Source organism: Eptesicus fuscus, chromosome 11 (assembly GCF_027574615.1).
Source record: "Eptesicus fuscus isolate TK198812 chromosome 11, DD_ASM_mEF_20220401, whole genome shotgun sequence".
Lineage (NCBI taxonomy): Eukaryota > Metazoa > Chordata > Mammalia > Chiroptera > Vespertilionidae > Eptesicus > Eptesicus fuscus.
Genome location: NC_072483.1, coordinates 31340127 through 31484305, shown reverse-complemented (window position 1 = coordinate 31484305; position 144179 = coordinate 31340127). Strand labels below are relative to the sequence as shown.

At 39.1% G+C, this 144179-nt stretch overlaps 3 long non-coding RNA genes and 1 other non-coding gene across 7 annotated transcripts; 1 reads left to right on the top strand and 3 right to left on the bottom strand.

Moving 5' to 3' along the window:
- Positions 1-50645: 50645 nt before the first annotated feature.
- LOC129150721 (uncharacterized) lies at positions 50646-56082 on the bottom strand. Of its 2 annotated transcripts, none has more exons than XR_008557458.1 (3): positions 56022-56082; positions 53984-54042; positions 50646-50696 (listed from the first exon to the last, which is right to left on the bottom strand). It is a non-coding gene; the product is annotated as an uncharacterized LOC129150721 (long non-coding RNA). The 2 variants fall into 2 exon arrangements; XR_008557459.1 differs by lacking the exons at positions 50646-50696; positions 56022-56082 and adding exons at positions 52131-52142; positions 55993-56021.
- Positions 52474-122661, top strand: LOC114230412 (uncharacterized). Of its 3 annotated transcripts, none has more exons than XR_003616300.2 (5): positions 52474-52548; positions 53757-53902; positions 78154-78201; positions 97170-97322; positions 122601-122661. It is a non-coding gene; the product is annotated as an uncharacterized LOC114230412 (long non-coding RNA). The 3 variants fall into 3 exon arrangements; XR_008557456.1 differs by lacking the exon at positions 122601-122661 and adding an exon at positions 118167-118219; XR_008557455.1 differs by lacking the exon at positions 122601-122661 and adding an exon at positions 99142-99220.
- On the bottom strand, positions 119438-119601 carry LOC114230507 (U1 spliceosomal RNA). Its single transcript, XR_003616433.2, has one exon. It is a non-coding gene; the product is annotated as a U1 spliceosomal RNA (small nuclear RNA).
- Positions 122662-131920: 9259 nt separating the features above from the next.
- Positions 131921-137703, bottom strand: LOC129150720 (uncharacterized). The gene is made up of 4 exons (XR_008557457.1): positions 137653-137703; positions 134757-134794; positions 132311-132390; positions 131921-131995 (listed from the first exon to the last, which is right to left on the bottom strand). It is a non-coding gene; the product is annotated as an uncharacterized LOC129150720 (long non-coding RNA).
- Positions 137704-144179: the final 6476 nt, after the last annotated feature.

The window sequence follows — 144179 nt, the reverse complement described above, 5'->3', positions numbered from 1 at the left end:
CCTGCAACGGTTTCCTAGTGGGCGTGGTTGATGGGTGTGGCTTGGTTGGTGGGTGTGGCTTGGGCGTAGCGAAGGTGCGGTCAATTTGCATATTTGTCTATTATAAGGTATGATGATCTCCAATGTACCCAACCATCCTGTTTAAGAAATAACCCATTTTAAAAGAAGTTGAATTGCCCTGGCCAGTGTAGCTCAGTTGGTTGAGCATCATTTCATGCACCAAGGGGTCACAGGTTAAACCTTTTGCACTCGGATGTCGAGTGACTCGACACGGTTAGCATCGGTAGCAGGAATCGAGAAAAAAGCAAGCGAGTGCAAAGGGTTAATTCCCAGTCAGGGCACCTGCCTGGGTTGTGGGCTTGATCCCCAATAGAGGGTGTGCAGGAAGCAGCCAATAAATCAATGTTTCTTTCTCCCCCTCCATTTCCTTTCTTCTCTTTCTAAAATCAACAAAAACATATTAAAAAAATAAGTTAAATTTCTCTGTGCACCCCCCAGCTATCATATTTTCTTCCCAACCCCTGACTCCCAAGTTAATAATTCTCTTATATTTATGTTTCTTACTTTTAGCCCTCACTTTATATTAGACTAGAGGCCCCGTGCATGAATTTTGTGCATGAGGGGGAGGTGGGAGGGCTCAGCCTGCACCCTCTCCAGTCTGGGATCCCTCTCACAATCCAGGACTGCTGGCTCCCAACTTCTTGCCTGCCTGCCTTCCTGATTGCCCCTAACCCCTTCTACCTGCCAGCCTGATCACCCCATAACCACTCCCCTGCGAGCCTGATTGATGCCTAACTGCTCCCCTGCCAGCCTGTTTGCCCCTAACTGCTCTCCCCTGCAGGCCTGGTCCCCGCCAACTGCTCTCCCCTGCAGGCCTGGGTCCCTCCCAACTGCCCTTCCCTGCAGGCCTGGTCGCCCCCAACTTCCTTCCTCTGCTGGCCTGGTCACCCCTAACTGCCCTCCCCTGCAGGCTTGATTGCCCCCAACTGCCCTTCCTTGCAGGCCTGGTCCCCTCCAACTGCCCTCCCCTGATGGCCTGATTGCCCACAACTGTCCTCCCTTGCAAGCCTGGTCCCTCCCAAGTGCCCTCCCCTGCTGACCATCTTGTGGTGGCCATCTTGTGTCCACATGGGGGCAGGATCTTTGACCACATGTGGGCAGCCATCTTGTGTGTTGGAGTGATGGTCAATCTGCATATTACTCTTTTATTAGATAGGATAGAAGCCTGGTGTACGGGTGGGGGCCAGCTGGTTTGCCCTGAAGGATGTCCCGGATCAGGGTGAGGGGTCCCTTGGGGCATGGGGCTGCCTGGGCGAGGGGCCTGTGGTGGCTTGCAGGCTGGCCACGCCCCCTGGTGACCCAAGGGGAGGCCCTGGTATCTGGGGTTTATTTATCTTGTACAATTGAAACTTTGTATCCTGGAGTGGAGCCAAGCCTTCTGCTTGCTCCTTGGTGGCAGACATTTCTGTTGGGATTTATGTATCTTCTATAATTGAAACTTTGTAGCCTTAAGCGGAGGCCTGGGCAGGCCAGGGTGTGCGGAAAGCTTGGCTTCCTCCATCGCTGGAGGCAACCCTAGCCTCCTGCTCTTCCAGCTCCATGGCTGCCGCCATTTCTGTTGGGATTTATGTATCTTCTATAAATGAAACTTTGTAGCATTAAGTGGAGGCCTAGGCCGGCAAGAGCAGGTGGAAAGCTTGGCTTCCTCCATTGCCGGGGAAACCCAAGCCTCCCTTCTGCTCTCTGTGGCTGTAGCCATCTTGTTTGGGTTTATTTGCATATTCGCTCCTGATTGGCTGGTGGGCATGGCTTGTGGGCATGGCTTGTGGGTGTAGCAGAGTAGTGGTTAATTTGCATATTTCTCTTTTATTAGATAGGATAGATCCACTAATCAAATATATTCTCACACTTTAAAATTAATAAAAATGCATTATCTATACTAATAAAAGCCTAGGTGGTCCTCACGTGTTACATTGTCACAAGATGGCCACCACAAAGATGGCCGCCACAAATATGGCTGCCACAAGATGGCCACCACAAGATGGCCGTGTGCACAGTGGAGGCAGGGCCCAGTGGCTGCTCCACACGGTGAGGCCTGGGGGTCCTGCAGCTCTGCATGGCACGGAGGCAGTGGAGGAGGCGTGTCGTGGCAAGGGAAGGCAGTTGTGGGCGATCAGGCTGGCAGGGGAGGGCAGTTGTGGGCAATCAGGCCAACAGGGGAGCAGTTAGGGGGCAATCAGGCTGGCAGGCAGAAGTGGTTAGGGGCAATCACCAAGCAGGAGGGTGAACGGTTAGAAACCAGCAGTCCCGGATTGTGAGAGGGATCTCAGATTGGAGAGGGTGCAGGCTGGGCTGAGGGACACCCCCACCCCCGTGCACTGGGCCTCTAGTACTTACATATTGTTCTGTATGTACCTTGCTTTTATTCACTCAACTTTTGAGATCCAACTATGCTAAGAGTTGGTGTTTCAGTGCATTTATTTTGGTGTTGTGTGATATTTTATTTTAAGAGTATATGTAATTGTTTTTATTTTTTTGCTAGTATAGATGTTTCAGCATTGAATATTTTTATAGTTTTTTTAAAAATGTATTTCTTGAACTTGGACAATTGCTGCTGGGTCATAAGATATGTATTTTTTCCACATCACTAGATTTTGCCAAGTTCTTTCTGATGAGGCATATTGATTTACACTCCCTCTAGTATTAAGAGTTGTTTTGCTATAACCTTGTCAATACTTTAAAAAATTTCTATTTAACAAAACTGATGGGTGTAAGGTGCTATTTTGATGTTTATTTAATTTTTTATTGGTGAAATTTAACATCTTTTGGTGTGCTTTGGGTTTTTCTCTTTGAATTGTTGCTTCAAACCCTTTGTCCATTCTTTTTCTCTTGGATTGTTCATTTGTACAAAGGAGTTTAATTGAGTTGTAAAAACCAAATGATGATATATTTTATATTTATAAACTGGTTATGTTCACTAACATAGTCTCAATTTCCTAGATCACACCTTTTGATAATTATTTTTTTAAAAATTGTAAATACATCTTTGAGGCCATGAGCACATATAAAAGTTAATAGGTCTAGCTACCAGTTATGTTTCCATAAAATTATTACTGAATTCTCTTCATGTATATGAACATAACCCTAATTTTTAAAACTTATCTCAGAGCCATTAAAATATATTTTACCCAGTTTGTTATTGGGGATTTCTGAAGGAAAATAAAGTTTATACTGAATTATGTAGTTATGTTAAAAACATCAAGAAGTCATTTGGATTTATACCTGGTGTTCACAAATTTTGTCCACATTATGCTTATGTCAATTAATGCCTCATTGGGTTGTAGATGAAGATAAATCTCTTTAAGTATTTGACATCTGCTTTCTGTGTCTACCATTATTTCTAAAGAGCTTTCCTTAATATCATAATTTTCTATATTTGTCATAGATAGACATTTCCTTCTTGTTTTTCTTTCCTTTTTAAAAATAGTGTAAGGCAGTGCTTGCCATGATTGATAAAAGTTTCTTGATTGTACTCTGCCATGTTTGATAATGTTTCTTGATTGTATTCTGTATTTCAGCAAGGCTATTCAGCTTCAAGAAGTCATAAATCACCTCAAATTCTTTCCCTGATACAATTTTAAATGGCACATTCATCGCTGCTGTGCATGTAGAGAGATAGCTGGAAGGTAGTTTGGGTAAATACTGGATTTAAGCTATTTCATTTGCTTTTAGGTACATTTTGAGACAGAGTAAATCTATCATGGTATTGATAGTAGGAATTCAGTAAACATCAAGTGCTAGCATTTCCTGGATTTGTATGAATAGCAAGGACAATTGGTAGTCAAATCTGAAGTAAACATGATCAAGCACAGACAGAGGGCAAACTGAAAAAATTATGAAGCTGCTGTAAAGGCATGGGTTTATTTTGGAGACACATCTAAAATGCAAAATGCACAGAAGTCAAGAACAGTCAGAAAGAAAGGGAGTCATTTTCTGGATCAAGACAAAAGATGGTAACTATAACTTGACCAAAGTGTATCCTCATGCCTGGAGGTTAATGATTAAGAATCATAATCATATTCCTGCTGCAAAAACAGACCAGGTCCTTCTGATCCAGTAAAACCTTTTTTAAAAATACTGTGGCAAATGCTGAAGGGAAATGATGAAGAGAAGTGTGAGAATTGCAAATGACAGTCAGTCTGAGCGCTTTTTAAAACAAAAGAAGAATTCTATATTGAATTTCTAAAATGAGTCAAGCTATCTGGTCAAAGAAAGAGAGACAAGTGTTTTACAAAGATTATGTCTGAAGGATAATTTTTATTTAGGAATTTGCCATATATATTGATGGGGCATAACAAAGGAGAAATGTTCAGAGGATCAATGTAGGACTATATCTATTAGAATTAGCAGGAGCACTCAACCACTGGAGCAGAACTTAGAGCAAGTGATTGAGATATTGTTTCAGAATCTAGACGGAAGTATATGTTTTTCAAACATCAGGACAGGGTCAGGAGAGCTGACCCAGGAGACCCTAGGAGAGCCTACCATCTGTAACTAATTTAATGAAACATTAAGCAGCTCTTTACCAGATCTTCTTTTATAAATTAAAAGCCTTTGTATATCGCACTTTTTTGTCTCGGTAAAGCTGCATGTAAGTGGCTTCTATATATTATCTAATTCTCCTTGTTTTGCTTTTAAACGAAGCAGTGGAAAAAAACTTTATATGCTTCATAATGGTTACCATCCTTGAACTTGAACAAACATTTCTCTATATTAATCTGTGATAAATATAAGTGTCTTCTGTATTTCCTATCTGGCATCTGGTAACACCTCTTATACCTAGTATAAGAGGGACAACCCAGAATTTACGTAGATTCTTGGGGAAGGTGAGGGAGATGGTACCTGAAGAAAACACCTTTGCCTTAACATTTATGTGAACTTTGTTTTCCTTTTCTGCAATAGACCAAAGTTTCTTTTAATATTATAGTGTGTTTTTAATGACTTACAATCAAGTAAACTTTGTGCTTCGGTGAGATGCATGTGTTTATCCCTTGTCTTCATGGAAGCCCAAGTACACATGCCATTCCCCCCGCACTCCCCCAGAGTGCTGCCTGCACCAGTTTGAGAAGCACAAGAGTAAAGGAGCTGGTTCTGCTGTGCAAGATCATTCCCTTCGTAAATCCTTAATGAGGACCGACTATGTGCCTGCCACTAGGTGAGGTTGGAATTACAGCAGTGAACAAAACACAAGACTTAGACTAGTAGTAAATGCTTTGTACCTATAAATATCTCTTCCTTGAGTAGAGCTAAACACTAATATGGACGGGCCAATGAATGTACTAACGACTACAAGGTATGAGAATTGGTTCAAGAGTTGGAGGAGATCTGCAAGTAGAACGGAAGGAATAGAAACTTAGTGGCATATTAATTAAGAAGCTGCATGTGGGTATCAGTGAGTAACAGGGTTGGTACTGCACAGCCATTCAATTTAGGGTTTTAAGTTTATCCAACACTAGCCTCTCCTCCTGGACAATGTTATAGAGAAAATAGGAAGAATAAAGGAGTTACCAGTTCCAAGCAAGTTCAAAATCCTGCAGGAAAAATTTCCTGCAAATAATCCTCTGTGACTCAGCTCTGTGGATCTCTGCACCCATAGCTCCAACTTCAAAGTCATTCTTCCTTTTTCTTGAAGGGTGGCACATGTTCGCAGCTGAGTAGTTTTGTCACCCTGTTTTCTGTTTGTAGAACTTTGGAGTCCAACAGCCCTCTTTCATGTTGTTTTATCTCTATCTGTTTCAGTTCCAAGTGACAGTATTTCTCCTGTTATAATATTCTCAAAAACTGTGTGGGTCCTCTGTATCTGTCATAGGTATTTAGACCATTAACAAGAGGGTCCTTCAGAGATCTTTTCTGGATAATCCCAATACAGTTTCTGGCTTCCTTGAGATGGTCGAGTCACCACCTAATCAATCTCTTCAGCTAAAGGTTGTCCCATGTCTTCATGGAACAACTGTATCTTAAGACCTCTCTCCAGACCATGCTTTTCTAACAATGGCTCTCCTAATTTTGCTATCATTTGCAATTTGCTTAACAGTTCTTTCCTTAATTTATCTCTTTCCTCTCTCATTTTACTATAAGCAGCCAGAAGAATCTAGGCCACACCTTCAACATTTTGCTTAGATAGCCAAGTCTATCACTTACAAATTCTGCTTTCTATTTCAACTATGCAACAAGTATCACCTTTCTTCCTATTTCCAGTAACATGTTCCTCATTTTCTTCTGAATCCTTGCCAGCAATACCTTTAACATTCCTATTTCTACCAACCTTCTGTTCATAACAATATATGTATGCTCTAATAGAAACTTCCTGAACTTTGCTCCTCTCTTCCCTCTGAGCCCTCACCAGAAGGGACCTTTAACATCCATATTTCTGCCAACAGTCTGTTCGAGGTAATTTAGAATTTTCATATCATGCACCTCATAATTTTTCCAGCCTTTACCCATTATCAAATTCCAAAGTCACTTTCGAATTTGTAGTTATTGTTCCAATCGCACTCTACTTTCTGGGACCAAAATCCGTATTACTTTTCTGGAGTTGCTGTAACAGATTATCACAAACCAGGTGACTTGAAACTACAGGAATTTATTCTGTCCAGGACTGGAGGCTAGACGCCCCAAAATCAGAAGGTATACAATCCCTAAGCTCTAGGGGAGAATCTATTCTTTGTCTCTTCCAGCTGGTGGTGGCTTTCAGCATTCGTTTACTTGTGACACATCACTCCAATATCTGCCTCTGTGATCCCACCTCCTCTTTTTTGTGTCTGTGTCTGATTTTTCTCTGCTTCTCTTTTATAAGGAATTCAAGGTGGCTTTTAGGGCCCACCTGGATATAATTAATGATAGACTCCACCTCTCAATATCTTTAATTTAATCACATCTTTTGCCTTACATGATAATACCCTTTTTTTCTCATATAAAGTAATAGTCACAAGTTCAGGAATTGGAAAGTTGATCTATAGTGGTCAAGGGTGAAGGGAGCATATTTTTAGCCTACTACAAACTGCAAAATTATTACCCTTCAAGGAAAGGGTTTTTTTGCAAGACTGTGCTCCAGACATAAGATTCAATCCAACTCATCAATTAGCTCCTGTTTAGAGGTTTTAATTTTAAGCCTAAAAGATACTCCACATGGATTTCAATAGAATAGGAGAGACAGGAAATATGGTCATTATTTCATGCCTGTTTATACAGGGGTCATATAAGGATTTGAATGTTGAGGACTAGTGTAAGATTGAGAAGAGGCAGAGACAAAATTAGGCAAACTGTTGCTATGGTGATACAATTAGTATTTCTTTCGATGTCCCTAAAAAACCCTGCCACCAACTTTTTTCTACATGCAGATATTTAGCACAGTTCCAAATCCTTTTCAGTTTCTTTTGTTCACCAAAACTTGTTCCCCTCTTCAGCAGAGAAGCAGGTATTGAAGTTATTCTGCTTAGCAAAGGTCTTTCTGCTGCTCATCCTCTTCCTTTCCCAGTTAGACACATACCCATGCACATACACCTGCATGCCCGGTCATAATCTGCTTGCCTTTAGTCTTGCATTATTGTAATTCAGCAATTTTGAATCTTGGGTGCACATCAGAATCCCATGCTGAGTTCTTTAGGAATATAAATCAGAGAAGAGTGAGTATATATATATATATATATATATATATATATATATACACACACACACACATATATATATATACACACATATATATATATACACACACACACACACACACACATATATATATATATATATATATATATATATATATATATATATTTCAGTTGTGTATTTATATTATATAAATTCTGAACTAAGTGATTTGTGATTTTGGAATTGTGTAAGACTGAACTATATGAAAATACTGGAGAAAGAAATGTCACATTAAAGCAATTTTTTCTAATTGCTTTAGCTTACTCTGAGCTCAGTCATTAACGTTAATGAGTTTTTCTCTGGCCTTCATTACTGGTCTATGACTGTACTATTGGGAATGGCACCTTGATGTCCTCTGGAAAGATAATCAGGCTCAATGAAATAACTCTGGGGTGTCCCTTACTTCCTCTGTAATATTTTCCTTCAGTAGTCTGTAATGTGACTAATCTTATATAACTGTTTTAAATTTTAATGGTGAAAAACGAATTTATTTTCTATAAAGTTGTTTATTTGGTTAAAGGATAATATATGTACTTAAAACATTTTAAAGAACATATAAATGTATACCTTATAACTACCCTCCCCCTTCAGGCTCAGCTTCTTAATGACCACCAAATTCCTTTTACTTTTTTCTGAAAACTTTCTCTGCTTGTTAAATGCATATATATCCTTAAATGCACACCTCAAAAAATACAAATCAGAGTATATATTTGCACTATTTTGAATTTTGATTTTTAAATTAAAAATATGCCTTTGAGATCTCCCATAAATTTTTAAATAAAATTTAAGTGTCTTTAATATAAAGACCTGTGTCATTAAAAAATAATTTAAAAAATCACCCATGTTCCTTTTGTAATATTTTTTAGCCTTTGAAGTAATTTAAGAAATGAGGTCAATACTCAACTTTGGCTTAGTATTTCCTGACATCATTTATCGAATAACATATTTTCTTACTGACTGGAAGTGCACTTCTATTGTATGCTTAATTTGCATGTATACCTGAGTTGGTAACAACTTTGTAACTGAACCATTGATGTTAAAATCTCACATCAATGTCTCTCTCTCTCTCTGTGTCTCTCTCTTTCTCTTGCATGTGCGTGCACCCATGCATGCACTCATGCACTCCCACTCTCGCTCTCTTTCTCCCTCTCTAAAGTCAATGAACATGTCCTTGGATGAGTATTAAAAAAAAAAAGACTGGCTTTAGGCTAAAATATTCACGTCAGCCAAAAATTTAACTGGATAAAACATTTCTTGAAGAAACCAAAAAGGTTATTGACTGGCTTCTTCCAATTTTACCTTGGACTGAGTGAGAACATTGGATGATTGTAGTTCTCTGAATCCTTTTCATTTTTAGTTAAAATTTAGCTAAATATGTCTTCTATATTTCTCCTGTCCATTATGAAGTACAATCCAATATTCAGCCAATTTATTTCTAAATTCTAATTAGATTAGCACCTGTTATCACATTTACATGAGTCATTTAGGAAAGGATGTGTACATATTGGGCCAATTTGTATAAGACATAATACTATGCAACAATCAAGACATATAGTATTGCTATGTTATAATTCTCACTTCTACTCAACTTTTCCAGGCATCTAGATTTTATGACTATATTTTAGATTCTGCCAGGAGAGATCCCAGTGCATGAAAATTATTTGAACCTAAGTATGTAATAGGATGGGATGGTATAAATTATGGACAAATCTCTCATCAAATGTTCAGAAGACTGATCCCTTGGCAATATATTAGAAGGTTATGAATAAGCTGAGAATGTAACATGCTTAGGTCATTTTTTTAAGGCACTGAAAAAAGAAAATATTTTAAGCAGGCTTTAGGGGCTCAGACATAGAATTCTAAAAATAAGTGCAAAGTATCAATTGGAATACACAGCCTAGAGTATAATTAGATTTATAGATTTGTAACTTACAATAATATATCCAAGGTCTTCCTTCTTTGATATATTTTATACAGGCTCATACAATGCTAACTGAACATTGGCAATCTGGCCAAGGACAATCTATGTGAAAATCTTTAAGAATAGTGCTGAATAATGCAGCCTAGACTTGTAATGCTAGGATTTAGCAGATGCAGCCAATAGGGCAATTGAAACTGCATCCAGTCGTATACCATTGAGGTTGTTTCCATATCGTGAGGTTTTATCATCTCAAGATATGAGATAGCTTTCTGAGCAAACTGTACTTGGGCCAAATAGATATAACTCCCAGCTCTCCCAGGGGTGTCTGAATAAATAATAGAGTGTCTGAAAATTGGGTTGGCTGAGATTCAAAACCCTCAAAATCTTGATGAGACCTACCATTGCTGCATGTTCCTGAGGAAGGTTCTGAGAGTGGACATTGATCAGTGCAATATGCACTCTCATTATAGTTATTGGGCTTTGACCCTTGGTGGGCTGGACCAGGGCACAGGAATTCCTTTTGACCACTTGCCTGAGGCTATGCTACAGCAGAACTGTACCACCTTAGAATGTTTTGCCAGCTTGGAACTTTCTCCTAAGGCCATGTTCTACCACTTCCCTAGTGAGGAAGAAACCAGAAAAATCTAACCAAGGAGTATACCAAAGAAACATGTCATTTTTATCCAATACCTACAGAACTTTTACAGAAACATGCTATCTTTAGGCCTTCCTGGTGGATTTTTATTTTGTTTTGACTTTTTTAAGTGAATGCCAACTCTAAGGTTGGCTGTGATTACATTACATGAGGGCAGTGGTCAGCAAACTCATTAGTCAACAGAGCCGCACGTGGCTCACGAGCTGCAGTTTGCCGACCACTGCATTAGGGAATCTGCAGAAGGCCTGCAAGCCATGCTTCACTGTTCTTTATGAGCTGGCCGGTCAGAATCCTCCCCTTTCCCTCAAGTAGGCAGGGAGGTTGGTGCTAATGGTGGGACTATAACCAGACAATCAATGGATCCATGCTGCCTGTCACTACTTGAGCCAATTAAGCAGAGACAGGGTCGAATGATATATGAGCGTTTATTCCAATACTGCCGGCAATATGGGAGAGCAGCAGGTCATCCACAAAAATCTGCTCTGCACCCCACCATAAGCCAGCTGCTTATATTGGGTATAAGGACAAAGATTACATGGGGAAATAGCTAAAGGGTATGCCAAGTGGGCAGTTAGCAGGTAATAGAGGTCTGGGCATCTTCAAAGGGCTTAGTCAAATGCAAGGGCTGTGGTTTTCAAAGGGTTTAGTGATATACAAAAGGGCTGGGGATCTTCAAAGGGCTGGAGATTCTGGTTTCTGCAGCAAAGTTGTTAATCTTTCCATGATAATAGGCAGCTCCAAATGGGGAGGATGGGCTGCATTTCCAGGTGAGCTCCCAGGTCCTGTGTGTGTAACTGCTAGCCAGGTTAGAATGTGCCTTCTTTAATCAGAACAAAACAATCATGGTTAACAGAGCACAATTAATATTTCTTACCATTCTAGCTGGTTCCTCAACATTCTAGTTCTGCCCCTATGGGACTGTCTGGATCAGTGGTCAGCAAACTGCGGCTCGTGAGCCACATGCGGCTCGTGAGCCGTGGTTTGCCGCTCTGTTGACTAATGAGTTTGCCGACCACTGGTCTGGATGATCTCTGAGGAACCACTGTTGAGAATTCTACTTGCAGTAACACAGGTGTGGAGAGCTAGAGGACAAGTCATGGCAGAATCTGTGAGCAAAGTTTCAATTACATTTCTAAGAAGATACAAAGCAAACACCAACTCCAAAGGGCCTGTGGCCAGATTCAGCTCTGCTTGAAGAACCCAGACTTTGAGGCTAGGCAGAGCTCAGATCAGAGTAGCAGCTGTTGAGAAGGAGAGATAAGATCCTGAGCAATTGTTGAATGTGGCCTTGGGCACCTGTGGCTGATCTTTATTTGTTGCTTTCCATGGGTGCAGAGGTTGGACATACTTAAGGCCTCCAGGACAATGCAGAGCAGGGCTGCTATTATTTAGTTGTGTGAAGGTGAGGAGGAATTGGGTCATTTTTGTTTGGTTGTTTGTTTGTTTGTTTTTTTTATTTGTTTTTTAAGCATGATAATAAGAACTAAACTTATTTAAAGCTTATTTATGTGACAAACACGTTGTAAGCTCTTAATATATGTACACAATTTAATTTTCACAACAGCCCTCTGAGGCTGGTCCTATTAATATCTCTAATTTGCAGATTAATACAGAGGCATAGAATATGTGGTAGATTCAACCTAAGACCCCTGAGTTTGTACTCTTAGCCATTGTGCTCATTCATTGCCAAGGTAATGGACAGCAGTGATCACGCAGAGAAGGGATATCTGTGAGTTGATTTTGGTAGTCAGTTGTAGATGAATTTATTAGATGATCCTGGACAGACTGAGTGGATAATAAATATCCCTCAAAATCTTCACTGCAAAGAAATGGCTGTTATGTAGTTAGAATAGGCCTGTTGGCTGTTTATAAAATGCTCCTTTTGGTTAGAGAGGGTGCTGAGCAGAGCACAGGGGACTGGCCCAACTGGACCACTGGAAGCATTGCTTTCTTTGCCTAAATTGAGTCCTGAAAGTCTGAGTTATTTCGACTGATTGAACTGTTGTCTTTTTCACTTGAGAAGAAGGTCTATGTCACATTCATCCACTCATTCATTCAACAACATGGAAGGGGCCTCACTCTATGTTAGGCACTATCCAAGATGCTGGGGATATAAAAATGGAAAGACATGGTCCCTACCCTCATGTAATTTAAATGGAGGTGAGAGAAATCAAACAACAGGATGATTCCTTTAAAGATGTGTGCAGAAACTCAAGTGAGCTCACCAAGGAAGTGGCACAGCAGCCTGCTTGGAGGAGTGAAGGAAGTCTTCTTAGAGAGGTAGCATTTGAACTGAGGCTTGATGAGTGAATATGTTTGCCTGGCACACAAGTAAGGGAGGCTGTTCCAAGGAGAGCATGTGTATAGGCAGGGTGCCCACACAGAGCTTGGTGTATTCAGCGAACTCTAAGCAGTTTAATATTGCTGGCTTGCAAAGAGCAAGGCAGGAAATGATAGATGTGACTTGACATTTAGGCAGTGGCCAGACCTTAAAGTTCTTTATATGCCAAGTAAAAGAGTTTACAGTTTACTCTGTAGATACTAGGGAAGCATTTTAAGGGCTTTAAGCCAAGGTTTCATGGTTATATTTTTCATATTGGAACTATCACTTTGGCAGCAAGTATAAAAGATGGATAGGGGGGAGCTGAGAGTACAGGCAGGGGGCCAATAGGAGTGTTAGGCTGTCCTACTTTAGGGAGTTTCTTTGCACTGGAAATAGCAATAGCCTTGAGCTTTTCCAACAGGTCCAGGCCAGACGACATGGAATTGCAGAACTCAGTGTTGGGTGAGGTCAAGAGAGACGTAAAAGGAAAGAATGGTGACTCAGTCTGAGCCAAGAGTGCATAGTATAATAGGTAGAGTTTGGAATGTGAGCCAAATGTGTTTTCAGCGTGAAAGTCTTCTCAGCCATCCCTATACATTTATATGACAGTGATGTCACCCTCAAATGCAAAATTCTACTCTGATAGCACTGTCATTTTCATCATGATGCCATAGATTCTAATTGGTGGCCAAACCAATTCATAATTCAGTTATTATTATTATTATTATTTTTTACTTCACCAAGTCAACTTCCTTGGATTGTATCCAAGTTGAATTTATAAATAAGATCTATATTGCAAGGAATGTGTTTGTGTTGTATATATTAGTGGGACATATACTGATTTCAGAGATTTAGTGATCAGATTATCTGTAGTTTGTAATATTTAAGCCATAGCTTTCCTGAGTTGGTAGATAGGAAGTTTATTTCTCTCCTCTCTTAGAGGACTTTTTCATACATACCCACGGACACTATACACACCTCAAAAGCACATCCTACATATGAAAGATGAAATGTTGTCTGTAGGGTTTGCTACATTCTCTGGGAAGCAAAACCTTGATTTGCTGGCCTGAGGTCATTCATTTAAAATTCATCTTCTCCAAAGAGTTTTCCAAAATTCTTTAAACATAAGGCTTATTTTCATGCTGATTCAATTACATGTGAATTTGTGTTGCATTTTTTGCTCGTCATCTTAAAGCAGTGCTTCTGCCAGAAGAGTAAGCATTAATATAGGCGCTGTCAATAAATGCACTTGAGAGATGCTGGGACCCTGGTGGGTTCTCTTGTATGAGTCATTCCATCAGCATTCTAACCTGATGCAACTAAATTTTCATTGGTCCCCACCTCGCTGATACTGTAGAGATGATATTATGAATTGGGAGATTTCTTCTAAGCAGAATGCATTGTCTTAATGTTTTTGCAATTGGGTTCTGTGGGTCTGTGGGCACATGCATGGGCCACATGAGAACTTCTGTGCCCTAGACAGCTGCCCGGTCCTATTTGCATGTTATTGGTTACATACTCAGGCATCTCCCCTAATAAAACAAGCCCATCTGCAATGAGGTGAGCAAAATGGAAAACATATAGGATGGCCGGGTGCCAGGAAGGTTATGTGTGCATTCCAGTAAGCTAATGCCTCACATATGGTATTGTGTTGACTGTCACAACTCATGAGGCTCAATTGGTATCACCTGGTGCTGGTTTTCCTGAATGCTCTACCTCATTCATTGTCTTTGAAGCTAATCTGGGCTTGTGGTAATTTTTCGATGTAATTATATAAGAAAACTGAGGCATACATGTACACCAAAACAGGGTGGAAGAATTATTCTTTTACTATGTAACAAATAATGTTATTCTGATGTATATTAACTGATAGAGAGCTGTAAGTAGAGATTTTGAATTAGGCTTCCTGGAGGGTTCATATTTCAAATTATTAACTGTGTGACCTTGATCAAGTTGGTTAACCTTTCTGTGCCTCAGTTTGCTTGTCCTTTAAAAATACAAAATAGTGTAGAATAGACCCTTTCTAGTAGGTTAGTAGCCAAATATATGGAAAGTGTTTGGCACATAGTTTAAATATTTAATCGATATTTTCTCTCTTATTACTCAGCTGTCAATGTTTGGTTATCCTTTGGCCCCCAATGAAAACTAGTGCTATTAGTTCACATAGGATAATTAATTATCTGGGTTATCATAGAGCATAAAGGCAGAAGAGTTGTCTTCCAAAGAGGGTTACTTGAACCCTGACTGAGATAGCATCTTCCTCACCCCAAACAAACACCCAAATCTTACCCAAAGTGAGATTTGTGCTTGTAACAGACAGTGAAACCTGCTAATAAAAACCTGTAAAATATAAGGAATATGCAAAGAACAGTATTCTTACAGGTATCAGGGATTGATGGTGACCATGATGGAGAAGAGTAGAGAGGAAATTTGGGATGTCTCTTGGAAGCACCTTGTAAATATGCAATTCACTGCTCTTTATCTTATAAAGTGATCATAAAGTGCATTTTGCAAATGTGATAAAAAGAACATATAGACACTAAATATTTATTCCCAGGACAGAGTAATTTTTTTTCCCCAAGCTGCAAATTCCAGCAGACCTTGAGGAATTTATTCACTAAAGAATGTTTTTACATATGAGCTAATCTCATACAGACATAACTCAATTTAGACTGAAAAAAAGTAGAAGTTTTCCTGCTGCATGTTTGTAAAGGAGATTTAATTTTGTTTTCACATGTTGATAACTGTGTTGTAGTTATTTTTCTATTTCTCATTTCACTTGAGCTATTCTTTCAGAATTGTAGTAGCTGTCCCAGAGAAAAAAGCTGAAATTATATATGGAACTGCTGCCCAAACACTTTGTATGTGCTTTACAAATTAAAACTGATATCTGAGTATATGCCCCTGATTGGAAAGCTTGTACAAGAGTGAACTAGTACTAGTACTGGAGCAAAATGGGATAGATGTCCTTCGCCCTCCTCAGCCACTCCCACTACATTCTCAGATGTAACTACTGTTAGAAATGTGGTCTGTTTTATTTTTTTATTTCTTTTCTACTTCCTCTACTTCTTGAATTTGGAAATTTGTATCTAGTTGTAAAGTCTTCTGGTCCATTTTCGTTAATGAACTAGTGGCCTGGGGCACAAAATTTATGCATGGAGTGGGTTCCCTCAGCCCAGCCTGCACCCTCTCCAATCAGGGACCCCTTGGGGGATGTCCAACTGCAATCTGGGACCACTGGCTTCTAACCTCTCACCTGACTGCCTGCCTGATTGCCCCTAACTGCCCTCCCCTGCTGGCCTGATCTTGCTCCCAACTGCCTCTGCCTGCCTGATAACCCCTAACTGCCCTCCCTTGCCAGCCTGATCGCCCCTAATGGCCTCTGCCTTGGCCCCCACCACCATGGCTTTGTCTGGAAGGAAGTCGGACATATGGAAGATGGCTGATCAACTAGGTCTAATTAGCATATTACCCTTTTAGTAGTATAGATAGATTATGTAGGATAGGATTGCTTAAATGGGGGTGGGGGGAGGCTTTTTCATCAGGAGGAGATGCTATTGGCAGACAAAAATACATAATCCCTATAACTGGACTGATAGCCAGCCATATGCACTATACTGCCAAACTGGTCATTAAAATATTGAACCGCTTTCTTACACCTTACACTAAACAGCCGTTGCCCTTAAAACCCCTCCTCAGCCCCCGCCTTAGGTTCTGCCTTTGCAGTTCACCCAGATGAGGTTCTGATTGGTCGGTTTCTATGCCAGTCAGCATCAAAAGCTCCGCCTCCTAGGCAGCCATTTGCTCCTCATACTTCACCCAGATTTGGTTCTGATTGGTCAGTTTCTATGCCAGCCAGCGTCTCTGGGCCTATAAATGGGCCTGATCAGAGAGACGGAGCTGATCAGCAGCCCCAGCGGAGGCCCTAGATAAACAGAGGTGCAGCTGCTGGCTAGGCCCCAAGAGAAAGAGAGAGGCAAGGGCTGATCAACAGCTGCCATGGAGGCTATGAATCAGACCCTGCTTCTCTCTCCAGGCCTCTCTTTGGGCATGATCCGCAGCCCCCTCAGCAGTCCATGCTGGGTCGGGGCACCTGCAGCAGTGGGCAGTCAGTGCTGGGTCACCACAGCAACCATAGCAACCCAGCACTGACTTCCGATCTTTCGAGCCTTCGGTCGTTTTGGATGTTATGGACCCTGGGTTTTTATATATTAGGATTATATAAAAGTGAACAGCAATCAGCTCAAATTTCTTATCTCTACCATCCTGAGATTTTGTCATATTTGCACTCCTAATGGCTTTGTGTTTTTGCTTGGTCAAGCATGTCAGAAATGCATGTACTTCGTTGTCCTTTCCAAAGAACGCACTCTGAATACAATCAATCTACTTTATTATTACTATTTTCAATTAGTAATGATAACAGTGGTATTATAGACATGTCTGAAAAGTAAAAGAAATAATGTATGCAATGATGTGCATGAAGTGAGCACTTTATGAAGGTTAGTTAGCTCCTTTTATTAGTAGTATTATATATCTGACTTTATTCATGCCTCATAGTTTCAACACTTTTCAGTAAATATATTTTAGAGTTTATAAAGCCTTTTTACATATATAGTACAGTAGCCTTCTGTTATGAACGGAATGTTCCTGTCTCCCCCAAATTCCCATGTGATGGCATTAGGAAATGGGGCCTTTGGAAGGTAATTAGGTCATAAGAGTGGAGCCCTCATAATGAGATTAGTGCCATTAAAGGAAGAGACACCAGAGAACTTGCTTCCTCTCTCTCTGCCACATGAGGATCTGAGAGGACAGCCGTCAGCAAACCAGGAAGACAGTTCTCACTAAGAATCGAATAACTTCTTTAAATTCCAACTTAAAATTGGAATCCAACTCTTCTTAACTCCAAAGCCTATATTTTTAACCTCTATTAGTGATTCTCATTTATTCTATGAATCATTTTAATAAGGGCAGTGTGAGGGGCTGAGATTTGGAGAAAAAAAATCTACTGGAATTTAGTGGGCGGGAGCCAGGGATGATAGGTATACTGAAATATGTGCAGAATAATCTCACACAGCAAAGAATAATTCTGATTCCACAGGATTTTTTATATTACTGCCAGATATTCATATGGGGTATAAATTCTTAAAAATTATCTGAACCTAACTCCAACTGAGGCATATACACAATGTTTTGCATTGTCTTAACATACACAGGATTTTCCAAGAGTAAAATTAACATGAAAATCAAGATTAGATTGTATATAAAACTCCACCATAACTTGATAAGTGGGGTCTAAAAAATCTAAATGTGTAAAATTTTGGCTAATATTATTGCAAATTTATAATGACCAGGGTAAACCTGTCCAGTGAGGAAGTAGTGGTTCCAGTGGCTCAAATGTAAGATCCACAATCCCAATAAGTCCAGATCCCAGGTACTATATGGCACTCGTAGCTTCTGGCAGTTGTCTGCTTTAGGTTGATAATGTTGGGGATGATTCTGAGTGTTGTGACTGGCTGGACTTTCTAGAACAGCAGCAGCACTTCCAGGAATATCCTGATTAGTTGGTTATTGGTTCATGACCCCAGTGAAATAATTTGCTTCTCCCTGCTGGTTTTCTAGCAATAGCTGCCTGCTGTCTTCCTGCCTGGCTTTGCTCCTGCATCTAAGTTCATCCATCATCAAGAAAAGCAGCCCACCTTCAATTAAGAAGGGGTTTGGCAGAGAATGAGTACAAATTGCCTAGATTGTTTTATCTATGTCTACTAATTAGGGAATGAGTTAACGTTCTTTATTTTGGAATGTTACTAAGAGTTTTCTTTTTTCTATTTTAGAAAATTTTATTGCTAATGGTAGTCCCCTAATGATATGTGATTCTTCAACACATTGTATCTCTCAAGTTCATGGCAATTATATGTGGAGGTGAAAACATCTGTTTCATTTTGTTTTCTATTGAAGTCACATTGAAATATCAATTACATTATTATAAATTACTTCCCTTCAATTCTTCTTTATAATGTGGATAGAACATTATATTCTTTTTTAAAAGATTACATATGTAGGTAAATATATTACATATAAATATCATTGCAGAGTATTTATTGAGAGCTACTATTTTAAGTTATCTGATGGGAATGCATATTTCAAAGAGCACCAGCCAATCTGAGCAATGTCCAGCATTCAATTAAAGTACACTATGATTTACACATTGGCAGATTAATTATCCATGGTATCAAATTGTATCTGAAAAAAAACTATGTCAAAAATAATAGTGATAAATAACATTTTTAACTCAAGTTTCCTAGGAAAACTGCATACACTTGTAGAAATCATTTGCAATTTTACTTTTTATAAATATTTTTTAAGTTAGAAAGAAAACTTCTTATCATCTCGATGCAAGAAGAGGTGAAGTTTTCTGATGACAAGCCTTAAAGTTGCATTGGTAAAATGCCAGCCCTCTAGTTTTTATAAAAGGCCAGCAGGCACATGTGGGCCAAATATGGGGAAATGGAACATCTTTTTTGAAGAATATTTTAGTAGCTACAGGATGCAAACTGATGTGACTGAAAATCTCTTGTGGAGTCAGACAGCACTAAGTTTACAGGGCCTTAAACATTTTACTTAATCTCTCTGAGGTTCAATTTTCTTTTTTTGTAAACAAGGACAATTATAGGCTCTGCCTTTAATCCCTGTATAAAGAGTTAGTCTGCTTCAGCTACTGTAGCAAAATACCATAGTCCGAGTGGTTTCAAAAACAGAGATTTGCTTTCTCACAGTTCTGGAGGCTGAGAAGTTCACAGCCAAAGTGCCAGTGGATTTGACTTTCTTTAAGGACCCCTGTCCTGCTGTGCAATAGCCTGCAGTCTTGCTGTGTGCTTATAGGACCTTTCTTTGTGTGTAGTACTCAGCAGGGGAGTTTCTTCCTAGAAGGGCACTAATCCTATTGGATCAGGGCTCCAAACTTATGACCTATTTTAACATTAATTCTTTAAAATCCTTATTTCCAAATGCATCACATTTAGAGTTAGGGCTTCAACATATAATCCATAGCAAAATCTATATGATACTGGCATCATATGTGAATTCTCATCCTCACAACCATGCTGTGAAGTAAGCACTATTACTTTCATTTTTAGACATAAGAAAACTGAGGCTCAGAAAGCTTGCGTCACATACTTTGTGTAGGCATTCAGGAAGTGGCGATGCAAGAATTTAAACTCAGTTCAGGTTGACAACACTACACATGCCCATTGTATTCCACACTGTACTGCTTCTCAGGATAATGGCATTTTAATTAATAATTAATAACCAACATTCTTATAGTGCTTTATCATTTCCAAAGTGCTTTTCCAGCCTTTAATTGTTACTGCAGAGGATGTCCTAAGACTAGTTGAAAGGGAAGGAAAAGGTAGACCTGGGGTGAGAGCAGGAGCTAACAGTGACAAATGGTACTGCAAACGGAAGGTCCTATTTGAAGAAAGGAGGTAAAGCAAAACTTAGATGACTTCTTAGGGCCAGAGAGGCAGGCAAAAGATGCAGGATGGTGGAATGAAAGAAAGGGCAAGCTATGGGAAAAACAGCAAAGCAAGGGATGAGAGTAAAGGTGGCATCACTGAGATGAGAGACTGCAAACAGGCACCAAAGAGCCAAATGCCTCAGGTAATGCAAAGGGACTGGCAGTGAATGGTTCAGCACGAAGTGAGCAAGGCACTGGTTCTGCCTGAAAGGGAGGTCCCTAGTTGCTAAGGGCATGGTGGTTTAAGGTGCTGGCTCTGGAGGAAAATTGCCTGGAATCACATCCTGCCTATGCACCTTGGGGAGAATGTAAGCTCCCCCAGTTGTGATGTGGGAATTATGATGATACCAGTGTAATAAATCTGGTTATTCATTAAAAGGAAAAAAGCAAAGGGAAAGCCAAACTTTATAGGCATGCCATTTGTGCAGCTTTGCCAGAAAGCTGCAAAAGTCTGGGTGACATAGGGAAGATAATTGTTTGTCAGTCACACCTGGGAACAGGTCATTGGCCAGAGTAGGTGTTGCTACTGCAAGTGCAGGAAGATTTAAAATACTTAAGCTCACCCAGCCAGCATGACTCAGTGGTTGAGCATTGACCTATCAACCAGGAAATCATGGTCCCATTCCCAGTCAGGGCATATACCCAGGTTGTGGGCTCAATCCCCAATGTGGTGCATGCAGGAGGCAACCCATCGATGATTCTCTCTTATCACTGATGTTTCTATCTCTTTCTCCACCTCCCTTCCTCTCTGAAATAAAAAAAAAGTGACTCTGTCTCTTGTACTCCAGGTGAGAGGGTGGAAGGTGCAATATTTCAATGAAATAGCAATGTCTCGGTTCTACCTTTTCAAGGAAATCCTCACTGGAAGTCTTCTCTTCTGGGCTGGGAGATACTGAATGAATGTTTCCCACAATTAACCCCATATTGTCCTAAGAAATATTGGTCCACAGATGAATGGAAGAGCAAGTGAGAGAGCAAGAGTGACAACAGGAAGGAGGAAGAAGAAGAGGATAAGAGGGGAAAAGTTAATAAAGCAGAGAATATATCTCAGAAAGATTATCACAGCCAGCACCTTTGGAGAAGGAGGTTACAATTCCCATTTTATAGCTGGAAAAACTGAAATACTCTTCTGATTTGGCAGCTGAAAGGGGCAGGAAATGTATCATCCACTCAGGTCTACTAACTCAAAATCCCTTGCTCATTGTACTAGGTCCTGCTTCTCCACCACCCTGAAAGTAGGAGAGTACCCAAAATGCTGGCTGGATCATGGCTCTCTTTCACCCACCAGCTATTGCACAGAGAAAATGAGTGCGTGGTTGACCCATCGTGGTTGTTTAGATGAATAATGGCTTTAGTTGGGGGGGAAAATAGTTATAGTCTCTTGTAGTATCATCTGACAAGTAAAACTAATTTTTTGAATCACAAAATTATATGATTATGTTCGAAAGATCACCTATAAAATAAAAAGATAATCTTCATGGCTTATCTACATCTCTTTGCCTATTTGTATGTAAAATTTTCTACATTTAACCTATGATATTTTTATCAGTTATGCATCAGGGAAACCGAAAACTCTGGTACTTAATCCTGTGTGTAATTGAGGTTAGTCTCTACAGAAAACTGGGACATCTCATTTATATAATCCCAGCTCAGTACACACCATCTTTACTATTTACAGCTTCAATCTTATTCTATATCACCCATTTTAAAAATAAGAAATATCATAGGTACCTATCTTATATGAACCTCAATGATTTATTATTTTAATTAAAAGAATTTAAAATGTTGATGCAAAGTAACATTTAATAATTTCAAACAAAGTATAGTTCCTGAATAAAGCAAGCCATAAATCTTATATGAGACTATCCTTAGAAAACAACTATTTCCATTATGTACCCTCTAGTAAGATGTTCACTTTTAATTCAAATGGTCAAGTCTAAGTGTCTTTTATTTCCAGGAGGGATGTATATATTTGAAATCTGGCACAGCCCACTGAATGTCAGTGCATTAGCTATAGGGGGGAGAACAATGAAGAAAAAGGAAATCTATGAAAATAGACAGATGAACTTGGGAACTTACTTGCCCTGGGGGGAAAGAGCCATGAAATAGCTGCCAGCGCTCTTGAAAATACTGTGTATGCGCCTCATTATACCACCTAGATTTCCAGCCTGTCACATTCAATGGGGTCTTTGCGAGCCAGTATCATGTCAGCATGGCATTTTATAATTTGGGATGGCTTCGTCCCCGCCATTTTGTAACACTTCCTGAAAAGCAATGGAGGGCAGCTTGCCAGATAGTCTTCCTAACTGTTTTTAATAAGAGTATTTTCAGATTTCAGTAAGAACAGCTCTATGCTACTGATGTACTAGACCATCCCATCATTCTCAGCTTCTCAGCACCACCTTTTTTTTTTTTTTTAATAACTGAGGCCTCAGCCTGAAAATTACATTTGATTCAACTCAGAGAAACTAGTGTTATATATAGTACCTTCCAATTTACTACCGTAGTTGCCACTTCTGCATTCAGTCTGATCTATTTTCTCAGTTCCATTGTCTGTCTGGCAAGATTGGCCATAGTGAGCCATTTCCTCAGCGTTGCAAGAGCCTTCTTAGCGAAAGTGCGCATCGTCTCAGACAGGAGCAGCAGCTGTCTTGGAGAACGTTGTTCTTCATGAAATGCTGGGATTCTGTGTAGTCCAGAGAGAGCCGTGAGTTCTTTCTCTCATTAATGCAGGAGAGGGAGGAAGTGGAGTCCCTTGAGCCCCTCCAAGATTGTGTCCCAGCCTGGGCTTGAGTGCAAAATCATTGATGAGGGGACCCAGACCACTCAATAACATGTCCATTGAAACCGCCCAAAGCCTGGTGGGAAAAAAAGCTTATTAGGGGAATAAAGTGCTGTCATTTGGCTCCTGAAGGAATTACTAGGTGACTTTGTAAGAACCCCTAAACTATGGGAATCAGTGAGAGAGAAATCATTTAGAGAGCTACTCCGCTAAACAGGAAGAGGATGAATTACCTTCCTTTCCTCTTCTAACCTCCTCCCCAGACTTCTTGCCTCCTTGAGATAAGGGCAGTCCCTGGCCATGTCACTCACTTCCCTGCAAGGACCATATATAATTGGATTGTCTCTTTTTTTTTCTTTATTTATTGATTAAGGTATTACATATGTGTTCTTATCCCCCATTGCCCCCCACCACACACACACCCCCACTCATGCCCTCATCCCCCTGGTGTCTGTGTCCATTGGTTAGGCTTATATGCATGCATACAAGTCCTTTGGTTGATCTCTCCCCATTACCCCCATCCTCCCCTACCTTCCCTCTGAGATTTGAGCATCTGACCGATGCTTCTCTGTTTCTGGATCTGTTTTTGTTCATCAGTTTACATTGTTCATTATATTCCACAAATGAATGAGATCATGTGGTACTTATCTTTCTCTGACTGACTTATTTCGCTTAGCATAATGCTCTCCAGGTTCATCCATGCTGTTGTAAATGGTAGGAGTTCCTTCCATTTTATAGCAGCATAGTATTTCATTGTGTAGATGTACCACAATTTTTTAATCCACTCATCTGCTGATGAGCACTTAGGCTATTTCCAAATCTTAGGTATTGTAAATTGTGCTGCTATGAACATAGGGGTGCCTATATCCTTTCTGATTGGTGTTTCTAGTTTCTTGGGGTATATTGCTGGAAGTGGGATCGCTGGGTCAAATGGGAGTTCCATTTGTAATTTTTTGAGGAAGCTCCATACTGTTCTCCATGTTAGAGAGTGGGAATTTTTGAGCACTCCAGAGTGGCCGTGGACTATGCCCCAAATAGAGTTGTCAGTGCTGACACCAGGCCAGGCCTTGAGATATGGTCTCATGGCCCCTTCCCAGCATGTAGGCTTTCTTTCACAGAAAACTGTCAGCTTTCTGAAGAACAGGATGACCCTGTGAATAGCATGATCGTCAATGGCATAATCCTGATGTTACTTAGGAAAAACTGTTTTGTCTTGGGTTACTTGTTCTGCAAAAACAGGATGTGGTTAATGTGCTTAAAAGTGGTCCTACACAAAGTTGTTGCTGCTCTCTGGTCTGTCTGCATGGAGAAAGGCAGAGCAGTCGCTGGTCAGCTGGCCGGCTGGCCGGTTAATAAAGGCTCCCTAAATTTTAATTTGGTCTGGGTTCCAGTGGTCATTCACTTGCATTCCACGCCACAACACTCCACAGTGGCTGCACCAGCCTGCATTCCCACCAGCAGTGCATCAGGGTTCCTTTTTCTTCGCATCCTCACCAGCACTTGTCATTTGTTGATTTGTTGATGATAGCCATTCTGACAGGTGTGAGATGGTACCTCATTGTCATTTTGATTTGCATCTCTTGGATAATTAGTGACTTTGAGCATGTTTTCATACGTCTCTTGGCCTTCCTTATGTCCTCTTTCAAAAAGTATCTATTTAGGTCCTTTGCCCATTTTTTGATTGGGTTGTTTATCTTCCTTTTGTTAAGTTGTGCGAGTTCCCTGTAAATGTTGGAGATTAAACCCTTATCGGAGATAACATTGGCAAATATGGTCTCTTTTTAATGGGATCAGAATGCTATGTTGTACATAGAGCTCATTTTCTCACCTCTTATTGTGGCAGGTGTGTTGTATGCTTGGCACAGGGGTGCACTGAGATTTACATTTTGATGTGATGCTGACTGGATCATAGCAGAATAATGACAGAGGAAGGAGAGAGTCTCAATACAGCACTCTAGTCACGGCACCAGATTATTTTGGGAACAGTATTTTCCTCTTCCTGCCTGTTCTCTCACTCAATGTGTGTCCTTGTTTTCTTGCCCACACAAATGCTCAGATGCTCTTAGTGCCCTCAGTTCATTTATTTTCCTATCTAGCCAAAAATAATTATTTTGGTTCACATTTCCCACTTACTATTGCTTCTCTCACATCATTGGGTTTCACTATTACATTCCAAGGACTGTGTACTTGGTTTAGGTATATTTCTTGGCAGTATTGTTCTCCCTGCTTGATCTAAAAGAAGTTTCTCAATTTCCCTTTCTCTCTCTCTCTCTCTCTCTCTCTCTGTCTCTCTCTCTTTCTCTCTCGCATGCTTTCTCCCTCTAGTTTAGTACATACAATGTAATCTGCTCTCATTCCTCACTGTTGACACATCAAAGAAATATGACTTCCATTTTTGATGAAAATATGAATCATGTAGTGTTCCTCACATAGACAGTACCCTCCTCTGTTAGCTAGCTGTACAATCTGAAATTCTGAGCTTCATTTCATACATAAGTCATGGTCAGATTATTTGGACTGTACAGTGCTGAGCGCCAACCCACCAGGATATGAGCTCATCTTCTCTGGGAAACTAGTTGGGGTTGAGCTGGGTCACTGTTTGGAGGAACACATTTCCGATGAAAGCCCAGAGAATCTCAGGAAGGGACAACAATTCCCCATTCTGGACAATGGTCTCCTTCTTTGATGAGAACACTTCAGTTGAAAATTAAAAAGAAATGATAAACTCATTATTATCACAGAAAAGTCCACTCAATTTAAAATTTCCCATTTTATGTGATTATCAAACAGAAAAAAAGGTTCTTTTATAGATCATTTTTGTGTGACTGAGACAGACAATCTAAATAAGATTTTTTTTTACAAATTAACCATTTCTCTGATATGTGGTATGGTCAGAACAGTTTCAGCTTATTTTCTGTATGTATAATACTTTATAGGGAGACTTGGTTTTCCAAACTATGGCCCTGCCATTGCAAAACCTTGACTATCTTTGTGACTCATCCAAGTACCTATTTACAACAACTTACAGTATAATGTAGAATACTTGTGAATCAAATTAACTATTAAACTATTGTGGCAGTACCCAGGAACCAGAATATTTGATGAACCAAAGCATTCCATTCTCTAGCAAATAAAAGGGAGTTTATTGTCTGGTTATAGGGAGACAAAAGAACCAGGTAGGAGGTAGCAAAAAAATGAATAATCAAGAGCAACACGTAAGCCTGAATCCTGTAATTGCACTCTGCCCACTAAACGTTCCTGTAAATGTCACTTGGACTCAACTCTCTCAACCTCTCATTACTCACCATTGTGTCCCCTTAAGGCTTGTTACCAACCCACTGTGAGGGGGATGAATCAAGGCCGAGAGAATTATTTCCCTTGAATGATGCAGGTGGGTGGGTGAATTTACAGTTGCAGGCATCCAAGAATGTATCAGTGACAGCAAGATTCCTGCAGGTTCATTTCAGCTGCCAAAGAAATGGCTCTGCTGAATATTGATTCTGTTATGCTTTAGGTGTTGCCCTTGGAGGCAGTCACCATCAATAAACACACACACAGATTCAAGCTCACGCATCCCACGCAGCAACCTGCACGCTGCTCCAATGAGGTTGGACAGCTATGTTTTCTGAAACTGACTCTGGGCAGAGAACTATCCTACATTGCGTATGTGTCCTGGTGGTGGTGAATTGAGGATAATTACACCAAAACTAGAGAACATGTATTTTTTAACCTGAAGATATCGATGCTTTAATGAGACACATAAAATAAAAATGGAAATGTTTTAGTAAATGCGATGATATGGGCAATGAAATATATACATAAGTCACTGTGCTGGTACAGTGAAGGTATAAATCTTGAGTGTTTTTATATTAGGAAAAGGATAAAGAAGGAGAAATTAAAGGGTGGGTTGGAGAAGACAGTAAGTAACATGACAGGTTTGTAATAAAAGTCAGAATAGATAATGAAATAGCTAATTTTTTTTTTTAGTCTTAGAAGAGAGACTCATTGATGTCAGTGTATTTAAGGTAAATGGATGCCCTGGGGTAGCATGTGCAAAGTTATTTTTCTTAAAATCCATGTAATGTTCAGAAGTATTTCTTGTATTCTTAGAAAAATAGGTTCTGGCTTCAGAAAGCAAAAGACAATGTCCTCTCTTAGAGATTAACAATAGACATCAGCATGTTAAAGGTTCTGAAAACTCTTTTGAGAATACATTTCCCTGTTGTTAGTCCCATGCACATAGTTCCAAACTTATTTCATTAGGACTCTTGTTACTCCCTAGGAATATTGCTCTAGGAATCTTCTGGGACACCCAGTTGAAGAAACAAATAGAATGGAATCATCAATGAGGAAGAGGTTGGTCACTTTTACTTTCTTCCTTGCTAGTGGAGTGTTTTCCTTATAGCCCCAAGCATTTGCAAGTTTCTACCCAGTCAATCACTCTAGCTTAAAAAAAATAATGAGTCAAGTTAGCAGCATTATTTTTTTTCTCAAAAATATTTTGGATCTGCTTACCTTTATCAAACAGGCTTCTATCACCTTTTAAATATGTTTTCCACTTTTTGCACTGAATCATAAAAGGGAAAGCAGTGGCAAATAATACATTATACTGTTTAGAAGCATCTTACATTAAGCATGAAATCAAGAACACAAGGGATCATATTTTGAAGGACTCTTACAATGCAATTACAGCAAAAGGCCAGATAGTGTTTTTAATTACAGAACATCAAGAGAAAGGCAGTGACAATTATTTTTGTTCTCAGAATAACATCAATTAAAATTACATTCTTGTTTGTTACAGATTTGATAATATGTGTTCAGCTGTCTCCAAATATATAGAGAGATCCTGATGTTAAATAGTTTAGGAATTGATGAATAGAGAGAAAACGGACGTAACATTTCTCACTAGATTTTAAGAACTCTAGTCTGTTTCACCAGATGTTGGTACAGTCAAGAATATATACCATCAGATATAAATTAAATAATTATTTTCATGAATCAGGAGTAAGTAGGTTTCCTTAAGACTTTCAGGTAATATTAACCTGAACTTTTTGGTTAAGACCTAGATAGAATTCAGTGAAAAGTTATCTATAAAGAGAAAGTTTTGTTAGTGAGAGAGAATTAGTTCTATACTTATAGGAATTTAAGAATTAAAAAGAACTGGAATGACCAGATTCCATGTTCTCATGCTTGTAATTCCTTTTCAGAAATGTTAAGCAACTGCTTTTAGGACATGTTTGTCTTTGTCTCCCAGTATTTAATGATATGTGGAAGGTTGGGGGGGATTTAGACATGAAACTTCAAAGTAAAAATATTTACAAATGGGACAAATAAAATGAAAACTTCTGTACTACAAAAATAGCCCATAAGAGGCTATGAAAAGACAAAACAACATAAAAATATGTGCATACAATATCATAATCAAAGGCTAAAATCCTAATTATGTGATTTGTTCCTACAAAACAATAAGAAATAGACAAAAATATACAGGAAAATAGACAAAAATAAAAGGAAAATAGAATGCAATAGGAAGTTCAGACAAACAGACACAAGTAGCTTTTCAACACAGAGAAAAACTGTTTCACCTTTCTGTGATCAAAGAGATGTAAACTAAATCAACAAGGAGGCATCATTTTTACTTTATCAGGTTGGTAAAAGTCATAGTTTTTGAAGTTATAGTAAAGCCAGCAGGAATCTAAATCAAAACAAACTATTTGGAGAACAATTTTTGAATAGTTAGAAATTTATATAATGTATAAACTCTTTAATTAGCTATTCTATTCCTAGTAATTAATTTTATAGAAACTCTTCTAAAAGTTCAGATGTGTACAAAAATACATAATTATGTTTCCTACAGCATTATTTGCAATAATGCAAATGCAGCATTATTTGTAATAATGAAAAATTAGAAACAATCTAAATGCCTATCAATAAAACAATTACTGAATAAGTAAGAAGACCAGTAAACTATTCGAAGAATGAAAATCTGAAGATCTTGACAAGAAATATGTTTATGATATACTGCTTAGTGTAAAACGCAAATGACAAAACAGTCCATATAATATGATTTCATATTTTAGATAAATACACTTGATTGTGTATGTATGCAAACAATGTAGTTATCTTTTGTCTTTTTTATGCACATTTGTATATCTAAACTTGGTAGAAAACATTTTTCAATGAAAACACAAATGAAATTCTCCAATGAAAACACTTCAGATGAAATACCAATTTAAAGGATGCCATATAGTTATCCTTATGCCTTTTTAAAGTAGTTTCCAAGTCAACCAGGAGGCAGACTCTAGCAGATTTAAAGTAGATTAATCCAACACTAGGCTATCATTTTGCAATCCCCATGCTCCATTGGTAGCTTCTCATCTTCCCCCTGGATTACTTTCTTGAACTTAAAACTGATTTCCTTTCTTCTACTTTTAACCTACTGCAACACCTGTTCTCAACACAGCAGTCTGAGTAGTCCCTACAACATTTCAATGATATTCATGTTACCCTCACCCCCTTCAATGGCCTCCAATTGCACTTAAGATGAAACTTAATCCCTAACCTAACCTCTAAGGATTTATGTCCGCCTCCTGCCTTCCTCTAATGGCAGGCACCCCTGTCTCACTATGCTCCAAGCACTCTGAACCCTTTTATTTGTTCAAAGGCACCAAGTATTTCCTTCTACAAGGTCTTTTCATATGCTTTCCACTTTTTCTGGAGTGACCTCTCTCTGACTCCAAACCTACCCATTTCTCCTCTTTTCTTGACCAAGGCACAGTCAGCCTTCCAGACTCACCTTAAATAAGTTTTCCTCAGAGAGGATTTTCCTCATCATCTTTTAAATTATTCGTTTATAATGATACAAAAAGGCATTTATCATGTGCTTTTTCCTCCATTTACTTGTCAAAATCTGTAATTATATTTTATATGGTTCTTTGTTTAATGTTTGCCTCTCTACCAGAGCAAGCTTTAGGCAAGCAGAAACCACATTCTTAAAACAAACAAACAGCCCATAAAAACCACTTTCTCTCAGGATACCTGGCAGCATAACAAAATTTTGGAATGAATGAAGAAATGGAGGAATACTCCTAGACCCTTCCTGTTGATTCTTATTTTTAAAAGAGCTTCTTAAGCCCACTTCTGTGAGCATATCAAAATATTCTGAAATAAACTAGAACACAAAGCCAATCAACCATAACACAAAAGCGTTTTTGTTAGTGAACAGAAATATTATTCTGGGTGAGTAGAAATTTCCTTGGGTTCCACTTATAAAAATAGACTCTGCACTTTTCATTTGCTCTCAGAGTATAAGAGAGTGGGTGTTGCAACCATGCTAACGTTTGTGCTGTTAGAATCCCAATTACCAAGGGAACCCAGGAACACCTTTGGTTAAACTGTTCTGTGTCAATTCACATGTTATTTCTTGTAATTTAACCTGTTTTGTCAGGACCTATGTCATCTTGTTCTCCCTAGGTTTTCAGCCTCCTCTAATGCCACCCCACCCTTCTATCTTTTCATGTAGAACCATAGCTGATCTGTTTGACACCCTCTAAGTTTAGAAGTTTCCCTTTGAAGAAAGAGATAATAAGTTGGAGAAAGGTAAGAAAAGTTCCTACCAAAATTTTCATGCCTCTGGGAGGAGAAAGATGAACAGAAATTTAATTCTGGGTTAATGAGTCGAGTGTTGCTTGCCTCTCTTAGATGATTTTTGGAAAGGGTCTTATTAATGTACAAGCTTTCTTTCCAAACTCTCAAGCTACTTTTGCTCTCATTCACCATTTCTACTAGAAACATCTGCATTACATTTGCTATCAGTTCTGAAAGTATTTTATGAGAATAAAATACAAAAGAAATGTGTGGATAGATTTTTAAGACACAAAAGAAGACTTGAACAATGAAACATTAGAAAGGATAACTAGAGGAAAAGGGGAATCGGGGAAGGTAGAAGAGGGTATAGAAGTGATGGAAGGAGACTTGACTTGGGGGGGTGGTGAGCATTATACAGATGGTGTATTATAGAATCCTATATAATAAAGAGGTAATATGCAAATTGACCATCACACCCTCACACAGGATGGTCGTCCCCATGTGGTCACAAGATGGCCGCTCAATGTGGTCACAAGATGACTGCCCCCATGTGGTCACAAGATGGCCACGCCCATGTGGTCACAAGATGGCCACCCCCATGTCATCACAAGATGGCCACATCCATATGGTCACAAGATGGCTGCCCCCATGTTGTCACAGGATGGCCACCACAAGATGGCTGGCAGGAGAGTACAGTTGGGGGCAAACAAGCCAGGAGGCGAGGGCAATTGGGGGGGCCCAGGCCTGCAGGGGAGGGCAGTTAGGGAAGACCAGGCCAGCAGGGAATGGAAGTTGGGGGGTACCAGGACTGCAAGGGAGGACAGTTGGGGGCAAGATAAGGCCCGCAGGGGAGGGCAGTTGGGGGAGACCAGGCCTGCAGGGGTGGGGGCAAGATAAGGCCCGCAGGGGAGGGCAGTTGGGGGAGACCAGGCCTGCAGGGGTGGGCAGTTGGAAGCAATTGGGCCAGCAGGGGAGCAGTTAGTCATCAATCAGGCCGGTAGGGGAGTGGTTAGGGGTGATCAGGCTGGCAGGCTGAAGCAGTTAGGGGCAATCAAGCAGGCAGGCAGGCGAATGGTTGGGAGCCAGCAGTCCCGGATTGTGAGAGGAATGTTCAATGGAATCGGGCCTAAACTGGCAGTTGGACATCCCCTGAGGTGTTCCAGATTGGAGAGGGTGCAGGCTGGGCTGAGGGACATGCCCCCCAGTGCACAAATTTCATGCACTGGGCCTCTAGTCATAATAATAAAAGGCCAAGAGGTGTCACGACCAAAATGACCAAATGACCGGTCACCATGAGGTGCATAGAGCACCTCTTGGGCCCTCTCCCATGGCCCACAGGCTCTGATTGCAGCAAGGCTGGCAGCCAGTGGGTGGGAGGGGTGGCAGGTGGGTGAGCATGGCTGTGAGCATGGTGTTGGGTGGGCAGAGAATGCACAGGTGGGTGGGGCCACACGATATCATGCACTGGGCCTCTAGTTGTAAAATAATTAACAACAGTCAGACAATTATTAATACATGTTTACCTAACAACACACAGAGGAAGGAAGGAAGGAAGGAAGGAAGGAAGGAAGGAAGAGAAAGAAAGAGAAAGAAAGAAAGAAAGAAAGAAAGAAAGAAAGAAAGAAAGAAAAGAAGGAAGGAAGAAAGAAAGAAATTGCTCCAAATTCACAGGCTTTCTCTCTAGATTTCCAGAATGAACATGTGTCAGTTCCTTTCTCCTTATTGTCTGATGGTTGAAAGTCTCAAGGCAAGGTTCTAATTGGAACAGTTTGAGTTTGGTGTCCACTTCGGTGTCCAATCAGGTATTACCAGCCAGATACTCTTCTGTGAATGAAGTGGGCAGAGAAGTGATGCTTGAAAAATGGCTTAATGGATGCTCATCATACACAGCCTATGAATTCCTGTTGAAACACTTTATTGTTGATCCATAATAAGAAAACCTATAAATATACATGGACAGCTTACTGAGAGACTTTGTTTGAAAAAGCCATATTCTAATAGCAGGGTTCTACAATGACATTCTTTAACTCTATCCAAATAAAGAGAAAGATATAGAAAACTGAGGCTGGAAACCCTTATATTTACATATATAATGTTGACCTTTAAGCAATATGGCTTCACCTTTCTCCAGTCTCCCGTTGGACAGAAGAAAGGACACTCTCCAGTGCACATGGTATCTTCTTAGCTTTGACTGCCTTTTTCCCTTCTCACTTGTCCAAATTCTCACTATCAGTTCTTTTTGTCTTTAGCTTGTCTTACCCCACCCGCTAGCCCCATTATCTTTGTAACTTCACACTATGTCCTCTACCTTATCACCTCATTCCCAAAGATTGACATTGGTCACCAGGTCTCCTTACCTGAGTTATTTGCCTCCTTTATTTCAACTTGCATGTGCTGCAAGAAGAATTTTCTTAAAACACCACCTTTGTCATGAAAGCTCTTTCCTCAAAAACATTCAAATCACTTTGTTTTCCTACTTAATCAATACTAATATCCTATTTTTTGATAGTTTGGTCATTCTTAACCACACTTTGGTATCTCTTCTTCCTTAGTCTGAATGCTTTGGTCTATCATTTTGGCCTCCTCCAACTATATCCACCCACTTACTTATACTCCTGACTCATTTTATTGCCTGGAATGGTATACTTTATCCTCATGTTCACCTGTTGAAATTCAGAAAATTATTCTAAGCCCATCTCAAATCTTAACCTCTGATGAGGTCTACCTCATGCCTACTGTCCATCTCCTTTTTTTAACATTTACTTTTTAATTTATTGCGTTTTAAAGCCTTATGAAAGACTATCGTGTTTTTTAATATCTGCACATAGTTTGCAAACTTAGCATACCAAATTATAGAAAGGATATATCCTATTCATTCATTATTTTCAACAAAAATTTATTATATTTCCCCTACATGCCTGATAATACAGGTAACACAAGCAGATATGTAAAGACACATGCATTCCTGGGCTTAATTCATATGGGTGAAGATAGCCTGTACCCTGAGCAAGGAGAGAAGTGATAGGAGGTGAGGAAAGAGAGACAGATAGGCAGGGCAGACTGGGTAGGAATTTGAAAACTAGGGAGCTAGGAAAAATAGACTGATGATTCCGCTTTCTCCTCCTCCTTTCTCTCTGCCTTCTCCTTCACTAGGCTAAGTAGTATGGATTTTATCTTAAATACCATGGATGTTGACTAATTTCTATGTAAAACTAGAGGCCCAGTGCACAAAATTCATGCACTGGAGGCGGAGTGTCCCTCAGCCCAGCTTGTACCCTCTCCAATCTGGGACCCCTTGGGGGATGTCCGACTGCCGGTTTAGGCCCGATCTCTGGGGGATCAGGCCTAAACTGGCAGTCGGACATCCCTCTCACAATCTGGGATTGCTGGCTTCCAACCACTCACCTGCCTGCCTGCCTGATTGCCCCCAACTGCCCTCCCCTGCTGGCCTGGTCACCCCCAACTGCACTCCCTTGCCAGCCCAGTCACCCCCAACTGCCCTTCCTTGCAGGCCTGGTCCCCCCCAACTACCCTCCCCTTCAGGCCTGGTTGCCCCTAACTGCCCTCCCCTGCAGGCCTGGTCCTTCTCAACTACCCTCTCCTGCTGGCTTGATCGCCCACAACTGCCCTCCCTGCTGGCCATCTTGTGCTGGCCATCTTGTGACCACATGGGGGCAGCCATCTTGTGCGAGGATGTGGCAGTCAATTTGCATATTACCTCTTTATTATATAGGATTATTATAGGAGGGCAAAAAGACAAACAAAGAAGAAATGTAGGGGTGAGATGATGGCATCTTGGGTGGCTGGGTGATAGTAATGGACCTGGAGGGATTGTTCTGGGTGTTTATGCATAACCTCTTCTACCGTATGGAAAACCACCACAAACAGATGTCATATCTTAATCCGGAAATATTGCACAGGGAAGAGCCCATAGCAGGTGTTCCATATATATGTTCCATATATAAATGATTAGATTTAATTTTATCTTTGCTTATTTAAAAAAGACTAATTTGTAAGATAGAAGACTGGTGATATATAATTGCTGAATTTACTATACTATTTTTTAATATTTATTTCATCAGCATGATGGGTAACTGTCAATTTATGTTAGATTTTTGCAAACACGATGATATTTGGTCAAGACAGATCCAAACTACTAAATTGAAATGTCCCTAAATTTTTTCAAATTTTAGATGTGTCCTCAATGTGTCACAATAATTTAAGGATTTTAATAAGGAAATCTCAAGACAATGTAAGATAGCTGAACATTTTTTGTCTTCCCACAAGTATGTTTCCTTTTAGGCCAATCTGTTTGCTTATATATCTGAATGCCATGGTAATGTTTCAAATAATTACATAGCCCTCAATGTATAGCTTTCGAGTAGGATGTGCCAATGATTAAATATCTATGTATGGAAATAAAACTGCAGCTTGTAAAATCTGCTAAGTCTCAATGTAGTGCTTAGTTGTGTAATTTATATTTCTTTTTATAACTGAATCCTGACTATTTGAAAACTTACCGTAACTGTTTAAAAAATATTTAAGTGTCCACACAAGAAAGGTATTCATTAAAGTAAGTTGATCCCAAGATCTAGGTGATCTTTTCCTCAGAGACCAATGATATAGCTGACAGAAAACCTGGGGTAGTAGATTTCCAGGGCAGAACTGTCAGGAGCCAAGAGTTGGTCAAAGGATTAACTCTGACCTTACTTCAGTAAGTTACTGAAACAGAAACTCACGGAAACTAGGCCCACTTCCTCTTGCCTGAGGACAAAGCATTCCCTCTGTAGCCGCCCTTCAACCACCACACCCTTTATCTATAGTCAGCACCCTTTACGACTTTAGTCGATTATCTAAGTCCACATGACCCGTTCAGCCCCCACCCCTCCTAGGCATCTCCCCTTCTAGAAACCACATATAAGGAACGCTGTAAGAATAAAATTTTGAGGCTTGATCAGAAACCCTTTTGTCTTGCCTCCATTCTTCTGCTTCCCTTGTCTGTCTCTCATTCTCTTAGGTGCGCCACCTCGGTACCCTCGTTAGAAGACCCCACTGGCCGGGGCACAGAACTCTTCCAAAAAAGTTGTAGTCAGAGTGAGAGAATGAAATAATAGATCCAAAAAAGCATTTTGAGGATTATATGAAACAATCCAACATCAAAATTCAATTCAACAGCCTGAACATTTTCTACTTCTTCATTGATAGAAGTAATTTTCGTCTACAAATGCCATTTGAAAAAAAACACATTGAGTTTCTCAGAATTTTAAAGGTGGACAAGGTACTGGAAACCATGCATTTCAACTCCCTCATTTGCCATGAGTTGTGGAAACCAGACTGAGTTTCTATGACCAAGAAGAATGAACAATTGAAATGGGATCTGTGTACTCTACCATCACTGTAAAAATAAGTACTGTTTACTGACTTACCTGAACACTTTTGCAGCAGTGCTAAGATTCAATTAAGGTAACCTGAACCTGAGGCCAATACTCCTCACTTTGCTTATCTTCATTCTGTTGTATTATTGAAGCCAAGCCATGAGCTCAATTGTAAAAATTAAAATAAAAATATTTATGTGAATTGACTATATTCCAGGAACTATTACAACACTCTATATCTATTAAATTGCTTAATTTTCATCACAACCCTATGAGGTATATAACATTATCATTTCCATTTTACAGATGAGAAAACTGAGGCACAGTTTATCCATTGAAAGGTACTGAGTGCTAGAGATATGAGTCCACACAAAATGGAGACTAAATATTTGCCCAATTCATTATTTATAACCATCCAAGGCAGTTAACTTAGAATTATAAAAAATCAACTTATGTTCTTAAAAACATGAAGATATAGAATTTTGACAATGACTACTTTTAGTTTTAGAATGATGATAATTTACCTTTCAGCATTAGGAGTTCAAATATGTTATCCAAGAGAAAGTCTGAGAGATACTTTGCTAAGGTGGGGAATATATTTCCTAATTCAAATATTCGTGTGAATGACTACAATCTTGTCTGTATCCCTAGTTATCAATAGAGTACTTGGAACATGGTAGGAGCTCAGTAATGTCTGTTGAATAAGTGAAGGATTTTAATGTGGGTGAATTATTGAATTATAACTCAGTTTTATGCCTAAAAAATGCTAAAGATTTATATTAACTCACATTTGGTGACCTGGAATGATATAGCTTCCCTAAATAGTACCTAATTCCTAAAAATACACTATATAGAGCAAACATAAGCATTATGAATATTGTTAAACAAATTTATAAATTGAAATCAAACAAATTGAATAATGGCAGATCGATTTATTCCACAGAGTAAAAAATTTTTGACAAGGAAAATATAAACAAAATAACACTGTTGTTTGTGGTTTATTTGTCTTAGTGTTTATTGAAAGCCACGTGGTAACATAGAGTAAAAATAAATACCTTTACCAGGGTTTGTTCTTTGTAGTCCCCAGAATACTTAAAATTTAGTCACTGACAGAAAAAGAGCCTTCACCAGGAATTAATTCAGAACCCTTGTTCAGAACCCTTTCTGGACTGAAGGCCCTATTAGCCTTCCCTTGATCCTTCTGGTCAGAGTTTGCTTCTCCCAGTCGTGGAAAATACTTTCTGGAATCAAAGAAACACATGCTGTGGACTTTCTACAAAAGTGAATTTTACAACCATTTCTCTTCTCCCTCCACAATGTAGGAAAGGCTTCCCATGTTTCAGACAATGACACAAACAGCAACCTCCTCTGCCCAGTGATCCTTCTGAGGGGACCTTGGTGCTGTCGACAAGTGCATGCTCCACAGACAGTCATTTTATCTTCCACAAACTCCTGACCCGAGTATCACTGAGTTGCAACCCTACAGAAATAGAAGTGTGTGGACATCCTCCCTCTGATCAGCAATGGGGCACTCTGCACAGGATTTCAGAGCTCATGAAAGACGTCTGCTGGTCAGTTGGTCGCAGCGTCTGTGTGCACTCCATTAGCTATGCTGAGAGGAATTCTGCTTGCTCTTTGTGTTCTGTGAAGCAGAACAATAGGTCACTCTCCTCTGGAATAGCTGCTGATTCCTTCAAAGTTCAGTCAAAGCCCACATTTTTCCCCTCTGAATAATGTATGAGCTTGGTTCACCCATGTGCTGCTAATCTAGTATGGAGGGAACTTTCAACAGCTTTCAGCCTTCTTGTCTGATGTCACTGAAAACACTCACTGGTTCAAACACGAAGACCTTGGGATCCAAGTTTGTTTGGCAGAGGGCTGTGATGAGAAGGTGGGAGTGAGAGAAACCTAGACGTGTATGCATGGGCATGCAACAGTCAGGAATGCTCACCTTTGAGACAATGTCCAATTTAATATTGCTCACCTCACAGGCTCATTCTAGAAGGGAAGGTAAGCCCTGTTGCTCTGTGTACAGATGTTCACAGCAAGCAGATGTTCTGTTGAGGGAATACCTTCTCCATTTTCCTTTCTGAAATTTAAGACCAGTCAGTGACTATCTCTCACGACTTATTTCCTATGGCCAGGGACCCCCATGAAGGGACAATCTCTATTATTCACCATTAGTTTCCTAGGGATGCCTAAGCAAATGACCACAAACCATGTAGATCAAAACAAAGAAATTTATTCTTTCTCAGCTCTGGAAGCTGTAAGCCCCATATTGAGTTGCTTACAAGGCCACGCTCCCTCTGAAGACTCCAGGGAAGACTTCCTTCTTATCTCTTCCAGTTTTTGGTGCCTCCTGGTTTTCCTTGCTTGTGGCAGCATAACCCTGACTTCTGCCTCCATCTTCATATTGCTATGTTCCCTATGTGTCTTTACATACCTTCTTATCTGAGACCAATATGACATCACCTTAACTTATTTCTAAATAAGATCACATTCTGGTTCCAGGAGGACTTATATTTTGGGGGAATGTTATTCAACCCAGTATAACCTGTATGAGTAGAAAACTGACTCATAATTTATATATCTCTGCTCTAGTCTCTAGAAATGCTTGGGAAACATGCTTAGTGCCTAACCATTCACAAGAAGGGGGTGAAGAAGCTTCTAAAGGTTTCATCCCACTTCCTCAGGCAGAGGGAAACCCATCCATTCCTGCACACCAGCTGGTCTCCTAGATAAAATTGTTTTCCCTCTGAATATGTCAGCAAGCCCACACCCTTCAAGGTTCTCCTCTTTTCCCTGAAACTGCTTTTTCTCAGAGGATGTTATTTATTCTACTTTTAATCCCATATTCGAGGAGGACTTCACTGTCCCAGGAGGGGTGTAGAGCAGCCAGTGAAGAATCATAATATCTCAAAGTTTGAATGAACTTTTTAGGGGCTGGTAAATTGAACCTTTGTGCAAGACAATGGTAACTTAAGTTTATTAGTTAGCGCCTCAAGCAAGAATGATCAAGAATAAAAATCCAAGATGCTTGCTGGGTTACCTCTGAAAAAATGGAAATCTCTATTATAAAGATAATAGGATTGCACAAAATAAACCTCATTTATATTGTAATTTTGCCTCAAACTGTCCTTGAAGCTCACAATAACCTCTTTCCATCATCTCAATTCTTGTGCACCTAAAATTCAATGTGGGTGTTGTGTTTATCCTCTGTGCCATTGTTTGCCAATATCTGCCCTACTTGAACTTCTGGAGCCTTATAAGAGTAGAGGAATGTGAGGGGGTGGAGCGTAAGTGAGGACATTTTCTGTGCTTGGGTACCAGAGAACACACTGGCCCTCTCCTGCCCTGCAGAGTGGTTAAGGAAAAGCAGGAACAGTATTCTCTAGAAGAGTGGCCATGGATTTGAATGTTAGAGCAAAACTCTTCTAATGTAACCACCTCTTTCTAGTCCCTTTGTAGATTTTTTTTCCAGTGTGTGATCTTTCCTATCAGTTAGAATACTCTTGGTTGTGACCAATAACAGACCCAAGTAAAAGTGGTCTATGAAACAAGGGTTTTATTACCTCTTATAATGAGAATTCTTGAGAGGTTGATTAATTTAATAGCTTAATATCAAGTACCCAGGTGCTTTTTGTCTTTCTTCTCTGACTTGGCCATGTTCACCTTGTGGTCTCAAGATGGCTGAGGCAGATTTGGGTGATAGGTGCAGCATGAAGACAAGAACTGGCTTCATGGGGCCCCAGGCGATGCTTGGGGGCTAATGTTCTGTGTTTGCCATCTTGAAATTCTTAATAATTTTACTTTGAATTTTTGTTTTGTAAGTGAAGTCAGATGGGACCAAAAAAAAAGCATGCAACAAGGGCTTGGAGCCTTGACTCACACGTAGTCCTGCCTTACCATGTGGGTGGGATAAGTTATAGACCACTGACTCCTTGGCTCTTGCCCAACAATTGCTGCCATCCTTTGCCGTCAGTGGGGGTCTGGGCACATGTATGGGGAGGGTCAGGGGAATGTGTGTTCTGCATGCTGAGTTGCAGGGCAAGGGTCCAGGTACCTATGAGGTTGTGTACACCTAAGTAGCAAATTAAAATTAAAATTACCATGACAGGTGGATAGCTGAAGAAAGAAACAAGGACCATCACATTTTAAGTGCTAACTGGGTCCTATAAATGATATAACTGGCCCACATGCTAAGTTCCAGCAGAGGAAAAAGACTTGACTGTGCATCTCTTTTCTCTAGCAACAAAAGTAATTTTGCAGACACTCCCAGCAGATTCTAGGTTTACAGAGCCCCGAGTTAGAGCACTGTCCATGCATACACCAGTGATAGCTAGTGATTGACACTGCTCTGAATGTCATAGGCCAATCAAGATTTATCTTTGGGCCAGGAATGGTCTCCATCCCTAAATCCATGGCAGCTCCAAATATTAAAACAAAGCCAGAGATCTGCAAGCAAAGAAAGATGGGAATGAGGAGGTGGAATGGAGAGAGGATGTTGGTAAAAAACCATTAGTGTCTGTCACACTATTCTCTCCTTGATTCATTACCTTTTCCCTCTCATCAGATCAGCTAGAGAGGCCATAAGGATCCTGAGATGTAACCTAATCCAAAGCATTTCCAGTTGTTTTAGCAGTGGCACTTTTTCTCAAGTGAAATCACACCATCACCCTCAATATCAGAAAACACTGAGAAAAATAAAACAGAATTACTTTGATAGAAACAGATGAGTGTTGCTTGGCTCCTAACAAATTAGAAAACCAACTAAAGGAAAGTCTATCAAACCAATTCACTAGTGTCTATTCAGATGCTGTGCTCTGTCCTACTTACATTCATTTTTTAAAGTGTCAAAAATATCCTCAAAATTGAAGTTTGTAAGACTCATGTGCAGGGCTGCTTATTTCATTTTCTATCTGAAGTACATGTTTTTCTCAGGGCATATAAAATAAACTCACCCATCAGGAAGTGATATTATAACATTTTTTAGTTTAATTCTTGTCTTCCCTAGGACTTAGCATCTCACCACGCCTCCTGATGTTTTGGCTCCCATACTTTATTTCTGAAGCACCAGACTTACATTAAAATCCCAAGTGTCTGGGGTGGGAGAACTTGATTGACTGGCAGAATGTTACCAGGCTAGAAACTGAGTTGGAAATTGATTTTGTTTTCTTCCCACATCAAACTCCCAGGTGCTGGGCAGGGAGATCTTACATCTTTCTTTAATCATTGTCTGAGATTTTTATGCCAAGCCTTCGGTACCTACGCTCAGGTAACTAACTCCCACAGAGGCCCACATGCAGCCAGCGAGAATGTTGGGAGAGAAAACCCAAGCCTGACTGTACATGTGGGCTTTAGAGAAAACATTTGGCAACTTAAAAAGGCCTCCGCAGAGTGAGTCCTAACTCCCCCGCATTCCAGCCACCACTTAAACATGGTAAAAAATTCTTAGACTGCAAGCCTCGCCCAAAAGCACACACTGTAATCCACAAAACCATCAGAATATACTGTAGATTTTTTTTTCTGCACAATAAATCTGAAAATAAAGACCAGAGCCTGAGGTTTTCACCACAGAGACTCCACCAGGATGAACTCAGCTGCGTGGGAAAGAGAGGAGCTCAGACTGGCCAAGCGCTTCACAGATGTTGAACTGAACGTGGCCAGTGGAGGAGAGGAAAGCAACTAAGACAGGCCAGCTGCAGGTCTTACTGGCCACCTTGTCACTCACAGCTTCAGGACTCAGTGCAACTAGGCCTGGTGCACGAGGCGGGAGATATTTTTATGGTGTCTGCCAAGGTTTCTTAGATTTGCTCTAATTTTAGGCCAATGGCAGCAACTAACCAAGGCCTGTTACCTGGAAGGAGTGTGTGAAGAGGGTGAGGTAAGTAATGGGCACAGGTTAGTACTGGAAAACAGAAAATTCAACCCCCTAAATAATTCTATTGCTTGAATAATACCTTTGCTACAAGAGCACAGTGGGGAAAAAGAGTCACAGTATTGCAGGGCTGCCAGGCTGGTTTCGGCATTTTGAAGGCATTTAAGTATGGCAGAGATACACGACCTACATAAAATCATAGAATAACAGCATGGGATAATACTTGTGAGAGTGTTTTGTAAACTAGGAAGTTGTTTTTCTTGTTATTCGGTCCAAACTCCTTATTTCCAGAATCAAACTGAAACCCAAAGAGGTTAAGTGACTTGATCTGAGTCACATGACTCACAGAGTAGACTGATATATTAAAATTAATATATACATATGTATATGTGTGTGTGTGTATATATATATATTTTTTTTCTTGGGTTAGTTAACTTTGCCAAATGTATTATTATGCATATAATACCAGTAGTTACAATTTGTCTGGAAACCAACATAATTAACTATAGTAAGTGGTGGATGGAGTTCTTTGAAATTGTCATTTTCCTGTAGCTTGGATCATTCAGGTGGTTTTAGAACTCACAGAGACCAAAGAGTATATAATTTCCCTGTTTTATGTTTTATGTCCAGTCAGCATCTGCCTGAGTTTTCTTCAAAGACAAAGGGACAGCCATAGTCACACACTGGTTATGAACCTGTGACCCAGAGCTTGGGAAAGCTTGTCAGTGTTGCCCTTTAAAGGGCATTTAATTAGTGTGCTGGCAGCCTCCCCAGGCACTCTGGGCTACACCAGTGTCATAGTCATCTTGGCACCCAGCCATCAGGTGGGGGTGACAATCTGGGAAGCAATCACAACTTGAATGAAAAGGATGAGTCACAGACACATTAAAGTTCTGTGTTATTTCAGTGCTAATGCCGGTGAGAATGATAATGGGACAGCAAGGACAATTTATAATCAAGGAGAGGACAACTTTTATAAAGGGGTGCTTTTTTTTATTTTGTCATATTTAAAAAATAAGTCCTCAAGGTATGAACATTTGGCCCCCAGTTGTGCTACTAACTTGGTATAAATTGAAAATAAACGTCTTTTTGACTTACTATTTTTTGGCCATAACCCATATTCTAGTCAGTCTTCTGAGTCACAGGGTTCTATTACCCAGGAGTGGGCATACTTTTTTTTTTTTTTCTTCAACAAGGGGCCAAATAGTAAATATTTTAGGCTTTGATTTCAACCTTACCATTATGTGAAAACAGCCATGGACAATTTGTAAAGAAATTGGCATTGTTGTGTTTTAATAAAATTTTATTTTTATAAATAGGCAGCTGGTTGGATTTGGTCCTTGGAGCCAGTTTTTCAACCTCTGCTCTGACAGTTCTGAAGTTTCTGGACTCCCTATAGAGAGTAAGAGGGTATATCGTAATGGATTTTAAGAAGCTTTAGCTGAGTAGAAAGTCACGTAAGGGTGGGATAAGAAGGCAGAGTTTTATGCTCATCCTAGCCATCTTTAGGAGTCTGGGGAGGGGGAGATTTTGGAAGTTCTAGTCATATGAATGGTCTATTAAGGCTCCCCTAGGATTTAGAAAGGTTCCAAATCCTCTGTGTTGGAGAGAATTGGTTGAACTGCTCCTCTTACTATATTCTGCATATTCTTTTCACTAAAGATAGTAGAACTTATTTGAAGGGAGTTTCATCTCCATCCTACCGCCATCTTGAAAAAAAGGGGACCTCACATGGTGTGGTTATAAATGTCAATATATTTTGAGCTTATACCTCAGTGTTTGGTTAAATATAATGTTGGCTTGTGCAATGTGACTTGTAGGCACAGAGACATATGGCTTGAATGGCTCATGCTCTGTGCATGTAACAGAAAACAATACCATCTGACTGAATGGTCGGCTCAGTGCCAGATGCCAATCTTCCTGAGTCGGGCCCACAAGGGAACAGGCTAACCTCAGCCTCCACTTCCTCCTCCCCCAAGAATCTATTAAAAGACTGAAAAGGGCTGTTTAGCATCCGAGAAGGGACATGATGCTAAAGTGCACATTCCCCAGTGTCATAAGCACAGCAGCTGCAGCCCCATTTGAATGACAGTCCAGGCTACTGCCATGCCCCAGCACATCCCAGAAGTCAGAGGAGGAAAATCCTTGGTACTTCCGGGATGTGCAGCCTATGGCAGGAAGTGGAATAAAGAGCTCATTGTAGAGCCATTGAAGAGCTGCTCAGATGGCAAAGGGAGAGCCCACGTTCATTGGTGGTAAACTTTACCCCAGTTTGCCTCTTAAAGTAAAACTTAGGGAAAGTAAATGAGGTGATGGAGAAGAAAGCTTTGATCCATGCTGCAAAAGGGGCAAAACTCCCGGGGACTCTGCAGTTTGCCAGTTCTTCCAAATGTTTGCCTATATAGACATTAAGTGAATCGTTTATCAAGTGAGTAGTATGTTTACATTAAATGTATGTTATAGAATTATTCAAACATGCCAGAACATACCAAAATATATAACAATCCCCTGTGCAAATACACTGTGTAAATCTATTGGGTACTGATACATCAGCCATACTTGTGACATTTTACAAAAGAAATAAAATATTACAGATACAGTTGAAGGCCCTTACTCTTCTGAGTATTACTCCCTTCTCTCTTTTCTCTTGCTGTGTTCTCAGAGGTAACTCCAGTAGTTCTGAACTTGCTGTGTATTTTTCTCAAGCATATTTTCTATTAAGATTATACATATATAATATATGTAAATAATCTATATACATATTTTGCATGTTTTCACTTTTTATAGAAATAGTCTTGTTGTACATTATGTTTTTGAGAAAATTTCTATGTTGGTTCATGGAACCATGATCCATACATTTTAACTATTGTATAGTATTCTGTTATGTAAATATACACAATTAAATGGGAAAAAATGACATTGATCAAATATTGAAAAAAAAATGGGGTGTCTCCTGTGTGTCATACTGTTTGTTGTTCTGACTATGTAAAAGTGAATAAAATAGACGGTTTCCTACCTTCATGGAATTGATATCTAATGGTGGAGATAATCAAGAAACAAATAAATGTAGGGTGTCCCCAAACAATTCCTACACACTTTGAATAATTATTAATTCCAATGTTTCTTTCTTTTCAGATTTAACCCATTGTAATTAATAATTATTTAAAATTAAAAAGTATATTCACTGTTCATAATAGAATGTCACTTTTGAGGAAATCTGTGAAGGCAAAGCAAAGTAAGGGAACAGAGTGTAACAGGAGCAGAGACTTCAGAAAGCCACTTGGAGGAAGACCTTTCTGAGTTGGAAAGTTTTAAGGGGGGCATTCGAGCAGTTTCCAAGTTTCTGTTATTATGGATAATGCCATAATCATGTTTTTAAATACAGGATAAACAATGCTGTAGTCACTTATTTATGACCCCTCTGTACACCTCCTTGTGAAGATGAAGGCACATGTTTCTGGGCAGACTTGCTCAACTTCATACAGTGAGAACATGTCTGTGGCATACTTATGGAAACAGACGATGAACCTTGTTGAATGTCCAAAGGAAACCAGGCCTGAACTTCAAGACGCTGCAGGCGCTTCCTTCTCTACCTGACCCCAAGCCTCCAGGATCAATATCTTGACACACCTGTGACCAAACAGAGCACACTGGGCTGCCATCTGTGGGAAGTCCTGCTCTGGGATGGAATTTCTGGGCAAAGGAGTAGGCACATTTTCAACCTGAGGAGATACTATCAAACTCTTCTTTCCCCCATGTGGCTCTACTAATTTATACTCCCTTTCCGTAGCACATCAGACTTTCGGTTTTATCATATTTATGTCAGAACTTGGTGTCATGAGTTTTTAAGATTTTATCAAATCTGTTTACATTTAAATTTTCTTAATTATTTGTAACATGGAACATCTTTTTATATATTTATTGGCCAATGAAATATGTGACTCATATCCTTTTCCCGTTTTGCTAATGTGCTATTAGTGTTTTCTTATTAATATATAGAACTACTTTGTCTTACCCAGGTACTCATCTTTTTATTGTTGGTTGTATGAAGATGCCATTTCCCAGTCAGTGGCTTGTCTCCTAACTTTGTTCTTAATACCTTTTGATCTATAGACATTCTAAACTTTAATGTAGCAAAATTTGTCTATGTTTTCCTTTACGCTGTATATATTTTGTCTTAAGACTCCTTTTCTCTCCTGAGGTCATATAGTATATTTCCATAGTTTCTTACAAAAATGTCCCTGTTCATTTTGAAGTCATAACTTTGCCTAGCATTGATTTCCTTCTATCCACATTAGTGAGGCTTATTTTATTGTATTATGACTCTCTGTCTTATGACCATGTAGTGAATTGCCCTACATTTCCCCACTGACCTCCGGCCAGCTTCATAAACACACACGCCTTCCTCTTGCAACATGTGTTGCTCTACTTGAGAAGAAACGTTCGGGAGAGACCACTAGCACCTGGCCCTGACGTTCCCCGGTGGCCTCTGAGTTGGCTTTTGCGAACCTGATGCAGCAACAGCGAGAAACTCAAACATTGGAGGGGTTCTCTCTCCATGCATTTATAACTGTGCTAATTAAACTTCGAAGAGAGCGTTTTAACTCAAGACCTATTTAAAATTATGTGAATGAGTCATGCCGAAGCTCGTGTGCTATTATCACGAGCTTCAGCCTCCTGAACTTCAGAATGAATCACCGCCAAGACACAGTGTGCGCCCCACAGTTCTGCACAGACCAGAGGCAACCATCAAATTTCCTATCTTCCAGGTTTGAGAAATGTAATTAGTTGACCTACGATAAATACACTTTATCACTTAGGGGTGTTTGGCTTTGTTTCCTGTAAACTGTGAGGCACATGCATGATAAACCTCATACATTATTAAAACAGTTTGTGTGTGTTTTTTTAAAAAAAGAGTTTGGCAGAATAATATTGGAATTAAACCAGACATTCAACTTTCTGGGCTTTAAAATGGCACAGATCCAGACAGAGATTCAGAAAGAAATAACTAACAACCCTCAGTTATTTTCATTAACAACCGCAACAATAACAAATCAGCAATTTGAAGAAAAACTTCACAAATAACCTTATGGTAGAGATTATGTGAATGGAAATATCATGGAAATATGAACAAAGGGACAGAAAGTGCAATCTATCTTTTACTGGGCACAGTATCAGTCACCACAGAAAGTGCTTCTACATATGCTGTACCATTTCAAACTTACCACAGGTCAAACACATTATCAACATCCCCACTTCAAGGACAAGAAGCTGTGATTTACAAACCTCAATGATAGTGTCCATGGTGCAGAGCTGTAAGCAGTAGGTCAGGGATTCAGACTCGGCTCTATGTTGCCCAATGTCTTTGTTCATTCATTTTCCATCAATGCTTCTGGTTTTAGCGCTTGTATGTGTTGCTCTAAGAAGAAGCATTTAAAGAGCCACATTAGGAGGCGGGTTAGAAGAGGTTGATGGGGGAGATGGGGAGGGAAACATATGTAATACTTTCAACAATAAAGATTAAAAAAATTAAGAAAAATAAAGAGCCACATTAATTTCAGGAGCAGGGATCAAGGTGAAGCTCAGGACTAGGAGGGTGTGACTTCTCCAAAACTATCCTATGGAGTCTGCAATGGAGTGGACCTAGCCTGTAGCTGACCCCCCCAAACCACCTAGCCTCTGATGTCTATACGTCTTCACCCAGAATCTTGGCATCCTGTCATCAGTGGTCTCTGACCTGGTCAATGGGATTCCACTCTATATTATAAGCTCTGTGATCCCTCCAAAGTCTCTAAGATCAGATGAGCATTGGAATATGAGATACTTGGGTTTCAGAAAGATAATACACCATGTTAACAATTATTGCAGAACACCTCCTACAGGTGGAGGCAGCAACTCATAACCTTGTAATTATATTGATACTAGAGGCCCGGTGCACGAAATTCATGCATGGGGGGTGTCCCTCAGCCCAGCCTGCACCCTCTCCAATCTGGGACCCCTCAAGTGATGTCCGACTGCCCGTTTAGGCCAGATCCCAGTAGGATTGGACCTAAACGGGCAGTCGGACATCCCTCTCACAATCCAGGACTGCTGGCTCCCAACTGCTTGCTTGCCTGCCTTCCTGATTGCCCCTAATCGCTTCTGCCTGACAGCCTGATCACCCCCTAACCACTCCCCTGCCAGCCTGATTGATGCCTAACTGCTTCCCTGCCAGCCTGTTTGCCCCTAACTGCCCTCCCCTGCAGGTCTGGTCACCCCTAACTGCCCTCCCCTGCAGGCCTGATCCCCCCAACTGCTCTCCCCTGCAGGCCTGGGTCCCCCCCAACTGCCCTTCCCTGCAGGCCCGGTTGCTCTCAACTTCCTACTCTGCCGGCCTGGTCACCCCTAAGTGCCCTCCCCTGCAGACTTGATTGCCCCCAACTGCCCTCCCTTGCAGGCCTGGTCCCTCCAAACTGCCCTCCCCTGCTGGCCATCTTGTGGTGGTCATCTTGTGTCCACATGGGGGCAGCCATCTTGTGTGTTGGAGTGATGGTCAATTTGCATATTACTCTTTTATTAGATAGACTAGTGGCCTGGTGCATGGGTGGGGGCCAGCTGGTTTGCCCTGAAGTGTGTCCCAGATCAGGGTGGGGGTTCCCTTGGGGTGTGGGGGTGGCCTGGGCAAGGGCCTGTGGTGGTTTGCAGGCTGACTATGCCCCCCAGTGACCCAAGTGGAGGCCCTGGTATCTGGGATTTATTTATCTTCTATAATTGAAACTTTGTAGCCTTTAGCGGCAGCCTAGGCTGGCCAGGGTGTGTGGAAAGCTTGACTTCCTCCATTTCCGGGGAAACCTAAGCCTCTTGCTTGCTCCATGGCTGCAGCCATCTTGATTGGGGTTAATTTGCATACTCGCTCCTCATTGGCTGGTGGGCGTGGCTTGTGGGTGTAGCTGCGTGATGGTTACTTTGCATATTACTCTTTTATTAGATAGGATTTCTGCTGTGAAACAATGGGTATTCACACTAATTAAGGAAAAACAAGATAATAAATAGGCCTGTCAGTTCAGGTAAGACTTTGCTGTTAAATGAATAGAAATGTTTTGAGTTTTAGAGCTTTGGAGATTTCAGACTTGTAGATAATCAATTATGTACCCGTTTTTTAAATACTGAATGCTCTGGAAAACTTGGACTAATACTTTGTTGTTGACAAAACTTTTCACACATCATTTTCTCCTCAGAGTAATAATATAAAATATTTAATACTATTTTTATTAATGAGGCTGCTCAGTTTCAGAGAGCTTGTGAAACTTGCAGAAGGTCCCTTAGCCAGGGAATAGTAAAACTGGTAATGCTTATATCCTCTGGCCCTACAGGAGATCTGTTAGAATCTATAGGTTCTATTTCCAATTTACTCCTTTCTGCTGTGGGAACATGCAAGTCACTTAAGTAGGAAAAAACCAGTCCTCCTGTTTTTCATTTACTTTCACTGGACTACAACATTCACATCACTGTGACACCAGCTATGTGGGTTATTTTTCCCACACCAAGCAACTCCCACACCAGCTGGGCATCCTACAACTCAATTCTGACATGATCTACCTAGAGACAGGATCTGATCCCACAATTAAGGACCCTTGTAGGCTCGGTCCTACAAGTTTGCCCCCAGCCCCTGCAACTTCAGATGCCAACAGAGGGTCCAGGTTGTTTGTTACCTATGCTTCTCACCCATCTGCTATAAATCTGCGGTTTCCACGACCCCTTCCTTCAGTTCAATTAATTTGTTAAAATGGCTCACAGAACTTAGGAAAAGAGTTTACTTACTGTTTACTGGTTTATTATAAAAGGATATGATAAAGGATACAGATGAGCATCCAAATGGAAAAGATGCATAGGGCAAGGTATATGGGAAGGGGCATGGAGCTTCCACACCCTCTCTGATCCACCACTCTGCTGGCACCTTCATGTGTTCACCAATCAGGAAGTTCTCCAAACTTCATGCTTTTGGTATTTTTATGGAGATTTCATCACATTGGCATGCTCAGTTATTAACTCCATTTCCAGCCCCTCTCCCCTCTCTGGAGAATAAGGAGAGGGGCTGAAAATTCCAAACTTCTAATCATGGCTTGGTTTTTCTTATGAACAGCCCACCATCGAGGAGTCATCCAGGAGCCCACCCAGAGTTGCCTCATTAAAATAAAAGACACTATCACTGAGGAAATTCCAAGGGATTTAGGATCTTGGTATCAAAAATCAGAGTTAGCCCAGCCAGCATGGCTCAGTGCTTGAGCATTGACCTATGAACCAGAAGTCCGGTCAGGGAACATGCTCGGGTTGTGGACTTGATCCCCAGTGTAGGGCATGCAGGAGGCAGCCAATCAATGATTCTCTCTCATCATTGATGTTTCTATCTCTCTCTTCCTCTCCTTCTCCCTTCTCTCTGAAATTAATAAAAATACATTTAAAAAGAGAATCAAAGTTAAAGACCAAATATTAGAATAAAAGGTGGTCCTGGTGCTTTTATCACGTAGGAAATTAGTGGTATTTGGGGAACTCTGTGCCAGTAACCAGGGGCAAAGACCAATTTTCTATTTTCTATTATCTCCCACCACAAACCTCACCAAAGTTCAGTTTTCTTGTCTATAACCTGGGAGCAGTGATCTTTTTTGCCTAATTCATAAGACCATAGTGAGAAACATTATATTGTGCCATGCAAATGTAAGATCTAATCACTGTGCACCTGCATCCGTTTGGCTCAAAGCCTGCACGGGGCTTTGTCAGGACAGGGAGAGTTGTCTGTGACTCCCTGAGGAGCTCATCAGAACTTGCAGAATGGCCAGAAGGGGACCTGTCCTCTCCCACTGAGACCAAGCCCGTAGCCACAGCTGCAAAGATCCCATTTTTTAAACTTTCAGCTGATCTCTTCACATTCCATTCTCATGATGTGCAGATTTTAAAGGACATTTTCCTTCAAGGATGCTAGAAAAAATAAATTGGAATCTCTTTTCAGTCTTTGTATCTCAGTATATATAATTCAGGTAATAAAAATATATATCACATGTTTCATTGTACATTTCTATGTAATACAGAGATACATACAGGGTTGGACAAAAATAGGTTTACAGTTATTTGCATGGAAATAATACAATAATTAACAAATAATACTAAAAATTATTTATTAATACAAGAATAAAGTCTGTGTTTCTTATACTCACAACTGTAAACCTACTTTTGCCCTACCCTGTATTTGAATGAAAGTTACCTTTTCTTTCATTATAGTCTTTCTAGGACCTCACTAAAACACAGCAATGTCAAGGCCTGCTTAATGAAAAAACTCTTTACAAGTGTGTCTAGAAAAATGTAATAAAGGACATTATTATGCTAGGGATTTAGTTGAAATGCAGACCAAACTAGTTTCTGCCTATATATTTTGTAGGTTACCACGTGCACTGTGACATAGGATAAATTGGGCCTGGCCTGTTTTCTCAACATTGGCGTGATGGAAATACTATACTACAGTTGTCATGGGTTTTCTTCTAATTTTACACACATACCAAACTTCACATGAATACACAATCAGTTAATTAAATACTTTTGTATTGCACATATTTGTAGGTATATACACATTCTATATGTGGTCATTTACTCAACAAACATTAATTACTTCTTTGCTACTTCTATTAGTATATTACTAGTCTATAAAGTCTAGCAGACAAATGTTCATGGGAATAATTTGACTAGTGTGGAATAAGAACATATCCCAGTTTTATTGAGAGTCCAAGGAAATTGCATAGGAGAATATGTACATCTCCTCAATTAGATACAAATCTCCTAGAATCTAGGACCACTCTAGAGATTATACTTTATATTTTATTTTAAACACATAGAATATTGTTTTGTACATAGTATGTGCTTAATTTATTGATTGACTTTTTTGCTTTCATAAATTTGAAAGGCATTCTTCTTGAGAAGTGACCAAACTTTGTATTTGAAAGTAATTTTTGCTAGAGTAATTTCTGTATAGGGGCAAATGGAAATAATGCTCTTAAAAATCTGGATTGTGCAGACATTATGTTGTTTTATTTTATTCGCTAATAACTTACTTTTTTAACAAAGCAATTAGCTTTAAATCACACATAGAGAGGTTTAAATGAAAAGAACAAGAAGAAAATAAATGAATTAAAAATGAATGTGTGGCCTCAGTCATTCCTTTGCCAGCACTCTAACATTTTAAGCCAGTCTTTTTGTCTTTAGTGCTGGATGTCTCTGTTGCTTCTTGGAAATTCTGATAGGAGATAAGAGGGGAACAGAGGTAGAAATTATCATTTTTTAAATGTATGAGTAGAGGGTTATCTGTGGATTTTGGTGAACCTTGGGTCACTGAAGTTGGCTCTGATGGCTGAGCAAAAGAGGCTGGAATGTACCCTAGAAGGGATAATAGAGAGAGGAATTATCTAAAGTATTCTGTGAGTAGCCTTGGCTTCTCTTAGCATTATGTGCTGGTAGCCTTGTGTTTAAGTACAGAGACAGAGTTGTCACTATTAATTTCTGTTTGTGAAGCATTCCAAAGATATTGTCCTACAGAAAATAATAAACCAACATTGTTATTTTCAGGTATGTGAGCTGTAAGGCTAACACTTTAGCCCTCTGGCCATTTTTCAAGACATTACCTAATACATTACCTCATAATGATGACTAGGGGAAAACATTTTCAAAAGCAGAGTCATAAAGTGCTTTGATAGAGCCCACCCTAGGTCTTGCAGCAAAGCCTAGACATGAATACCTCCTAACAAGAATTCAGGGATACCAGATGTCTCTCTGTCTGCTTGCGGTAGTATCATTTCTATCCTTCAAGATGCACAGTTTCATGTTGGAGCAGAAATCCTGGCTGGTAGACTATGTGATGCAGACTGTTCCTAATCCTGCCCCAGGGAGGAAAGAGCCTACTGAGCAGCTGTGGCAGATAAAACACGCGTTTGTCATCCTCTTTAGCTTTATGCAGGGGGAAATACCAGCCAATGAAGCCTTGCTCTTGCAATTGTGCCTCTTGAGGTCCAGTCTTCTAGGAAGGGTTGGACATATAGGCACAGAATGGACGCAGTTGCCTTCCAAGACACCAGGAAGCTACAGAAGGCCACACTGCTGACACCTCTGCCAGACCAGATATGAAAGACTGAGGGCTGGGGGAGAGATGGTGACTGGCAAGGGCTGGCTCTGAGGCTCATTTTCTGCTTTTATTCTCAGTAAAACCACTATCTTCCACATACCGAGGACGTCTTCACACTACATCTTGGCTCAGTTCTCTCCTGTTGTTATGACTGGTCTATCTCCTCTTTCTTCTTTACCTATATCCCACACCTCTGCCGCTGCCATTTCCCATCCAGAATTCCGAAATGATCATCCAGGATGGTGGTTCTTGACTCGGGATTGCACATTAGAATTGCCTAAGAGTTTTCAAAGTGAGACCTGCACCTGGGCCTCGCTGCCTACCACTTCTAATCCAAATGGTCCAGGCATTAGCATGGATAAACAATACAGGTGATTCTAACATGCAGCCAGGGGTAACAACCATTGTCATAAGGAATTAGGGCTTTTGGGGGTAAGTAGAAAGTAGCTAGTAATGTTCTGGATATGGGAGTGGGTAGAATAATAAATCTGGTGACATTTTGCAGGGTGTATTGGAAAAGACAGAGAGACTGGAGGTGGAAGCCATGGATATATCAATTCCACCAACATCCGAAGAAGAATCATTCATGGTGGCTAAAGTGTCACTGCAGATTAAATGACTCCACTCAAAAATCTTAGTTTAAACTACGTTAAATATTTTGTTTAACTGTCATTTAAAGATGCCTTCTCCTGTGGTAAAATAAGCAACACTCTTAGGCTGCATTTACATGGAGGATTTGTAATTGACAGTGATTTGCACTTGTAGCTAAAAAAAAAAGTACCTTGTTTGTCTGTGAATTCTTGTATTAACTTCCTTTCAAACTAAGGAAAGATCAGACTCTCTCAAACCTATTATCTTGTTTTTTCTGTTAGATTGTGAATTTCTACCTCAGGTAGTCTGACAGGAGGCCTGTTAGACTTGACTGAATCAGATTGGAGCTGTGGAATATAGAGAATAATGCCCTCCATTCACTCCAGAGCAGAGGCTGTGGGATCAGTGGTGCCACCACTCTACAAAGGTAACCTGACCAGAAGACGGGAAAATTGGGAGAAGTTAGTTACAGAGCATATTCATGCTGTAGATATGGAAATACAATTACCTGTTAAGTTATTCTCTTCTGAAAAATGGGAGAAGTCAGAAAGAAGTGATTCCAAATTTCTAGATAAATGCAAAAAAGGCATAATAATTCATTCAATTATTAATTCATTCTTTTAAAAAATAATTGAAGTGAAATTCAAGCTACATAACATTAGCCCATTTAAATAAAACAATTATGAGTCATTTAGTACTTCACAATATTATACCATCACTACCTCTTTTAGAACATTTTTGTCACCCTAAATATTAATTCATTCTTAAATTATTTATTCGTCACCTTATATAGAACTACTGTTGTACCAAGTACAATAAACTATGAAGAAAAATAAAGCATAGTTTATGGCCTTAAGAAGCAATGTTTAGTAGGAGAAAGTTTGACCATTGAAAATACAAGATAATATATGCTAAATTCTATTAAAAACTTGGAACTAACTAAGGGAGAGCTAATTTCTGACTTGTAGAAACCAATGAATTGGATGTGAAAAGCTGCATGAAGGAGGCAGTATTTGAGACAGGCTTCAAATGATGGGTAGGACAGGCAGAAGGAGGCAGAATACTTCTGGGAGCAGGACTATTATGAGCCAAGGGAAGAGATAAGAGGCATAAAAATTCTCAGGGAGTGTTACATGGCCACCCCTGAACAGGACAGGTGGAGAAGTTCAGACTAGAAAAGTAGGTTGAGCCCACTCTGTTTTGTAGAGATCTGTTTGTAGAGACTAAGGAATTTGGATTCTATTTGATAACTAATGAACAGCTATTGAATATTTTTTTAAGCCGAGAGAAATACAGAAAATGCAGTATTTTTAGAAAGATAAATCTGATAACTGGGTTTAGGATGGATTGGAGAGAGAAAAATTGTCCCTTGAGGTAATTTTAGTAATACCAAGGGGCCCGGACTGTCACTGTGTAAATTACAGAGAAGTCTTAAGAGAGGCTTCCCTACCCCAAAGGCAGCTTATGGAGGCCCCAAAGCCTTTGGGGTATCTCAACCACCCATCCTGCTTCTAGTGTAAAAACCTACTTTAGTTGCCTTGTTTTAGAAACCCTAAGTACTAGGCCGGTCTTACTGGTAAATCACAGGGTCAGCCTTATGAGTAAATCATAGCCAGAGAGTTAGTTGTCATCCTTCAATGATAACTCTGCCAGAGGGTCTAATCCAGGGAAACCTGAGTCTCTGCTCACTGAGGCCTGCTTGACTTTTAGGATGTCATATTATTGGTAGTGATGGTTGTTCTTAATCCAACTGATGATAAATTAAAGGCAATTTTCCTCTTTAGCAAAAGCTCGTAGTCAGATGTGCAAAGAACCCTCTAGAACATGAGGTATGTAGATTTGTTCCACATTAGGGATTTACATTATTCTCCTTCAACAAAAAACCTTACTGAGTACCTTCTCTGTGTTAGGCCCTATCTCTCAGACTCACTTAAATAAGGACACATATGTAATACCTTAATCAATAAAGAAAAAAAGAGCTCTTGCACCATTGTGCAGAGAGAATAGCAAGTCCACTTGCACCATTTCCTTAGCCTACAGAACACAGGTACATGACATGTGTACTCCCTGTTCCCAAATCCATGTGGTCATGGCACATTTTCCCACTCACCCTGGTCACAGCTCACAGTCCTCCTTGGCACAGAGCTGCCTCCACATGCACTGCCTAGAGGGGACCTATGACATATTGCTTATTGTCACTTATTCACATAATTGCCTGCCTTGAAGCAAGTCATCTTTTCTTCCTCTAAATGTTAAAATGCCTGATCCATAGCAATTTGGCTTTAAATTTTTATTCAATTTAAAATCTCTCTTTGTTTGGGCCTCCTTCATGCTAAGAAGCTTGCAGTATGAAAGAAAGGTGTAATTTAGTCTTTTCTTTTGATAACCTTACAACATATTCAATGTTGAATTCTACTTTCTAGTCAGGTAAAATGTGTAGGTTGGAAAAAGATCTTACATGACTGGAAATTTCACTGGAGATCTCTGGATGCAATAATCTCCAAAGATGAGTCTCACCTGAGTGTTTTTATGACTCTTCCTCTCACCTGCTGGCAGACCTCAAGCTTTAAGTAGTTCATCCCTCTCTTTAGGTCTCCTCACTTCTGCAGAGTCCCTCTCAAGGTCACCTCTCCCAGGGGTTGACATCTAGAACACAAGGAAATGTATTTTCTTTGTCTTTCCAAATTGTGGAAGTATTGGCATGTCTCAACTCAAATCTTTCCCTTCCCCCTGACACCAAACAGGAGAAACTCTAATATAGCCTTGTGCATTGACATTCTTTGGGGAAAAAATCAGATTCCAGTCCTCACTTTTATAGGTTTTTATGTCAAGTTCTCTGAGGGTTCCTCCTGAGGCCATTCTCACTTGAATCCAGGTGAAGGGTAAGTGCCCTTCCCATTCTCCATGAGAAGGGAGGGATGAATGTTCAGAATACCAACAACTCTCGCTTTAAATAATTCTTATCAACCTCTTTAACCCCCAAATGCATTCTGCTTTAGGCTGTGAGAGGACCTATTACATTTTTCTCTCTGAAAATCAAAGAATAAGAAAAGTTGAATTTAATTTCAATTATGTGTCTAATTTTTGTGAATTAAAGATCACCACAAATTTGCAAACTATTTGTCTACAGTCCCTTATCTGAAAATCCCTGAGGCATATCAGTTTCAGAATTCACAAGTTTTCAGATTTTTGAAAGGCGATATGATGCATATTCTACCTAATAAAAGAAATGGCAGCAGCCACGGAGCTGGAAAGAGCGGGAGCTAGGGTTGCCCCCGGCAATGGAAGAAACAAAGCTTTCCACACACCCTGGCCGGCCCAGTCCTCCACTAGGGGCTACAAAGTTTCAATTAGAGAAGATACACAAACCCCAAAAGAAATGGCTGCCAGCCACAGAGTGAGCAGGAGGCTTGGCTCCGCTCTAGGCTACAAAGTTTAAATTGTAGAAGGTAAATAAATTCCAGATACCAGGGCCTCCACTTGGGTCACCAGGGGGCATGGCTAGCCTGCAAACCACCACAGGCCCCTCGCTCAGGCTGCCCCACGTCCCAAGGGACCCCCACCCTGATCCGGGACACCCTTCAGGGCAAACCAGCTGGCCCCCACCCGTGCACCAGGCCTCTATCCTATCTAATAAAAGAGTAATATGCAGATTGACCATCACTCCAACACACAATATGGCTGCCCCCATGTGGTCAAAGATCCTGCCCCCATGTGGACATAAGATGGCCACCACAAGATGGCCAGCAGGGGAGGGCAGTTGGGAGGCACCAGGCCTGCAAGAGAGTGCAGTTGGAGGCGATCAACCCTGCAGGGGAGGGCAGTTAGGGGTGACCAGGCTGGCAGAGGAGGGAAGTAGGGGCAAACAGGCTGGCAGGGAGCAATTAGACATCAGCTGGCATGGGAGTGGTTAGGGGGTGATCAGGCTGGCAGGCAGAAGCGGTTAGGGGCAGTTAGGCAGGCAGGCAGGCGAGCAGTTGGGAGCCAGCAGTTCTGGATTGTGAGAGGGATGTCCGACTGCCTGTTTAGGCCCAATCCCTAATCAATAAAGAAAAAAAAAGAGCTCTTGTGTGAATTGATTGCCTCCAACTGCAGTTCCTTGCAGGCCTGGTGCCTCCCAACTGCCCTCCCCTGCTGGCCATCTTGTGGTGGCCATCTTGTGTCCACATGGGGGCAGGATCTTTGACCACATGGGGGCAGCCATATTGTGTGTTGGAGTGATGGTCAATCTGCATATTACTCTTTTATTAGATAGGATAGAGGCCTGGTGCACGAGTGGGGGCCAGCTGGTTTGCCCTGAAGGGTGTCCCGGATCAGGGTGGGGGCTCCCTTGGGGCGTGGGGCGGCCTGAACAAGGGGCCTGAGGGATCGGGCCTAAACGGGCAGTCGAACATCCCTCGAGGGGTCCCAGATTGGAGAGGGTGCAGGCTGGGCTGAGGGACAACCCCCCCTGCTCCCATGCACGAATTTCGTGCACCGGGCCTCTAGTATCATATATTACATCATACCCACAGTAGGATCAGGGGCAGCACTCAATAATCAAATTCAGCAAAATGTGCACATATTCACCCAGTATTAGGATAATAAAGATGATAAATGGTCTCTTCTTAGTTCTGGCCAACTATGGCCACCAAATAACTTATTGCCTGAATGAAATAAGTGGTAGTAGGAGTTATGCTCTGGTTTCTCTCTCCCTTCCATCCTTTAATCTTCTACCAATGAATGACTTCAGTTGGCCATTACCAGCAGGCAAGACAGCCTGAGAAATCCAGCCTATGGTCTGAGCCTCCCTAATTGGAAAGCAGAGGACAGAAGGGCCAGCAAAGGAGGCAGGCAAGACTGAAAAAGCACACATCTTTTTTACTAAGGCCTCCCCCTAACAGGAGTCCCTGATTTTATTATCCATCCCTCTAGCTTTTTTGCTATGAACACCTGGTCTCAGCTAATTTTTAATAGAACCAACACTGAATGGAAAACCAGATAATCTGAGCTGATTTGGGGGTCTGCCATTATTTCTTGCAGTATCTAGAGTTCCCACAATGAGAGAAAGCTTTTGGGGAGTGCATCTAATAATTTTATTTCTTAAGAAAAGCCAGAGAGTTGAATCTATGTGGCTCTGGTACATTTTTCTTTCTAAAGGTTTGACTCAAACATCCAAGGTGAATAAGAATGAAGAATGCATTAAATAGTAATTGGGGAGGTATCAAGACCTTTTTAGAGTGCTTGGTTATTTTAAGTCTTCTTTATATGACAAAAACCAAAAAAATCACTAATATGCATGTTGAGAATGGAAGAGGTCATGTTGGTTCCTGGCCTCCTGCTGTTCTAATCTGGTATGAAGGACATATGCAGAACTGACTTAACTAAAAGGGCTGCATGGATTTCTATTAAAAGACACATATCATTTCATTTTAAAGAGTAATTGCTATGCTTAGTGCTAGGTGTAAATGTGGGAGAAATAATAAGGTGGAGAGGAGGTAGAAGAGAACTGAACCTAGAGGAGCCAGACTCAATTAGAGGAGAGAAGGTCTGAACTCTGGGAAAGAATTGTTATGAAATTTTGTTGTGTTATGAATGGCAGACCTCTTCATGAGACTTCACTGTGTTTTAAATTGCTTTCCTGTGTTTTTTTTTTAATTCTTTATTGTTTAAAGTATTACCTATGTCTCCTTCCCCCCCCCCATTGACCTCTCCCCAGCCATTCCCACCCCAGCACATGCCCTCACCGCCCCTACTTTCTGTGTCTATGTGTTGTGCTTATATGCATGCATATAAGTATTTTGGTTGATCTCATACCCTGCCCCCCTCCTCCCGCCTCCCCTTTGAGTTTAGATAGTCTTTCAATACTTCTATAGCTCTGGATCTATTTCTGTTGATCAGTTTATGTTATTCATTGTATTCCACACATGAGTGAGATGATATGATATTTATCTTTCTCCGACTTGCTTATTTCACTTAGCATAATGCTCTCCAGGCCCATTCATGATGTTGCAAATGGTAAGAGTTTCTTCTTTTTTTATAGCAGCATAGTATTCCATTGTGTAGATGTACCACTGTGTTTTTTTTTTTTAATCCACTCATCTGCTGATGGGCACTTAGGCTGTTTCCAAATCTTAGTTATTGTAAATTGTGCTGCTATGAACATAGGGGCATATATTCTAGTATATGCTTTCTGATTGGTGTTTCTGCTTTCTTGGGATATATTCCTAAAAGTGGGATTACTGGGTCAAATGGAAGTTCCATTTTTAATTTTTTGAGGAAACTCCATACTATTTTCCACAGTGGCTGCACCAGCCTGCATTCCCATCTGCAGTGCAAGAGAGTTCCTTTTTTCCAACATCATCACCAGCACTTGTCATTTGTTGATTTGTTGATAATAGTCATTCTGACAGGTGGTACCTCAATGTCATTTTGATTTGCATCTGTCAGATGATTCGTGATTTTTAAAAAATATATTTTATTGATTTTTTACAGAGAGGAAGGGAGAGAGATAGAGAGTTAGAAACATTGATGAGAGAGAAACATTGATCAGCTGCCTCCTGCACACCCCCTACTGGGGATGTGCCCACAACCAAGGTACATGCCCCTGACTGGAATCGAACCTGGGACCCTTCAGTCCACAGGCTGACGCTCTATCCACTGAGTCAGACCGGTTTCGGCTGATTTGTAATTTTAGCATGTTTTCATATGTCTCTTGGCCTTTTGAATGTCCTCTTTCGAAAAGTGTCTATTTAGGTCCTTTGCCCATCTTTTGATTGGATTGTTTATCTTCCTTTTCTTAAGTTGTTTGAGTTCCCTGTAAATTTTGGAGATTAAATCCTTACCAGGAATAACATTGCAAATATGTTCTCCCATGCAGTGGGCTCTCTTGTTGTTTTGTTGATGGTTTCTTTTGCTGTGCAGAAGCTTTTTATTTTGATGTAGTCCCATTTATTTATTTTCTCCTTGGTTTCCATTGTCCTAGGAGCTGTGTTGGTAAAGATATTGCTACCACATATGTCTTCTACTTTGCTGTGTACGGATTCTTCTAAGATTTTTATGGTTTCCTGTCTTACGTTTAAGTCCTTTATCCATTTTGAGTTTATTCTTGTGTATGGTGTAAGTTGGTGGTCTAGTTTCATTTTTTTTTTTTTTGCATGTATCTGTCCAATTTTCCCAAGACCATTTATTGAAGAGACTGTCTTAACTCCATTGTATGCTCTTGCCTCCTTTGTCAAATATTAATTGAGCATAATGGCTTGGGTCAATTTCTGGGATCTCTGTTCTGTTCCATTGGTCTATATGTCTGTTCTTGTGCCAGTACCAGGCAGTTTTGAGAACCATGGCTTGGTAATAGAGCTTGATGTCTGGTATTGTGATCCCTCCAACTTCATTCTTTTTTCTCAAGATTGTTGTGGCTATTCGGGGTATTTTTTTTTTTTCCATGTGAATTTTTGGAGAGTTTGTTCTAAGTCTGTGAAATATACCATTGGTATTTTAATGGGGATTGCTTGAATCTATAGATTGCTTTGAGTGTATGGACATTTTAATGATGTTGATTCTACCAATCCATGAACACAGTATATTCTTCCATTTGTTTATGTCTTCCTCTACCTCTTTTTCAACACCCTGTAATTTTCCGAGTACAAGTCCTTTACCTCCTTAGTTAAGTTTATTCCTAGGTATCTTAATTTTTTTGTTGCAGTGGTAAATGGGATTTTTTTTTTTTTTTTTAGTTTCTTTTTATGTGAGTTCATTATTGGTGTATAAAAAAGACATAGATTTCTGGGTATCTTGCTACATTGCCAAATTTATTTATTAAATCTAGTAAATATTTTTTATGGAGTCTTTAGGGTTTTCTATTAAATTGCTTTTCAATACCTTTCTGGATGTTTCTTTTGCATATGACACATGCTGAGATAGGTCACAAAGAGGCCCAATTTTATTAGAGTTGTTTTTTAACATCTTTTTTAAAGTGGTCTTTAATGTTTCTGTTTAATGGTTAATTAAAGAATCCTTCTTTTGAGGTTTAAATGATGATTTGAAAAGGTTGTTAATCTTTTTCTCAGTTGGAATCCTGACAATTCCAAACATGTAGATAAAACTTAAGAGGAAAAATGGCAGTCTTTGCACAGTGAACTTGGAAACCTACAATATTACAACATAAAACATCCCACAAAAATATATTTTGTTTTCTAGTTTGTGAGCATTGTTTTACCTCAGAAACAGACACAATGAGGTTTTACATGTCATCCTCAGGGATGCATTTCAGTAAAATTTCCTCATTGTTTGTGATGAAGAGTGTGAATGATTCAGGCATCAGTGCCCATTAATCTCACACACCCTTCCCTCATGTCTGTCTGGTCCCAGCCCGGAATCCCATCACAGAGGGAGCAATGCATCTGGCTCCTCCCTGCACCATGCACCACGCTGCGTGTTTGACACATGTCTTTGTTCTACGTGAATGTGCAGCACATCCTCTCCCTTTTCAGCAATTTCAAAACATGGATGTTAGTGTCCCACCCCTTTTCCAATTATCTTTTGGTTATAGGAAAGCACTTATAGTTATTTTCTAGAATTTGACTGATGGCTTACTAGGTGATAGGTTCTGCTGGCGAATTTAAACAATTTTCTGTGTTTCCATCTATCTGTTCCTTCTCAGGGGCACCCAGTGCTAGACTGGTTGTTGGCAAGCTGAACACTTCCTTCTCTTTGGCAAACTCCCTATTTCCAAGCAATCCAACCTTCACAATTTGCCATGAAGTAATAATCAACACTTCTCCCACTTGCTTGACCAGTGGGGTGTGGCAGGGATTTCTTTCTGCTGGAGTTTACTTCCCAACATATGCAAGGCTTTTTCTTTTCTCTGAAAATGGTTGGAAGTATCTATATCTTTGCTTTCTTTGTCTTAAATGAATGTGTTGTCTTGGGTTTATTTATCAACCTTTGCTTTCTGACTTTCATTATCTATGCATTAGAGCTTGTCAGTTTAGCTGCACTTTGATTCCCTTTTTGTCATTATACTTTTTATTTTTTTTGTTAATCCTCATCCAATGATATTTTTTCCATTGATTTTTAGAGTGGAAGGGAGGAGGAGAGACAGAAAGAGAGAAACATCTATTGGTTGCCTCCTTCATGCACTTCCGACCGAGGCTGGGGATTGAGCCTGCAACCAAGGTATGTGCCCTTGACTGGAATCGAACCTTTGACCATTCAGTCTGCAGGCTGACGCTCTAACCACTGAGAAAACTAGCTAGGGCCCCTTTTTGTCATTGTACTTTTTTAAAAAACATGGTTCTAAAATGGATTCTTAAAGGACATGCTGGGCTGTATCTTGGTGTGTGTTCGTGTCAGCTTAAAAACAAATCTCTGAACTGGTTGACCAATAGCACTGTTTAAAGGTATTTGTCATCTAGCAGCAAGATATATTATTTGAAAACAAGATATTATCCATGGATGAACTATGAAGAGTTTTAATAATTCTTCACTTTCTAGTTACCAATTATAAAAACCCATGAAATACAGTTAGCCTTCAAGATTGCCAAGTTTAAACACTTAATTTCAAGAGGCAGTGTTGTAGGATAGAAAGTACACAGACTCTAGACCACACGGACGTGGATTCAGGTTCCACCACTTAGTGGCTCTTAGGGCCTCATCTCTCCACTTATAAAATGGGAATAATATTTAGTGTGCAAGATTGTACATTAAGTTAAGATACAGTTATACATAAGAAATGTTTGGAATACAGTAAATACCTCCCCAAATGGTAGCCACTTCTACTTTTATTATTGATTTTCCTAAATCTCCTGCCTCACTCAGGTGTTCTCGCTGGCATGATTAATTATTATTCTTGAGTTTCATAAACCACATTTGGCTTTAATAAAACAATGCATATGTCCATCCATCTGGAAAGTCAGTTATAAAAATAAATATAATTCTGCAGAATGACTAATAGTCCCTTGGGATGAGCAAAGAACTGGGCAGACAGGGTTTTTAGGTAGGACATAGAAATTTTGCCTGAGAGTAAATAATCAATGCCTACTTTTTCATTAAAAATGCCAGGGGAAATATATTAATGTGTGCAGAGTCTATATATCCAAGGGTCCATTTCTGCAACTCCTCCACAGTAAACTTTATTGTACTTGATTTATCTCTCTGGAAAGCAAGCCCAGCCATGGGATATGATAGGCCTAAAGGAATATTCCATTAGCTGACTTAACTCTCAAAAGTTTTCTAAGATGCATTATGAATGAACCTTAAATAATTGTCTTTATTATGAAGGAAAAGGTCATTTCTTAGAAAATGTAATCATTCTTGCCTCTCTAGATTAAAAACAAAATAAAAAGATGTTATCAGGGTGATCACTTCATAAAGAATATAAATGACTACTATGCTGAGGCATACCTGAAAGTAATATAATATTGTATGTCAACTGAAATATAAAAATATTTTTTAAAGATGTAAATGGGATAACAGTCTTTTAATTTAGCATTATAGAACTCCACAATGGGCCAGAGAAAAGTTTTCTGAGGCAAAAAGGTGTTCTATAGAAATTTTAACAGAAAATTGACTTTTATGAGTCATATGAATATATTCATGAACAGTTCAATTTTCTGGCAATTCTATTATTTAAAAAGTTTGCATTTTATAAGTAAATTCAAAGCATTTATAAAAAGTTACCATACACATCAAAAAAGCAAGTTTAACTACCAAAAATATATTTTTCATGTTTAAAATAAATTCTTTACAGCAAAAACTCTGTTTCACAGCTTCATTATGCATGGAGCTGAGTGCAGCATTATTATAATAAATTTGCCATGTTACGTCCACCAAGATAATTTCTTAATACCTTTTCCATTCGCTCTTAGCAAGTACTTTAAACTCCTTCACCAACATTTTAATTACAACTCATATTTAAGTCACTTGACATAAAGCTTATAATATGAACTATAGCTCAGTATCTTAAAATAATCTGAATTTTACTGCTGTGAGATTTCTAATGAAAAGTAGAACTCTTTCAATTAACAGAATTAATTTTCAGACTTAAGCCACTTTCAAGGCTACCAGAGGCCAAAGATAGAGTCACTATGGGTTAGAGTAAGGGGAAATGAGATTGCTCACGGAGTGTGGGATAAGACTGATGCTGAAGTCAGGGAGAGATTTGGCCCTGGGTCCCTGAGAACTTCATAGCTGTCAGGGATCATCAACTTTGACATTTAGTACACTTTTTCTCCAGAAGGTGGTGCTTGTCAGTCACTCCTGGATGTTGTGAGAAGGGACTACAATACATCTGATTCTTTAAGAGTTCCCCTTACAAAAAGAAGCCAATGACTACAGAAGCATCACCAGTATGGCAACAAGACATAATGTTTTGTCATATCTAAACTCCCACGTTGGGAGAGCTTGTGCTGAGAGGATGGTTTGAGATTTGAGTCCTTTAGCATTATGGAAGAGAAAATTCATGAGATCATAAAATTTTAAGCTGAACAAGTTTTTAAAGATCATCTGTCCTAAGAGTTCTTAACAAAACCCTAAGAGGTGTATGGATTATCTTGAGCTTGAGATTATATTATACTAGAGGCCCAGTGAACGAAATTCATGCACTTGGAGGGGAGGGAGGCATCCCTCAGCCTGGCCTGTGCCCTCTCACAGTCTGGGAGCCTTTGGGGGATGTTTGTGGGCCTAAGCTGGCAGTCGGACATCCTTAGCACTGCCGCAGAGGTGGGAGAGGTTCCCAGCACCACCACTGCACTTGCCAGCCATGAGCCCGGCTTCTGGTTGAGCGGTGCTCCCACTGTGGGAGCACACTGACCACCAGAGGGCAGCTCCTGCATTGAGCGTCTGCCCCCTGGCAGTCAGTGCATGTCATAACAACTGGTCATTTGGCCATACAGTCTATTTGCATATTAGACTTTGATTATATAGGACTAGAGGCCCAGTGCATGAAATTCATGCACAATGGTTGTGTGTCCCTCAGCCCAGAATGCACCCTCTCCAATCTGGGACCCCTTGAGCAATGTCCGACTGCCCGTTTAAATGGGCAGTTGGACATCCCTCTCACAATCCAGGATTGCTGGCTCCCAACCACTCACCTGCCTGCCTGCCTGATTGCCCCTAACCGCTTCTGCCTGCCAGCCTGATCACCCCCTAACCACTCCCCTGCCAGCCTGATCAACACCTAACTGCTCCCCTGCCAGCCCAATTGCCCCTAACTGCCCTCCCCTACAGGCCTGGTCACCCCTAACTGTCCTCCCCTGTTGGCATGGTTACCCCCAACTGTCCTCCCCTACAGGCCTGGGTCCCCCCCAACTGCCCTCCTTTGCAGGCCTGGTCCCTCCCAACTACCCTCCTCTGCTGTCCCGGTCACCCCTAACTGCCCTCCCCTGCCAGCCATCTTGTGGTGGCCATCTTGTGTCCACATGGGGGCAGCCATCTTGTGTGTTGGAGTGACAGTCAATTTGCATATTACTCTTTTATTAGATAGGATTATTTTGAAGTTGTTTGCAAATTTCATGTATATTTATCTAGGTGTGGGGGAGGGGTAGGAGAAGGTGATAGCTTTCATTATATCACAAAGGTGTCCATAAATAGATAAGGCAATGCTTGCTTTAAAGAGGAGTGAGAGGTTGAATCACAACATGGTTAAGCTGATCTGTTTGTGTCCTTTTTAGAATAGCAGTGGCAAATCTAGATATGAAACCGTTTTCCTGAAAGATGTTGTAACTACATAAAATTCCAACAAAATTTCTTCATTTTTAAGAAATAGAAGTGTTTACAAGATACTCTGCTAAGTTTGTTTCTGTATTCCATCAAAATAACTGTAAAGTTGGTTAAGTACTCAAAGCTATGAGCATTATTTTAATAATTTAAAAAATGCTTATTTGACCAAATGTTTCCGTTTTGATTGATTATGTTGGCATTACCCAGACATAGCCCAAATAACAGCACACTCCCATGACCATGAGATCCTGTAAATATTCTGGCATCTCCCCCATTACCAATAAAAACTATTCAGCACAAGTATGCAGCATAAAAGGGAGAAAAATGGGAACCATATGTCTGAGTTTTCCATGTGAAATCTATAGCCATTAAGGGAATGCTTTGCATTATGCAGCCTAACCTTGCAGTTAGTTAGCAACCCTGGACCCAGCAAAGTGAGAAGGAGCAAGGTTGGAAGAGATATTGCCAAAGGAGACAGAATTACAATCCTTCTTTCTAAACCAAAACAACCCAGAGGCACAACCAGAAAGAAAACATTTATTTAAGTCAAAAGACATAGAAAATCTTGTACTCTTGGTATGATGTGGTACATAAAGATTTAGGTTTGGCTGTTTAAAAAGCAAATATTCTGAGAAAAACCTACAAACTAATGATTGTTACAAAGTAACTTTGATCATGTGGCCCAAACCCAAATGAACAAAACAATATCATCATCATCAACAAAAGAACACTTAAGAACCCAAACGGGTATCATAGAATAACCATTATTCACTGGAATAGAGTCTACTTCCTTCCCCCACCTCTGTTTGAGCACTTTCCTTCTCCTACCACAGAGCCTGGGAGTGTGGGCTTCCCTGACAGTACAGACCCCTTGCTGGGAAAGGGCCATGGAGGCTCAAGACAGCAGAGGCAGATGGCAGGGAGAAGAAAATGCTGTGGGGCAGAAGAAGGAAAGACTCTTAGGGGCCTGGTGCTAGAAAATAGCGATGAAAAATTGAATAGGGTTGCTATGAGTCAAGTATTAAAAGTCCTGACAATCTTGAGGGAAACATAGCCAGGCTTGAAAATTCCAGTTTGGGAGATGTTTCCCTACATGAGACACTGTTGAAGGGAAGGCAACAGCTGAAAGCAACCAAGCAAAAAAGAAAATAAACAGTATTCACTAAAACCAATGTCCAGGTAGCACGTGCTTATGACATGGATACCCCAAGTGTGACCTAATCTCCACAATGGGTGACTTCTCATTCAAGGTGATTGGTATATTTGTTTCTGCATTTACCACAAAAGGAGGTGATCAGCACACTCAAATCACATCATGTTGTTGGTGATAGGATTGAACTAGAAGAAAGTGAAGGGTGGAAGACAAAGGCTAGATATGCTACCACTTACTACTTGCATTCAGGTCAATTGCAAGTTTCAATGCTTGGTAATACCGGGAAGTGAGGTGAACTAGTACATCCCTTCTATAGTTAGGATGGCTGCTTTTGACACTAGTCAACTCTGAAAACAAACTGGTCTTACTCTTCATACTTGTGAAGATGGGAGATCACAGCAGGTCACAGTGAGTGTCTCTGGCCACTAGGGACAGGCTCAATCCTGCCATAAATAGGTCAAAACTTTATGCTCTGCTTCCTTTATTCTCCTAGATTCTGAAAAATCTTTGCTTTAGTGACTTGCTTGCAGGGGAAGGCTTTGAATCAGGGATCAGCACATAAAATCTTCCTATTGTGATTCAGTGGAAATGGCTAGAAAAGCAGAACTTTACTGTGGAATAAGTATATCAGCTTGTCATTTAGTGAAAAAGGTCTCAGGGGTCGCCTAAGACCATCGGAAAACACAGATATTTACATTACGATTCATTAACAGTAGCAAAATTACAGTTATGAAGTAGCAACGAAAATAATTTTATGGTTGGGGGTATATTTGTTTCTGCATTTACCACATATTCTGGCATCTCCCCCATTACCAATGAGGAACTGTATTAAAGGGTCGCGGCATTAGAAAGGTTGAGAAACACTGGCAGGCTTGTGTGGCCAGTTGTCCAGAAAATATGCTTCCTTTGGGAGCATTCATGCTTAATTATTAGAAATTGGTGTTCATTACTTGCCTCTTTACCAGAACTCCATTAAGCCATGGTGTATGTGAGGCTACAGGTGTCATTTATTTGCTGCTTGCAAGCCAGTATCTGCATGGCTTAGATTAAATCCCATGTAGGTTTGCTTGTGTATGTTTCCATTGTGATCAATATTCTAGAACTCTTGCCAAATCAGAAATCTATTTTACTATTTGGGGAGTAAGTTGATAGTCATACTTCCTGGCTATCACATACCATTTTTCTCCTCAAAATTTGCAGGAGGGTGTCCCAAACGAAGGGATTTTTTAAAATGAGATATGATTGGCATATAGTTTCAGGTGTATAGCATAATGATTCAATATTTGTACATATTGTGAAATTTGACCACAATAAGTCTAGTTACTATCCATCACTAGACAGTTACAAGTTTGTTTCCATATGATGAGAACTTTTAAGATCTACTCTTAGTAGCTTTCACATGTACAATACAGTATTTTAACTATATCACCATGCTATAGATTACATCCGTAGAACTGACTTATTTATAACTGAAAGTTTGTATTTTTTTTACCTCTTTTACCCATTTTGCCCATCTCTCTGCCTCTTGCAACTACAAATCTGTTTTCTCTATCGATAAATTTGGGTTTTTTTGTTTTTTAGATTTTACATATAATAGAGATCATATGGTATTTGTCTTTCTCTGTCTGACTTTTCCATGTAGCATAATGCCCTCAAGTTTCATCCATGTTGTATCAAATGGCAAATTTTCCATCTTTTTATGCCTGAATAATATTTCATTGTATACATGTATATATAGTTGTTTATTTATTCCTCCCCCAAAGAAAGAAATCATGGTTGCTAGATAATTTACTCCCCTAAATAGAGAATAGTGGCAAAGTATGAACATTACAATTAGAAAGTACTTGATTAGAATATGAACTTCCATTCTAGACATGTGTGCTTGAGGGAGTAATCTCATGGGGTGATTAACGAGATTCAAATTAGTCAATGATATAAAGTTTAGAGCAGTATTCGAAACATAGTAGGAACACAACAAAGGGTAGCTCTTATGAATACCATTTGTAGCCTCTTGTAAACATTTGCTAAGTGGAATGTGTGTTCCACCCAGTAACAAATGAGACTTATGAAAATGTCATGTTATAGGGCTACTCCTATGTTCTGTCCCTCTTGAGCAAGAGAAGCTCAATTGCAATTGTCAGGTGGGGTCCTCTTATTCTAGACTAGAGACTCAGTGCACGAAAATCATGCACTCACTGGGGTGGTCCCTCAGCCTGGCCTGCACCCTCTCGCAGTTTGGGACCCCTCGGGGGATGTACACCTGCCAGTTTAGGCCCTCTCCCCCTGGGGATTGGGCCTAAGCTGGCAGTCAGACATCCCTCTGGCAGCCCGGGAGCCCTCAGGGGATGTCCCATGTGGGGAGCTGGCTTCTGGCTGAACGGCGCTCCCACTGTGGAAGCGCACTGACCAGCAGGGGGCAGATCCTGCATTGAGCATCTTCCCCCTGGTGGTCAGTGCGTGTCATAGTGACAGCTCGTTCCACACTTAGGGTCAATTTGCATATTATCCTTTTATTATATAGGATATCTATCTATATTAATGTCTGGCATGTTCCTTAAATGAGGACTCCATGAACATAACATGGTTATTAGCTGATAATGACAGGGCCCATGCAAGAGAATGAAAATTGTATACAGTTAACTATACTAAGACCCAGTAAGCATGGGGCTATGATAGTACCTCACTCCAGAGAAGTAGATATTAGCAAGAGTTTGGTGTCTGCACATCTACACATTTTTCTAGCCATATAAACATGCATATGTATGGATATATGTAATTTTTTCTTTGCAAAAAACAATCCCATATTGCACAGGCCATTCTATGACTTGTTTTTTCCAATTAGCATATATTTGGGGCAGATTTCCATATCAGTACATTTAAATTTCTTAGTTTTTAACTAGTGTACAATTTAGATTGCTTATTTATGAGCGAGGTTGTGCAATGTTAATATGTTTTTTGGTGTCTTGTGGTTCTTTCCATTTAGCTTGCATAATTTATAACCTCTGCCCAACTACAGGGTGATTTGTCTTCTTCTTATTGATGCATATAAACTTTTTATTTATTAAATTAACTCTTTAATAGTCATGTCTGTGGCAACTATATTTTCCCAGGCTAGTATATTATTGGTTTGTTTTATTTATAACTAGAGGCCCAGTACACAAAATTCGTGCACGGGGAGGGTGTCTCTCAGCCCAGCCTGAACCCTCTCTAATCAGGGACCCCTTGAGGGATGTCTGACCACCCAGTTAACAGGCAGTTGGACATCCCTCTCACAATCCAGGACTGCTGGCTCCCAACCGCTTGCCTGCCCTGCCTGATTGGCCCTAACCACTTCTGCCTGCCAGCCTGATCACCCTCTAACCACTCCCCTGCCAGCCTGATCAATGTCTAACTGCTCCCTGGCTGACTCGATTGCCCCTAACTGCCCTCCCTGCTTGCCTGATCGCCCACAACTGCCCTCCCTTGCCAGCCTGGTCACCCCCAACTGCCCTCCTCTGCTGGCCTGGTCACCCCTATCTGGCCACAACTGCCCTCCCCTGCAGGCCATCTTGTAGTGGCCATCTTGTGTCCACATGGGGGCAGTAATCTTTGACCACATGGGGGTGGCCATCTTGTGTCTTGGAGTGATGGTCAATTTGCATATTACTCTATTATTAGATAGGATGTTTTATGTTCATTGTAAATGTTTGAAAATTTTAGTAGTCAAGTTTATCTAGGTTTCTAGCTTATTTACATATTTCCTGTCATGCTAAGAAAAGTCTTTCCTAGTTCAAAATTACCAAAAAAGTGTTCTTTATTTTTCTTAGTATATTAAACTTTTAAAGTATGTTTAAACTCTTAAACTTTCTGGAATTTGTTCTGGAGTAAGGAGCAAGTATTTTTTTTTTGTTTAAAGACCTACACAGTTGAACGAACAACATTTACTAAATAGTGCATCTCTTCTCAATCTTTTGAAAATTCATTTTAACATATAAAAATTAATTTTTTCATAAATCTATTTCTGGGTGTTCAATTCTCTTTTATTGATCTCTCTGTCTATTCTTGTACCATTGTTTTAAGCATCATTTCTTTTTGAAACATTTGAAAATTTTGTAGATTATCCTTACTCTTATTTGTTGTTGTCTTTTTCTTTTTTTTTTTAATATATTTTATTGATTTTTTACAGAGAGGAAGAGAGAGGGATAGAGAATTAGAAACATCGATGAGAGAGAAACATCGATCAGCTGCCTCTTGCACACCCCCTACTGGGGATGTGCCCACAACCAAGGTACATGCCCTTGACCGGATTCGAACCTGGGACCTTTCAGTCCACAGGCTGACGCTCTATCCACTGAGCCAAACAGGTTTTGGCTGTTGTTGTCTTTTTCTTCACTTTTCATGAGTTTGTTCTTTTAAATAAATTTTAAAATAATTTTTATAAAAATTTTTTTAATGAGATTGCAAATAATTTAAACATTATTTTAGGATGAATTTTAATCTTTATAATGTTGAATGATTTTTTTTTCAAGAAAAAGTATATGCTTTTGTATTTGCTCAGGCCTTATATTATGTGACTCAATATAATATAAACTTGAGACCTGATGCACAAAATCCGTGCAAGAGTAGGCCTTCTTTCCCCGGCTGCCAGCACTGGCTTCCCTCTGGCACTTGGGACCTGGGCTTCCATCACAGAGGGAGGACCCGCCCACCCACCACAGCCTGCTGGTCAGTGGCCTGGGCCTCCCTCTTTGGGGCTATCATGGAGCTCCCCGATTGATTGCCCTGCCGGCCGGGTTGATTGCTCTGCAGGGCAATCATGGGGTGATGGCCGGGCCCTTGACCAATCACATTGCATCTGCCTTGGGTGGCCGGCACTAGAGGGTGTCATAGTGTGGTCCCTAATGGTCTCCAGATGGTGGTCCGGAAGGTCGTCCAGACAGTCAGTCATTCCGCTGTTGGGCCGTTCAGTCTAATTAGCATATTATGCTTTTATTATTATAGACTAGCTTTCCCGTTGCAGGAAAATTCCTGCAATGGGATTTCCTGCTGCACTCTACCCCGCCTCCGTTCCTCCCTTGCCGCCCGCCTCGCCTTCTCCTCCAGCCCGCCCGCGTTTCCCTTTGCTCCGCCATTGTCGCCCGCCTCCGCCCCGCCCCGCCCTTGCCGCCCGCCTCACCTTCTCCTCCAGCCCGCCTGCTTTTCCCTTCGCCCCCGGCCCCGCCTCCGCCCCGCCCTTGCCGCCCGCCTCGCCTTCTCCTCCAGCCCGCCCGCGTTTCCCTTCCCCCCCGGCCCCGCCTCCGCCCCGCCCTTGTCACCGGCCCCGCCTTCTCCTCCAGCCCGCCCGCGTTTCCCTTCACCTCCGGCCCCGCCTCCGCCCCGCCCTTGTCACACGCCACGCCTTCTCCTCCAGCCCGCCCGCGTTTCCCTTCGGCCCCGGCCCCGCCTCCGCTCCGCCCTTGCCGCCGGCCCCGCCTTCTCCTCCAGCCCGCCTTCGTTTCCCTTCGCCTACGGCCCTGACTTCGCTCCTCCCTTCTCCTCCCCCCGCCCCCCTGGCTTGCTTGCTTCTTCGAAGCTTTACTCCCCTTTGCAGCTCTTGGCTTCTTTCGACACTGTCTTGATATGCAAATTAGCTGCCATCTTTGTTGGGGCAATTTGCATACTCGTCCTGATTGGTTGGTGGGCGTGGCTTGGCTGGTGGGCGTGGCTTAGGTGTAGCGAAGGTGCGGTCAATTTGCATATTTGTCTATTATTAGATTAGATATTTCCCTTCATATATATCTTCCACACTTCTTGTTAATATTTTGACATTTTAATATTTTGTTTTTATTTAAATGGGATATCATGCTTAATTTTATTTCTGTGTGTGTTTTTTTTAAAGGACAGTTATTTATTTATATTTATACCAGTATTTTTAACTGCCACCTTAAGTGATTTCTCGAATATTCTTTCATTGTTCTCTTAGGTATAAAATTACATTATTTGATAGACCTAGGTCATGGGTACATCAAATTTTCTGTATGTTTGAACATTTTCTGTATATTTGAAAATTTTCATAATAGAAAGTGGGGGTGAAATTATGTTATCTGACTGCACTTAGTCCAAACTTTGAATATTTCCTTACAACCCGCTTGTAATTATAAAGTGACAGGAGATATTATTCATCTAAGATCTTATTTGGCAAAATACTTATTAGGTTGCTCACTATTTTTGCTATTTAATGCATTTCTTTATTTTTATATCTCTCATTTCCTTCCCTGACTTTTAAAGTCAGCATGGCGGCTAATTAACCCAACAATAAGAGCTTATTTTATCACTTCCTATACTGCGGAATTTTTAGAAAACAATCACTATGGATTTAACTGATTTTAGCATAATTCATTATTTATATTATTAATAGTTATTATCATTTGTAAGCACAGGCTGCACAAGGTCCCTGCCTTGGGGAGCATGTCAAAGCTCACATTTAATTATTATCTTGAAATTTCATGGTATTCCAGGTAACAACAAAGCTTTGAGAACCTAGAAGTAATTAAAGCATGTGATTAATATTACCAGTTAATGTTCCCATGCACACTCTCCAATCCACCAAGTAAATAATTATTAAAATCTCCAATATTATTAAAATTTAGTAACATCTGTTGGGACAATTTGGTAATAACCTCAAGTCACGAAACCTTATCATTCACATGCCATTAATTTTATTGTTTTTATGCTTCAATGTTCAAATAGAATAAAAGGATTAACTCTGGTTAATTTGTGTATTTAAATAAAAATAAGTATACAAATGCCTCATTTGTAAACCAATTCATTTATTCTCTTATGCCACATATTTTCCTGAGAGATTTATAGAGCAAGTATTTTGCTATAGTTTACATTTTAGACAAACTGAAGCCCATGGGCTTACAGTGATGAACTTTTTAAGCAATCAACTTTTTTTATGTATACATGTTGTCTATCACTAGAGATAATTTTAATAAAATGACATTTACTTGCACTCCTTGATATTCTTCTAAGCCATCTTTAATTGCATGATGGGAATGTCCTTCCCATTAAATATTAATTTTCTATGGGACATAAACATGTCCTTTTTTCATTTGGACTTCCACAACCAACTAGGGTGCTGCTTTGTTCATGGAGAATTCTCAGTACTCATTGCCTGAATGACAGAGGCTAAAGCAGAATTCTAATAAGACCTTATTTGTTTGTGGACATCTGCCACATGAGAACTTAAGGACAGAGCAAGTGCCACCGTGGGTCTGATTGGGCCCATCCACCTCTGATTCTGCCCATGAGCAGGGACTTTGATTGATCACTGCACTAGCCTCCCCAAACACAGAACAGGTTCTAAAACAGTGTAGATGGATAGTCAATCGTTAGTTGTTAAATGAGCAAGGGATGGAGACCCCAAGAAAGGTTGTTTCTAAATTACAAGAATCAAAGTGATGAATGTTATTCAAAACACCCCCAGTTGTGCATCACCCATTCATAAATTTACCTGAACCCTGGCTCCTACGGAACAGAGGCTGCTGAGAAGTGCCTGTAAGATGTTGGAGGGTGCAGGGGGAGGGTGGGAACCTTTGATTTATCATTATATTATGTTTTACACCTTCACACAAGCTATGGACTAGAGAAGTCATGTCTGTCAAATGTTCACACAGTCCTTCCTATGTTTTATTCCAGCCACATATGTAATTTGTCTTTTCCAGTTTATTTACAGTCTCATTTTATTGTGGTATTCTCCCCTCCTGACAGTCTCCGCTTTAAGTACATTTCGTCATTGACCGTGGTTCCTCCTCTGACCTCCACACTGGCTTTCAGAGTCATCTGATGGTTGTCGCCACAGCTCTGGGGCTGGCTCTCAGGTCAAGGTGGCCGTGGTGAAAGCCAGCCTCTCAGCGAGTACTTAAAAGTTGTAAGTCATGGCCAATGCAAAGACTGCCTATCTTTCTAGAATTTGGTTATTGTTGTCCTTCTGGTCCAGTGTTTTCATAGAAACAGATTTCTAAACTGTTCACACCCTATTCATTATCCCAGCTCTTCTTTGTCAATTACCTCTGAATCCAGCGCGCATTTCTAAAGTCCATTGACCAGAGCTCCATGCGCTCTTCTATTCCAAGGCACTAAAACATGTCACAGGAAATGTACAATGTTTCCTGGTGATACCCAGCATTTTGCTAATCTTTTTAGCTTCAGCAGCCCCGTGAGCTGATATCTTCAGATGACAGTCTGCTATGCCTGAGAGATCTCTTTTCCTGGCATGTAAGTATTTGGAAAGCAGAACTTTTCCTTCATACGTTTTTAGAGTATTTCTTGTTTTGGGACCAGCTTCTGTCAACTCATGAGATGTTCAAGCTGCTGCAGTTATTTATAGAAAGGCATTTGATTTTAGGTGTCTGGTAAGTGCCCCACATGGAATGGCAGAATTCTCCACGCCTAGTCTCCCAGATGTGCCTGTCAAAGGATGAACAGTGTTTACATTTTCCTATGTCCTATTCTCTCAACCCACTTAATAGTTGTTTTAGAACTAGGGCTGATATTTCCTGCCTTTTAGTTATTTTATAACACTTAAATTGTGATTTTGGATAAAATACTTGACCATCATAGACTATTTGGGAAATACAGGATGTCCCCCAAAAATGTATACACACTTTGAATAATTTATTAATTCCAATGGGTTAAATTTGAAAAGGAAGAAACATCAATAGGGCTATTAACTATTAAAGTGTGCATACATTTGGGGGGGGGGGGGTGGAGACATGTAGAATCTACTGTTAATTGCCTAATCTGTAGTAATTCTCTTTCTCCTTGATGCTATAACCTTGATTCCTCTCTCCCCTCCCCAGTGGCTATGTGCCTAGCTCCCAGGGATGAATCGTAATTAATTCATGCCAAATATGGTAAGCTTATGTCCACGAAAGGACATGTTGGGCCAATGTGATATAAGGGCTGAGAGGCTTGGGGGAAATATTATCTTCCCCAATGAAAAGAGAGGGCTGCCTGTTCCCTTCCAGCTTTGAACATTGTTATGTGAGAATATGAGGCTTGGAGCTGCTGCAACCACTCTGCTCTATGAGACAGGCCCAGAGGATTCAGAAACATTGGTTTGAGTGCTTCCATTTTTAAACTACTCAACCAATCAGTTGAATCATACATCTTCAGATATCTGTGATGGTGAAATATCATTATTAATTAAGGAATATTAGTTTTAGATTCTGTTTCTTACACTTGAAATAATTATATCCACACCAAAATACTTTTTAAATGAACTTGCATATCTCTAACCAGATATAATTAAACATACTTACTGCATTCCCTCTCATAGATTTTTCTATACAGGTATACAAATATATCTAATTTATACTTTTATAAAATTAGGGTCACATTGATCTGCAATTTTATATTCAGCTTTGATTTATCATTATATTATGTTTTAGAATGTCATTGTATAATCCTTAAAACTATGACACAGTGGGAATTGCCAAAATTAATTTACATGTTCTTAGACAGAATATATCTTTTGTTATTTTGTGTAATATTTGAGAGAGAAATTTTTGTTTCCTAAAAGCTATTATGTTGCTTTCAGGATAAAGAATAGATACAAAGTAATTGTTAGGGGTAAAATAAAAACCTTTAAAGGAAATTAAAATACACCTCTCTTTTAAAAACTAATAATTTTATGGGGAAATCATATGAAAGACAATTTAAGAGGTGTGACATTTTCAAAATGTAGCTGTGAATAGCTTTAGAGATCCTAAGAGAAGAAAGCTAGAGTTAACTTTTGAATGCAGGAATAAGTAATCATTTAAAAGTTAATTTCCTCCCAGAAATAATCAGTACAAACACTCACCCTGCCAATCTAGCTTCAGGGTCTCAGTTAGTTCAGCTCTGTTTTATGAAGCAAATGGGTAACATAAAGAGCACCTGATGGTACATGTGGGACAGGATGTTCCTTACCTTTTCTGGGATTGTAACCGACAGAACACTCAACACTAGTTGAAATTTCTCCAAAATATTTCTGGCATGTTGCCTCCCATAGAAAGCAGGAAAAAAAAAAAAAAGTAACGAGGGAGGAAAGTTCTCAGCCCATGGGGTTCCACATGCACAAAGTTTCTGTATTTGACCGATGTAGCAGCAGGCACATGCTGCAGACAAGCCGCTTTTGGATAAGGCTTGTCTTATAAGCATAACTAGAGGCCTGATGCATGAAATGCGTGCAAGAGTAGGCCTTCCTTCCCCCGGTTGCTGCACCGGCTTCCCTCCGGCACCCAGGACCCGGGCCTCCCTTGCAGCCCCGGCTTCCTCCTGAAGGATGTCTGGTCTAATTAGCATATTATGCTTTTATTATTATAGATTACTAGTAGCCCATTTGCAGGAAGAATCCTGCAAGCAGCCGCTGCGGCTGCGTGCACTGCTGCTGCCGCCGCCTTTGCAGCCACCGCGCCTGCACCTGCGCACCGCTGCCACCCGCCCCGCCCTGCTCAGGCTTTCCCTCTGGCAACCACCTTGCTTTCCGCTTTTCCTCCCTCTTCCTTCTAAGTTGTCTTCAGTCTTCACTCCTCCCTCCCTCTGTGTATGCAAATTAACCGCCATCTTTGTTGGTAATTTGATATACTCGCCCTGATTGGCTGGTGGGCGTGGCCTTTGCTGGTGGGCGTGGCTTGGGCATAGCGAAGGTGCAGTCAATTTGCATATTAATGTTTTATTAGGTAGGATTATAGATGGCTAATACTTAGAGAGATAACATCGCTCTGTGCCTGGCTGTCTTCTACCTGGCTTACATATACTGACTTTTTAATGTACATAGTAACTTTATTGAGGTACGTCCCATTATCATCTTCATTTTATAGATTAAGAAATGGAGGCACAGAGAGGACAAGTGGGAAATAGCACCATCGGTAAGTAGTAAATCTGGGATTATAAGTCTGCAGTCCACATTTGTAACCATTAGAACAAAGATTTCCAAACATTCTTAATTCACGATGCTCTTAGTACCTCAGAATTATTTTTTAAATATTGCCTCAAGGCCAGAAGAAAAATGTAATGGTTTTGTTTAGTAAGTAGGTGAGTCAGAACAATTTAGTTTTATGTCCTCACAACTTACTAGTACTAGCTATAATTTTTTAAATGCAAAGACTGAAAGAAAAGATATTTTAGCTCATTCTTAGCAATTACTTGTTAACATGCTGTGTGCACTCGTTGGGCACTGCACAACTTCTCACATTTTGGAATCAGCTTTATAATAATAAGCTATCCTTGAAAGGAATGAAGAGTGATCTAATGATTAAACTATAAACTACCTTGATTTAGTAGATCTCATGGTGTCAACAGATGTTAATGATTATCATGTTTCCCTCCAAAATTTAAAATACTCCATGTAGCCCCCCGTGAGTTCCCTGTGCCATCCTGGGCACCTCAGGGCAGTTTGAGAACTGTGGCTTGAGGCAACATTACTACTCAAGTTTAGGATCTAAGAAAGCAATAAAACATGATTGTTTTTAGTTCAAAAACCACCCATTAAAATTACTTTAAAAGTTGCCAGCCTGATTATTCAAAGCTTCATATATTAAATTAAAGGATTCTTTTACTTGGCTTAGTACTCCTTTGAATCAACTGTCACAAATCAGTGGGAATGAAATGAAATTAAGCCATTTGAGTCTCAGATATTTTATTTATTTTCAGTAGAAAAGTATGGGGCTGGACTAATGGTTTCTAAAGTACTTTCTAAACTTGATCACTGAAATTTATACTCTTGGGCCTTTTTTTTCTTCATGTAGGCATAGCATTGTTTTTCTTTTTCTTTTTTAAATATGGTATTTATTTATTTTTTATTTTTAGGTAGAGGAAAGGAAAGGGAGAGAAAGAGACAGAAACATCCAGGAGAGAGAAACATTGAACAGCTGCCTCCTACATGCCCCATACTGGGGATCAAGCCATAAACCCAGGCATGTGCCCTGACCAGGAATTGAACCACTGACCTTATGGTACCTGGGTCGACACTCAACCACTGAGCCACACTAGCCAGGGAATACCATTGTTTTTTCAAACACATCCCCCCCCCCCAGACCCCTCAATTTCCTTAAGCATTGAGCCATAGACCATGAGATAGTAAAACCTACTTTACATCAAAGTTGGGAGACCTCATTGGCTCTACTTTGAACTTTGATATATGCCATCTGTAAGACTTTGGGCAAATCTTACCTTTATGCACCTCATTTTCCTAATCTTTACAATACAGGCAAGAGTGTCTGTCTTACTACATTGTAGTAGGGTTAAAACAGCATGTGTCAAAGTGCTCTTTACATTGTAAAGTACTAGATGGCTCTATTATGAAGATGATGAGTGTGGGTTATATCTAGGAGTGTTAACATCTGACCAGGTTAGTAATACCAGTAGGCTTTGGTCATAATCACAAGTTTTAAAAGGAAAAATAATTTTTAAGGTTTCTTAATTTATAATTTATATGCCAATCCCACAATACAGTTCCACCCATCTATGATCATTTTAATGTTGGGTTGATTAAATACATTTTAAATACAATATATCCTCAATCTAGCCTTGTTTGGTTTGGTGCCTGATCATTTTGATGGTGGCCAATAGATTTTTGAATACTTTGAACACAGTTTTAAACAAAAAACTTAACATTATAGCTCATTAAAGTTAAGCCCATTAAAAATTATTTTCCCTGACCATCTACTCCCACTCCACCCCTGCAAAAAAATGAAAACATGGCAGTATTAGTAGATTATGTAAATATTCCCCTTAGCAAAAATAATAGAGGTCAGAAAGTAATCATTTTGATGCTTTCAGGAATAAAGTATCATAGAGAAATATATTCATTTGATTTGGTGGGTCTTGGAGAATATTGGTTAAAGATGTAATTTATTGCATTATAGTTTCCTCTTAATGTAATTTTCTCTGTTCTTGGTATGAAGAATGTGTACTCCTGTAAACTTTGTCTTGTTAAAATTTTTCTCTTTGGTTTTTGCTACTAGTAAGTTCGAAGACAAATTTAGCAAACACACAAGGTTTCATCATTTCTGCTTTATATGCTAAAATAGTTCCTGACTCCAGTTAACTCCTTGCTCCTTATTTTCCCTTTGCCTCATTGTTTTCTTACTAATATTAATTTTATTTTACCTTGCATATTCAATCATTATTTTAAAATACAATAAATCATTTATAGGACAAAGCATGAAATAAATAAAGCTCTTTTATCACATATTTAAAAAGCAAAGAAGTGAAAATACACTCAACCTGATTCTCTTATCAGTTCAGATCCTGACCAGAGAATAGGGTGAAGAGTGGTGTGTGGCTCTGATAAGACCATCAGCATATTGGGCAATGGGTAGCAATAAAAATCAAATGATCAAAAAAATATGAACTGCCCAGCCTGCGTGGCTCAGTGGTTAAGCATTGACCTATGAAACAGGAGGTTGAGGTTCGATTCCGGGCAAGACTTACGCCCAGTTTCGGGTTCTATCCCCAGTGTGGTGCGTACAGGAGGCAGCCGATCAATGACCCTCTCTCATCATTGATGTTTCTATCTCTCTTTCCCTCTTTATTCCTCTCTGAAATCAATAAAAAATATTTTTTTATAAAGAGAGATGAACCTATAGACAGGAGAGAATAATATATGGCATCTACTTCTCCTATAGTCAGTATATCAAAAAGCAACCTTCAAAAATCCATAATTATTTAACAGTATAAAATCTAATATATTAAACTAAACACTAAAGAAAACCTAACATATTAGCCCACAATATAAAATAAAATAAAAATTTTATTTTTAAGAACCAAAGTTTTAAAAACAGAATTGTGTACTGTACATGCTTTGTCCATTTTATAACTGCACATAAATTAAATAGAAATTTTTGTGATAAAATCCAGAAAGTTTATGTATTCTTTGTTGTACTGTTATGAAAAATATTCAGAGCTATTATTGCAAAAATAGCAAGACAGAGGTGAAATTTGGAGGAGTGAAATTCAGCACATAAAATATTAGGAGACTAATTTCAGAAATTTGGATGTGGACATTTAGCAAAAGAATAAAAGACAGATCCATTTGTCAGTCAACATGTTATACAAAATAAGAATTTAATAAAAAGGATGAAACCATATGTAATAATATTTTTAAATGTTTCCTCTTCAACAAGCCTCCTATCCCTAAGTCTAAGTAAATTGTTATAATTATCTGGTTTCTTTGCTTTAGCTTAGAAATAAACCAAATCCATTTTTTTTTTTCAAGGGAAAAAGAAAGGAAGGAATAAATGAAAAGATAAAGAAAAGAACGCTGGATACTTTGGAAAGACAGGAAGGATTTCAGTAATTGGAATAGCTGCATCTGAGTGCACTCAGCAATCTAACCCCTTGCTGTTATGTTATTGAAATATTTACCGTTGTCACTTGCTTTGATAATTACTGGGGGTCTTTGTGGATTTTAAATTGGCTTGCCACGCGTGCCTGTTTGTGCTCTCTGGCTCATTTATATTTAAACATTTATTAGTGAGTTAAATAATAAATTTTGCTTGATTTGAAAAATTGCGCTGTTGTTCTTTGCATCAGTCACTTTGTGAATTCAATCAGATCTTAAATGCTACTTAAAAGCAACTAAGCCTATTGAGTATTGACTTTAATTAATTTTCTGTCCCCAACTCTGAAACGCAATCAACAATCAAACCAAATATAACCTCTTTTGGGTGTCGGCTGCTTGAAATGCAATCTTCTTTCTTGGTATATCTGCAAATCTGTTCATATAATAGCTTAAACGCATTCCTTGTTCTTACAGTGAAAAAGCTGTGTAGGTAGCAGTTTTTTAAAAATTAGATTCTCCATCTTGAATGCATCAAGTTGTTGAAATTCTTGATCTAAAACTCAGGCATTTTAGAAACATTAGTTAATTCCTATCTCCTAACTAAACAATGCGTGTAATTTTCTGATAGTCTTCATGGCATTGCTACTAAACCATTTACTTCATTCCTGAGACGCTTCAGTTTCTGAAATGAGCTTTTACGTCTTCCTGATAAAATAACAGCTTTGTTGGACGTGCCACCGGATACTTATATGTTAGCCTTCAACCGGATTGTCTTACGTCCCAGAAGAAGTGTGCATGGGAACAAATGAATGGAGGTGACTCTAAGGGTCATGGGAAATTTCCCTGGCACACAGAGCAATGTGAGATATGTCTAAGGAAAATATTTCATTTCATAATTTGGGAATAGGATTTCATTTAGCACATTTGCAACGTGTGCTTAAATCAGTAGGCGGAGGGCTCAGGAAACCAGTACCGAAGGGCTTGGGCTTTCCATTATTTTGCCGTTCTCTCTGATGGCCAATGGGCTCACAAGCAGTAACAGCACCGAAGCAACATGGACCACAGAAATATACCCACTCTGTTTCCTACGTGTTGCATGTAAAAGAGTCTTGGGTTGTTGTTTTTTTTTGTTTTTTTTTGCCATGTTATGTCCAGAATTGGTAGCATTATTACCTTAATTCTCCATTTCCTTTAGGTTTACACGACTCTGGGCTGAAAGGGAGGTTTGAAGCTGTTTTGTCTAATTCACCATCTGGTGCTAAGTCTGTGTACCCCCTTGCATTTCCCAGTCCCCCACCACCTCCAGCAAGTAGCAGACATTAAAGGAAATACATTAAGTGAGCTATAAATTTCTCTATTATTTGCTTACCTTGGACTTGTCCATTATCAATAGATCCCAGTTCTTGGTGAGCCCGGAAAATGGGGACCTACACTGGGACCTGGACTGAAGCTATTCAGGGAACTCTGTTCCCAACCTCTGTAGGCTTCTTTCCTCTTCAGTGGATGTTCCCCCTGAAGACTAACTTCTGGTGTTCCCACCAAGCCAACTACCAAAACAAAATATAACAGGAGAGAAGCACCCTGCCCCGGGTGCTGGCCAGCTGATGGCCAAGGGCAGATTCTAATACCCAAATCCTAACACGATAGAACAAACCTTGGCCGCCACTGTTTCGCTTCTGACCAGGCGATTTCTGAAAAATGCTTTGCTGTGATTTTAGGAATAATCTGATGTTTTGGTCACCTCAGTAGGACTTAACATGTAACATTTGGGGCACATGTCTCGTTTAGAACCACATTGATACTATTAAACACCAGTCATTGTATTTACGGCCCATAGTTCACAGATAGGAACACAGTTGCAGAGCAATTGCATACGTTAGTTTGAATCCTGCTTCCAAGACCTGCTGACTGCATTGCATGACCTTAAGCAAGTTACTAAAACCTCTTTGTTTCTTTATCTATAAAAGGAGAATAATAAAAAAGAAACATGAGAAGTTCTAACTTATAGTAACTGTGAAATAAATAATAACTGCTTTTGTTATTAGTTTTGGAGAAGCTACAATGAGGAGGCCATCCTTGACCAGTGCCAGGCTGGTGGTAATAAGCTGAGCCCAGGATATGCTCTCGATCTTTACTACACAAGCTGTAACGTGGCAGACATTCCATGGAATTGTCATACTAGAACATGCACCCTTTACCTTTAGGCTTCATTCTTGTTAGTGAATGACAACAAATTATATCTTAAAAGAGATCTGGGGAGGAATAGTCACAACTTCCTTTTATGACAAGCAGATACTATCACTAAGAAATCTTGCATCTTAACTAAACCTTTTGTGTTGCATTTTAGGACAATTTCCTTATTGTATTCCTGATGAAGAGGAAAAGCCCCAGCTCACTAGATTCTGTAAATGGTGAATGGGTGGATTAGGGTGGGGAGAGAGAGGCAGGAAATGAGAACATCCAACTTGAGCTAGGAGATCATTATTCTGGACCTAGTTTTGTCCCAACCAGTAGAGTAAGCCCGGGAAAGTCATCAGTTTTCTCAGCTGTAAGTAATTTTTCAGGCTATTTCATGTTCAATTTGCTGTTAAAAAGCAAAAGTCAACTGCCCTGATCAGTGTGGCTTGGTGGATTGGTGCGTTGTCCTGTACACTGTAAGGTTACAGGTTCAATTTCCCCAGGTTGCTAATTTGAACCCCAGTTGGGGTGAGTACAGGAGGCAATGGATTGATTTTTCTCACACTGATGTTTCTTATTTTCTCTGACTTGCCCTCTCTCTAAAAAGAAGGGGGGAAAAAAACCAATGAACATGTTCTCAAGTGAGGATTAAAAGAAAATCCGACTGAGTAAATTGGAGATCTAATTGTCTTTATTAAACAATTCATGAATTAGGCAGATTTCATTTAGCAAGCAGAAAGACAGTCTGGAAAATTATGTAAAATGAAAGGCTTTAATAGAAAGGAGGCTGGGGCAAGGAAGTCATTAGCAAAAGAAAAATGAGAGTTCATTGGAGGAAAGTAAGAGTTCATGGTGAATGATAACAATTCCTTCCTTTTTTACAGCAGCATAGTATTCCAGTGTGTAGATGTACCACAGTTTTCTAATCCACACATAAGCTGATGGGCAATTAGGCTGTTTTCAAATCTTAGCTATTATAAATTGTGCTGCTATGAACATAGGGGCGCATATATCCTTTCTGATTGGTGTTTCTGTTTTAGCAAAATAAGCCAGTCAGAGAAAGATAATATCACATGATCTCACTCATTTGTAGAATATAATAAACAACATAAACTGATGAACAAAAATAGAACCAGTGTCATAGAAGCATCGAACAGACTGTCCAACCTATGAGGGAAGGCGGAAGGGGGGTGGGGGGTAAGAGATCAACCAAAGGACTTGTGTGCATGCATATGAGCATAACCAATGGACACAGACAGGGGGTGGGGTGGGAGTGAGGGCATGTGCTGGGGGTAGGGGTGGCTGGGGCAAGGTCAATGGGGGAAAAAAGAGACTTATGTAATACTTTAAACAATAAAGAATTTAAATTACAAAATAAAAAGGAAAGAAAAAAAAGAGTTCACGGTGACAGTGGCTTCTCATTGGCTCAGCTGTTTGTTCCAGTTTTAGCTGAGGTTTCCTTTATTAATTTTAACACTGCCATTGCTGCTGGTGTAAACTGTGCTCTTTCATGGGATCGTGAGAAAAGCATTCCACAGACCCACACATGGGAGCTTGTCCTTTGGCAAGATTTATTCAGGTGGAAATAGAAGGCTTCCCTTATGTCCCATCTCCATCTGTCCTGCCATGTAAAAAAATCCAATCTTGTCTTCATCAAGGTCAAAACAAAGGCCAGTGTCCAGAGTTTCTGTTTTATATTAAAGCTTAGTCCTTTGGAATCCACATGGTCTACTATGAGCCCAGATGGCTGCTAGACCCACATGGTTTTGCATTTTCCTGGGCGGGGTGGGGTGAGGGGGGGGGAGAGAGAGACAGAGAGAGAGAGAGAGAGAGAGAGAGAGAGAGAGAGAGAGAGAGGGCCCTTTGTTCCTGGGGTTATATTATCTCAGGCTTGGGAGGAACAAGAAGCTTTTTCAAAATAACCAATCAACTTCCCAAGCTTTCATCAGCTTGTGTAGGGCTGCCTCCTGACCAATCCATTCCTTCTCCAAGCTAGACTGACAGGCCTCAGTGGTTCTCATTTTGACTCCTATTGCACATTCCTCATAGAAGCACTTCTCCCTGCACCATTTTGAATTGTACTGCACATGTATTTACCTCCCCTTTTCCCCAGTGATATGTGGGGAACAGACCTATGGTTCCCTGGGGAGTGGGTGAAGCTGCAATCTCCTGGTGAAACAAGCAGGCTCATACTCCCTAGTTGATTATGCTTAATAATGTCTGATTTCCTTTGCTTCCTTCCTTTATTAATTATTAGTATCTAGATACCTACACTAACTCCCCCTCCCCCCCCCCGAAAACCTTGGACCTTGTAATCTTAACAAGGGCAAATAGCTGACGGTCCTATCTTCTGTAGCTGCTTCATGCTGTCAAGGAGCATAGTCCTGCTTATCACCAGGCCCAGAGATTCTTCCTATCTGTCCAAGGAAGAAAGGCAGAGAAGGGAATGGGAGTCTTCATGCAGGGAAGAGGGATTTTGTGAAGTCCAGGTCAGTCTGCTGTCCCTGGGGTGCAGCATATATGACATCTAGCGGATGGCATTGTCTAGAGGATGGCATTGTTGGACAAGCTGGCATTCTTGTTGTATTCTAGAGATGACAATTTAGACAAGAAGGTTAAAAGGCATAGTCCAAAAATGAGGATAATTATAGCAACTAAAAGTCTCGTGGGAGGTAAAAACCAGGTGATAGAGGGAGGGACTAATTTCTCAGTATGCCAGATTAAGTTGGAGGAGTGTCCTTTCTTTATTAATATCTAGCTACTTATGCGTACACTATGAATCTCATAAACATCTGGATATGTAAATGCTGCTTTGATATTGCTTTTTGAGATGACACAAGTGAATTGTCTGCTAAAGTGCCTAGTTTATAGTAGAAATGCAATGCATTTTTATCCCCTTCATTTTTTCTCCTCCCTTTCCAGCTCCCTTAGCATTAAGAGGAACCTCATTGTTGGAGAATGGTGTCTGTAAACACTGAAAAAATTAGAGCTTGTTCATTGAAGATAGCAGACAAAAAAGAAATAATGGTGCAAATAGTCCTTTGCCTTCCTGATTGAGGTGCTCTTCATTGGGATACATGGAGCTATTGATGATGATAAAGACTCTAATTAGTCTAGACTACATTATGGTTGATGCTGGACTTCCATTTTGAGTTGTTCTGCTTATGGTTCTGGGATAAACATTAAAAATAATCTAGTTTGGTTTAAAAATATACTTAATCCAATAGCAGCCTCACACCAATCTATACAGAATTTAACTCTTTCTTCATAATTCCTGCATGTTGTTTTTAACCATCAGAGAAAAACTAGCTTCTCCCAAGACATCTGGCTTTACTGATTTTCATTAAATGTGTGTGTGTGTGTGTGTGTGTGTGTGTGTGTGTGTACGTGCACACATGTGCATGTGCGTTGAGGAAACAGTGAGGAGTTTACTTTTAATGAGCTCAATTACTTTCAGTAATATGAGCTATCAAAACATTTCTCCAGTCAGATTTGCTGACAGTACAAAATTGCATCTGACTCATTCTTGCCATTTGCACCCCAAATGTGAGTATATCCAGAAATGGAACATAATATTTTGCAGTAGAATGTCTCTAGTGCAAACAAATGCCTTACCTTCCCAAGGCAAATAAGATAAGCCAAGGTTAATTAATTACAAACAGGCTTGAAGAAAAATGCTCTATACGAGTGGTTCTCAAACTCTGCTACAATTGGAATTACCTGAAGAACTTTGCAAAATACTGATGTCTGGGTTCTGTTGCCTAAGTTCTGCTGGAAGTTGTTTGGGGGTGCCGTCTGGCCACTCAGAATTTTCAAAGTTCTCCAGGTGATTCTAATATATAGCCAAATTTGAGAATCATTGATCTACATCTGTGCACATCAATGAATTTGAAAATTCTATGAAGGTGGAGAGGCAGCTTTACATTTATTTTTTAAAATATATTTTATTGATTTTTTACAGAGAGGAAGGGAGAGGTATAGAGAGTCAGAAACATCGATGAGAGAGAAACATCGATCAGGTGCCTCCTGCACACCTCCCACTGGAGATGTGCCCGCAACCAAGGTACATGCCCTTGACCAGAATTGAACCTGGGACCCTTCAGTCCACAGGCCGATGCTCTAACCACTGAGCAAAACCGGTCAGGGCGGCAACTTTACATTTAGATTCCTTAATGACAAGTGAATTGCTTTTGAATCGAGAACATAAATATTTCCCACTTTAGATTACTCTATAAAGAGAAAAATTGAAGCTATGGTAGGGAAATTGTGCCTCCATTAGAGAACCAAGCATAGCAATGAAGTACAGTAGATATAAGTTTATGTTGCTCATATTTCTTTTATATATATATATATATATATATATATATATATGTATATATATATTTCAGAGAGGAAGGAAGAGGGAGAGAGAGATAGAAATATCAATGATGAGAAAGAATCATTGATCAGCTGCCTCCTGCATGCCCCCTACTGGGGATTGAGCCTGCAATCTAAGCATGTGTCCAGAATCAAACCTGGGACCTTTCAGTCTGCAGGCTGATGCTGAGCCAAACTGGCTAGGGCAGTTTATGTTACTCTTATGTAAAATGTCCACAGATGTGCAAATGCATGACCATTGGGCGCCTCCACTTATCATAGGAACCCTCTCTCTTTCTATCTTGTTGCCCTCTGTCTTTAATATGTGATTTCTCATGTTTGTCTAAAATGGCTGCTCAAGTACCATCCAGCACAGCAGGAAAGAAGAAGGAGCAAAGAATGAACCATTGAAAGATACTTTTTAGAAGTGGAGCAGGATGGGTCCACTTACATCCCTTTAGCTCAGTGGTTCTCGACTAGGGGGAAGTTTTGCCCTCAGGAAATATTTGCTAATGTCTCAAGACATTTGTGGTTATCACATCTAATATAGGGTGGAGGTGACACTAAACATTGTGAAATACCCAAGGCAGCTCCTACTACAAAGAATTATCTGGCCCACATTGTCAACAGTGGCAATGTTGAGAAACCCCACTAAGTTTAGCTATAGGTTGGCCATAGGGCTATACTTAGCTGCAAGGAAGATGGGAAATTATTGCCTGTATTATAAGAAGCTATATGCCTGTTTAAAAATCAGGAATTCTATGATCAGAAAAGTAGAATGAACATGGTAGAGATAAACTATTTGTCTGCACCATGCTGTCCTATAAATTCCATGTCTTGCCGAAAATTTTTGAGAGCTGGAATTTGTTCCCTTATTATGATCCATCATGCAACCATGATGTAAACTCATACCCAGCATCAACTGGCTAATTTTTCAAGCAGAACGAGTCATTTGTAAGCAGGAATGCAATTTTAATGAAGGCTTTTCTGGTTACTGTTCCTGGGAAGCTGGGGTTATATTTTAATGAGTTAATCTTTCATGACTATGCAGGAGGAGCCTGCTGGGCATTGACTACATTAGTAGTGGGTTACAAAGGAAGTTTCCAGTATATAACATGTACTTTGCTTTTTCAGTTTCCTTCCCTCTCTGATTGGATAAAAATGGGAGGTAGAGCAGGGGTACCATTGATACCCACTTCCTGCGGTCTCTTAGTGCTTTAATGTATACAGAGATAATGCAATAGAGTAAATTTACACCTTTAAGTACCTCTCCCTCTTTATTTTATGGATGAGAAAAGCAGGCCCAATTTTTCTATCTCTGATGTGAATGAATTGGCGTAGATAATGTCTTAAGTCCCTCCTAAGATTTCAATTATTTGGCACCATGAAGCTGATTCTAAGAGTTTCACCTAAATATATAGAATGAAGAGTGAAGATGCTCTGACTAGAACCTGCTTTCTGAATTTGAGCTCCCTTGTGGATTTTGCTCTTTTGCTTTTTTCCTCAGGTTGATACTGGCTGTCTGTTAGCAGGTTGGAAACATAAGCGCCCTGAGAGACCAGACTTTCCAGGGAAACAAAGTTTTGTTAAACAATGTTAAAACAGAAACATTCCAAAGACTTTTTCAGTTTTATTTCAATTCAGTTTAAATTCTAGGACAGTAACAATTCACAGATAACAAATGAAGTTGTCTATACTTTGGAAGAAAAATCAATGAGATTCTGTCTATGAAATGATTCTTCTTAAAGTTCATGTCTTTTTATAATGACTTTATCCATGATTCAAACAAACTACTTTTAATGTCAAGGGAAAGTATAATATCTAATCTGGGTTTATTATCAGGTTCAGGTTTAGAAAAATTAGAAGGAAGAACATCAAGACAGCATTCAAAGGATTGCCATGTTTTCGTCAGGTGGAAAAAGTTTCTCCATGGTTAAGCTGATGAACACACTTATGTACAGGAAGCTTTATCTATTATTCAGAATATTCTCACAAAAATACTTTTCTTTAGAAAGTTATAGAGACAAGTTAGTTTTCTGGAATCTTTTCTTCTGGGTGTGTTATCTTGTGAATGTCATCTTGTGAAATACAGCCATATTGGGGCAATGACAACATCACACAGACTACCTTATCTCCTAAACTACACAGCTTCCTTCCAAGAGAAGAGGAGAAGACTCCCACTGCAGAGATAATAGACAATCCCAACAATGGATGTGGCCCAGTGCCATTCAAATGCAACAGTGCGGTAGATGTGGAGAAAGTTTCCTTGCAATTTCTGTAATCTGTTGTCATTTTCCAAAATTGCTGTTTCCTTAGAAAATGCCCTGGGCCAGGGCTTACGCTCCTCTGTGGATGAAGTTGCCTAAAAATACCTTAATACAACTATTACCAGTTTACTGTTTTGTGCATATTTTGCAATGTAGAATCCAGAATAATGCTGGCCTTAGTTGCATCAGAATTGCAATGTCAATGTTAATGTTTTCAAACATTTCATGTTTTACTTCTCAAAATGCTGCTATATTTGTTTTATTTTCTATCCTCTACAGTTTAACTTCTAAAATTAGTTGATAAAAATTGTAATGAACAGAAATATTTTCTTAATAGAGAGATAAAAATAGGCCCTAGTTTGTGTCAGAGAATTTTGGAAAAGTTAGTAAATTTTTAAAGAACTCTCAGTATATCCAAATATTTTGAAAAGTGGGTTCTTTGGAAGTTGCCATAGCAGCAGATATTTGAAGCTAGAAATATCTCTGAGATTATATGTTAGGATCGAAATTGTCTTATTATAAAAAATGTCACAGATTTTGGTTCAGCAAAACTGGGTAACAGTCACAGCAGGTAAGAAAAATCTGAGGAGAGTAGTAGGGAAGGCAGCAATTGCTAACATGTCCTTATTTAACTTAGCTTTTCTACTCAATTTAAAAAGAATGAAATATATTGCCTCATGCATATTTTTTCATTGAGATATCTCCATTTCTCTGATAATGGTACTCAACACATATCAATAACCAGGTGTAGATATGCCAACGATGCAGATGGTGTTTCACGTAATATGTCCAATTTTGCTAGGCTAGTTTTGTAAACAGAAGATGATTACTTATTCAACAGAGATCAGACAAAGTGACATCCAGGGAGTCTCCTTCAGGGTTGATTAACTTTACATAGAAATCTAAAATAATTATGACTACACATGCTGGAGAATGAAATGTTCCCATCAGGCAATGATTATAACCAACATCAAGCAAGAATTTTAGCCAGCAATCAGAAATCACCAATTATGCAGAGTATCTGCAAGAGAAAATGTTGTCTCGTAAAAGTGCTGAAATGAGTAACTGGATAAGATTTTTAACAAAACAGATGGGCCCATTTTGGCTTTTGACAGTTGACTTATGCAAACTATATGCAAAGGCTCAAACAGATTATGACCCCTGGCAACAGTCAACTTGTAATGTCATATCCATTATTACCTACACTCATTGGCAAAATGCTCTCTTCAACTACAATGATGGAAAACAAAGCAGAACAATGATTGTTCAAATTCATTATATTTCTCTTATACTTTGGCTATCTGAGCACCTTATTTTCCCCAAAGCATGAATTTTTAATTCAAATATTGTAAGGCATGCAACTATTTGGTTTGCCTGAATGTTTTTGAGATGCATGTGGTTCTGCTGTAATGGTAGCCACTTTGTTTATCTATGTTTAAGATTTATCCTGCTGGTCATTCTCACTGAAACAAGTCCATAGCCCCTGCCAGCTCAGGGATTCCACTAGCATGTCTTGGGGAAGTTCCCATAACACTGGAGCAAGAAGAGGCTTTAGCTTTTGCATAGTTCATATTTCCACATTTTTGCTGTGAGATAGCTAAAGCTCATAGGATCAGATATCTTGTTCACGTAACGCAACTGATCATTGGCAAGGACAAAACCAGAATGCAGGCGTTTCAGTTATCTATTGCTGATTAACAAAGCCCCCCAAAAGTTAGGGGATTAAAACCACAATGATTTATTTAAAATAAATTTGTGAATTGACGGGGAGGGTTATCTGCTGGTTTTATGTGGGCTTATAAGCATGGCTGAATTTAGCTCAGATGTCATGTGGGCTGAAAGGAACAAAATGGCTTTACTCATTTGTCTTGCAGTTGATGCTGGTGGCTGTCAATTGGGGCACTGGGCTCTCTTCTATGTGGCCTCTAATCCTTGAAGGAGTGGGACCAATTTCCTTACATAGTGATCTCAATCAATGTTTCAAGAGAAGGAAAGTAAAAGTTGCAAGACCTCTTAAGATATAGGTGCAGCTCTAGCCAGTTTAGCTCAGTAGATAGAGTGTCGGCCTGAGGACCAAAGGGTCCCGGGTTTGATTCCAGTCAAGAACACGTACCTCGGTTGGGTTGCAGGCTCCTCCCCTGCCTGGGCCCTGGTCAGGATGCATGCAGGAGGCAACCAATGGATGTGTTTCTCTCACTTCAATATTTCTTTCTGTCTTTCCTGCTGTCTTCCCCTCTCTAAAAATCAGTGGGAAAATATCCTTGGTTGAGGATCAAAAAAACAAAAACAAACAAGGACCTAGATGCAGAACTATTCTATTGGTCAAAATTAGTCCTGCAGAGAGACCAGACAAAAGGGGTTATGTATTCACTTCTAAATGGGATGAGTGGCCCAGCCACATTGCAGAGAGGCATGGAAGGAATTGCCATAGCCATCCTGGAAAATGCTCTTCTATATCAGGTTATCAGTTTCCATAGGTAAGGACAACATTTCTGTGTAAGCCCAGGCCTTGTGCCATTTGCATCACTGCTGATTTTGCAGCAAATTGGTGCATTCTAGTCTGTCAGTAGACACTTGGCCAATATCCAATTTATAGAGAAAGCTTCCTCATTGTGATTGTTTGGCTTCAGATGTCAGTGAAAACTTTAAAACCATCTAGTAAAAATAACTAGGTTCTCCTTGACAATTAACTTGATTTGAAACCTAATACATTTTACAAAGTAATAAAACCATGAGAAAACCTTTTTATGCTCTTAAGTGGAATCCTTAAAGTTTGATTAGTTTCCAAATGCAAGCTGTCAAGTTGAGCAAAAAGCCTGTGTTCCCAGTTTATGAGGGATGCCATTTGGTGACCTGAAGGTGGCAGATGTGGAGGCCAACAGTGGAGGATGGTGGTGGGGCCAGGGTCTGGGGGCCTCCAGCTGCTTTCTTGATGGGTTCTTTGTCAAAGTCTCTCTTCTGAGGAACGTGACTCCATGTGAGTGGCTGTTGGCCTTAGTATAAATATTTCATTAGTCATGATGGTTTTGAAAACTTAAAGCTGTGAAGGACACATTGGAATCTCTGTGATTTATGATAAAGCTGAAGGAAATTTGATCATTTCAGTCCTGCCATATGTAGCTGTGTGGAATGTGCAAATGAATTGAACCAGTAAACCCGACAGATTTTGTTTCTTGATTTTTTAAAAAAAGTTTTAAGTCAGATCAGTTAACAGGCAATTTGAAACAGGGAGTTAGCAAAGCAGCTGTTTTTGATGAAATTCCTTCCAAATGCTTCTCTCGCCCTTCCCCCTTCTGTAGTTTTCTCGCAAGAACTGAGACAAGCTTCTCTACCAAATTTTCTTAGCTCTACGTATCAGTAATTAAAAAATTAAAACCCAGCATAGTCCTATATGTTCATATACTATTCCTCTACTATTTGCTCTTCAAGTGTAAATCATGTGTCAAGGTTATTTTAGTATGATTACTAAATGCTATGTACATATTAATTCTTTGTTTGATACTTACAAGGTATTTAGCACAGAAGCTCAATAAAATGTATAAGTATACTTTTGTTAGTATACTTTTGAATTTAATTTTTGCAAGTAATGAGAGAGAAAAAGAAAATATTAGTTTTATCTTCTGTAAAGTGGACATTAAATGACTCAAAGAAGTTCAGAGACTGCTCAATTTTATACAGCAGTTATATGGCTAACTGTATGGGAGAGGGTGTCCCTCAGCCCAGCCTGGACCCTCTTCAATCTGGGACTGCTGGCTCCTAACTGCTCGCCTGCCTGCCTTCCTGATTGCCCCTAACTGCTTCTGCCTGCCAGCCTGATCACCCCATAACCACTCCCCTGCCAGCCTGATTGCCCCTAACTGCCCTCCCCTGCAGGCCTGATCACCCCTAACTGCTCTCCCCAGCAGGCCTGGTCCCCCCCAACTGCCCTCCCCTGTAGGCCTAGGTCCCCTCTAACTGCCCTCCCCTGCAGACCCGGTAGCCCACAACTTCCCTCCTCTGCTGACCTGGTCATCCCTAACTGCCCTCCCCTGCAGGCTTGATCACCCGCAACTGCCCTCCCTTGCCGGCCTGGTCCCTCCCAACTGCCCTCCCCTGCTGTCCATCTTGTTGCGGCCATCTTGTGTCCACATGGGGGCAGCCATCTTTGACCACATGGGGGCAGCCATCTTGTGTGTTAGAGTGATAGTCAATTTGCATATTACTCTTTTATTAGATAAGATAGAGCAGTGGTCGGCAAACTCATTGGTCAACAGAGCCAAATATCAACAGTATAAAGATTGAAATTTCTTTTGAGAGCCAAATTTTTTAAACTTAAACTTCTTCTAATGCCAGTTCTTCAAAATAGACTCGCCCAGGCTGTGGTATTTTGTGGAAGAGCTACACTCAAGGGGCCAAAGAGCCACATGTGGCTTGCAAGCCACAGTTTACCGACCACGGGGATAGAGGCCTGGTGCATGGGTGGGGGCCAGCTGGTTTGCCCTGAAGAGTGTCCCGGATCAGGGTGGGGGTTCCCTTGGGGCATGGGATGGCCTGGGTGAGGGACCTGTGGTGGTTTGTAGGCCAGCCATGCCCCCCGGCAACCCAAGCGGAGGCCCTGGTATCTGGGATTTATTTATCTTCTATAATTGAAACTTTGTAGCCTTGAGCAGAGCCAAGCCTCCTGCTTGCTTTGTGGCTGCAGCCATTTTTGTTGGGATTTATTTATCTTCTATAATTGAAACTTTGTAGCCTTGAGTGGAGGCCTGGGCCGGCCAGGGTGTGTAGAAACTTGGCTTCCTCCATTGCCAGGGAAACCCAAGCCTCCTGCTCGCTCTGTGGCTGCAGCCATCTTGTTAGGTTAATTTGAAAACTCACTCCTGATTGGCTGGTGGGCATTGATTGTTGGTGTAGCTGAGATGTGGTCAATTTGCATATTACTCTTTTATTAGATAGGCTGTTAATATTTTATAATAGGTATTCAAGAGAATGCTGAAACTCAGAAAGGCAACAATGAAAGAATTAAGAAAGATCACCAAGAACAAAGATGTGTCATTAGAGACCAAGGCACATATTGTCCACACCCTCATATTCCCAAATTCAAGGTATGGATATGAAAATTGGACAGTGAAGGAGGCTAATAAAAAAGCAATTGATTCATTTAAAATATAATGTCAGAGGAGCACCCTGTGCATATCCTGGACCACTAGAAAGATGCACAAGTGGGTTCCAACACAAATTAAGCCTAAAACATTACTGGAGGCAAAAATGACAAAACAGGCTGTCCTACGTAGGGAACATCATGAGAAGTCAGGGTTATTTGGAAAAGACAACAATACTGGGGAAATTAGAAGGCAGCAGGAAAAGAGGAAGACCAAATAAGAGATGGATTGACTTCATAAAAGAAGCCATTGGCATTACTCTACAGAAGCTGAGTAGGGCTGTAGCCATCACTCTTCATAAGGTCACCTGGAGTCGAAGCACACACAACCATATGTAATAAATATTCATTAATAAATTAATTTTATTTTGAATTGTCTTTGTTAGTGTAACATTTGTTACAGCTTAGTTAACAGAGAATATTTTAGAATCTAAATTTTAGATTAGCACTCTCGTTCTAGAATACAGTGATTCTTTGGCTTTTGTCTTTAGTGACCCAGAGAAGTTCAGACTTGCCAAAAAGGAAGGAAGTGATTCACAGGCAATGCTCGAGCTGTGTGTATGAGGATTACTCCATGATAGGTACTGGGAAGTGGTCAGATTCAGGGAGCTGAATTTTTTTGCTCTCTGTGTTATAAATCCATATTCCCCTATCCAAAACTCTTGGGAAAAAATTAAAATAGTTTTGGTTTTATAAAGGAAATGCAATGTGTATTCTGAATATTATATATGTAGACATTAGATAGCACCACATAACACTTAGGTTAATATCTCTGCAGTGAAATAAATATTCTCTTTTAGTAGAATAAAATCTCTTAATAGCCTCACATCAGATTTTGCCACCCAGTGAGATTTAAAGCCAAACTTACAGAAAATACATGTAGTTATATAGTTGTTAATTTTGGAACTCTGGATAAAAGATTGTTGACTTGAATTCAACGATAAGGCGGGTCATATGTAAATAGACTTCTGAGAAAGGGAAGACTTTCTTTAAGAGACAACCACTTGGAAAGCAAACAAGCAGACAAGCACACACCGTTCTTTGTCTTGTGTCAAAAAAAGAAATTAAGGAAACATTGTTTTTTCTAGATGGAAGAGGTACCTGTATGGTCTGTATTTTTTAAAAATCCCAATTGTGTGGCGGGGGCGGGGGAGAGCATCCATATTGAAATGTTTTAATGCCCATTTGAGTGAGCTCTGTAAGTAATAAGTATTTCCAGAAACATCTACATTTCTATTTTCATTGCATGTCAACCAAATATCTTCCCTGAGATGTCTGAAGTTAATAAATACAATAATCTTTAGCTAAGTTTTTTCCGTCTCTGTGCTCAGTACCAAGGATGCAATTAATAGCTAGTGTTTTGGGGGCCCCCAAAGCTGTCGCGGTCCATTAAGCAGACCCAGTGCAGAAAAGGATGGATGTAGAAGCAGAACAAATGCTATAGATCTTGCAGCATCCATCAATTCAACCCTAAAGAATGGAGTGGGGATGGGATGCTTTACAATAACCACTCTTTACAAATCCGACCTCTTGAAATCAGAATCCAAATTTCCTCCATGTCATTTTCAAAGGTGAAAGAGAGTTATTTTCTTAAATTGTATTTTATTTTTCCAGGAACATCTGCCCTGCTGGTTTCTTTCATTTTATGTGTAAATGAGTTTCAACAGCAACACTTTCTGTCATCCTTGTCAATGATCTGGAATCAAAGTTACCAGAGAACCTCTTAAGAAAATGTGTGGTGTAAAGAACTATGGATCCTCCAAATATGTGAGTCTTTAATTGCTTTATATCAACCAAAGATCCTGCCAAATGAATGTCATTCCCAACAACCAAAATGTCTCTGCATAAATCACATATGTAAGAAAGCTCCCATGGCCGAAACCGGTTTGGCTCAGTGGATAGAGCGTCGGCCTGGGGACTGAGGGGTCCCAGGTTCGATTCCGGTCAAGGGCATGTGCCTTGGTTGCGGGCACATCCCCAGTAGGGGGTGTGCAGGAGGCAGCTGATCGATGTTTCTCTCTCATCGATGTTTCTGACTCTCTATTCCTCTCCCTTCTTCTCTGTAAAAAAATCAATAAAATATATTTAAAAAAAAGAATGCTCCCATGAAATGTATAGCTTCATATAAAAGTGGGCATTAAAAAAATCAGTGTTTTCTAAAGAACTGAGCCCGTAATGGTTATGAAAGCAGATTGGGTGGAGTATGAACTTTAATAAGAAATTAGCTTCAGATAAAGAATAAGATGGCTATTTATGTTTCAAGGTATCTGAAATATCAGATTACAAATGTTAGCAAAATGAGATTAAGTCATGTGGGAAGGGAAAAAAGAACCTACCAGGTTATCTATCACATCCCTGGTAGGCACTGAGCGTGCGTGTGTGTGTGTGTGTTTTCTTGTTTTATCATTACAATAATTCTATTGCAATAGCCTCCTAATTTATTTTCTTTTCATCCTTCTCTATACCTAGCAGCTATAGTGATCATTTACAAACAGAAATCAGATCATATTATTCACCTACTAGAAACTTTTCAGTGGCTTCTCATCCAACTTTAAAAGCACACAAACTTCTTAACATATCCCCAATCTCCATGTGAGCTGGCCTGGTTCTACCTCTGAAGCCTCATCAGGTATTGTCTGCTCCACTGGTCACCATGCTCTCAGCATACGGTCTTCTTCCAACTCTTTAAACTGTTGCTTTTTTATTTGCTTCTGGGCCTTGCACATGCTCTTTAAAGTGCCCTTGTTCCAACTTGCTGGCCTTCAAGTTTCAATTTCAATGTCAAACCTTCAGGGAAATGTTCTTTGGTTGCATGGACTTAATTTCTCATACTTTCTTATAAAACCTATTCTTTTCTTTGACATAATTCCCCACTTTTTAGTTATATGGTTATTGGTATGATTATGAATTCATTGTTTTTCTCAAGTTTCTAAGCTAACTTAGACCTGCAATTGTGTCTGCTTGCTCCTTACTGTATTCCCAGTGCTCAGCAAAGCTTCTGGATCTGATAAACAATTCAATAAATACTTAAACTAAAGAGACAGGTGTCACTTTTATCATATGTATCATCTCTTTCAAAATTGATAAGTGAATCATTTGCCCTGTGTCACCTGACCAGCTTCTCTCAGAGGTGAAATGAGCAGTCACAGATCTCTAATCAGCTGAGCTGAGATCTGCAGACATTCTCAGGATGAAGGGATGAAGGTCTGAGTGGAAGTGAGGGCACACACTTCTCCGCCAGGCTCTCTCCCTAAGCAGTTCAGTGGTTTCTCACAAGTTTATTATTTCAACATTTATTATACTTATCATTCATCAAATATGATCATATGTCTTCCACCTCATCATATAATTGTATAGAAGTAAGGTGGTAAAGAGACAGGTGTCACTTTTGTCATATGTTGCCAAAATGTGCTATGTAATTTATGTAGTGTATTTCTTATTTCATTAATGTTATGTGCCCATACATACTTCTAATCTAAATCAAGCTGTACTAAAGGCAAAAGGAGCTAGTTTTCCAGGTATATCTCCAAAATAATGAGAGAATTGTAGTAGATAAATAACATAAATTCCTTGAATGATTTTTTAGTTTTCTAGAACACAGAAGACAACATTGATCTGAAATTCCTGGATCTGAAGCAGTTCTTATTGGAAGGGGGAAATAGTTTACCTAAGTAAGTAAGTAGTAGTCTGTATAAAATAAACTACAACATGCCTCACTAAATAATGGCTTAGAACAAGACAGTTCTGACAAAAGCACATATACATAATAAAAATGATACTGGGTAGTACTTTGGAAGCAGGCTAGATGTCCTTTCAGATCAACACAAATCTTAGACTAAACTAAGGGTATCCATTATTTTAAGGGGATAAGAAGGGGAAAGATGGAAACAATTAAGTCTTTGCCCTTTAAAGACTTGATGTACTTATCTTGAAATCAGAGGGGGATTGGGATGCAGATAATTTCTGTTTGGACATTCTTCTTCACTGCTTACTCAATCATGGCTCAGTGCTAATTCCTGAGTGAGTGTGTGTGTGTGTGTGTGTGTGTGTGTGTGTGTGTGTGTGTGCACGCTAAGAGGGGTGGTATGGTACTTCAAACAAATAATCTTGCAGCCACCACAGCTGTTCCTGATTTATTTTAATAATCCATGACAAAAATATTGAGTGCACAGTAATGCAAACATCCAAACAGTAAAATAAAAACAGACAGAAGTGTACATTTGCTCTAGCTCCTTCCATTTTATCTGAATACACTGAGTGGGTTGAGCTGTTGAAATAACTGTTACTATTGAGGAGATTGTCAACACAGTTGTGGCACCAATAGTGCACGTGTGTGTGTGTGTTTTAAATCCATTTTTGAGTTGAAGAATGGGACTTCAATATAGTTATTTTTATCCTACAACTAAAAGATCTTTCTGCCTTGCAAATTTGTCCATTTCTTTCTTCTTTGTTTAATCTTTGGATTCTTTTGTTATCTAACTCATCCAGACCTTGGAGAACCACTTGAAGTGAAGAGTGTATAGATGAGTTAAAATATACTATGTATCTTAATAGCTGGTGCCAGACTTGCTTTCAGATTAGAAACTCTTATCAGGATAAAGCCTCATCAGGTGCCACCTACTCCCTGGTTCATCGTGTTCTTGATACACTGGCCTTCCTCCAGTTCCTTAAACAGGCCACTTGCTTTTTTTTTTTTTTGCCTCAGGGCCTTTGCATGTGCTATCTGTTGGGGCTAGAAGATGAAACTGTGATGGCAGAAGATAGCATACAAGAGTAGACACAGCACTTTACATTAAAGAATGAGTGGAGATTTGTGCATTTTAAGATTCACATATTTCATTCTATGTGTATTAATTCATGGGGCTACTATAACAAATTACCTTAAACCAGGAGGCTTGAAACAGCATAACTATACTCTCTCAATTTTATATCCCTCAATCATATGGTTCTTGACTTTTTCTGTCTGCTTTATTTCACTTAACATGACATTCTCAAGTTCCATTTATGTTATCACAAAAGGCAGTATTTCATCTTTTCTGATGGCTGAGTAGTACTCCATTGTATATATTCACCATATCTTTTTTTATCTAATCATCAATGGAAGGACACTTCTGTTGTTTCCATGTTTTGGTCACCATAAATATGCTGCAATGTATATAAGGCTATATAAAGCTGAAAGCAATAAATGAACAAATAAGACAAACAGACGAAAATTCCTAGTCACAGACAACAGTCTGTGGAGGAGGGAAAAGAGTTGGGGAGGGGAGGATAGTAAAGAAAGTCAAATATATGGTGATGGAAGGAGATTTGACTTTGGGTGGGAAACCCACAATGCAATATACAGACGATGACACTATAGAATTTTACCACTTGAAACCTATATATTTTTACTTACCAATGTCACTGCAATAAATTAAATTTAACATTTTAAAAATTTACTCTGTCACAGTTCTGGAGGTCAGAGTTCTAAAATCATGGTTCCAGCAAGGCCATGCTCCCTCTGAAGGTTTTGGGGGAGGATCCATATTAGGGCTGTTTCAGCTTCTGTTGGCTCAAGACATTCCGTAGCTGTGGCCACATCACTTCAACCTCTGCCTTCATGGCTGCATTCCTCCTTCTCTTGTTTGTTTCCCCATCTTCTTTTTTTTTTTTTCTCTTAAAGAACATTTGTCACTGGCTTTAGAGTCCATCTGAATAATCTAGGGTAATCTCATCTCAATATCTTTAACTTAATCACTTTTTCAAAGACCCTTACAGCGATGGGCAACCTTTTGAGCTTGGTGTGTCAAACTTCGCCAAAAAACTGAGCATAACTCGGGTAGTGTGTCACTTTGAGGAAAAAACATTATTTCGCAAATGTTTCATCCTCAGGAGCAGCAAATGTTTCATCCTCGGCATGCGGCCTCCTCAGCGGCCGCGTGTCATCAGAAATGGCTACGCGTGTCAGTGCTGACACGCGTGTCATAGGTTCGCCATCACTGAATAACATTTTCAAGTTCCAGGATTTAGGACTTGTTAACTTTGAATGGTCATTATTCCATTCAATGCTTCAAATTTACTTGCAAAATGTTGATCTTAGCCATGTCTTAAATTTCTTTTAATAGACCCATTGGTTATCCCCATGTTATAATTTTATGTTTATGTATATATACATTTTCCATTTTTTATAATTAGGTTAGCTAATGTATTGAAACTTTATAGACTTTCAAAAAACCTCATAAATTTGATTACTAATTTTATAATTATTACCTAATTACTTTGAATATAAACTTTTTTTCCATTTGTCTTATTATTTTTGCTTTCATTTTTTTTGGTTTGGGATTTTTCTATTTTTTTTATTTGAATGTTTAATTTATCTTTATGCATTGTTTCTCATTGATTGACCTAAGATTTTAGTTCTAGGTGTTTCCTTCCAAAAACCATTTTAAGCAAATCCATAGTTTTAATATGTACTCAAATCTCTGATCCAAAAGATGTTTAAAAAGAGATCTTGTGACTTAGAAGTAGCATGATATTTTTGTTTGTTTCCTAATTTGTACATTAATTTTAGTACTGTTACATAGTTATCAGAGAATATTGCTTCTGTTATTATTTACTTTTATAAATGTATAGAATTTTCTTTGTGGCTAATTTTTTTTGACTCTTCCATGGTTAGCTGAAAAATATGTCTGCTTTTAAAGTAGAAAATCGAGTAGAGTTATCTTATTAATTATGTTATTTGGGTCTCCGACATTGTTAATTTTTTTTACTTGATCAAGTATAGAATAATAGTAAATCACAGTCTGTTCCTCCTCCCATGATTCTTCCTATTTTTTCTTTCAGTTCCTGTACTATTTTCTTTATGATTATTAATGCTATGATTACTGTTTATATACTAATGCTAGATTATTTAGGATGTGGATATTAATAACTGCTCAATATATTTATGAATTTTATCCTTTATGTGTTGCCTATAATTCTATCATCTAATGCATTTTTCCTCAATTCATTCTTTCTAAGACTGTAACCCCTGCTTGTCTACCTAATATGCATGGTTTTATTTTTAATTTTCAATATGAGTTATTTAAAGTATCTATTATATAAAGCATAATATTGAGCTTAGCTTTGTAATATAATAAAATGTTTTTCTCTTTAATAATCAAATCTATCCATTAATACATCTATTAATATGAAAATGTTTGCTCTTAGATATGTGAAACATTTTGTGTCATCGTCTCTGTTTTTATTCTTTGTATGGTTTTCTATAAGATATGTATTTCTGTTGCTGTGTGTATGTATTTATTCATAAAATTTGAAAGGTTTTTATGTTTGATTGCCATTATGTAGCTTTATACAATGTTCTTAATCCTACATTCTTTTTGAAAGCCTCTGTTCATTCCCTCCTATGAGTAATGATAGAGTATGTATTGTTCTATTTCCTATTTCTTTTTTCTACACCATCCAATTTTTGGAAGATCTTTTGTTTTTAAATATCCTTCATCCTTGGTTGCTTACCTGTACAAATTTAAATAACTTTGCATTCCCATTCTTAATGGGTCGAACGTAGCCCCTAAGAGCTCTCCTTGCTCCCACTCCTTTTTGTGCTGACTTAGAAGGAAGCCCTGAGGCAGAAGAACAAAGAACCTGCACCAAGTTGCCCACACAACTGCTCTGGAGTCAGAGCTGGGATCGGGGATGTGACTTGAGCACCCAAAGCACCTGCTACACCTCCTCCTCCTCCTCCTCCTCCGGAAGGGTGGAAGGGTGGGTGTTAATGCGAGCAGCATCAGTTGGGCATTGATATCATGCTTGGGCCTCAGGTTGCATCACCTCTATGACACCAGTAAGTGTGGGAAAGGCTGTGAAAAGGCTGATAGGTTCACAGTCTATCTTCCAGGCTTATCTTCTCTTTTGTGTTCTGAGCAACAGCCTCTGTTGTTGCTATTCTTGTTCCCATGAGAACAAACACAGGACAAGCGACTTGCAAAGGAGCAAGCTAGTGCTTGATGAGGAGGCTGCCTTTGGAGACAGACACTAAAACTAGATCCAGTCTAAGAAGCACAGGTCAAAAAATATTGTATTTGTGGTTTTCAAAGTAGTTGGTCAATTATGGTCTCATATATCAGGCTTAAAAAAGGTCATTAAAAAGTAGATTTTTCTGTGCCTTTTCCTGTTCTAAAATACACAAGATGAAACAAATCAGTTTTTTAGATTGCTTAGATATATGTTTTTCTAATTGTCAGTTATTAAGCTCATAGTTTTTTGAGCATCATGTACATCCTGAATTAAAATCCTGTCTTCACCACGAACTGACCATATGAGCTTGGGCAAATTACTGAAACTTTCTGTGACTCAGGTTTTTTCCCTCTGTTAAATGGAGGTAATAATAGCACCCACCTCATAGGGTTGAAAAGTAGATTAAATATAATTACATATGTAAAGTGCTTTTTAAAAATATATATTTTTATTGATTTCAGAGAGGAAGGGGAGAGAGAGAGAGAAAGATAGAAATATTAATCATAAGAGAGAATCATTGATCAGCTGCCTCCTCCATGCCCCTACTGGGGATTGAGCCCAATCTGGTTCATAGTAAGCACTGTACAAGTGTATTATTATTATCATTATTATTATTATTGCTATTATACACCCTGATGGAGAGGCCCTACTTGTGTGTTCTGTAATACCTTTCTAAAACTTCTCATACTTATTTGTACAATTTCTATCTTACCTACTAGACTGTACACTCTGTGAGACAAAGGAGCCTGCTTATCTAATCCACACTTTAGTACAACTCCTGATAAACACCATTGAACATAGTATGGCTCAATGAATACTTTGTTATATGAATGGTTATATGAATCAATGAATCATTCAATAAATACTTCTCATTTTAGGTCCATTTATTTCCCAATTTTCTGAAGTAGGGCACATATTTTTAATGTGTTTACTCATTATAGAGAAGCACAAATTTCTTCTATAAGCTATGAACATACATTTACAAAATATACTTTAATTTACCCTTTAGTGGAGAGCTATGAAACAGACTGACATATCAACACAACCCATAATTCTCTCCTAATCACCAAACATGGATTGACTTAGATTACCAATATATCCCATATTTTTTCCTCATTGAATTATCCAGACTGCATGACCATTCAGGCAAAATATTGAAAAGATTCTCAGTTCTGTTCTTTGTCCTCATCCTGTCCTAGTCTCCTAAAAAACAATAACAAATAACCCCTCTATTATATGAATATATAGATGGATTAATTTCAAAGTTCTCTGATATGGATAATTACTTATTTTTTGATATTTTCTTGTCTTTTTAAATTTTATGTTTTAAATGCCAGAAACAATAAGCTCAAATTGAATGTAGAAATAGTAACCCAAAGAGTTTTGATTTCTAGGGAATCAAGATGATTTAAGGGTACAAACACTGTGACAAGACATCTTTGGATGAGATGAAATTGTCCTTTTCCAGGGGCTTGGAATCTCTTCCAACTACACTGAGCAAGACAATTTATTCAACTAACACATGAAGGATAACACTGATAACCCACACATGCCTGATACCAAACTATGAAGAAGAGAAATAATGGAAGAGTACTAACCTTTATCAAACCCCAGTCATGCCAGGTGCATTGTATCTTTTAATCCTCACAACTATCTTATGAATGCCATGGATTCTACCTCTGTTAGATGAGAGGACACTGAAGATTCAGAGAGTTGAAGTTACTTGTTCAGAGACTAGATAGAAAGAAACAGCTGATCCTTCGAGTATCCCTCACTGCTGATAACTGTCATTTACTCATAACAAGTCTCAGTTATATAATTTTGGCTGCACTCATTCTTCCCCTCAATTTGTAGTAATGCATAACAAACATAGGGAGTGCTTCCTTTGTGTGTCCACAGCCTCTTGAACCCTACCCACCCCTAGACATTGGTCTTCCTGTCAGACCATATTATATGAAGATGCCACAACTTTTCCACCCTAGGGCCTACACGGGTTGGAAAGTAATCTACAGAAAGTAATTAATGGCTAGTGTTCGTATTTTTCTTTTAGCGAATGTGCAGACTCCAGTTATATGAAAGCTATTCTTCTCTTAATTTGGTCATTTTCTTCCTGAGTCCTCCCCCAAATTCTTTGTTTTTATTTCCTGTCTTCCTTGCTGACACATATCCCAAGTATGAACATTTATCCTCCCTTATCCTGCCCTTCTTCTCCTTTGTGAGCTACACAATGTTGTCTTCTTAATAGGCTCATACTTCTATGACTTTCACTATCATTTCTATTCAGATGAATAATGTCTCCTATTCATGACCTCTCTGTTGAGCTCAAGACTTGCATTTCCAGTACCTAGTTGGACATCCACTAAATACTTGCTCAGGTTTGGGCATGTTGGTTTTGCGGTGCTGGCCTAATACCCATTTGAAGACTTTTAATTCATCTCTGTATTTGTTTTGTCATCTTTAAGTGGATGCCAAGTTAATACCTCACAATCAACAAGCCCGGTCTTGTCTTTCTTCCCTAGCTTGATGAATATTATCACTCAGCCACCCAAACTTAAAGCTTCACAGTAACCTTTTTCTCTCTTTCCCTAAACACGCACATACTAGTATCTTAGGTTACCAAATTTTGTGGATTCTGTTGAACCATATTTATCCCCCTTTTTATTAGTTCTTTATTAGGATTTTGTTACTCTTCACCGTTTGCTATATCTACCTCTTGACCTCTTCTTATATCCTTCTAACTGGTCTTCATCCCTCCACACCTTTCTACAAGTTCAGTAACACTGACACTAGAGGTATTTTTCTAAATCACAGATCTGATCTCGTTTCTCATTTACCAAATACCTCTAGTTTCACTCCATTGCCTACACAATCACAATATAAAGCCCAAGTAGGCATTTTAGGTTCTTCAGAGAATCAGATCAATCTACCTTTCTTGTCAGTCTCAACCGCAATGCACTACACTAGAGCCAGGCCATACAAATGCAGCAGCCCTGAAGGTCCCAGCCTTTCCCACCTCTCTGCCTTTGTTAATGGTGGGCTCCTTTGTTTGGGAGGGCCTTCCTTCCACTCTCTATCACACTCAGCCCAAATCCACCATATCCCAATCCTCTTCCCGTCAGAGTTGATTACTCTCTCAATTATTTTTCCATCACATTTAGTTGAAATCATATTAAAATCAATCTATCATCTTTCAAGCTTTATGAGCAGAGGCCTTTTAATAATTATTTCTACAATTATGTTACCTGAAGAAATTCTATAAAAAAAATCCAAATTCATCTCCAAATCTCTTATTTCTTAAACTAGAAAATCCTATATAATAAAAGGCTAATAAGCAAATCAACTGAATGGTGGAACAACTGGTCTCTATGAGCTTCCCCCTGGTGATCAGTGCACTCCCACAGGAGGAGTGCCGCTCAGCCAGAAGCCTGGCTCACAGCTGACAAGTGCAGCAGCAGTGGTGGGAGCCTTTCCCGCCTCTGTGGCAGTGCTTAGGATGTCTGACTGACAGCTCCGTGGGGAGCAGGCCTAAGCCTTCATGGGAAGCAGGCCTAAACCATCAGTTGGACATCCCCTGAAGGCTTCCTGACTGCAAGAGGGCAGAGGCCGGGTTGGGGGAACACCCTCCACCCCAAGTGCATGAATTTCATGCACCGGGCCTCTAGTTTATTAGTAAGACCTAACATAAGGAACCCACATGAGATTATATTATGTCATTGCATTTTTACTTTAAGGCTATTAATTGTTAAAAACCATTTTAAAGACAAGAAAATAGGGATACAGGGGAGATATTTAATGAAAATTAATTCATTAACTAATGAATTAATTTTGAAGCAGAACTCCTCATCCATAATGCTATTTTTGAGATTTGGGCTAATATAGAAGCTACCAGCCACATGTAATTGTTTAAGTTAGCTAAAATTAAAGAAAATATAAACATCTGGTTCTTTAGTCACACTAGAAACATTTCAAGTGCTCAATAACTACATGTGGCTAATGGCTACTATATTGCATTGCACTGATGTAGAACATCCCCATCATCACAGAAAGTTCCTTTCATTAGTGCTGTTCTGTTCCCCTTCCTTCCCCTTTGAGGGTTATACTTGATACTGCATTCCGTCTTAAGAGAAGTTTCTGTTTCTTTTTTGGTGCTTTCACTCCTTATTTTCTTTTTTTTTTTCTTTTTTTGAAATTTCTTTTTTTTTTTTAATTGAGGTATTATATGTGTACATATCTTACCATTGCCCCCCCCACACACCCCACACCCATACATGCCCTCACCCCCCGGAGTTTTGCGTCCATTGGTTATGCTTATATGCATGCATACAAGTCCTTCGTTCGTTTGATTTCTTATCTCCCCCACCTCTCCCTAACCTTCCCCCTGCAATTTGACAGTCTGTTTGATGCTTTACTGTCTCTGTATCTGTCTTTTTGTTCATCAGTTTATAATGTTCTTTATTATCCACAAATGAGTGAGATCATGTGGTATTTTTCTTTCATTGACTGGCTTATTTCACTTAGCATAATGTTCTCCAATTCCATCCAGGTTGCTGCAAATGATGAGAATTCCTTCTTTTTTATGGCAGCATAGTATTCCATTGTGTAGATGTACCACATTTTCTGATCCAGTCATCTGCTGACGGGCACCTAGGCTGTTTCCAAATCTTAGCTATTGTAAATTGTGCTGCTATGAACATAGGGGTGCATATATCCTTTCTGATTGGTGTTTCTAGTTTCTTCGGATATATTCCCAGGAGTGGGATTACTGGGTCAAATGGGAGTTCCGTTTTCAGTTTTTTGAGGAAACTCCATACTGTTCTCCACAGTGGCTGCACCAGTCTGCATTCCTACCAGCAGTGCACGAGGGTTCCTTTTTCTCCGCATCCTCGCCAACACTTGTCGTTTGTTGATTTGTTGATGATAGCCATTCTGACAGGTGTGAGATGGTACCGCATTGTTGTTTTCATTTGCATCTCTTGGATAATAAGTGACTTTGAGCATGTTTTCATGTGTCTCTTGGCCTTCCTTCTGTCTTCTTTTGAAAATATTCTGTTTAGGTCTGTTGCCCATTTTTTTATTGGATCATTTATCTTCCTTTTATTAAGTTGCATAAGCTGCCTGTAGATGTTGGAGATTAAACCTTTATCAGTGATAGCATTTGCAAATATGTTCTCCCATAGAGTGGGCTTTCTTGTTGTTTTGTTGATGGTTTCTTTTTCTGTGCAGAAGCTTTTTATTTTGATGTAGTCCCATTTGTTAATTTTCTCTTTAGCTTCCATTGCCCTAGGGGTAGTGTCAGTGAAGAAGTTTTTTTGGCATATGTCTAAGATTTTGTTGCCTGTGGATTCCTCTAGTATTTTTATGGTTTCCCGTCTTATGTTTAAGTCATGTATCCATTTTGAGTTTATTTTTGTGTATGGTGTAAGTTGGTGATCTAGTTTCATTTTTTTGCATGTATCTGTCCAATTTTCTCAATACCATTTATTGAAGAGACTGTCTTGACTCCATTGTATGTTCATGCCTCCTTTGTCAAATATTAATTGAGCATAGTGGTTTGGGTCGATATCTGGATTCTCTATTCTGTTCCATTGATCTATATGTCTGTTCTTGTGCCAGTACCAGGCTGTTTTGAGAACAGTGGCTTTGTGATACAGCTTGAAATCTGGTATTGAGATCCCTCCTACTTTATTCTTCTTTCTCAGCATTGCTGTGGCTATTCGGGGTCTTTTTTTATTCCAGATGAATTTTTGGAGAGTTCTTTCTAGGTCTGTGAAATATGCTGTTGGTATTTTGATGGGGAGTACATTGAATCTGTAGATTTCTTTGGGTAGTATGGACATTTTAATGATGTTGATTCTACCAATCCATGAACATGGTATGTTCTTCCATCTGTTTACGTCTTCCTCTATCTCTTTTTTCAGTGTCCTGTAGTTTTCCGCGTATAGGTCTTTTACCTCCTTAGTTAAGTTTATTCCTAGGTATCTTAATTTTTTGGTGCGATGGTAAATGGGATTGCTTTTTTAGTCTCTCTTTCTGTAAGTTCACTATTGGTGTATAGAAATGCCATAGATTTCTTGGTGTTGATTTTGTATCCCACTATGCCGAATTCATTTATTAAGTCTATTAGTTTTTTGATGGATTCTTTTGTGTTTTTTTTATGTACAATATCATGTCATCTGCAAATAAGGACAGCTTCACTTCTTCTTTTCCAATTTGGATGCCTCTTATTTCTTCTTCTTGCCTAATTGCGATAGCTAATACTTCCAGTACTATGTCGAACAGGAGTGGTGAGAGTGGGCATCCCTGTCTTGTTCCTGTTCTTAGGGGAAATGGTTTTAGTTTTTGCCCATTGAGTATGATGTTTGCTGTGGGTTTATCATATATAGCTTTTATTATGTTGAGGTATGATCCTTCTATTCCCACCTTGTTGAGAGTTTTTATCAAGAAAGGGTATTGGATTTTGTCAAATGCTTTTTCTGCATCTATTGATATGACTATGTGATTTTTATCTCTCAACTTGTTTATGTGATGTATTATGTTTATTGATTCTCAAGTGCACATGGATCATTTTCAAAGATAGACCATATGTTAGGACATAGGCAAAGTCTCTCCAAATTCAAGAAGATAGAAATCATATCAAGTATCTTCTCAGATCACAGTGGCATAAAACTGGAAATCAACTACAATAAAAACAACCCAAAGAAGTCAAACACATGGAGACTAAACAGCATGCTATTAAACAATGACTGGGTTACCAAAGACATCACGTTTATTGATATCCCAGGAATGCAAGGATATTGTACCATCCTTGCATTCCTGGGATAAATCCTACTTGGTCATGGTGTATGATCTTTCTGATGAACTGCTGGAGCCGATTTGCTAGAATTCTGTTGAGGATTTTGGCATCTATGTTCATGAGGGATATTGGTCTGTAATTCTCTTTAATTGTGTTGTCTTTATCTGGTTTTGGTATTAGGGTGATGCTGGCTTCATAGAAGGAGCCTGAAAGTGTTCCTTCCTCTTGAATTTTTTGGAATAGTCTGAGGAGGATAGGTTTTAGTTCTTCCTTGAAAGTTTGGTAAAACTCTCCTGTGAAGCCGTCTGGCCCAGGGCTTTTGTTTGCCAGAAGCTTTTTGATGACTGCTTCAATTTCTTCCATAGTTACTGGCCTGTTGAGCTGTTTAGATCCTTCCTGATTGAGTTTTGGAAGGTTGTATTTTTCTAGGAATGTGTCCATTTCCTCCAGGTTGTCCAGTTTGTTGGAATAGAGTTGTTCATAGTATTTTGTAACAATCCTTTGTATTTCGTCGGGGTCTGTTGTTATTTCATCTCTTTCATTTCTGATTTTGTTTATTTGGGTCCTCTCTCTTTGCTTCTTGGTGAGCCTGGCTAGAGGTTCATCAATCTTGTTTATCCTTTCAAAGAACCAGCTCTTGGTTTTGTTGATCTTTTGTATTGTTTCTTTGGTCTCTATGTCGTTTATCTCTGCTCTGATCTTTATTATTTCTTTCCTTCTGCTTACACTGGGCTTTTCTTGTTGCTCTTCTTCTAACTCTTTGAGTTGTTGGGTTAGGTAATTTATTACCATTGTTTCTTGTTTTGTGCAGTAGGCTTGTAGAGCTATGAACTTCCCTCTCAGGACTGCTTTCGCTGTGTCCCATAGATTTTGGATTGTTGTGTTTTCATTGTCATTTGTTGCCATGATGTTTTTTATTTCTTCCTTGATGTCTTTGGTAACCCAGTCATTGTTTAATAGCATGCTGTTTAGTCTCCATGTGTTTGACTTCTTTGGGTTGTTTTTATTGTAGTTGATTTCCAGTTTTATGCCACTGTGATCTGAGAAGATACTTGATATGATTTCTATCTTCTTGAATTTGGAGAGACTTTGCCTATGTCCTAACATATGGTCTATCTTTGAAAATGATCCATGTGCACTTGAGAAGAATGTATATTCTGTGGCTTTGTGGTGAAATGTTCTGAAGATGTTGATTAATTCCATCTGGTCTAGTGAGTCATTTAGGATTGATGTTTCTTTGCTGATTTTTTGTTTAGAGGATTTGTCCAATGGTGATAGTGGGGTATTGAAGTCTCCTACTATGATTGTATTGCTGTCAATCTCTCCTTTGATATCTTCCAGGAGTTTTTTAATGTATCTTGGTGCTCCTGTATTGGGTGCATATATGTTTACCAGAGTTATTTCTTCTTGTTAGATTGCTCCCTTTAGTATTATGAAGTGGCCTTCATTATCTCTTGTTATGTCCTTTACTTTGAGATCTAATTTGTCAGATATAAGTATTGCTACCCCAGCTTTTTTTTCACTTCCATTCGCCTGGAAAACCTTTTTCCAGCCCTTTACTCTCAGTCTGTATGCGTCCTTTTTTTTTTGAGGTGGGTTTCCTGGAGACAGCAGATATATGGGTTTTGTTTTCTTATCCAATCTGTTACCCTGTGTCTTTTGATTGGGTAACAGGGGCATTCAATCCATTTACATTTAAAGTTATTATTGATAGGTACTTATTTGTCACCATTTTTATTCTATACCCCTGTGTTCCTTCTTTGCTTCCTTTTTCTTTCTTTCTTTCTTTCTTTTTTTTTACAGCAGACCCTTTAGCATTTCTTTCATTGCTGGTTTGGTGGTGATAAACTCCCTTCGTCCTTTTTTGTCTGTGAAGCTCCTGATTTCACCTTCAATTTTGATTGATAGTCTTGCTGGGTACAGTATTCTTGGATTGAGACCCTTCCTTTGCATGACTTGGTATATTTCATTCCATTCCCTTCTGGCCTGATGAGTTTCTGTTGAGAAATCAGTTGCTAGTCTGATGGGGGTTCCTTTGTATGTAACTGTCTGTCTCTCTCTGGCCGCTTTTAAGATTCTTACTTTGTCGTTGGTGTTTGCCAACTTAATTATAATGTGCCTTGGCATCGGTCTTTTGGGGTTCATTTTGCTTGGAACTCTGTGAGCTTCTTGGATTTGTGTGGGTTTTTTCTTCCCTATATCAGGGAAGTTTTCTCTTATTATTTCTTCAAACAGGTTTTCTATTCATTGCTCAGTTTCCTTTCCTTCTGGTACCCCTATTATCCTGATGTTGTTTTGTTTCGTGTTGTCCCGAAGTTCCCTTAGGCTCTCCTCATGCTTTCTAATTTTTGTTTCTAGAAGCTGTTGTACTTGGGTATTTTTTTCCATCTTGTCTTCTAGCTCACTTATGCGGTCCTCTGCTTCTTCTAGTCTACTCTTGATGCTTTCTATTGAGTTCTTTACAGCAGCGATGTCATTTTTCATTTCTTCTTGGTTCTTCTTCATTTCCTCTTGGTTCTTACTCATATTGTCGAATTTGTCTTCCATCCTTTTCAGCCACCTTATGACCATTTCTCTGAATTCTTTCTCTGATAGGTTGTTTGCCTCTAATTCGTTTACTTCCTTTTCTGGTGATGCCTGCTTTTCTTTCCTATGGGGGCTATTTCTTTGTCTCCCCATGGTCTCTCTTCTCAGGATGTCTGGTTATGTAGTTCTCTCTCTCTGGCGTTGATTTAAAGGTACAAAATACAACACAACCAGGCACAACACACAAGGCACTGAACAGAATTGTATTCATGATATTAATAACCTCCAATAAAGGTGACCACCAGAGAAAGACAAATTATGGAATAGGAGAGAAAGAGGAAGAGTAAAAAGGAAGAACAACAACAAAAAAAAGAGTGTGTATCTGAACTTGGGAAAAGAGAAGAAAAAAAAGAAAAGAAAAAAAAGTAAGAGAGACAAGAACGATACTAAGAGAGACAAGGGGAATAAACTATATATATGGGGAGTAAACTCCACTATAACAACCACTAATCCCAGCAAATTCCAGCAACACGAGCCTGGAGATTAATACAAACTGCAACACCAACTAATATCAAGTGAGGCAAGGGAAAACAAAAGTAAAAAACAGACAAAAACAGAGCAAACAAAAGAACCAACCAACCAACCAAAAAGAATAATCAAAACAATCTCATAAGAAAGCATAAAAATTCAATCTAATCAACATTCAAGCAAACAACAACAAAAGGCCAGAGAAAAAACAATTTTTTAAGGTAGCGTAGAGAGAGGTATATATGGACTTGGAGCAGGGGGTTGGGAATTAGATATATAAGTAGGGTGAAATTTTAGCAGAGGGTCGACTGAAAAAGTAGGGAAAATCTAAAGCCAGAAAGGGTTAAGATAAACAGGAGACCAAAAGGGGGAAGGTTAGGAGGAGAGTGATGGCATAATGTTAGCGTTGAGATAGGGTAAAACAATTGTAAGGGAAAGATGCAAATAGAATGTAGGACACTAATCCCAAAATAAAAGAAAGAGAAAATCAAATGAAATTAAAAAAAAAAGTAAAATAATAGTAATAATAATGCTGATTGAAAATAAAAATGTAATAATTAAAAAGGTGAAAATCGAGTGAGGAAAAAGAAAAAAATTTAGTTTCTTAAGTAAAAGATGCAAAAATGAAAATAAAAAATAAAAAATTAGAATAAAAAAAATAAAAAAAAAAGAATTTAAAATAAAAAATAGGAAGACTAAAATGTGCAGTAGCGGCTGTCATTCACTTCCTCTATTATTCTGTTTGGTATGCCTGTTTCCCAGTCTGGGCGGTATTTCAGCTCCCTTCGTTCCATTGCCCCTCAGTGTTGTAAGCCAGTCCTGATTTTTAAGCCTGCCGTGTCTTAATTTCTCATATTTATTTTTTGATTACACCAGAGGCAATTAGCGTTTCGGCCCCTGGGTGGCAGTGTTTCTGAATTGACTTCCGGGCCTCTCTAGCTTTTTTTTTTTTTTTTTTTTTCCCTCTATGGCACTCACTACCGGTTTGTGGGGTTTGTGGACGCGTGTGCCTCAGAGCTGTCTCTCCGATGTTCACACCCAGCTCTGCTCCCCAGGTTCCGGAAAAACAACTTCCCCCTGCAGACTTTCAGGGTATTCCCCAACTGGGTTTTCCTTTGTATTGGGCTTAGTAATCAGAGTCGGAAAGAGCCCAAGTGTTCGGACAGTGGGTCTGCGCGCAAGACTAAGGAGCCTGCACTCCTATGAAACTTCTTAGTCTGACCCTCCTCGTCAGATTAAAATGAGTTGCTTTTAAGAGATCACTTCTGTTAGCAGCTCAGAGGACCCCCTTCCACATTCACGGGTCACAGCAGCTCCAACTGCCGCAGGTTTTTCTAGGCACAGACCTCCCCGGTCCTGTGGCTCCTGCACTTCCCTCTCCCACCTCGGGGACGAGAAACCACACCTTATTTCAGGCGAAATCTGACCTTTCCGTGGTGCAGTGAAGAGTTCCTTTGAATCCGAATGTTTGAGCTGATAGAGGACCGGTGTTCTGGTGCTCACAGCTGTTCAGTGTTTGCAGTTGTCGCGGAAAGTCGGGTTTCCAATAAAATCCTCCTTTCCTTGCAAGATGGCGAGGCCCCCGGTGAGCCCGCAGCTCCGGGAGGGGACCCAGCCCCTGTGGGTGCTGCACGGTCAGGCTCGCTCCTTATTTTCATTTGCTTCTGCCAATGCTTCTGGTGTTTGGGTTGTGTCAAAATGAACAAGTAGCAAATGACTTTCCAAATACCTTTTATAAACTGGCTTGATTTCTTCCATGTCCTCAGAATTTCTTTCAATCCAATTTCTTCTCAGGTGAGGTCATGAAAAAAAAAAAATGACTCTCTTGCATATGAAATTTTCTTAAGGATTTAAAGAATAAATTGTATGCTTTGTGCAAATGTATTACATATCTTAGTTATGGCTTCCACTTCACTTACTCTGGTTTAGTTATCAGCATAAGCCTGTAAAAGTCAAATTTTGTCCACAAATGGAAGTAATAAAAAAGATCCTTAAGAACAATTTATTTCACTCACATAGGATGGGAAGCAGAGAGGAAAAAAAAAAACTTTTGTTTCATCATCCTCTTCACTTAACACACACACACACACACACACACACACACACACACACACACACTCAAACACCCCAACATTGTGTCTCCTTGAAAATGAGGGCATTAGCTTCCAGATAAAAGCTACAAAGTACTCTACTGTTAAGATCTCTTGTCCATAGTCCATTTTGAATAAACATTCTAACTCAACTTAATATACAGAAAACCTGAACTTGTTTTCAGTACAATGAATCACTCCTATCTCTGTACTACTTCCATGTTCTGTACATAGTCCAAATATTAATGCATGTATTGTATTTGTTTGCAAAGTTATCTATTTGAATATAAATCTCTCTGACTATATCATCATTATTTAAGGCATAAGAACACACTTGTCTTTTTATTCCCAGCATACAGTACATTGTTTGGCAAATACTGGTAGTAGAAGGGCTGGTATATCTGATCCATTCTTCAAGTCTTGAGTAGTCCTGTCTTCCATATCCCCAGACACATTCTCCATTCACCATCACCAGCTCTCTCTCATCTCAGTGTTTTGTAATAAGAAAATTCCTAGAAGCAATATTAATCATCCCTTTTTTCTGCTGTCCCAAATATACTCATATTCACCACCTACTCCCAGCTTCACATCTCCATATTCAACAAACCAGTTAAGGACAGTGAAGAGATTTAGAATGTCAAGGAGCTCCATGGCCATCTTCTTGCTGAGCATTGGCTGGAGTACAATTGGCTTATATTCTCAATATTACTCTGTTTCCAAGAGTGAGATGGAGAAATAAAAGGCAACTGACTATATTTCTATATCTAAGAGGAAAACACAGTTAGCACTTTCCTAAGCTCCAAGAGGATTATGAACAGTTAGTGCTTCAGATCTAGCTCAAGGCAAAAATTATATTTTCCAAAAGATTTTCTTTTTTAGCACTCTTTTTCTTATGCACAAGGCTTTGATCAAGCTACAATTTTAAGTGGTTACAGCTTTCAAAGACTCAAAAGATTTAAAGACCCATTACATTGTTAATAATGGTGTGTTAGGCCAGTGGGGTCTTGCTCATAGTCCAGTGTCCTGGAGTTTACTGTTAGCAGCTGCCCATTTCACCAGTCATGAGTCCACCCTGATGTGGCTGGTCTCAAATTGAGAAAAATCCTGAAGACAAAAGTAATTCATTTCGCTTTGAGGTCAGTCTAAGAGCTGTGGAAAGAAATTTAATTTTCCTCCATAAAGGAAAGAATTATCATCTGCCCAGTCTCCAATCAAGCCTTGCTATGACATATGGAACAACTAAGTTTTTTTCTTTCCCCCACAGAGGCCAGTTTTCATTAATCAAGTTTTTCAACTCCTCTAAAGAAATTCTGATACATAACTTATACAAGTGGTTAAACCAAAAATACGATGTGATTTTTATTTGGTTAATCAATGATTTAATAGCTTAACGTGGATTTTTTGGACTATGTTTATTTTCAACCTTCTTTATCAATAGGATTAGATCTATTACATGGCTAAACTGACTACACAAAATTGCTCATTAAAAAGACCCCCCAAAAAGAATGGAGGAAAATCAATTAAATTGCTAGCATTAAGACAGAGCCATTGATGTTAGAAAGCTTCTTTTAAAGGGAGGATATTGATCTGTTTTTGGACAAAAGCAAATGTATTTTCCCCAGGCCCACCCTATGTATTCTAAAGATATCTGATTTATCTTTTTTTAATATTCTTTCCTTGGTCTGTTAACAGAGCCTGTTCCTATAACTCATAAATAATACACAAAACTGTGTTGCAAATGTCTACTGAGACCAGGCAAATGCTTCCTTGTATTAGCTTTGTTCTTTTTGCTCTCATTTGTGTAGCTGCCCCTTCCTAGTAATAATAATAGAACTACTGCCAAAAATTGAGGAATGGAAAGATTATTTAAATTTCAGTAAAAGGCAGGTGGGCCATGCATTTTTATTATGCCCATGTCTGCATTGTACTGTCAGGTTAGGGTGTAATTTTATCACACACAGTTTTATCAAGCAGGACATTATGTCTGCAGGACATTGTGTTTGGATGCATGGAAGTTAGTCACACTGCAATGCCAAGGAAAAATAAGCATCAGATGACTTTGATCTTGATTTGCATATTTAATATTCATATTGACATATTTAAAGCTCTGTACAGGACATACTGGAAGCCTAGGGAGAAAGGCCTTGACAGGCAACTAAATGATTTGCATTGGGAACACACAGTTTGGAGTACAGAGTGATTGTGAACAGCAGATAAGCATGCAGACCTGAGAGTCCATTTTCCTTTTAAACAGTTTGGACACCGATAGTGGTCAGTCAAGGTTACATTTTTACACTGTTGGAGTCTGTCTTAAAGTACAACATATGAAAGTCCCAGACAATGCACTCTTAAAATTGACAGTTACACAGAATTTGGAGAGGGAGAGTAGTGATTGTGCAACTAGATTACAGAGGCCGGTCACATTCACATTTGCTCAACATCTGGGATAGTTTAAAGCTTATAGAAAATGGGAATGAATGTTGACAAAAATAGAATAATATACATCAAGTTCAAAGATAATACAAACAAACCCATATAACCAGTGATGTTTTATGTGAAGAGAGACCTTTAACGGGAATAGTCAAAGGCAAGCCTGCACAGTCTCTCTGGATGTCTAGACATTTGAGAGGAAGGAAACTAACCAAATGTTCCAAACCCCTCTCTCTTGCACTGATTCAGTCTGGCTGCAATGGCTCCATCTCTGTCTGAAACAGAACAACTCATGCTTCCTCCTCTACTTCCTCCTGCAACATAAGTTTCAGAGTTGATAGTTTGGGTCCAGAAAGTGATAGACAATATTTAAGCCGTGTATGAAAATCAGAAAGAGTCCTATGATCTTGAACCCTAGCTAAGTATTATTTTCATTTAGAGGTCCCCTGTCTTTCCCGAGCTATCAGCCCTCAGGTGCTGCAACCAGACATCTATAGTGGAGACAGATGGCTGACCTCCACCATCGAAGCCTCACTGGCCTCATTACCGAGCACATCTGAAAGTAGGAGCTACTCTTGAGTATCTAAAACCTTTGTTGACGTCTCAGTAGGAATCCAAAACTAACTTCTAGTGAAAAGAAGATGCAGGGTATGTATGCATGCCTTTCTCTCTCCTTACCAGATATTTGGATCATTGGTGATGAGTGATTGGTTAATGATGTCATTCTTGGGCTAGTTTAAAGCCATGTCTCAAGGGTCATGAATTGAATTTGGGCCTTGAAAAAAACCTATTGACAATAAGCACACATTACCAAGGAAACATAAGGATCTACTGTAACGTAAATGAATTGAAATAAAATAGGATGAAATATTAAAGTGATAGTTTTAAGTGCACCTACTATCAACAAGTATTCCGATAAACTCCCAGAACAGTGTCTACTGAGCAGAAAGCAAGGCCAAAAAAAAAATATATATATTACCACAGTGAGTCAGACTATCTTATGTCCAGAATTATTGCTATTATTATTATTATTATTGTGATTATTATTATTTGATCTCTGTCAATAAGGGACTTTTGTAAGATGGCTGTTACTTCCTAAAATCAACTCTGAAAGATTAGGGGTGTGCTCAAATACATAATTTTCTATAATCAAACATGTACGATATTAAGTTCTTCAGTATTACTTCTTGGAGCTTCATGTTTCATGAGTTTATTATGCTCAGTTGAATGGAATTATCTGTATATTACAGAGTAAAACCATTAAGAGCAAATTCTATTTACTAGTCTTGCCAACCTCTTGGCCAACATCTGGCATAGTAAAAACTTTGTCATCCTCCAGTGCATGGCTCTACCACTAGTAGTACTACTAGTAGTAGTAGTCATTGTCTAGTGCATGATTTCATTTGTCAGAATTTCCCAGATAAGCAGAGCAAATAGGATGGATGTCATGGGTGTGTGTGTGTGTGTGCGTGCGTGTGTGTGTGTGTGTGTGTGTGTGTGTAAGGAGACTTATTTTTTTTGGGAGGGTGGCATGAATGTACTCCCCCACTACAACAAACTATGCAGTCAAGTTTTCCACATTTGGAGAAATCGCAGGGGTCAGCACATCCGGAGTGTAAGGGCTAAGCCTCGCCCTGGGAAAACCACCTACATGATCATGGTATCTTCCCTGCCAGGCAAGTATAAGATACTTATTTTAAAGTAATAGCTCACACAATTTTGGAGGATTGGAAAATCCAAAATCTGATAAGAGAGGCTGGCAGATTGGAGACTCAAGAAAGTGTTGCAGGTCAAGTTCAAAGGCAGTCTGCTGGCAAGTCAGAAAGAGGTTATGTTGCAGATGCTGTTTGAAGGTGGTCTTCTGGCAGGCTAGGACTCATGGAAGATCAGCTTTTGTTCCATTTAGGACTTCCAACTATTTGAATGATGCCTACCCACATTATGGAGGGTAATCTGCTCTCTTCAAAGTCCACCAATATAAATGTAAATCACATCCAAATGCACCCTCAGAAAAACATTCAAAATAATGTTGAACCAAATATCTGGATATTGTGGTCCACCAAGTTAACACATCAAATAATTCAGGACAGTGACCTTAGGCAAGTTACATAACGTCTTTGTGCTCCAGTAGGCTTATCTATAAAATTGGGTTAATTGGAGTATGGATACTTACTCATAGGAAGATTGTGAAGATTAAATAGGTTCACAATTTTTTTCAAGTTTGTTCATTATTTTATTGAGTTTATTTGAGTTACATCATTTAATAAAATTTATAAGTTTCGGGTATACAATTCTATAATACATCATCTGTATATTGTATAGTGTTTCACTATCCAATCTAGTCTCTCTCTGTCACCATTTATCCCCTGTTTACCCATTTGCCCACGTGCTTTAAACAGTTCCTGGTACATAGTAAATACTTTGTTATAGATCATTGGGATAGAAAGGAACTTTTGAGATATCAAGACCTCTCTGCGATCCAGAGAAGTGAAATGACTTGCTCAAAATTGCAGAGTGAGCTGGTATCAGAGTTACGAATTCTAATGTCCTAAATGCCAGTCCAGTGGCTTTTGTGGAAAGCTTTGCTACTGCTTCCCTTGCCTGGGTAGGTGCAACAACAGCATAGCAGATGAAGTATATTATTACCCAAAATTAGAATACCTTAGTTTTTGAGACATTTCAACATAAGTACTTGATAGTCAGTACTGCAGAAATACCTGGTATATGTTTGAATATTTATATCTGTATATTATTGAAAAACTACCTCTCTTGTCCTCTGATGATTCCTTGGACCTGAGGTTCCTTTATACCTCTGCTCTTCCACATGGGCCTTTGGATTTCCTTGAGACAGAGCTCATAGTAACACCTGCTGTTTCTACAGAATCTACCATCTCAGGTTCAGTGAGAGTCAAGGTACAGCTAATTGATGACTTGAGTAATTTGAGTTGTTTTATTTTTTCCTTTTTGAAAGATTATATTTCCCTCCATTCTAAGCCTGCTAATAAGAGTTTTCTCTGTGGAACTTTGTCTTCCCATCTAAAAGGTTATTCTATCTGAGACTCTAGATCAATGTTTCTCAGAGTGACTTCTGTCAGAATCACATGGAATATAAAATTACCCAGAGAGCTTAATTAGATGTATAAATAATTGGTCAGCACTACAGAACCACCGAATGTGAATGTTTAGGGGTGGTTTTAAGGAAAATGCACTCTTTTAACTTTATCATCTTGATTCTTATGCCATAAAAGCTTGAGAAGTGCTGCTCTAGGTAACCATGACCTTGCTCATAAACACTGCATCATGAAATTTTTAAAGCTGTAATGATGTCCTTTAAAGTTGCTAGGTTGATCCATCTCTACTTGTTTAATTACGTTGCATTATACATTCCATCTAGCTGAAAACAGTTTGGCTCTTCTGCATTAATGAAGTGTAGCTGTGTTTACAGAGTATTTCTTGTCTGAGCTGCTGGGTTAGTGATTATTGTTAGCTCTGCCTCATAGAAGCTCTGGGAAAAGTACCGCCAACTTTTAATGCTGACTATTAACATTCATGGTTTATTACATTTGGTGCCACTTTTTAAATGGCCTAGTATAAAAGATTCTATTTTCAAAACACATTAAAGCGCAACTATTTTCTCATCCTTAAGAAAAGATTTAGTAAATATCTATTTTTTAATAAATGATTTGTGGAATGATTTGTGATTATATAAACTTACATCATTATGTCAAGGAAAGAAATCATTGCATCCTAACGTGAAAATACACAGAAACCACTGGATTTGGTTCCTGACTCCTACTTGACCAATTATTACTGACAATACTAAGATTAAGAACAAGTTTAACATTTAGTAAATGTTTATTTAGTACATGGCAGGGGGAATACTTAATACGTTTGTGTGTTATTTTATTTAATCTTCCAACAACTTTGAAAACTAGATTATTTTATATATCTCCATCTTTCAGAGAAGAAACTGGAGCCTAGACAGGCCATGCCTCTCTCCCATAATCACATAGCTTGTCAGGGCAAGAGTCAGCAATTGAATGTGGGTCAAGCCAACTGCAAAGGCCATGTTTTCATCCACCTCTTGATAGACCAACTTCCTGCTTCTGCTCTGTTCTATCTGGCGTTATGTCTAAAATGAGACCCCAGACGAAGAGAAACTGAGATATGAGAGTAATATCACTCTCAGGGGATTTTGAATGTGCTGTCACTCCAAAACTGGAAGTGTACCACTATCATTTCACCGCCTGGGACCCAGCTGAATGGAGTCTTAGCATAAGCTCTGTTACTTGTTAAGCATGTGACTTGATGCAAGTCATTTAATTTCTTTGGGCTCCATTGAGTCCATTGGCCATTAACCAAGGGGACTGTAATCTGATCTCTTCAAGCTGTAGACTAATGTGACTTTGTATATTATCATAGAACTTTAAAACTGGCCAAGGTTATCTGGTCAGGAATCTCTTGGTTGTTAGGAATAGATAGATACCCACTGACACTTGTTTGGGTAAAGAAAATGTATTATAGAGAAAGTGGTTTATCTCCTCAAAACCAAGTTTAAGGGATACAGCCAGACTTCCTAAGAACTGCAAAGGTATCCCTTGTCTCTTGTCTCCTTTTCTCCACATCGGGACAAGCCATCTCCATTTTTATATGTTGATACTTTGCTTTTCTCCACCTCAGCAGATTAGTTTCCTGTCCTCATTTTCTCATGGCCGATATGAGCTGCCCAAGATGATGGCCCCCAACACGGACTCACTTCAGTCTCTGGGTATAAATTACTAATTTGAAGATGAGAGCACCTAATTGAGTGGGTCACACACAAACACTATGGATCAAATTATCTGGGCCAAATGGATAGGATGGGTTTGTTTGATATTTGTCCATTCCAGGCAATGATTTTCATCATTTATGCAGAGATTATACAGCCTTTGTAAATGATATGGCTTGACCTAGGAAAATCAGTTTTATTTTTTGAGCTACTTTCTCTCATTCTAATTCTGTGTCTTTTGATGCTCTTTTGTTCTCTCTCTTTCTCAGTGCCCTCATGTCACCCTCCTCTCTAGTCTTTTCTGGTCTCCCTGGTTCCTTTCCCTCCTTTATTCATAAAATTTCTTATCTGACACGCTGCAGGAAGGTTTTCAAGGTGGCAGCAAAGCGAATCTAATCAAGTAATTCCTACCTAGACTTTAAATAAATACATTGTCATTATTTACTCAGTGATTATTATGTGCCAAACATAGTGCTAAGTCCTTCACATATAGTGTTTTATTTACTCCTCACTATAGACTAACAGACTAGGCATTGCTAATTTGTTTTTCCATCTGAGAAAATCAAGGTGCTGGGTAGTTAAGTAGCTTGTTCAAGTTCACACAACTAGTACATGTAAAAGCTGGGATTCAAGTTCAACCTTCAGAGCCTGAACCATTGTGGCTCTGGCAACTGTGGTCATGACAGCTGCTGCTGGCTCACACTGACTCGCAAGAAACACGCGTTACATTTTCAGGAATTTTGAGGACTGTTTATTAAATATAGCCATTGTAAAATTGTAAATTATAAAAAGTTACAATTAAATAAATTAAATTAAACAAAGGTCATAAATACCCTAATCACTTTCTAATTATTCTGCTATGTTTTACCATAATATATGTACTTTAGTTTATTACATGTATTATTGTGCATGATGGAAACACTATATAATAGTGCACTACTGTACATTTTCTCCCAATTATGTCTGTGAAGTCATGATGGTGGCCTGAAACCAGAAATTGTAAGAGTATTTACACCACAGAATTTGGTAAAAAGCCCCATGTAAATACATTCACTTTTTTTTTAAGTGAGTAAATACATGGCTATGTAGCCTACACAAAATCCATCTGAAGGCTGAATTTGGCCTATGGGCTTTCTTTTTTTGACCTTTGCTTTAAAGAAATGTATCAGTAATAGATGAATCTTAAGTTTTCCTGCCAGACCAGTCTTTGAGAGGGGTCATCTGACACAGCACACATCTGGTCAGTTAGGATTGCCGTCAAAAATCACCAATAGTTGGTTGTCCAGACAAACAAGAAGGAATCCGATGAGCCCTAGCCAAAGGTTGCCTGTGGTCTAACTGAGGGCTTTTTGAGTCCTGGCTGATGTTTTCCATCCTGCGCATCCAGGTATTTGTACTGGCCAATGTGGAGCCACCACAGTCTCTGCAAAGAGCTGTCTTGGCTCCTTGACGGAAGCACCGGCGGGCAGAGAATAGCTGACGGAGATGGAATTAAAGCACAGTGGCACTTTTTATGCATACTGCCTTTGCATCTGTTTTAGACTCTGTTTATTCATTAGTTCTTCTTTCTAGGTCAATGGGAAGCGAAACAGAAGAGGGTCTTGCAGCTGGAGGAGATAAATATGTGATGGGGTGTGTGGGTGGTCATTTAATGTTGCTTTGTGGGCTGAAACGATGCTGGTTTCTTATGTTGTCTGTGGAAGTAGCAATTACCCTTCTCTCTTTGACTGAAGTAGTTATTTTTGGTAAAAGCTATTAAATCTTTTGACTTAGAACATTTTGGGCACCCTGTGGTTGGTTAGCTATGTTTAGATCACTTGCTCTGCGACCTTGGTCAAATCTCCCAGCCTTTCCATTTCTCTTTTGTTAAGCTGGGAATGATAGAATGACATATCAATAGCTAGGATAATGGAAACAATTTTTTTTTAAATGTTTGAAATCTAGAATATTATTTCAATTGCTCAATGTAAATTCTTATAGTCTTTATTTACTTAACAACCCAATTATCATCCATTTGTTTTGTGTTTTGGACACTGCATCATATCTATAATGTTTTCAAAATTGTAGTGCAGGAACCATACCCTCAGTTTTCAAAACGTTTTTATGTTCTGATTATCTGTCCCAGTTCAAGTTCTGGTATATTGTATGAAGTTGTGAATCTTTGAAGTGTTTCCCTTCTATGGATTTCTAGTCTTTTCATTTCACTTTACCATATGAGTTCAATCAGCAAATATTTATTGAATACTTTATATATTTTCATTATAATATCCTATGAAAAGGATAATCATGAAAAGATAATCATACCCCTGAAAGCTGTGTATAATCAGAGTCAAGTAAGAAGATAGGCTATAAATATAAATGAGAAGAATTTCTCTTCTCCATCCCATTAACCAACCCTCTGGAATAACTAGCTCTGCATTCACTAAGTAAAATACATTGCCTGTCCATGGTTAGCTGGTTACCTCTAGGACACCTGGAGTTGAAACCCAAGTGTGTTTGTTCCAAATATGTCTGTGTTGGTTTTGAAATAGTCAGAGAGTTAACTTAAAAATGATTGGTGTAATTTTATTATTGTAAACTAACAAAACAACATTCTCAGATAGACAGCAAACACACAAATGGTAGGAGAATGCAAAATTCAGGACATGAGAAGTAAAATCTATGTGGAAGAGTAAAGAGAAGAGGGAAAAGTCTGAGTAAAAACTGTTAGAAAGTTCTTGGAGGAGCTAAGAGATCTGATGTTAGGTAGTAGGCAATATTGAAGTACTGACTAATTTTGATCAGGACAGTGAAATTAAAAGAGAAATATTTTAAAGATATTTTTCTGATAACGATACACAGGATGAGATTAATCTTCTCTGGCAAATATATTTTTTCTTAAATGTAGATTTAGATGATTGATATTGTTTGCCTGGAGCACTGTGATGGGGGATCTGAGGCTGAGGCCACCCTCAATGAGAAGAGTGTTGTTTTCTATTGGTGATGCCTGACATAGGCAAGGTGGTTGCAACGTCTATGCCTTATATTTGTTGGCTCTGGGTTAGATTATGGGTAAAACAGTGGAAGTATCTGCGACTGAAATAGCATGACAGATTATAAAGAATGTTACGAGAGACATTTTGAGAATAAATACTAAGTTGGTTCTATGGATAAGGCTATCTTGTAAGTAGAATTATTAATTTTGTCTTTTGACTCAAGCAAAGATGCTTTGTCTTATTATTGACATAAGGGAATCATTAGAATATAGTCATAAAGAACACAAGATTTAGAGTAAGACAGAATTGTGTTCAAAATATAGACCTGCCACCCTAGCTGGTTTGGCTCATTGGATAGAGTGTTGGCCTGCGGACTGAAGGGTCCTGGGTTTGATTCCAGTAAAGGGACCACACCTAGGTTGTGGGCTCGATCCCCAGTAGGGGGCATCATGCAGTAGGAAGCCAATCAATGATTGTTTCTCATCATTGATGTTTCTATCTCTCCCTCTCCCTCTCCCTTCCTCTCTGAAATCAATATATATATATATATGCCATTTGCTAGCTAAATAATTTGAGATAAATTTTCTGAACTCCTTGCTATTACCTTGCTCATAGAAATCCAAAATCTTAAAATTACCACAAGTGTTTAAAGCAGTAGCATACTACCTATCACAAGGCAAGCACCCAGTGTAAAAAAACATGCCTCTGATTCATCTTCATAGAAAAGAAACAGCACGTGGCTGAATTTCCTCTGAATTTCCCCAGAGCAAATAGGATGTGGGGGTGGGGAGAGGGTATGAGAGCTGTGCACATGCTGATAGCACATTTTCCAGGAAGATTCCCCTAACAAAAGGAGGTGGAGACAGCTAGAAAGGTTTCAGCCCAATATTTTAATGGCCCAATGAGAGACAGCAAGACCTAGGCAATGCATGGGGAAACAGGTGACCTCATAGGACTCAGCCAATGAGGAACTGGAGGAGGGACTAAATAAATAGACTATGTTTCCTGCCCCACTTTTGTTCCTGTACAATGGGCGCCTACCCCCGACAGTGTTATTAAAAGTCTCATTTTCACCATGCTTCTGTTTCCCAGTCCCTCATTTGAAATTCAAACAGGTGAGCCATTTCTCACACCCAGGAAATGATATTCCTTATGTTGAGAGCATGACCAATGAAAATGTGGCTTCAAAGATATTTTACTAATTTTTGTTTCATTAAGTAAAGCCATAAAAAAAAAACCATAAAATTATTCCTCTAATAGTCGGGATTTTCTAGCTGCGTAGGCCCAAATGAAAGTGAACTGACTGTAGATTTAAAAGAAAAATAAAATCCATATCTCCATGCCTTTGGAAAAGAGACACCAACATTTGTTTTTCCATGAGAAACTAGAAATTATAACCACCACCCATCACCCCCACCCCTCCACCCCCACTGTCTGGACCACTGTTTGCTCACCATTTATGGAATTAATCAAAGGCTTTGCAAATGAGGGATTATCATGGCTATGAAGGCATGGTCTGAGCAGCAGGATACTGGTATGCTTATATATAGACATTGCAATATATTTCCCTTCCTATCTCTGCCCAGTGGGCAGTGATTTCTTGGCAGTGCACATGAAAATACTGGGCATCCATTCACAGGATTTCCCAATTTGTTTGTGAGAAGTTGTGATGTTCATTTGTAATTAGGTTTTGGCAAACTCTTTGCAGAGAATTTCTTTATAAATAAGTACAGAGATCTTCATTTGGCAGAACTCTTTAATGTGCAGGTTTGTATTTCCTGTCTTTTAGTTCCTTAAAAAAATAATGTTATAGAAACACACATACCCATTCATTAAGCACTTTGAAGTAGCAATCTGTGATATTTCCAAACAAAACACTGTTTTACCAACATGGTTGATTGTCTCAAACAGAATTTCCTTTCTGTGGAATTATACCAACTGACATTTGAGACTGAAAAGCCCCAAAAGTAGATTTTGGCTAGCTATGTAGTGTGTTACTTGTGGCAAAGAAAGATGTGGGTCCATTTTAATCCAAGAGAAATATCATGATTCATCATACCATTATATTCGGAGCTCTATACACTGCATGGAGAGACCTATTCAAGATCTGAATATTCTAGAAGTGACTACATTTCTTTTCAAAGCCTATTCCTTCCCTACACACTTTTCCTCTGAGTCCAGTTGGAAATGGTGTATTTTTGGTTGCAATGAAAAAGTAATAAAGTTGTGATACATTAAATGTATTAACTACAGCAATGACTTAAATCATTATGACCATTACATCTGGTACTGTGTTAATTCAAACACAGCTAATTCTAAGTGTGAATGTGCTTTAAAAACAACATAAAGAAGTCTGACATGTGAAATGCTGTAGCATGGAATTAAACATCAGTTAACTGGCTTAAAGAAGGTGGCCTTGGGGTGAAAATTTGAGAAACTTCCTTTACAATGTGAGTGGAAGGAAATGCCAACAGCAGATGTCCCATCCTAAATCCTTTGCCCCCGGCTTTTCAAAGGGCACAGAAATTGCACCCAGCAACGATGCCCTGTCAAAATGATTTAAAAGGAGGCAAAAATGTTGCTAGAGGGGAATTCATACTCCAGATCAAAAAAACAATTTTAAGTGGGCTTCTCTGGTGGCCTATGTTGAGACATATCACAGCCCCAGACTGCTGTTTTTCCAAGAGGTTAAATTTCAAAAGGAGAAAACAACAGCAAACAGGCTGCCAATTTACTCAACAATCTCACTACTGGCTGGAGATCTGTTCAAAGTAAAACGGCTGATCTACAAATTCCTGCATCTAACATACTCTTATTAACACTTTGCAGGAACCTTTCTAGAGTTTTCATGTCACAGTTATGACTCCTGGGTAGGCATGGCCCTCTCCAAACACATTGGTCCTCATGACAACTCTTTGCCCTGTAATTCAGCCCCACTGGGGCAAGCCACTGGCAACTCAACCTTTAATGCCTGGAGCAACCCCTGGTGCCAAAGGACACAGACCAGAGTTAATATCCCATGCATTTCTGTGTGGTGTAGGTTGGAGAGGGATGTTTACAGCACACTTCCAAAATAATGATGGTAGCAGACAGAATATTGCATTTCCTTTTTATTAGGCACTGAGAGTCGGCTGGGGAAGGTGAGTTGACTAGGTCATGGTTCAGTTTCTCTAAGATCCTTTCCAACAATAGAAAACTGATATCTGGTAGTGAAAACAATAGAGAAACCACTTCAGAATGTTGGAGATAAGGGTTGGGGAAGAGTTATTGATCAGGACTCCTAGAAAGATGTGTCTGGAGAGAAAGGCACACAGAAATAGAGGGAAGTGATTGTCAAATAGCCAGTAATTCTAATCATTTAGAGAGGTGTAGCCAGGTTTAAGTATCCATTATAACCCAGGCAATTGTTCCTCCAAGAAAGTAAAAATTTCTCCAGCTTATTCAACTGTAGGCTGTGTCCAATGATCCAGTTATAAAATAAAATAAGTCTGGTGAAAGTTTGAGGACTGGATATATGAAACCATTACATGTATTTTTAAGAGAAGAAACAATAATCCTGATATATATATATATATATATATACTCTAACTGAAAGTACTTATGATGTCATATAAAAAATATGTACACAAACACCTAGAAAAGCATAAGATGCCTGATGGTGTGGTTCAGTGATTGAGCACTGACCTATGAACCTGGTCAGGGCACATGCCTGGGTTGCAGGCTCAGACCCCAGTAGGGAGCAGCTGATCAACGATTCTCTCTCATCATTGATGTTTCTATCTCTCTCTCCATCTCCCTTCCTTCCCAAAATCAATAAAAATATATATTTTTAAAAAGGAAAGCATAATACATTGCAATATAAGATGCAAGACTTTATGCATTTGTTTTGTATATTTACTAGAGGCCCGGTGCATGGATTCGTGCACCAGTGCAGTCCCTCAGCCTGGCCTGCACCCTCTTGCAATCCGGGACCCCTTGGGGGATGTAGTAGTGTATGAAGCGGCAGGTGGCCCAGAAGGAGCTCATCCCGGCCCCGCTGTGCCTGCTGCCGCTGCAGTTTGGTAGCACACTGCCATGGAGGCGGGAGAGGCTCGTGACGCCACAGCAGCACTCGCCAGCTGTGAGCCTGGTGTCTAGCACCCGTCAGTCAGCTGAGCGGCGCTCCCACTGTGGGAGTGCACTGATCACCAGGGGGCAGCTCCTGCATTGAGCGCCTGCCCCTTGGTGGTCAGTGCACATCATTGCAACTGGTCAAATGGTCATTCAGTGGCTTAGGCTTTTATATATATAGATATGTTAATTCAACTATCTATCTACCTACCTGTCTGCATAGTTATTCTTGGAAATGAAAATAATATATTAGGGGAAATAATATTGCTAATTGTAACTATAGTCTGAAGTTTCTATGACATCATGGTTTCTAATAAATCTCTGTTATTCATTCAGAAGTAAAGACATAGCTAATGATAGAGCACAAGTTGAAACTGCTGTACTATTTTATGTCCAACTTTTTAAAGTAGTATAGTGAGCACTATCATCCTCTGCTGGGTACTGAGAAGCAATAGAAAGCAAGTGCATTTAATTGATTAAAGACTAATTTCCTAGCCCCAAAGTTGGAATGAAAATATGTAGATAGATAGATAGATAGATAGATAGATAGATAGATAGATAGATAGACAGATGATAGATATAGAGAAGGAGATATCTTTATGGAAAACAAACTCACATAGTATGAATAAAACAAAAGAAAATTTAATACCACTTTTCATGTCCCCAAAAGCAAGTGTAAAAAAAGAAGGGGGGGGGGGAATTACTAACTAAATAAAAATAAAGACTCTAGCGTCTTACCTTCCTAGGTAAAGTATATATAGCATATGTTAAAAGGGATGTAATATTTAAACTCATTTTGGATCATCCTGTTTACATTTAAGGCTGACAGGCTTCAACTAGTTTAACATATAATTGGTGATCTAATATAGAAAGCATGTTATAAGGAGACAAGTGGAAAGGGAGAAGTATTTTTACTGATTTTAGAGAGAAGAAGGGAGAGAGACAGAGAGATAGAAACATCCCCGAGAAAGAAACATCAGTCAGATGCCTCCTGCACATTCCCCACTGGGGATTGAGCCTGAAACCCAGTCATGTGCCCTAACTAGGAATCAAACCCATGACCTCCTGGTTCATGGGCCGGTGCTCAACCACGAAGCAACACTGAGGAGGCTGCAATGAAATAATTTCTAACCAAGATAACTCTAGTAGGCAAAAAATTAGGACTATTAGAGCATGCATTTACTAGGTACCTTTACTCTTCGGCTTACTGACGCCTGAAATTCTATATGAGGTTTTTACTATTTTAATGTCATTTTTAATTTCATGGCATTTGTTTTATTTTCCTTCTTTCTAATATAAATTTTCTGAGAATAACAATAACTCCTGAGGCTCCATAAGTCATTTATGCACTCAGGTTATATCAGAATATTCCCTATGAATGGGTTTTGATACAGAAAAAAGGGTCTGGTGTGAGACGGGGTATTTGTGTTTGTAAGTGTGTGTGTGTGTGTGTGTGTGTGTGTGTGTGTGTGTGTGTGTGTGTTAAACCAATAATCTATACTTGCTGCCAACTTCCTCCATCATTGCTCTTCCTGCTGCTCCAATCCTCATTGATGGAGAAGATGATAATTCAGAGAACCTCTTTTTAGTATGCTCTACCTGGCAGGACTAGGGTAGGCCTTTCATATACATTAAGACAGGAATTTCTCACAATAACCCTATGATGCTGGAATTGTTACCAGCATTCTACAGATGAACATTTCAGAATTAGAGAGGTAAAGAAAGTAACTCCGAAAGTACTAAAATTAGAACCAATTCTGTCTGTCTGATTCGATGACTGTGTTTTTAGCCATAGATCTGACAAAAGAAAATGGTGGCTAGAGTTGGGGATATGGCTAAAAAAAAAAAAAAAAGTTGTGAATTCATATGACAACATGTGTACAATTTAACTTTTTGCCTAAGTCTGTCTTTGTTAGGAAGTTGATTACTTTTTAACATTTATAACCTATAACAATATGATCTACATTAACTGTGAAAAGCCCATCTTATTATTTATGTATATATAATATATGTTAAAAATGAATGTAATATTTAGACTCAATTTAGACCATCCTGCTTATATTTAAGGCTGACAGGCTTCAACTACTTTAGCAACATCACGTTTACCTAAATCCATTATCTTCTAGTTCAGGTTTCCGATAACTCCGTGAATAGTCTTGAAAAGATGCAGGGTTGAAGAATTTTTGTTCATGAGCATGCACATACTGATAGTGTGGAGATAAGTACTAAAATGAATGAGAGGAATTTAATCTAAAGGTACTTAGGAAGGATAAAATGTATTAAAAATGTTAAGTATATGTGATTTGTGATTTTTTAAAAATCAACATAACTTTAACTGGGAGATACTATCCCTTCAGAAAATTTATCGGTGCACCTTGCACGTTTAAGCAAATTGTTATCTCTTTAACCAGGGAGTACCCATTAATGGTGAAAAACAGTTGAATACACCAAACTCTATATAGTGGGACATTTCTCTCATGTTACAATTTGAAAATTCATCCTCCCTCTTATGTGTAGAATTATATACTCTCTTAACTTACCTCTCCTAACATATTGATTGAAAATAAGCTGGTCCGTGTTGATAAATACATTGTGAAGTGTCAATCTTAGGCATGAAATCCTTTTAAGAATGAAAATAAAATGACTTTTCTTTCAAAAATGCCCAGTAGAAAGGAAAACTTCATTAAGTCAAGTTATGTTTATTAATAAGTGCGATTGTTAACTTATAGACTACATTATAAAATATGAGCATTTAGAGAAGTTTTTCCCTAACTCTAATTAAGATGTGAGTGAATGAATGAATGAACATTTTGTAATTCTTTTGACAGTTCTACACCTGTGCATATTCTTCCATGATCCATTTGGTCAGAGAATAATTTATACTCCAAGACTAAGACATGATCAGATGGTCTGTGCTAGATTGTGGTCTCCTTGTCACTTTCTTTGTTGCTCCTCAGATTTCAGCTTTTAAATAGAAAAGGATCACTGCCTGGTAATTCTCATTATTTGAGTCTATACCCACTTAGGAGGGAAAGGCAATTTTTCAATTGTTCACTTTGTGTTCAAAGAATAGATTTTCTGACTGGATAATTTATAGCAAAAGCAGATTGCCTACATGAGTAGACTGGTTAAACTTTTTGTATTAACCCACTAAACTAGAGAATTATCCACCATAGTAGGAAGTTCTGGCTCACAAATTCTGGTAACTTGCCTATGAAGATTGGCAATATAGTTGGAAAGGATTTTTTAAATAATTATATGCAAACATTCATCTTGCAAACACGATTGTTCACCTTAAAAATAGAGATTACTCTTCTTTGATTTCTTAAATAGTGCTATTGAGCAGTGTATGCTCTAAAATATCCTTATCTACAAGTTTCAAGGAATACTACCAATAAAATGTATTTGTGTTATCCTCAAGTGATATAGAGACACTAAGAGGGTTTGGCTCCAACCCCACCTTAAGGCTCTGGGGAACTTGGGGTGTGAGAGAAGAAATAATACTTTAAGGTAACAAAAAAGAAGTAAACCCAAACTGCAAAGTAAAACTGGGTGATCGGTGCACCTTGCACATTTATACAGATTATTCCTGCCATATGATTCAAAAAAAGGAATGGGTCCAGGAAATGCCCTCCTTCATAGATCCTGGGTTTGTTTACCATAGACTATGACATGCTAGCAATCACCACCTAGATTATTTATCCTTCTTGAATCCAAGCCCAAGAGAGTAAAGGGTGCCCGGTTGGTGTGGCTCAGTGGTTGAGTGTCAACCCATGAACCCAGGAAGTTATGGTTCCATTCCTGGTCAGGGCACATGCCCGAATTGCAGGCTCCATCCCCAATGGGGGACGTATAGGAGGCAGGCAATTGATGATTCTCTCTCATTATTGATGTTTCTATCTCTCTCTGTCTCCCTTCCTCTTCCTTGAAATTAATTAAAAACAAACATTAAAAAAAGAGAGAGAATAAAGAGTGAGAGTGCTGCTCAAAATTCCCCATCCACCTTGGTAAACTCTACTTCTATGTTTCCATTTTCCTGACTAAGAATGGTCCCTCTCTGGTGTTGGAAACTGCACCCCTAATCCCCCACCTCACACACAGAACCTTGGCTTTTTAGAATTTAGCAAACATTGCCTTCAGACAGTGCCACCCCAATACTCACATGGAGATATGAGGCCACATAGACCATCCTAGATTTGTTTTCTATAACCCATAGGAATGCAACAAAATTGGAGCAACTCAAAATCACCTATTATGCTGATTATTTGTGGTATGTGTGTTTACAAGAAGTTTGTTATGCAATATCAGGATATATACAAAATGCAATGCTATGAAAAACACCCATGGAAGGAATTTTATTGAATTCATTGAAGGTCCTTTAGACTCTTCCCCAACCGTACCAATTTACTTCCTGCCAAGAATCACCATTTTGAATTTGGTATTTATCATTACCATGCATTTATTTCTTCCTTAGTCCACTTTTTACACTGGCTAAAAGTTTTCCCTCAAAGAGGACATAGAAATGGCAATGAGACATATGAAAAACTCATCAGTGTCACTAATCATCAGAGAGATGCAAATTAAAACAACAACAAGGTACCACCTCACACCAGCCAGAATGGCTATCATCAATAAATCAACAAACAACAAATGTTGGTGAGGATGTGGAGAAAAAAATCTGAAACACTGTTGGTGGGAATGCAGACTGGTACAATCACTATGAAAAACAATGTGGAGTTTCCTGAAAAAATTAAAAATGATACTGCCATTTGACCCAGTGATCTCACTTCTGGAAATATATCCTAAGAAACCTGAAACATCAATCAGAAAAAAAAATATACACCCCTATATTCATAGCAGCATTATTTGCAATAGCTAAGATATGAAAACAGCCTAAGTACTCATCAGTAGATGAATAGATTAAAAAATGGTGGTACATATACACAATGAAATACTGTGCAGTTGTAAAAAAGAAGGCTCTCTTACCCTTTGAGACAGCATGGAGGGATCTGGAGAGTATTATGCTAAGTGAAATAAGCCAGAGAGAGAAAGACAAGTATCACATGATCTCATTTATATGTGGAATCTAATGAACAAAATAAACTGACAAACAAAATAGAAATAGAGACATTGAAGCATCCAACACACTGAGGTATATCAGAGAGAAGGGGGGGGGGGGGAGAGATTAACCAAACAATTTATATGCAAATATGCATAACCCATGGATACAGACAATAGTGTGGTGAAGGCCTGGGAGGGTGGGTGTGGGGTGGAAGGGGTTAATGGGAAAAACAGGGGGACATTTGTAATACTTTCAACAATAAAGATAAAAAAATAAATAAATAAATAAATAAATAAATAAATAAATAAATAAATAAAAGTTCTCTTAACTTTTTTATCTTGATTACTTTTATTTTATAATAAACTAAAAAGATAAATTTGCTTAAATATGAGATGAAAAGATATTTCTATTGAAAATAACATTATAGGAGCTTCAATAACATGGTAAAAAATAAATTTCAAAATGATCTTACTTTGGAGACTATTCTATGCTAAACATACCTCCCCTAATACCACATCACTAATTCTTTTGATCAAATCTGCAATTTTAGTCCCTGTTGAATGCCAGAATCACACAGGTTTTTTTTTTTTTTTTTAAAGGAAAATAGCAAAAAGAAATCTTACTGCTGAAATGAGCTGACCAATATAAAAGAGAAAAATTGAAGAATCTATAATTAAAGGAACTAAAACATATTTAGAAAAAATAAATTTTAAAATAAAAAGTTTCTTTAGTGAAAGATCCTATTTAATAAAAGCATAATATGCAAATGAACTGAACAGTGGAATGACCAATGGAATGACCAGTTGCTATGACGTGCACTGACCACCAGGGGACAGATGCTCAACGCAGGAGCTGCCTCCAGCTGGCAGACCCCAGGCCAGCCAAGGCGGGTCCCAGCAGGGGTCCTCTGATCACCCCGCTGGTCGCCCCACAGAGGGAGGTGCCCAGTGGCAGCAGTGGGGGCAGGGCCAGTGAGCAGGTGGTGCCAGGCCAGCCAAGGCGGGTGCCAGCAGGGGCCCCCAGTCACCTCACCAGTCACCCTACAGATTGGCCCTGATCACCAGCCAGGCCTAGGGACCCTACCCATGCACGAATTTCATGTACCAGGCCTCTACTATAAAATAGAAAACAAGAAATTAGGGCCAAACTCTAAGTGGTTTAAGGCACAATTATGGTGACCATTAGCATATTTAAACTGTAACAAAGATTATTGGAACTCTGCAGTTTATTTCGGTAGCACTCTTCCAGAAGTTTTTATAAAAATGGAAAATGAAACAAAAGAAAATTCAAAATATGTGTTGGCAATGCACTTTGGAACTTATGAAAACAATTTCTTTCCAACATTCATTTACCTTTTCTCATGAAACTTTCATAGAACAGATTGAGTTACTGAAATCATTTATCATTTTTCCCCCTTTAGAAAAGTGATTACATTTTTAAAGTTTTGTGAATTTCCACTCACTAGAGCTAAAGATCATTATTTCCAAGCTGGGTTGTCTGTCTTAATAAAACACTATAGATGGCCCAAGTGTTTATATGAATACACCTATTTTAGACATTTCATCCTACAAAATTATAAAACAAATTAGACAAAAAGCAAATGTTTGCATACCAAATAAGAATTCTCTTGAAAGGAGAAAGTTTTCTAAAATATTTGAAATCATATTTTTAATTGAATTAAATTTAATAAAGTATTGTTCATATGTTCCTAAACTTGAATTTTAAGAACAGTCTCTTTTTTTTATAAAGTCTGAATATATTTAAATATGTATTCTGGATTTAAGATACCATTCAAGACCTGTAAATGCTCCTAATTTTTATTGTTGTGTTTGTATTTACTATTATTTTATGCACATTTACAAAAGGATCATAATGCTCTAAGATTATTGTCTAACTGTCTATGAAAATGGACTTTTAGTGCTAAAGTAACAAGTAATACTGACAGCCAGTGTGCCCCTAGAGAGGGAACGACTTAAGGACTTGCTCTAATATTCATACAAAATGATGGATTTCAACAATGATGCAGGTATTATCAGCCATCATTGCTTATTTATAAAAACAAATTATTTTTTACCTAATTTAGAAGAATGGCTTTCCCTTATAGAAATGAAAAGGTCGCCAGCATGCATATTTTATTCTACAAGGTTCTCTTTTGGAAAATTTGTTCAGATAAAATCAAGGATAAGATCCTTGCCTTTTCAGGAATAGCTCTTTCATTGAGAAGTAGGGTGGTAGGCACATGTAATACTTTTTAAGAAAAAATTAACTTGATTTAGCAAACCTTGAAGAAGCTAACCTAAACAGTTGGCATTGAGGATTTGAATTTCTCTCAGAATTTCAGCTTTTCAAAGGTATCTGGAATACGTATTCCAATAGGAAATAAGGGTGTCATCACAGAATATAATATAGGGGGGAAATGAGTGCAAATAAAAGAAAAGTAATTCATCCTAGAATATTTCCTGGGGTATCTGATGTTCTAAATCTGACTTCTAGCAAATATAGCTGTAGATAAGAATCTAAAACAGGTGCAGTGGGCATAAGTCTAAGATGGCCCTCATGATTCACATACCCTCATCTACATATCCAGCAGTCCTGTTTTATCGCCTCCTGTGGAGTGTGGAGAGGGCATGTAACTATGACAGAATGTAGCTCCTCTGATTCGTTTTCTTTAAGTGACAAGGTAAAGGGATTAAGCCTATGTGATTAAGGCCCTGAATCAGTTGATCTTAATTTAAACAAAGGGAGATTAACCTGAATGTGTTTGACTTATTCAGATGAGTCTATTATAAAAAAACCTTAGGAAGTCAGAAATGTTCTCACCAACTGGCCTTGAAGAAGCAAGCTGCCATGAGTTCTACAGCTGCAAGAAAGTGGATTCTGACAAAAATCACAGGAGCTTGACAGAGGACCTTGAGCTTCAGATAAAATTGCAGCCCTGGCAACACAATGATTATAACCTTGGGAGACCCCGTGCAGAGAACCCACCAAGGCCATGCCAGACTCCAGACCCATGGCAATTGTGAGATCATAAAAAGGTGTTGTTTCAAGTTGACAAACTTGTAGTAATTTGTTACATAGTACCAGCAAACTAACGCAGCAGAAGAAAATGGACATAGTCATGTAAAACAAAGCAATTTCATAGAAATTTTCCATCAGTACAGGTAGTTTGGAAATACTGATCTTGCTTACTCAAAGGGCTACAGTAAGTTGAGAAGTGGCCTGACCACATTGTAACTAATCTCTAGTCTTATCTTTTAGACTGGAATAAAAGCAAATCATGACTTTTAGTTTTTAAAAATATTTAAACTATTCAAATAATAGTGTCAACATGTTATGGTATAAAGTGATGGAATTTGGCTTAAATTTTCCAGATGATCATTTATTTTGCTTTCTTTAAATACATTTAATTTATTTTATTAGAATAATATGTATAGAATAGAGGCCTGGTGCACAAAAATTCGTACAAGAGTAGGCTTTCCTTCCCCTGGCTGCTGGCACTGGCTTCCCTCCGGCACCCGGGACCCCAGCTGCTTCCCTCCTCTGGCTGCCTGCAGGCACCCAGGACCTGGGCTGGCTTCACTCTGGCCCGGCTTCATCAGGAAGGATGTCTGGAATGATGTCTGGTCTAATAGCATATTACCCTTTTATTATTATAGATTATTTAAGGAGCCAACCAGTTGTACATGTTCATCTGTTGACTTTCTCAAACTATGCTATTTCTCACCCCAACATAAAAGCAGATGCATTTACCTTACCCTCACTACATTACCTCAATAGTTTCCTTTGCTTAGTCTTTTATGTATCAACTAGAGGCCCAGTGCTGTGTACCAGTGGGGTCCCTCGGCCTGGCCTGTGGGGATCGGGCCAAAACTGGCTCTCTGACATTTCCTGAGGGTTCCCAGATTGCAAGAAGGTGCAGGCCAGGCTGAGGGACCCCACTGGTGCGTAATCAGGGTGGGGAGGGACCAAAGGAGGTTGGCTGGGAAGGGACCGTGGGAGGGCTCCAGGATATGTCTGGCCCATCTTGCCCAGTCCCGATTGGCTGGACTGCAGCAGCAAGCTAACCTACTGGTTGGAGCATCTGCTGCCAGGTGGTCAGTGCGCATCATAGCAACTGGTCGAACTGTAGAACTAACCGTCAGACACTTAGCATATTAGGCTTTTATTATATAGGATTTCTAATTCAACCTGAAACTCTCTGCCAAATATGTACTAAGTATTCCAACATGTCAGTTATTCCATCTGGATCAATCTAACTTCTTTCTCCAACCTGGACTGGTTTCTCTACCAGCCTCAGGGCAGCTGTTGTCCTGGGACTTCTCCATCAATATCCTGGGGATTTCTTTTCTTTTTTGTTTCTGAACCCCTGTTTCCTGAAGTTTCTAGCTTCCTCTTTCGAGGTTATTCCCTCACGTTGCTGAAGCATATTCTTCAATAGCTTCTGAAGACATGGTATGTGGGAGGTATCTTTTTGAGGCCATGCAGTTAAAAATATTCATTTTGTATCTGCAAATAACAGCATGTTTTTTCTACCCTCATACTTATTAAAATTGCTTGGGATAGAATTATAGGCTATAAATAATTTTCCTCAGATTTTCAAAGATATTGGTTCATTATTTTCTACTTTCTAATGTTGTTTTCTGACTCTCAGTCTTTCAAGTGACTTCTTCCATTCTATGCCCATTGCTTTTAGAATCTTCTACTCCTACTATGCTGGCATTTCATACCCAGGTGCCTTTATTGGAGTATTTTAAAATTCTTTTTTTCCTGTGAATCTGTGAACCAATCAATATGAAAGTTTATTGATTTTAATTCTAGGAAATATTCATATTTCTTTGTCAATTTTTCCATTCTATTTTGTTTCATTATTTCCTTTGAGAACTTACATTATTCAGAAATTAGACTTTATCTTATATCTTTCTTAACTTTGCTCTCTAATATTCTTTCTTTTATCTTGTTCTCAACTTTATCTTTCAAGTTTCCTGGTAACTTTTTGAGTCATGTTAATATATTTCTAATTGCAAAGATTTTGTCAGTTTTTCTATGGTCCTTTACACAATCTGCTGCTTGTGTAACATGGATGCAATACCTTCTTCTTAGCTTTGAGAATAGAATATTAATTAGTTTTTAAATATTTTTCTACATGGTCTCTATTTCCTCCAGGTTCTTTTTAAAATCTATTTGTTTTAGTCATTTCCTTTTACATGTTTTTCCTGTAATATCTGTTCATTCCTGGTTGTCAATTGACATTTTTAGAGTTAAAATAAGAGTAAAATGCTGGTATTCACATGGGTGAAGGTAGCTGTTGGCTTTGCCACCGGCTAATCTGGTGGGGACCAAGCCATTATTGCAATATCCCCAACTGTCAGCATCACTAACTACCCCCCCCCCCCCACCTTTCATGGCAGTTAACTGGTTGGTACAATCTGAAGCAAAGTGAGAGAAGAGAGCTTGGCACTCTCCATTCAGCATGCTAATTCTCTCTTGGTTTCCCTGGTTTCAATACAGGACATCAGCCACACTCTCAGTACCCCCCTGGTGCACAACAGTTTACATCCTTGATCATTTCACCTCTCCCAGCTTCTTCAGAAGAAGATCACCTGGCGTAGCAGTTGAGGAGATCTAAAGATCCAATCTCATTTAAGAACCTTTCTTCCTATTTTCAGTCCCACTTTGCCTTTCTGTATCACAGGCAACTGCGGTCTCAAATTCATAACTTTTCCAGGATTTTCTGCGTTAAATAACTTTTTTTTTGAGGGGGGATTAGACTTTCCCCCACTGAAGGTTCTCCTTGTTTTTTCTTCAGCCTTCTACTAAGTAAAGGACCACTTATATATTTGCTTCCTATGTTGACTTTATACTGGCAACTCTCACCTGATGTCTTCGCTCTGAGGATCTTTTTCCTTAGGGGTTAGTTCAGTGGTGTGCTGGCTAATGGCTCTCTGAGAAAAAACAAAAAGAAAGACAATAGTTTTTGTCAATTTCCATGGCATATAATCCCACTGTGACTATTTTCAGGCTACTGGTAGTTTAACGATGGCTTGCACAAGTGTTCTGAATATTTGACCTTGTGTCCCTGCACCAGGTCAGAACTGGCTTCAGCCCAGCACCATTTATGTCTTTTACAAAACTTTCATTGATTTTTTAGTAGAGCTTTGGGGGAAGGTTGAGATCAAGTTAGAAATGTAGCCCACCATATGTAATGGGAAGTCTTCATTTCTTACCTAGCTAGTTTGTGTAGACATAAATAACGTGACTAGAAAACAATATTCACATGAGTAGAATAAATGTAAAATATGAAAATTATCTAGAATAAATGTGTAGGGCTTTGCTTCAAACAATGACAAATTTGTTTTGGTTTTTTATGCTCATTCAACTTCGCTGCCCTAATCTTTCTTTAAAGTAGCAGGGTTTCTTCCCTCTCACTCTTTTACTTCCTTGCATATGTAAACACATAAATTAAAATGACTACAAGATTTAAAAGAAACAAAGTAAAGCTTGCTTCTTTTAAACATAAGCTTAAACTAAAAAGCTTTAGTTAAGATGATGCATTTTAAAATGTTGAAGGGATATTTAGGGCTATAATTCCTAACACCAACTCATAAGGCATTATCATTAATTTACATCTTGGAGGAATGGTACAAATAAACTTAGGCATTGCAATAATATTTGCTTTCACATTACTCACTGCTCTGTTAATCACAGATATCAATTAGAGAGAGTATCTAACGTGTAAAAATTATCTTACGCTTTCTAATTGGAGTATCTATCACCAGCTCCATGACTAAGAAATCTTAAGGCAAAACCTGAAGGCCACGTAGAACTATGCCTGTTAATCCATGATGCTGCCTGAGGTAGGAACAAGATTTTCCCCCGACATCACTGAACTAAACATCTGCAATGTGTAATCTGCAGTGTGGAATGTTAGGAATCATGGCACAGAGGTCAATGCATTTAGTCAGACAACACAGTGAGCAAATTAAAAGCCCACCTATTTTTAGTGAGATAAAGTTTGTCACACACAGACAGAATTCATGAGAAAGTTCTGCAAGAATCATACACTCTCTAAATTTAGAAGGAAAAGCCTCTTAGATACTGTCTTTTTCATAGCATTCAATTATAGATAAGGAAGCTGAGGCCTAAGGTAGGGAAGACAGTGGTCAAATGGAGACCAAGGAAGACTCAAGATTTCTATCTCACATCCAAAATCTCACCTCCAAAGATTTCTGTCACCCCATAAATCTCTTCCAGGATCAGGAGAAAATGAAACTAGAAATTTACATTTTACATACTTCTCATCTGGAAAGAATGCTTTTAGTTCTGAATGTTGTCGTCCCACTAAGATACCAGCATTTTTGCAATGTTCTGCTTGTGCTAAAAATAATTGAAATTATGGTTTTCAGGGTCATGGACTTGTTTTTTGTTTACACTGTAACTTCTGATAATTGCTCACCATGAGACCTGAGACTTCGAGTGAGTTATGTCGCATGAGTAATGTGAATAAGGAATGTTGCCTTTAGCTGTCTTATATCCTGTGTCTAAAATACAGATAGCGTGACTTCCCCCAAAAATGTTCTGAAAACCCAGTGAGGCTGAAGGCAAAACAAAAATTTGTGATTTTGATAATTGCTCTCTGTTTCATGTAAAAATATTTCCAACTTAAAAAAAAAATTATAATTGCTTTTCTCCTGCAGCCAAATGTTTGAAGTGGAATCCATGTTGGACATGAGCCATATCTTGGCATTCGTTGTCATGTATACTATGTTCAGAAAATCTGCTTTGGTTTATTTTGCATGATGTCATATTACACGAAACAGTCTTAAAATGTAGTTATTCATGAGGGATTTCTTGGGAGAAGTGACAAAATGTACACATGGCTAGAGTTATTAACTTTTCATGCTTAAGAAAAAAAATCTAGGTAATAAAGACAAAGATTTTCATTAAGTTAAAACATAGCCCTGAGGTGGGTAGAACTTAGGTGAGCTGTGGTGGATAATCACCCAGTTCTCTGATTTTTGGGGGTGGGGGTGGGAGGTTGGGGAAGCTGTCTGACTTTCAGTGGGTGGTCTTTTGAGTGAATGAATGTAGGCAGAGCTATACAATCAAAACTGGAGTCCATTCCGTATGAATATTAAGCCCTAACAGTCATTTTCTACATGCTTTGGGTAACATTTCTAAGCTACTTTTGATAACTTATGACCTAGGAAGTTAAGGGCCACTATTCATCTTATTTCCTTACTAGCTGCCAAGAGTAGATGGCCTTATGGAGTTGCAATATCCTCTTAAATTTTGTCAGTCTTCTTTTCAGTGATTTACATACTTCTTGACTTATGATTTTCTTGGAGTCTGATAATTGTCACTGAATGGGGGGAAATGTTTGCCCTTATAAGGTCCTAAAGAAGAAGGATATTCTCATAGGTCAAGTAAAGAGATCAAGGTGATTGACATCTGGCTTACTAACCTCTCAGTGGATTATGATTTACCAGGCAAGAAGATTAAAAGTATTTATTTGTAATCTTAGGAACCTATGTAATAAACAAATGAGAAAATATATATTTTAGAGTTCCTTCTTCTATCAAAATAGTGCAAAGAAACCTCCAAGAAGGTAAAATTAAAGGTATGTCCAGGATCCTTTAACATTTTGACTGCCACTATTCTAAGTAGTTTTTCATGGACAATTATAAAATTAAAGAAATGAATAAGCACATGTCTGCTTCTGTACATTATTACACTATCACTCCTGCAGGAGTTCTAAATAAATAAAATTAGAGTTTCAGAAAAATATTGCTGATGATATACTAGAAGACTATCTCTTTAGTCCCTGCAATTGTTATTGGATGAACTCATAAATTCTTATATAAGTAGATGTCTTAATTTAAATTATTATATCCAAGAATTCACTTGCATCCATGCTGGTATCATTTTTCTAAGTGCACTTTATCACTCTCTTCTTGGGAGTGTTTTATTTCACTATGGCAAGGTCTGTCCCATTTGATCCCTTGGCCCATTACAGCTCATATCCCACAGATGTTTAGGTTTGAATTGGCCTTTATGGTTTGCTATTCCTGGAAAGTCACATGAATGGTTGAAAGTTCCCTAAAAGCCTGTATGTGTAACTTCTTTCTGATTTAATCATCACTGGCTTCCTTTCCTCCTCCCCTCCAAAGCAAAATGCCGAGAAAAAAAATTCCTGCTGCTTTCATATTGTAGTTTTTGAGCTGTAGATTGTGTTAAGGTGGAATAACTTCTGATTTTCTTTATGTCTTATGGTTGTCCTTAGGCCTTGTAGAGTTTGACTGTCATTGAGAAGCTCCAATTGGGAGGAAAAGAATATTTATGAACCAGGA